Below are 117204 nucleotides of genomic sequence, written 5' to 3' on the forward strand. Positions count from 1 at the left end.
CACGAAAAGAGGATTATCAAGTAGCTTACAGTTTTATCAACCTAATGACTTCTGTTAAACGTGAGGATAATTCTAGGCCAGGGGAGCTGCAAGGGACCAGGAATTAGTTGTTGAGAGCATATAGAACTAATACAAGATTATTCAAAGGTGTGTTGGTACAAGTGACTGGTTTTATATATGTTACTCTTATGATTGCGTTTCCAAAGTGGGATGTGTCGTCATGCAAGAGAAAGGGCATCCAGCCTCATGATGTTATTTAATAGCATCATTTCAGGGTGTCGGCACGTTTAGATACCTTTTTTATTTATTTATGGGAAGACTGCATAAATTAATATTGCTCTTGAAAGGTTACAGATACATCATATAGAAGAGCTTGTTCAATGAAACAAGGGTTCTCCTTTATCCAAGCAGAAAAATCAATAATGCCTAAAACATGCTTTGCCAGAAGATGGGCTGGCCTATTGCCATGCCTACGGACATGAGACAGTATGGATACTTGTTAATAGTACCCAAAATATATAACAAGGTATTCATACATTTCAGGGTTCAATTCTTTTCAGTTTTCAACACTATCTTTGAACTTCCAAGGCATATTTGATATTACATTTGCATCAGCATAAACAAGATATATTCTTCTTTTTATTTGGGTGACTCTCAATGTATTGGGGGTGGGGGCGCTTTGCTTCTGGAGAGAACTTGGCAGCCCCACGGGCCACGTCGTACTCTAGGTAGGCCTAGTCATTTGGGCTGTTAGGACTAAAGGCAGTTTTTTGGCTAAATATTGCTAAAAATGAAGTTTATTTGTGATATGGACACTGTTGAAATTTATTTGAAAAAATGAGGAGATAATCAAATTTCAATAATACTATTGCCGAAATTCTAAGAAAAAGTAGGAGAGAAGAGAAAGAAATGATGCGATGGGAGAGAGAGAGAAAAAGTAATTTCGGTATTAATGTTGCCAAAATACCAAAAAAAAAAAAAAACTAACAAGTATTTCGGTAATTGTATTACCGAAAGACTTTCCTCATGGCCCTATCTGCCCGTTAGTTTCATTTTCTAACTGTAAGTTTCTTTTTGAAAAAAAGAGTGTTAGTTTCAATTTCTAACTGTTAGTTTCTTTTTGAGAAAAGGGTAAAAATTAAAAAATCGGTAGTACCATAATAACATTAGGAAACTAAATATATTTATTCTAAAACTAGTAGATATTTTAAGTTTAAAAAAAAAGCACACATTTTTTTTTATTCTATACTTTCTAAAAATTAATTGTGGGGGGTCTGAGGACCGAGGAGGATCGAACCAAGGAATAATTTGCTTAGTCCAAACCCGAAGAGATAAATGTGCTTCGAGAATTTCACCCACCCGAGGATGGAAACAAAATCAAGGCAATTGGTGTCTTATGGTGTTCCAGGGTATGGAAAAGGGGTGGCGATGGAGGCAAGGAAGTTTTCTGGAAGGAATACTTCCCTCCTCTGCATTGAATGCCCTGCACTAATCTTATCAGCTGCATTAATGAGGAAATGATCCTTAAACAGTAATTTCACAGCTAGCATCCCCTTCCACCACCTTTAGCAGAGTTTTGATGGAATAAGTATCCTTAGAAATGCCTGGAGGCATACAGGTGGAGGGCTAGAATGTAAGGAAGGGAGATATAAAAGGAAGGGAATCTCCCAAAAATAGAGGATGGGCATTTTCTCTAAGAAATAGAAAAACAAGAACGATAGGAGGAAGTTTTCTGGAAGGAACACTTCTCTCCCCGCATTGAATTCCCTGCACTAACCTTATCAGCTACATTAATGAGGAAATGACCCCTAAACAGTAACTTCATAGCTAACAGCCCCTTCCACCACCTTCAGCAGAGTTTTGATAGGACAAATATCCTTAGGAATGCCTAGAGGCATATAGGTGGAGGGTTAGAATTCAAGAAAGGGGGATATAAAAGAAAGGGAATCTCCCAAAAATAGAGGATGGACATTTTCTCTAAGAAATAGAAAAACAAGAAAGTGAACAACGCATTATCTATTGTAGAACTTGAGCAAAATATATATAAGAAACTGATCCTCGAACCTACCCGAGGAAAGCATTTTTTCTCATTCACTACTTGTGTTACACCTTTTTGTTACTCTGGGCTCTTTGGCCTTAGACTTGAACTTAGCTTAGAATTGCAATTGAAGTATTTTCCCTCTCTAAAAAAAATTCTATTGTTTGAACTTAGTTTGAAGGACAAGGTACCACTGTTCTTAGTGGGATTGGGCCTTTACTTTCTAAGTACTTACATTAATAGTTATGACAATTAGGATGGTGGATTCAAACATTGAACATCTTCTTTAGAGATATCAAAAGTGTCAATTAACATAACTCAATAAAATTAATTATTTTTAATTTTTATTATAATTATAATTAGGGCTAATTACACTCCCTTCCCTTAAGATTTGGAGAAATGACAACTCCACCCAAAACTTAAAAGGAAAAAACACGCATCTCCCTTGAGGTTTTGAAGAAACTAACACTCCACTCTAAACTTGAAGGAAAAAACACTTCCCTTTTAACATCCCATTAACCAAACTTTGTTAAATTAATATTAAAAATGTTGTGTGCTAACTTGCCCTTTGCTTAAGGATAGGTTTTTTAAGATTATCTTATTTCATAATTAAAATTCTTTGTTTTAATATTTTAATTAAAGTGTATTTTAAAATATTAAGTATGAATTTTGCTTATTATTTCTTTTTTCTTTTTTTTTTCAACGAGTTACGAAGAGATTTTCCATTGCAAGTGTTTTGATGCTTGATAAATTTTGCATTTTTATTCTAAATTTATTAATTTTTTTTTTTTACTAACAATGGTTAAAGTTTTGTAAATAAATTATTATAAAAATTTAGAATATTTCATTCCTAATATAAACAAAAAGGAAAGGAGTGTTAGTTTCTTCAAACCTCAAGGGAGTGGTGTGTTTTTTCCCTATAGGTTTTGGGTGGAGTGTCATTTCTCCCAATCTCAAGGGAATGGAGTGTAATTATCCCTAATTATAATTACAATAATTTTTTTTTTAATTTTATCTAGTTATGTTAATCGACACTTTTGATATCTATAAAGAAGATGTTCAATGTTCGAGTCCACCATCCTAATTGTCATCATTATTAATTTTTAGAAAGTATAGAAAAAAATTGTATACTTTCTTAAAAACTTAAAATATCTACTAATTTTAGAATAGATATATTTAGTTTCCTAATATCATTATCAAGTCATATGACAGTTTACAGGTTGGTTAACAGTAGAAAGAAATTGAAACTAACGGGCAATAGGCAAATTTAAGTGGGCCAAGGAAAGTATTTCGGTAATATACAATTACCGAAACACTTGTCAATTTTTTTTTTGGGTGGTATTTCAGCAATACCAATATTGAAATTACTTTTTCTCTCTCCCATCGCATCATTTTTCTCTCCTCTCTCTTACTTTTTCTCAGAATTTCGTATTACTGAAATTTACTTTCTCCTTATTTTTCCAAAATAAGTTTGAACAATTCTCATATCACAAATAAACTTCCTTTTATACAAATATTCAGCCAAAGAATCCACAATTCTAATATGCTTTTTTGAACTCTGTTATTACAAAGTAAATATAAGGGTCTATTAGATTTGGTATCCGATTCCAAAGCCAAAGACGACAAACAAGGTTGAAGAATATTAGCCCTTCACAGGAGGGGCTAACTAAGAGAGTATTGATTTATAAATAACTGACGTTGTCAAAATTTTCTAATGGATAATATAAAATATAATCAATACGAAGTTGTTTAGCTAAAAATATCTTAGTACCAATCTAGTAGTATTACTTTTACACTGCTCTATTCCACATAGTGAAAAACTTCATTTTGCTTTGTTATGGTTTGGCTTGAAGAGATTCCTCCTTGTGTGTATGTCGTAATCCAAAATGATATTGTGTAATTGCTATTTTTCTTTAATGAAAGTTCTTTTGATCTGATTTTCAAAAAAAGAAAAAACTACTGTAGCAGTGTACTTTTACTGTGTGGTTTCAATATGCCATGGGGAGTAATGTTTGCAATGGGCCTATGGACCCTGTAGAACGGTATGAACAAATTCTCTTATTTTGGAATTCCAACCTTAATAGAGATCTGCATAGGGATTCATTTCATAGATAATTAGAGTTTTTCACTCACCATGCAAATCCGCTAGGAAAAAAACAAACTTTGGTTTGATTTAAATTGATTACAGACAGGAAATCTAGGTAAGCTCTAGCTGGGACTTCACTGGGGCATGGTTATAAGAGGCTTCACTAGAGCCATTGGTTGTTGTGAAGTGAGTGGTTAATGCTAACTCTTTTAACAAAATATTAGTACATTTTTTCTGGGCTGATTGCAAGAAGTTGCTAAGAAAGAGTTTCCAAACGTTACTCCAACACTGGTATAGGGAAGTGAACCAATGTGATGGGACTATTTTAAAAAAATTTTGATAAATTTTTATATAAAATGTAAAAAATTATCCAAAAAAAAATCTTTTTTTTTTCTTTTCTTATAAAAGATTTTTAAAAATATTTCTTAAATCAATGAACTTAGGACATCCATTAATGTAAGGACTGAATTAGGATTGGATTTTAGCCCAATAAGCCCAAACAATGAATTTGTAAAGTGTGGGTATAAGAACTAGTTCTATTTGGTAAGAAAGACAATAACAATTGTTTATTTAAGAGAATCAACACTAATGAAATGAGAAAATTTGTCATCGACACAGTCCGAGGAGCTATATTATAATATCCAGTTGATGATCAATGTTATAAGAATTCAAAAGATTATTACAAAGATTTTTTTTTTTCTCTTTTTGCCACTTCTCCATGCTATATATTATAATTTTGGTATCATCCTACCATACACGTGTAAGTTAGTTTCTAGGAACTCCTTCTTGTCCCATCTAACACCTTCCATAACCTTCAACTAGCAGCTGTAAGGCTGCTTCACCATTGTTCAGGTATCACCTCTACATTAATGCGGTCAGAGAGTTAGTTGGGGTGCATTTAATGTGGAGGTAGCAGCTTTTGAAGATATTTGTTGCCTCCCTTCACTCATCCCTTATCCAATGTCTGAATTTTAATCGTAATACAACCTTGAAGGATGACCAGGATGATAAGACATTCTTACTAACCTCGGATCTCTGTTTCCGAGATGACTTTTCTCCTCGGACATATTTTGGACTATCATATACAATCCTTATTTCTTCTTCTTATACCATTCCCATTATAACCTTATTTGACCATCCTCGGATTGGGCCATAGGCCTAATTCGTACAGTTTTAATAGTACCTTCTAGATAACTGACCCCCACAATAGCCCCTTAAAATCTTGCTTTTCGATTCCTTGGGAGGAAAGGAGGATTTTGATATCCTCAAGGCACGCTCCTGACGCTTTAACGTCCAAAGTGTGCCATCATTAAATTTTGGCGGCACCTTTGTCCCCCACGTTCAACGGCAGGATGTAAATCCAACGGTGGAGGATTTTCCTAGGTTTACGAGCGGGAATTTTCCCGCTTGTAACTTTTGTGTCACTATAAAGAGCTTTTCAAATCAATTCTCTTTCCTACTTTCAACAATCACACAGTCCTAGAGCGCATACACTGAACCTGTCACTCTCTCTCACTTCCCTATGCGTCTACAAATACTAAAAATTTGTCCGAGGAGCTTTCTTTTCAAACCTGTAAGTTTCCTGAACCCTCTTAGTTTTCGTTTCAAACTTGTTAATTTCTCTTCAAAACTTCTTAGAAAATGGGTAAGTTCAAGCGTTTAGTTGAATCCGAAGAGGATATTAAAAGGTTTAGGGCTAAGTACAGGATCCCACCAACAGTGGGCATAAGATACACTGCCTAGGGGGAATGGGTAGATGCTAGGAAAACAGGAGAGGTGGTCATTCCAATGATCGCCTTCATAGAAGGAGGGATGACCATTCCCATAGGTAACATCACTAGGAACTATCTTAGGTTATTTAGACTATCTCCCACACAATGTGCCCCAAATATGTTTAGGGTATTAAGGAGTATAGAAGTCTTAAACAAGAGAATGAACTTGAATTTGACCCACCATGATGTGAACTGGGTATACAACTTACACCATTTGACGGGGCAAGGATATTACCTTAAGTCAAGGTATCCCGAAGTAAGGTTGATCCAATGTCTCCCTACATCAAACAAAGGGCTAAAGGAGGATTTTTTAATCTTTTCTGGGGAAAGGCATGATGACCTACCCTGTCCGACTGAGGAGGGAGCACCAAGTGGGGGTATAGTTATAAATTTATGCACACTAGCTTATATTTCCCCTTTGTTTTACATTATCTCTGCTTCTAACAAAATTTCCTTTCACTTTAATGATTTTGCAGACAGACGTTCTACCAAACCTCGGCTCAGCTTAGTCAATAAAGAGAGCCCAGATAGAATTTTACGGTCCGAGGTGTTCGTAAACAAAGCCGACGGTCAATTACAAGCAGCACACATAATCCTTGGGTACACGCCCATTTCTCTTGCATTTCAAGCCCCCAAGTGTGTGATAAAAGCCAACAATTCTTGGCTTCACCGCATTAGTGTAGCCTACGAGGGATTTGTCGTTCCTGAGGGTATTCTAATTCCTGAAGGTACACCCCTTACTCAACCCTTCTTTGTGGGAATCCCTTCAGTATGAGCATTATCGTCCCAACCCGTTCCTAAGGAAGAGGAGGAAGAAAGAGAGAAAGAAGAAAAAAAAAATCCAGAGGGGATTGTAACTTTGTTAGACTCGGACAAATTTGAAGTATTCAATCAACCTCCATCTCCCAAGAATACATCGGCTGACCTTGACTTCCAGCAACAAACAGACGTCATTACTTCGGACGAAATGGGTATCCAAAGGAAATCCCAAAGAAGTTTGATGGAATTAATAGAATCTCAACCCGAAAAAGGTGCACCGGAGAAATCTACACAGCCCAAACTTCCTCCTCTTACTCCCAAATCTCCTCTTCCTCCTCCTCAGCCATCTCTGCCATCCAAACCTGAACCTACTGATCCGAAAAGGGAGAGAGAGTAGAAGGGCAAAGATGTAGTGGAGGCCGGGAGGTCTCGTCCTGCTCATGAAGACGAGACCTAAAGAGCTGCAAAGCAGCAAAAGACTGGCCAAACATGGTAGAGAGCCTCGGAGAAAGGGGATCCTCAGCCACCTGATCCTCAGGCTTGGGTCCCTACTCCAATCATAAATGGCGAACCCCTAAGGGATGATGCATCCATCAGGAATTTCAATGGAGGTGCTGGGTTCCATGTGGCCTCGGCTTTGGAGGAGGCTTTATTACTCCCCACTGATATGGCCGAACTGCGGTTTATCAGGAAGAATGAGGTTTTCCTTAACCTTAAAAAGTATCTAGGCATGGTATGATGCTATCCCCCTTCTTCCTCTTCTTCTTTTTTTTTTTTATTTTTTTTTATTTTTTATTTTTTACTTTATTGTTATTTGTTAGGTTACTAATCCTTTCCTTTTAGGTTGTCCAAGCCACTTTCAGGGTTGAGGAGATAATCAACTCTTGTTATCGGAAGTTGGACGACGAGAGGAATAGGCGCATAGCAGATGTGCAGTCGTTCAACGTTGCCGATCAATCCAACAAAAAATCTAAGGAATAAGCTGATTGTGGAGGAGAGAGCCAAGAAGAGTGCTGAATAGGCCCTGGAAAGCACTCAAAGGCAGGCCGAGGATCAGAGGTAGCTCCTGCGTGATGCCAATGATCAGCTGGCTTCTTCCAAAGAGCAAATAGTCGCCCTCTGGAAGAAACTTGAAGAAGCCTAGAAGCTTAAAGATCAAGCCGAGAGGTTGAAAGCTGAGGCCGAGAAGGCTCGGGACGAAGCTGAACAGCATGGTTACGACGTCGGGGTTGTTGAGACCGAGGAAACCCTTCAGGCAGAGGTCCTTGCCGTGTGTCAAACCTACTGTGCTTAGACTTGGGAGGAAGCCCTCAACCGAGCTGGGGGTTAAGGCTTCTTCTGAGTTGAGAAGGTCAGAAAACATCTACTTCCCACCAGCCATACGAGCCTCGGATCTTCCTTCCACTCAAGGTGAAGTAACCTCTACAGTTGCTGACTCGATTGAAGAAGCACAGCCTTAGGATCCTCTTCCTCCCAGTCAGTAGAAGCAAACAAAAGAACCTGAAGTTTTCAAGGAAACATCCTCAGACAAGGCCGCAGAGGTTCCACAAGATAGGGCAGCTTCCCAAGGTTTTGAACAGGCCCTAGCTTCAGTTACCATGCCTGCCGAGGGAGCCCCCAAAGAGAAACAAAAAATGATTCCTACCGAAGCAGCTAAACCAGCTAGCAAAACTTCCAAGGACAAGCTTCAAATAAAATTGAAACAGTGAATCTTCAATTTTTGTAATGTAGTTACAATTTCTGTAATGAAATTTCTTTTTTCCAGGACATGTTTTAATGAAATATGCATTTTTACTTTCTCAAATTTGTATGAGTTATTTTCTTCATTTATGTAATTTTCATTTTGACTGTCCTTTGTTTGAACATTATCATATGCCATGAAAGTACAAGGTTGCTTACATAAGAGAAAAACGAAGTTTTCACATACTTTTAATTGGTAATCGAAGCGGATCAAAACTATTGAACCCGTAGTACAATTAAGACACGCTTTGAATCTATCAATTCTAACAAGTTTAACTTTTAAGAAAATGTTCTAATGTTTGACCAAATAACTGCCAAGTCTAGGGCACCCTAAAATGCTTTAAGTGATGCTCATGGGCTTATTGCGGTTTACATCTTTACTAGGTGATAACAAACCTTGTGATTCGAAAGAGAGAATCAGGAGTTTATTTCTTTTAAATGCTTGAGTTAATGTTTGACTAACACTTTAATAGGTACCATAGTGTATTAATTTCCATTAAGTCTGTGGTCCAAGGATCCTAACATGACTTAATTTCTATTTAATACTTCAACAGATGTCAAAGGGTATTAATTTCCACAAAGTCTATGGTCCGAGGAACCTGACACGACTTAATTTCTGTTTAATACTTCAATAGATGTCAAAGGGTATTAATTTCCACTAAATCTATGGTCCGAGGAACCTGACATGACTTAGTTTCTGTTTAATACTTCAATAGATGTCAAAGGGTATTAATTTCCACTAAGTATGTGGTCCGAGGAACCTGACATGATTTAGTTTCTGTTTAATATTTCAATAGATGTCAAAGGGTATTAATTTCCACTAGGTCTGTGGTCCAAGGAACCTGATATGACTTAGTTTCTATTCAATACTTCAATAGATGTCAAAGGGTATTAATTTCCACTAAGTTTGTGGTCCGAGAAATCTGGCATGACTTAGTTTCTGTTTAATACTTCAATAGATAGGGAAACACATGATACATGATTAGAATGAATTAAAGAAGAACTAAATAGGACCATTTTTATTAATAATAATACATCTTTAGATTGTTTACATTCTAAGGATGGAGTGCAGTTTTTTCATCTAGATCCTCCAAATAGTACGCACCTATTCCTGCCACCGAAGTGATGCAATACGGTCCTTCCCAATTAGGCCCTAATTTTCCCCAAGCTGGATTTCTAGTAGTACCCAAAAACTTTTCTCAATACCAAATCTCTTGGGGCTAACGGTCTTAGCTTTACATTGGTATCATAACCTTGCTTGAGTTTGTGCTGGTAGTTGGCCAGTTGGACCATTGCATTCTCTCTTCACTCTTCGATCAAATCTAGACTCCTTTCTAGCATCTCATCATTGCTGTCCGAGGTAAATGCATTTGTTCTCAGTGTTGGGAAACTAGTTTCCAGAGGAATTACAGCTTCGGCCCTATACGTCATTAAAAAGGGGGTTTCTCCTGTTGATCGACGAGGTGTTGTTTGATATGTCCAAAGGACATGTGGTAATTCCTCCACCCATCTTCCGTTTGCATCATCCAGCCTTTTTTTAAGTCCGCTCACTATAACCTTATTGACAGCTTCAGCTTGTCCATTTCCTTATGGATAGGCTGAAGTGAAATATCTATTCTTTATCCCAAGATCATAACAGTACTTCCTAAAAGCTTTGCTATCAAATTGAAGGCCATTGTCCGAGATGAGAGTATAGGGAACCCCGAATCGAGTAACGATATTCTTCCAGATAAACCTCTTGACATCCACATTTCTAATCTTAGCCAAAAGTTCAGCTTCAACCCATTTGGTGAAATAGTCTGTGCTGACCAGAAGATACTTTTTATTTCCTACTGCTTTAGGGAAAGGACCTACAATATCCAAGCTCCATTGAGCAAATGGCCAAGGGCTAGAAAGAGGATTAAGAGCTCCTCCAGGTTGATGAATGTTTTGCGCGAATCTCTAACACTGATCACATTTTTTAACATATTCTTGTGCTTCCTTTTGCATGCCCGGCCACCAATATCCTTGAGTAATGGCTCGGTGAGATAAAGATTTTCCTCCTGTGTGACTTCCACAAATTCCTTCATGTAGTTCTTCTAGGAGTAATTCCGATCTTGGGATGTACACAAAGCATATATGGTCTAGAAAAAAGAACGTTTGTACAACTTTTTGTCCTCGAACAGCCAAAACCGAGGAGCTTTCCTTCGTACTTTCTCAGCTTCTGACTTCTCCTCAGGCAATATATCATTTTCAAGGAATAGTAGTATAGGATCCATCCAACTCAGTCCTACCTTGATTTGATGGACTAGGAGCAAGTCTCTCTTTATTGGGGTAGGAGTGCATAGGTCTTCGACAAGCATTACTCTGGGTAAATCCTGTGCCGAGGAAGTGGCAAGGGTAGCCAAGGAATCTGCGTGGGTATTTCTACTTCTAGGGATATGCGATAAGTCGAAGAATTCAAATTTTGTTTGTATACTCCTAACTTGATCCAAATATTTCTGCATTCTTGCTTCCCAAGCTACCAACTCCCCTTTTACCTAGCCTACGACCAATCTTGAATCTGAGAACATTTCCACTGTCTTTCCACCCATTTTCTGGACCATTGCCATTCCCATCAACAAAGCTTCATATTCTACTTCGTTGTTTGTAGCCAAGAACCCCAACCTCAATGATTTTTCAATGGTGATCTTCTCAGGAGATACCAGAACCAGCCCCACTCTTGATCCCCGCTGGTTTGTTGCTCCATCCACATATACTTTCCAGGGTGAGGGGGATTGTGTGGAGATTAGGCTAACCGATTTTTCATCCATACCATGCTGCTTTACATCTATTTCTTCAGGAAATTCAGCAAACTCGGCTACTAGGTCTACGAGGACCTAGCCTTTTACAGAGGTATGAGGCATATACTTGATATCAAAAGTTCCTAGAATCGTGCCCCATTTGGCAGTCCTCCCTGTATAATACGCGCTCCGAAGTATTGACTTGAGTGGGAACTGAATTAGGACAACCACAGTGTGTGCCTGGAAGTAATGGGGAAGTTTTCGTGTAGCGTGCACTACCGCCAAGATGGCCTTCTCCAGTGGTAAATATGCACCTTGGCTTCATGAAGTGACTTGCTTACGTAATAGACTAGTTGTTGTATGCCACTGTCTACTCGTATCAAAACAAAACTTACTGCATGAGAGGCTACCGCCAAGTAGGCAAACAGAACCTCATCCATCTTAGGGCTGGACATGATGGCGGCCGAGAAAGGTACTCTTTAAGCCGTTGAAATGCTACAGCACACTCCTCGGTCCATTCAAATCCCCTCCATTTATGCAGCAAAAGGGAAAAGGGTCTACACCTATCTGCTGACCTGGATATAAATCGATTCAAAGCGGCAGTCATCTCGGTCAGTTTCTGGACCTCCTTGGGATTCTGAGGTGATTGCAAGCCGTTAATGGCTTTAATCTAATTTGGGTTCACCTTAATTCCTCTGTGAGTCACCATGTAACCCAAAAACTTTCCTGAACCTACACCAAACGAACATTTGGATGCATTCAGACGTAACTTATGCTTTCTTAGAATTTCAAAAATGTTTGTGAGATCTCTCACATGCTTGGACACCACCTTACTCTTTACAACCATATCATCAATATAGACTTCAATGCTCCTGCCCAACTGTGGTTCGAACATCTTAGTCATCATCCATTGATAAGTAGACCCTGCATTTTTCAAAATCAAAGGGCATCACTTTGTAGTGATAGTTTCCAATGGGAGTGACAAAAGCTATCTTTTCCTGATCGTCTAGTACTAATGGTATCTGGTGATATCCTTGAAAGGCATCCAAGAAATTCATTCAAGTATGGCCTACCGTCGCATCCATGAGCTGATCTATCCGAGGCATAGGGAAAGGATCTTTGGGACAAGCCTTATTGAGATCTGTAAAGTCCACACACACACGCCATTTCCCAGTTTTCTTTTTCACCACCATAGTATTAGTTAACCATTGAGGATAGAAAACTTCTTTGATAGCCCCTGCCTCTTTGAGTTTTGTTACCTCATTTCTGACAACCTCGGTGTGTTCTTTGGACGGACGCCGAGGTGGCTGTCTCTTCAGAGTGATGGAAGGATTAACATTCAAATGATGACAAATAAAGTTTGGATCTATACCCGGGGCTTCATACGCGCTCCAAGCGAACACATCAACGTTTTTTCTAAGAAATTCAATCAATTGCTCCCTCTCCTATTGAGGCAGTTGAGCTCCAACCTGAAAAAACTTCTCCGGATCATCGCCAAAAATTACCCTTTTTAGATCTTCACATTTCGCTTCACTAGTTGGAACATTGAAGGGCAACACCGGAGTTTTTGATTGCTATAAACCATTATCAACAGTGGCCAAGATTTCAGCCTCAGGCCGATGTTGGATGGCCACTACCAGGCATTGTCTGGCTGTAGACTGACTTTCTAATATTTCCAAAAGTTGGCCTCCAGAGGGATATTTCACCTTCTGGTGAAGAGTGGAGGAGACAGCTCCTAGGGTATGAAGCCAGGGCCTGTCCATAATGGCTGTATAAGGAGAGAAAACATCTATCACAATGAAGTCCACCTCCACCACATCCGGGCCAGTATGCACGGTTAATCTGATCTGACCTTTCGGAATGATCATTTTACCTTCAAAACTCACTAGAGGAGAACTGTAGGCTGTTAAGTTCTCGGGTTTCAAATTTAGCCCCTTATATAGGTCAGGATACATTATCTCAGCTCCGTTGCCTTGGTCAATCATCATCCTTTTTACATTGTACCCACCAATTCTAAGTGTAACACCAGTGGGATGCCCATCTTAACTCTCTTCGGCATTGAACTAGATTCCTCAACTGGGTAATGGGATACTGACATTACCCTGGAAGGACAAGATTCAGTCCTCCTTGGGGCAACAAATATGACATTTATTGTGCCAAGAGGGAGTCTTGAAGAAGCATATCTCCGAAACTCTGAACCCGTTTGGCCTCCTCGGCCACTGGAATAATGCAAGAGTTGCTTTAACTTCCCTTCCCGAACCAGTTGGTTTAGATGGTCCCACAAGTTTCTGCAATCCTCGGTAGTGTGTCTATGGTCCTGATGATATTGGCAATAAAGGTTTTGATTACGCCTCATAGGATCTCCTACCATCTTGTTCGGCCATTTAAAGAACGGTTCGTTTTTAATCTTCTCCAGAACCTGTTGCACTGGTTCTCGGAACACGACATTAACCACCTGGGTATTGGCAAATCCTGGCTGCCCAACAAAGTCTTTCCGAGGTCGGTTATTATTGTACTGGTCCAACCTGAAATCTCTTCTCTCCTGAGGGATCACCTTAGCCTTTCATTTCCCCTGCATTTAGTCTTCTTCTACCCTTTTGTACTTGTCAATCCGATCCATAAATTGACGCACACTGGCAACAGGCTTACTAGTCAGAGATTTCCTCAGGTCATGCTCGGCTAGGAGGCCAGCCTTGAAAGTATTAATGGCCACATCATCATAGTCTCCGTCTATTTCATTAAACATCTCCCAGTATCTATCTGAATAGGCCTTCAGAGTCTCCCCATCCCGCATGGAAAAAGATAATAAGGATCCCAAAAGCCGAGGAACCTTACTACAAGTGATAAAGCGAGCACCAAAGGCCCGAGTGAGCTTCTTAAAGGAGTCAATGGAATTCGCCCTTAAACCATTGAACCACCTCATCGCCACTGGGCCCAAACTAGATGGAAAAACCTTACACATCAAAGCCTCATCTTTGGAATGAACGACCATCCTTTGATTGAAATGACTGACATGTTCCACTGGATCTGTTCGACCACTATAAATGGTGAACGTGGGTTGATGGAATCGCCAAGGAAGACTTGTGCCTTCTATGTTTTATGTGAAGGGTGACTTAGAAACTTGACTTAACACCTTGTTCATGGCATCGTTCCCTAGGCTTTTGCGAGGCGGGCTCTTGTATCTACGTCTATGGTGGTACTCCTCGTCGTAGGAGAAAGACTCGCTGGGCGGAGTTCTGGATCTTCGTTTATAACTAGCACCATCTGTCTCCTCAGATGACAGCTCGGAGTTGGACAATGAATGTCTTCGCCGTGCGTGGCACAATTCCTTCTTCAACCCATCGATTTCACATTGCATGTTTCTATTGTTCTTCGCATGGGAAACACGGCTCTTCCCTCGAGACTAGCTTTTACTAGTATGAGCTATGTGCACACTTCCCTCACGATCTCCTCTCCATTCAAAGCTCCTACGCGGATTGCTATTTTGAGACCCCCTTGATTCTGCTTGGTGTAGATTCACATCCACCTGGTGTGGATCTGTCGCTGCCTGATTTGGACCTGCTTCTTCCATCGTAAACATTGCACCCGAAATACTCTCAGAATAGACCAAGTTCTCCCCACAGACGGCGCCAATTGTAAGGACTGAATTAGGATTGGATTTTATCCCAATAAGCCCAAACAATGAATTTATAAAGCGTGGGTATAAAAACTAGTTCTATTTGGTAAGAAAGACAATAACAGTTGTTTATTTAAGAGAATCAACACTAATGAAATGAGAAAATTTGTCCTCGACACAGTCCGAGGAGCTATATTATAATATCCAGTTGATGATCAATGTTACAAGAATTCAAAGGATTATTACAAAGATTTCCTTTTTTTTTTTTTTTTCTCTTTTTGCTACTTCTCCATGCTATATACTATAATTTTGGTATCATCCTACCATACATGTGTAGGTTAGTTTCTAGGAACTCTTTCTTGTCTCATCCAACACCTCCCAGAACTTTCAACTAACAGCTGTAAAGCTGTTTCACCACTCTTCAGGTATCACCTCCACATTAATGCGGCCAGATAGTTAGCTAGGGTGTATTTAATGTGGAGGTAGCAGCTTTTGAAGATATTTGTTGCCTCCCTTCACTCATCCCTTATCCAATGTCTGACTTTTAATCGTGATGCAACCTTGAAGGATGACCAGGATGATAAGACATTCTTACTGACCTTGGATCTCTGTTTCCGAGATGACTTTTTTCCTCGGACATATTTTGGACTATCATATACAATCCTTATTTCTTCTTCTTATACCATTCTCATTATAACCTTATTTGACCATCCTCTGATTAGTTTATATCCTCAGATTGGGTCATAGGCCCAATTTGTACAGTTTTAATAGTACCTTCTAGAAAACTGGCTCCCACAATTAATTTTACCCAATTTTAAATAGGAAATACAAAGTACTAGGACAGACTTACCAAATCTTCTATAACTATCTTTTAGTTCTAACTAACTTGTAACCCCATATATATGCATGGATACACTTAAAGATATATAATAAGATACATAATATAAATTATATATATATATAATTTAAATATTATTGATAATCATTTTTATATTTTGTTAACTCTTTAAAAATTTTTGTAAAGATATTATTAAGTATAAAATGTAAATTGTCCATTTTTTTTTAAATTATTGTGAAGCACTTTTTTTTTTTCTTACGATTTATTTATTCTAAACTCTTTGGTTTTTGTACTTAATAACTTACTTGGATTAATATTTATAATATAGTCCCACATTTTATTTTAAAATTAATAAATAAAACTCTTTAAGAATAAATAATTTATGACACATGACGCAAAATTGGAACTCTAATTTGGAATTTTAATTTGAGTTTCTCTTAGTTTCACCTATTTTATATATATATATATATATATATATATATATATATAGATTAATCTTAGACTTAGCATTGGCACCACTAACCTTACTCTAATTAGAGAATGGAGATTCAAACTAAAGTACTCTCCCCTCTCACATGAATTATGGATCTCACCATAAATTTAATTAGTGAGACTCACAGTTATGTGAGAATGATAAATACACAATTATAATACTCCGTGAGTAGTCAATAATTACTCATATACCACTTAACTAAACTGCTTTTAATGGCAACACCTACTGTCCTCCTTCATAAAAGACCTGGACAATAATACCACTTAACTAAACGACTTTTGATACGTCCGAAGGTTGATTGACACATTATGTATGGTGGTCAGTAGTAGTATTAATATTGAGAGAATTCCCTGAATAATAAACATGTAGAAATCTGAATCAGACAATCCACGTACAAGTCATATGCAACAACAACAAAAAAAAAAAAAAAAAAAATGAAAGCAACTTAAACAATGCTTTAGATTAGATTTGGTTCATCTATGGGAGATTTCACTTCATTTCAATGTGATTGGTTAAATGGTACTTGTACGGCACCAAGATCTCAGGCCCATACAGGCCCCGGGCCCAGTCCCAATCGTACAGCGCGAGGATCCCAGGCCCATACAGGCCCTAGGCCTAGTCCCATACCGGCTTTGGGCGCAGGCCCAGTAGAAAGGTCCAGTCATCCTGCGCCCTCCCTGGTGCTTCCATAAATACACAGACAAGTGTTGGGCATTAAGTTCCAAGAGGTGATCGGTCAAACGTTCCCGGACAAGTATATGAATCTTTCCCGGGAAAACGTGGTATGCACGGGAAACTGAGTTGCCGAGCATAATCGATCCAGCTGAAATCAAGTTCCAAGATCATAAATGCAGCACCGCCCTCTCACCTAAACATCCACTTAAATCAAATAATATTGGACCTTCAAAAGCACAAACGGTGGCTGTAATCATAATCTTCCCACTAACCTTGGCTATAAATAGAAGAAAGTTGGGAGAAGAAAGGGTTCAGAAAATTTGAGGGAAAAGAGTGAAGGAGTGAACATCAATTGGGCGTTGTTTTGAGTCTCTCTGCCGAGAACGACCCATAGTAGGAAATCTTCAAACCCACTACAAATAGATTGTGAGCCCAAAGTAATCCAAGGCCCTTAGGTCTTATACTTGGTTCTTACAGTACTAAATGCATGAATTAGAATAAAAAATGTGAATACTTTTTTTTCGTCAGCTTCCTGGTAACTAAATATTTTGTTCAGTCTTTACACATCATATCACTTGCCATTTTCTTCTTCGATGAAACTAAACGTCGATTTTTTTTTTTTCTCTCTTAATAAATGTGTGTAATTCAGATTCTTTGTACCAGCCACCAGGGAAATCTTTCCTAAGGTTAAACGTTTTATTTTAATGAATGTCCCTAGAGGGAAATCTTTCCAGCCTAGGTATTATGTCATCTGTGAAAAAAGAAAAGAAAAAGAAGGGGATTAATAATCAAAGCTGCACAGCAAATTTCATTACTTTTAATGAGGTCAAACTGATCATTGATTAGCATAATAGTATCACTTTACATGGGATGTGATTACCACTAACATAATTTTTAGGGTTAATTACTATTTTGGTCTTATTATTTGTCCTTTGTATTAAAATGGTTCATAACATTTTAAATATGTCAGCATAGTCTCTAATCTTTTTAGGGACTAAAATTTGGTTATTATACATCAATCACAATAGCCAATAGGTCACTTTATACATTGTAAAATTTGATAGGGTCAAATGTTGTTATGTTGGCAAATTCGAACTAAAACGCATTTTTTGATATTTTAGTATTGAAGATCAATGTTGAAGATACAAGAAAACAACTCAAAAAATTTCTCAAAACAATGAAGAATTGATGCCTTGACTCTAATCTTGATTCTACTCGTCTTATCAAGGTTTAATGAAACCTTAACTCCTATCGAGCTATGAGATTCTGAATTGAAAATTTCAATTTCCACCCATGATGGCCTAGCCCACTTGGGATTTGTGCACTAGGGTTTCCAAAGGAATAAACAAATACTAGTGGAGCCTGCCCTTCACCATAGAGAGAACACATGCATATTGTGAGAAGTTATTGCAACATTGTACTACTTTGGCTTCTTGTACCGAGTTACTTCTGGTTCACTATTTGAAGCATGTTTTCTTGCAAAGATCTATGCACCAAAACTACTGCAATAAAGTTGTTGTTTTGGTGAAGTTAGTCACAGATTGGAGATTCATGCATATTGAATAAGGTCAAAAAAGAGTAGTTCAATTGGGTTGGAACGGTGTTTAGATAGTCCACTAAGTTCTTTTGTAGGTAGGTATTTTGAGATCAATTATAATCCTTGTATTTGTAACATCAATCTTTGTTAGAAGATTCTTCAATGAGTTGTAACCTATATATAACTTTCTAAGATTTTCCTTATTGTGACTAATGCCAAATTTATTTTTCACTGCATTAAACTCTGGATTGGTGATGTAGTTATACTTTAAATTGAATCTTGCATAATTTGAATTAATTAGTCAACTTGAGTACTTGGTTTAATTCAACTGTAATCAATTTATCACCCAACAAAATTTATAATGAAATTTGTTGTGGTTATTATTATAAACAAGTAAACAACAAGAAACAAAAAAAAAAAAACAAACAAAAGGACAATGTTGTATAGTGCCTGTTTGTTTCAGCTTTTCTAAGTCAAAAAACACTTTTTGAAACTATAAATGTAATACATATGTTTGGTGGAAGCTAAAAAGCAATTTTTCAGAAAAAGTTGCATTTAGCTCATGTGAAGAGAATGTGCATTCTCTTAATGGAGCTGTGAGGAGCATTTTTCAAAATCCCGTGCGCGTTGATAAATCCTACCTTTAGGTTATTGGTTCAGTTACCAAATTGCCCTTCACTTTTACTTAAAACTCTATTTTTACCCTTTGATAAATCAAAAGATAACACGCACGCCAATCTCCCGCATCTCTTTGCTCTGCCCTCTGCCCTCTCTAAAGCTCACTCACTTTACCCATGGTTTTGGTTTGGTTGGCAAAATAATTGAAGGAATTCAACTCATTATATGGTGTATTTGTGGTAAAGGCTTGCAAAGACACCTTACAAGTCGCAAACAAACAGTCAGTCAGACCTCGTTATTCTTATTCAAAGCCCAGAAGCCAAGTCAAACCACTTCTCACTTATGGAAGGAATAAAAAATGTCTTCGAAATGTGGGTTACACGTTTGAGCTAGGCATTTCATCGAACAGTTCCTTTGCGTTATCGAAGCTACAGGTAACACAGACCATTTGGATGACGGCGTTGTAGGCTGGGTTGGAAGTGGGAAGTTGAGAGTGGGTGATATTACAGGTAACACAGTTCTTTTCTCCCTATTCTCTTGCAGACGAAGTGGCAAGAGAAAAGGGAGAAAGGAAGAAAGAAAATAAAATAAGAGGAAGAAAGAGAGCTCTGTGAAGTGTGGAATGTTTTGGAGTGTGGACGAAGTGGTATGGAAAAAAAAGGGGAAAGAAGGAAAAAAAGAAAAGAAAAAAGAAAAGAGAAGGGTAAGTGTGTGGAGGAGAAAGAAAGAGAGAAAAAAGAAAAGAAAAGAAAAGAAGGAAATATGGATGAAAAAAAAAGTAAATAAATAAGGGAAAATAAAATAAAGAATGAGAAATTAAAATTGAAAAATGCTATCACAATATTTTCACAATAAAATCTTAAGTGGTATGTTATTATTAGTTAATATTGGTGAGAAAAAAATAATTTTTTTTAGAAATTTTGAAAGTTCTTTTTAGAAAGTATTTTCACAATACTTTCACAATGTTTTATATATACATTGTCCTTTTTGATAATTTACTACTCAATCTACCAATTTTATAAGTGCTAGCCAAACACTCAGTTTTTTCAAAAATAACTTTTTAACAGCTTTTACCATACACTCATTTTTTTTAAAAACACTTTTTTATATTGCACTTTTTAAAAACTAAACTTTTTTAAAAAGTTAAATTTTAAAAAACTGAACTAAACTCACCATTAAATACAGATTTTGTAGTTGTTGAGTTAACCAAATAATACTAACTTTCCACCTAGACAATTGTGAATTTTGTGTACCTCTAGTCTAATTCATAAAAAAGGGAGTGAAGTAGCAAACTTTTCTTTAACTTCTTTATTGTCGGGGTAATATTGGAATTCAATGAAACGTGTAGAAACTAGAAAGTAGAAGTTGGTGGAAACTAGAAAGAGAGTCACTGATGTGTCTGCGATTGGATTGGTTGGTGCAGAGGGCGCTCCCTAATTTCCTGGAAATTAAAAAAGTGTAGCCGACACGTGAAATAAGTGAATACTGTATAATAATAGCTTTTTATTTTTATTTTTTATGACTAATCCCTTCACTCTTGCTTATTCTTATTTGTTGCCAACCCCTTTCATTTTGTAATTTGTATGCGTTTGAATACTGTATAACATTTTAGAAAGTTTGTAATTTTTTTTTATATGAAAATAAGATCATCTAAACTCTTGAAAATTGAGTAGATACTATTGTTGATTTGAAAATTTTAGAAGAGGAAATTGATAGTTGGAGACTATTATCCTCAGCGGCAGAATCATAATTTTAGTTAAGGGGGGCCAAAATTAAAGGACATGATTGGGAGAAAAATTAATCCTAACAACATTAATCCATATTAATAAAAAATTCATACAAAATAAAATATAAATGTAAATGTAAATTGTAATTTATTTTTTATGTCTAGTTTAATTTACTTAGTTGCTTTCAATGATTTTTCATATTTTTGAAATTGCTTCATGATTATCTTTTTTCACAATAATTTGATTACTAAAAGGAAATTGATAAAATAAGCCAATATAAAATTGTTAAGAGTATAATAATATGTCTAAGAAGTTGTATACTTAGTGTCTTGATAGCTTCAAAAAATTTATGTAGAATTCAATCTTTCTTTCTCTATTTATTTTTTAATTATTAAAATTTGGTTCATAGCAAAAACTAACAATTTGAAATGATAATGGAGTCATGAAATTAATTGAAAAGAGTTAAGCGAAGGGCGGGAGGCATTAAGGATTTAGTGCCGTAAGAAAATAAGATAGAATAGTGATTTAAAAAGAAAATATTTTGGGTTAAAATAAAGGACTTCTTATTTTGAGTTTCAAGTGTCGTGATAAAATTGGTTTGCTTTGAAATGAAAGAGTGTCATGAATGGAATATAGAAGGTTCAATTTCAATTGTAAATTTGTAATAACCCCAATGGGTTGGCTAAGTGGTTCTTAAGCCCGCATGATATTCTTGAGATCCTAAGTTTGAAACCTCTTATAAGCATCTTGAAACCACCCTATGAGATTTCTCTCTATAATAACTTGATGTGTGCGAGGCAAAGAGACCGCATACACTTGAGGAAATAATCAGATACTCGAAAAAGTCTGAATACTCTTGTTTGTTAAAAAAAAAAAATGACTATTATTTCTTTTGGCAAAAATTTTTATTTGCCAAGACGGCAAAATAACATAATAATTATATATTATAGTATATAGGTTGCCCCTTGGGCCTTGGCTCCGCCACCCAGTCATCAATTTTTGCTTTTCTACATTGCAATGCTAAAGATAAAAAAATTGACAATGATTCCTTGGATTTTTGCTAAAGCTACAAAAATTGACAATTATTATTTTATATTTTATTATCTCTCTCCACAAAGTCTCACCTAACAACAACATTGTTATTCAGCAAAAAAAAAAAAACAACAACAACATTGTCAATGATTCCTTGGATTTTGCTAGATTCACACTGTAGGCGGCAAATTCGCTGGATTCGAGTCGATTGTGGTCAATTGACTCAGCCAGTGGCTGTTTGTAGCAACATTTGACATCGAACCTATTGGATTTGTGCATATTGTGGCAATGAAGGCTGTTGGGTTTAAGGATTTGTGTTGATTTGCTTTGGGTTTGGATGATTTGGTAGGTTTGATAAAATATATATATATATAGAAAGAGTAAATAAATAATATTTTAATAACAGAGTAGAGAAAAAAAAAAAAAAATTAGAGAGTTAGTTGGTGTATTTATTAAAAAAGTAGTTAGTTAATGGAAAATGTTTAACTATAAAATTGGTTGTAATTTAAGTCTAAGGTTACAACTTTACTCAATAAAATAAATATTATTATATATTTTGAAAATCTAACCGTTGTATTGCATGTTATTTGCGCTCTTAATACATATGTCAAATTTTGTGTCGATCAAATATTATTTATTATATGATCTATGACCTTATATTTTATACATAATTTTAAACTACAAAAACTTTCAATTTAAACAATTTATTGATGACATAACTATTGATTTTTAATTTTTTAGAAATTTTTTAAGAATGGAGAATATAAGAAGAATATGTAATTCAATGGTAAATTTGTCAAAATTCATGTTCAATAAAAAGTTATTGAATAGGCTACATTTAATTTTGTAACTAAATTTTGTTCTTAGTTCAAATAGAAAATGAGATTTCAAGCAAAAATTTTGCTTGCACTATGTAAAGAGATCATTCAATGCGTACAGGAAAAAAGTTCTCAAGTTGCGTTTTCCTACACTTTAATCAAGGTTAGTGTAAATTAACCTTTTTTTTCTTAATAAACATTAGAAATCTCCCATTTTTTTTCTTTAGAAACAATAAAGATTAGAAATCAGTTTTCCTTATTTATGCTCTAGAGGGAAAAACAGAAATCTAAGAGTATATAAAATGCCACAACTGTCCATGTGACAGACTGTGAGTAGTAGAAAAAAAAGTGATAAATCTATGTGAAAATAACAAATAACCAACCACAATTTGACACATAGAATAGTTATAGTAAAAATTATCGAATTTTATGTCAATATGTGTTACCAGAACTACTGAGGAGAAAAAAACATTACCTCTTAAAATGGTGTGAAATTGGAAACCTTAGTGGAGTCCCATAATATTGTCAAACGTTTTGGGCAGATATTTCAAATTCGGGTAATATACTTATTACCAAAAAAACGAATATACTTTCTAAAAAGAAAAAAAAAAAAAAAAACGAATATAGAAAGAGAATACGAAAGCCACTCGCATTTTGATTCTGTGGTAGATGCTCTGCACTTATTCCTCTTCATATACATTTCTTTTTTTCTTTTTCTTTTTTTTCCTGATAAATATTACTTACTTATTATTCCATGTTTCTAAAAAAAAAATTCCTCTTCCATAATAGTATTCCAGTATTTCTTTCACCCTCTCCTTCTCTTCGATTCGATCTGCACCCAACCCAGCAAGTACCCATTTCTCAAAAACAAATTTTGGCAAAGAAAAAACCTTCTATATCATCCACCTCAACCCATCAAGCAATGGCAGCCTCAGTTGGTGAAAATTCTGTAGAGAGGTAAACTTTCTATCTCTTTTTTTGTGCTTTGATGTGATCTGGGTTCTTCATAATTCTTCGATTTTTGTATGTACACACCCCCATTCATGGACTACTTTTAGAGTTTTTTTTTTTTGGTTGCAATGCACTGTCGATTTATATTACGTCCCATATATTTGGTAGATGTTGTGTTTTTGTGTCCTGTTACATATGTTATGGCACTGTTATGTGCGATATGATTATTGTCGTACTTATAATGGAACATTCTGGTTTTTATGCATTCTAATGTGCTTTTCATGATTGCGCTAATGCTTAACTTTTTAGAAATTCCCATTAGTTTGGATATTCAAAATCGAAAATTTCCTCATACCTGTTCATTGTTCATCATTATTTTCTAGCTAGATTTGGAATTGAATGAGACTCCATGTTTTCGTCCTTGTTTTTTTTTTCTCTTATATACTTATGTGCTAGTGTTGTTAACTCTGCCTGTGAATGGATATACTTTCTCTTCATGCGGTTTGATTGCAAATCAGATGCTGTTCCTTATTCTTCCTCCTGTGGTTTGTTTATATATTTTGCCTCTGATGATCAATTATCAAACATTATGGTTAATACTGAATCGATGCTAAAGCATAGCAAGTTTTCGTTGTTGCAAAAATGTCGATTTTTCTTTTTGATCAACCAAACTTTGTTTATTTATTATTTTGAAAGTTCAAAAGCTCTATAGTTTGTATTTCATGGGGAGAGCTTTTTCAAAGTTCATGCTTCCTTTTTGTCTGAAAATATATGGTGTGTCCTATTGGAAGGTAAGTGGAAGGTAACACCAGAATTCACTTCATGAAAAACAAGTACTAACTTTTATCTTTACCAAAATATCTATGATGTAGGTACCATAGACTGATAGAATGCTAGAATCCATTGTCATAGCAGTTGATCCATCATGCACATAACACAATTGTCAATTTCTGTTTGTTTTCGCATGTGATTTGGGGGTATGTACTTTGTTGATGGAAATGAATCAATTTCAGTAGCATTTATTTTTTGATTGTACCAATTCATGTCCTGGCTTCTATAACAACCATTAGATATGAAACTTTACAGGTTTCATAGGTTGTGCCATTTAGAATGATGCCTTGACTAAGATCTCCACGTGTTGCCATTGAAGATACATTTTAGGTGTTACTAGATTCTGTGTACTGTGTCAAGATGGAGTTGCCTACCATGTTAGCTTTGAATTTTGATTCGGAACCACCATCTAATGGTTCCCCTTTAATCTTGATAGGCTGCTCTTTCAAATATTTTAACACACTTTAATTGCAATGTTTTCCTTCTTTTCTTATAAAGTTATGTCATTTGGTTTTGGTTTTGCTTTAATGTTTTCATTTTTTGGAACCAGCAAAACTACTCTCGCTGAACTTGCTCCGCTTCAAGCAGTGCTATTTGACATAGATGGAACTATATGTGATTCTGATCCACTCCACCACTATGCCTTCCGTGAAATGCTTCAAGAGGTACAATTTCTCTCTCTACCTTATTAAGAGAGAGAGAGAGAGAGAGAGAGAGAGAGTGTGTCTCAAAAAGGTTTCTTTTAAGTTCTCCAAATAAAATCCTTGAGGAAAAAATTTCACATTCATTGTCTGTTTGGGATCCGCTTATTTTGCTGAAACTGAAAATTTTTTGTTGAAAGTACTGTAAATAAAGATAAAAGTTAGCTGAAATAAAGATAAAAGTTAGCTGAAATAGTACAGTGAAACCCATGAATAGTACTAAAAAGTGTAGTGGAGCCTATGAATAGCAGCAAAAACAAGCTGAATAGTAAAATAAGTTAACAAAAATAAGTGTTGCCAAACGCACACTCACCATGACAAAAGGATGTTGACATAGTTTTTTTTTTTTTTTGGTAAACTGATGTTGACATAGTTGCGTAGCCAAAAAATGCTCAAAACTTTATTTGAACAGTAGTAGCGGAGGATTAACAGAAATTGAATTGGTTCACAGATTGGTTTCAATGGAGGGGTGCCAATTACTGAGGAATTCTTTGTCGATCATATTGCCGGCAAGCATAATGATGATATTGCTAAGTCTCTCTTCCCTGATGATATTCAACGGGGCTTGAAGTTTGTAGATGATAAGGAAGCCATGTTTCGGAGGTACATTTTACTTCTCTAGTAATTTGAATTTCTTCAAGTTCCAATGATTTAATTTCTTGATTAATTGACACAGATTGGCCTCAGAACAGTTGAAGCCTGTGAATGGCCTATATAAAGTGAAAAAATGGATTGAAGACCGTGGAATTAAACGGGCTGCAGTTACCAATGCTCCAAAAGCAAATGCTGAACTCATGATCTCAAGCCTCGGCCTGTCAGACTTTTTTGAAGCTCTTATTGTCGGAAGTGAATGTGAACATGCCAAGCCACACCCAGATCCCTACTTGAAGGCGCTTGAAATAATCAACGTATCAAAGGATCACACTTTTGTATTTGAGGTCTGCTTTCTTCTCAGGTTATGTACTTTTTAGAAGTTAGTGTACTGAGCACTCCCTGAAATTGGTATTTGTTCTTTCTTTGCTCCACTAGGATTCTGTTTCAGGAATAAAAGCTGGAGTGGCCGCTGGGATGCCAGTTGTTGGTATAGCTACCAGAAATCCAGAACACTTACTGATGGAAGCAAAGCCAGTCTTCCTTATAAAGGATTATGAGGATCCAAAATTGTGGGCAGCCTTAGAAGAGCTTGATAAGAAATGAGGTATTTCTACAGTAGCAGGTTGAAACATTTGCAGTAGTGGGTTGAAATATTTATAGAAACTTCATTGGTAAACTCAAAACTGTTAAATAATTCTTTTGTAGAGGAGCCTTTTGGTCCTTCACTTGTAGCTGCTTGACCTGCGATTGATATATTATTACTCAAGTCAATGATTAGTTATGAGATTTATGTCATATCTTATCTATAAAAAATATTAGATTTATGCAATGGTTATATATAGTTATGTTTGGAGATATAAAATGTAGTTGTTGTGTTGAAAAGAAAGGAAAGAAGATGCTTGAGGGGGGGGGGGGGGGATTTTTCCAGCAAAAACGGTGATCAAGCAAATTCAATTTATTATGAACTGATATCTTCATCACTAATGATAATGATTGCATATTCAACAATCTCTTCCAATTTGAATTTGATATTTGTGGCTGAATCTCTTTTTTAAGTTTTGGTTATATTCATTTTTGTTTCGAAAAGAACTAGTCCTGAGCACACGGCCAACATTTGAACTCTGAAGTAGTTCTCAATTAGTATTAATAGAGGGAAAAGTTTACCGATGTCCTAAGACATTGGTTTAAAAACTTTTTATGGAAAAAGAAAAAAACTGTTTTTTATATTTTCCTTAAAAGTGGTATAAAAACTTTTCTAAAATAATTCATTAAAAAATCTCCTAAGGACATCCATTAACAGGACATTTAAATAGATTAAAGGTAATAATGTACTAATTGAAATGAGACCCGTTCACTTTATCGCACATTAATCATTATAACCTCTAAGTACACATGTAAGTGTAACATTTGAACTACACCGGTTCCTTTGGTTAGAGTGTGTTGTTTATTTCAAAGAAACTAGATTTTTCTAAAAATTCACAACAAATTCACAACTTTCTAAATTAGTATACCAAAAAAATATTAAATTAGAAATTGTGGTGGCCCATGAGTGAGTTGGCATACTTTGTGAAATTGTTATGTCCCTAACACTACTCTTAGATTTTTTCTTTTTTTCAGCAGTCTCACATCAAAAATATTCTAGTCTCCCCTAATTTTTCACAATAATATTAGCAAATAATCATCCAAAAATATTAGTCCTGTCTAAACATCCCTTTTGTTGTTCATCGAAAGCTTTTCCTTGGTGTAGAGGAAAATCCTGGGCTTCAAGGTCAACAAGGGTGGCTCAACCACTAGGCCATTTAGGCAATGACTTAAGTCTCCCAAATGGAAGAAATCCCCCTAAAATAGAATATATTATACTTATTTTTCTTATAATATTGAAAAAAAAATTTAGAAAATGCCACTCACCTAGGGGAAAAAAAAAACCTTCAATTGGCTAATAGAATGCTTTGTTTGTTTGTCTTATAATGTTCAAATTTTAATTAAGGCCCAAAGTTTTAATGAATAAAAATTATTTTTTAATTTATTATATTCTTTTTTATTATCTTCTCCAACTAATTTTTGTATTCTTTAAACCAATTAGGATTAAATCGACGCAATGTTTTACTAATTTCTTTTTTAGGGAAATCATGACCAAGAGGTTGACAAAGACTTCTTTACAAATATGCTCTTCTTATTTCATCTTGATCACTAGAATGAAAAGATAAGACATTTTCTCATAACCTAGAATTCAAAAGAAGATTATTCAAGTCAATACAAATTTACTTAGAAAATGAATCTTGCAGTACAAGTGATTTTCTTATAAAAATATTTATCCATAGTACTAGCCAAAGAATAAAGGATTAAGGATAAACTATAAATTCATTCAACAAATTCAATTTAGGCATTCAACTATTATATTAATCATGTTTAATAAAATATTCAACTTTATTTTAGTATATATGCGTATCTATAAAATGTATCACATAAATCCAACAAATTCTTGTTTGAAAAAATGTGTTTAAAAAAAATAGTGATTTTAAAATTTTCCTTTTGAAAACACAAATTTAATAAAAATGCAGTTTAACAATTGAGCTATTATCTAAAATTGATGTTTCAATCCAAATTACTAAAAAGGACTTAATGTGCTACGAAAGATTATATTGTCATTTAAAAAAAAAAATTTATTTACATCTTGTCATTTTTTTTAATTGCAAACAAATGCTTTAAATTGTATATAATATTGTCAATATATTCACTTCAAGACTCAAGCATTGATTTTTTCTATTTGTTTTTTAGGGGAGGTGAAATATAAGCATTTGTGTCCAACGTGATTTGTTTCAATTCTTTTTTCTTACTTGTTTTGGGTTATATCAAGCGTAGAAGCCTCCAGCCCAATGTGCCAAACGACCACCAATTTTTTTTTTTTTTTTCTTTACATCGACGTTCACCACCAAATGTTTGAGGGTATTTTAGGAATTGAAACCTAAATCACGAGCGTGAAGAAAATGAGATCTTAAATTCAAGAATGGTTGATTTGTATTATCGTTTGGACTGATGAAATTTGTATTTGTTTGAGTTGAGCAATTCAACCTTCAACGAACCAAAATTTTATAGAGCAATTTTTATTTTTAATGGCTCAAAATTTTATTTAGGGTGGTCAATTTATTTTTTTCCCTAGAGTGGTTAACAACCTATATATTAATTTAAAATCAATATTTTTAAGGTATATAATTTTTTTTTTTTCAGGTCGGGTGGTCACCACCTGATTAACACATAGCGCCGCCCCTGAGACCACTAGATCTTGGAATCAGACTATCAAATATCAGTCCACCACGTATCACTAGAAATTGCCATCTGATCCAATGAACTTGAAATTTGACATTCATTTTTCCATCGTGTATGGTTACCAGAATCAAATCAGCAATGCAAAGGATGATGGAATATATATGCAATCTTCTAGAAACCTATACAAATCAATGTTACAGCTAGCAAACTTGAAGATGATCAAATTTAAGAGAATCACGATCAACTAAAAACCCAGCATTTCAATACAGATATATCACATCTACATTTGTGAAAAAAAAAAAACAACAAAAAAAATGACAGCAGAGAAAACCATAGCCTATTCATTCCTAGCATGTCCCTCAGTGCTATTACAGATTTTATACAAAATTTTTCTTAACACGCATTCACAATTCACCTCATCTGGACCACGAGACGGAATCAATCTCATCCCTTGCAGACTTGTATAACTCAAGCCGCTTTGCACATTGCTGCCTCCTATTCATCAATGCAGGGTCTTCATCCAACAATTCTGCAAGTTGCTTGGCCTACAGAATAAACAACAAACTCAGTAAAATGCTATCTGTACTCCTTTTACAATTCCCTCGCAATTTAGTAATAGTACTAAGATTAGCATGATCTAGATGCCGTCCATGCACAATCTCATCAATTCATTTTTTTCAGTGACAAACAGAAGGATGAATAATGGGCATAAATTCAGATCTGAACTGTATTGTATTTGTCTGAGTTTGATCAAAGATGAAAATTTTACATTAAGCAACTCTGGATTAGTTATATGATCATATCATATCAGGCACATCTATACGTGATTCTGGATTTGACTAGGAGCAAAACTAGGGAAACTGTAATCTGTTCAAATGCCTCATTATAAATTTGCAATATTCTGGCTTCATATAGGATTGAAATCAAATCTAACAAGAGGGGGGTGGGGGGAGTTGTTTGGTACCTCTTTTTTGCCCACTTGTATATAAAAATGATCGAGTAAAGACCGCTTGGCCTCCCTCACTTGACAATGAGCCACAGCCTTTGGTATGGAATTCTTCAGTGTCTCTGATACCATCCCAATATAAGAGAAAATATTTGATCCTATCCGGCGGAAGTGCCCTTCTGTATATCGGTCTGCAGAGGAAGCAACTGGATTTCCTCCCTTCTCCGCTTCCTGAGGAAGTCTCCTGAAGAAATCCACAGTCAGGTATGAAGATTCCATTTCCACCAATCGTATAGTAGTCTTCTTACTGTCTTCCCTGAATCTCTCCAATGCTTCACTTGCAGCTGCAGCTATTTCAGCTTGAAGGGTTGGAAAACGCTTCAACTCCTGTTCCATTCCAAAACATCAACTTAGATCTTGCATTTGCAGTAAATTGTTGTTATTTTGGAACTAGTAAACTCTGATTTCAAACCTGAGTTTCTGCAATTGACCTTCTAACAAGTTCCTTCAATATGAAGTGAACCTGCAATACCATATTCCCACAAAGAAAAAACAAATTACAGGTGTGATTTGTTAGAAGTATGAAATAGCATGCAATAAAACATTCAGTTTTGTTTTTCATAGCACTAGAAACAAGAAGATACACTTTCAGCGGCATGTAAGAAAACATTTGTTAACACGTTAGTTAAATATAAATTGCTTCAGAGTGCATTAGTAGGGTGGAAAAGTGAGGAGATACAATGGAAGATGGATTGATATTTTCTCTTCTTTGGTTGAGTAGAAAAGTGGAAGGGAAAAAAGAAGAGATGATTATTTTCTATCTGGACCCACCATTTTTAATCTTCCAAAAATGGGAGGAAAATAGCAGAGAAGATGTCTTACATAGGTGATTTGAGATTTCTATGACTTCCCCCAATACCACCCCACCCCACCCCTCAAAAAAATAAAAAGGAACTCCGTACTTCATGAATAGAAAAAGAGCACTTACAGCATCTACAGAAGCATCTGCTGGTCCTCTGAAGTAATTAAGTGCACCATCAATGAGGCGTCGATAGCCTTGCTCAGGTGCAATTAGATGAGGTTGGTACCCATCTGCCTCTGAAATCACTTTTCTTATATTCTGCAGAGAAAGATAACGATCTAATGGAAGCTTTTTCAAAGCAGCAGGCAGCTGATAGTCAAAAACTCCATATATACGATCACCACCAGGTCGCCTGAGATTTTAGCAAAGTAATGTAAGCAGGAATAAATATATGATTTACAAATACTTGATTTATTATATGCACTTGCCATACTTAGATAATGATAGCAGGCATATAGGGCCTACTAGAAAAAGAATCACAATTAATGATTAGAGGCCAACTTTATCTAATCATATACATAATAAAGCAAACAAGCCATTTTTATACAAGAATTGAATTGCTTATCCTTGTGAGGAAAACGGTTTTTCAAAGTATAATCTATTCAAAAAATTTGTTAGTTTAAAGGAAACATTTATAAAATTTATGAAGCGTGAAGTAAAAGATAATATAAAACATAAACTGCACAAGAATACTTTGACCAAAACCCTTTAATAACATCTGCATGCTTTCAGTCACAAATGAACACGGACATCTAAATTAATCACTTAATCTATTTCTTGCTGATAGAATCATGAAATGCATCATAGTTTGGCTCTGACCTAGCAGGTCAGATGGGATTTAAAATAAATGGAAGAGAGAGTAAACAGAGAATAATACATTACCCTCCATCTAAATGCTCCTTGAATATTTGGTCAAACGCACGACATAACTCTAGGATAGTATACAACTGGGCCTGATATACATTATCAAAATAATTGCAGTCAAAATCCTAACCTGGTTCTTATTCAATGCCAAAAGGTTAATTATAAATAAAAAGAATAAATAACATAAATGTAAATTCCTCACCCCAGCATCAATAGCAACAGGCCTACCAAGATGGTCTAACTCTGCTTCAAGTTCATCAATGCTTCTGTTAATCAATGATGCAATGCCTGGTATGCGAGCTTTAATTACTGATTCTAAATGCTGAAACAAAGACAATTTCAAAATGTATGCAGCCTTCCGATATAGAGTAAAATGAAAATAAAAGTACAAAAAGAGTCATCACATTATAAATGAAAAATAAGTACAATAAATAAAACCTTTGAAAGAAGTTTTGCAAGATATTCAGAACCCATTTTGCTGGATAAGTGTCCATAATCAGGACTTGTGGCAAAGAACTCGCGCTCCCTCTGCCTAGCAGCAATCATGTCAACATTTTTATTTATATCAGCTTGTGAACGGTTTACAATTCCAACCCAAGGGTGTTGAAGCCGATAAGATCTTCCTTCAAGAACCTTGAAAATAAAACAGGAAAAAAATGATATCAAGAGGAATAGAGGATATAACTTTTCTGCATCGGTGGAAAACTAGTGTAATTTTCAAAATGCAGAAGGAACAGAAGTTTGCAATTACCAAAGCAAAGAACAAAAATGAGTGGTGTGCAAAAGTACTAGGGAAACAATCAACAAGCAATTTTCTACTAATACCAAAAACAAAAATCTCCTAAGAACACAATAAAGTAGCTCTAAATGGTTGGAAATCCTTTGTTTTCATTTCTTTTTTAATGTTACTACATGATCATGCAAGGAACTACTATAAATGAATGGACAAAACTTAGGTACAGTACCTTAAATGTTGTTCCTTATGTTCCCTCTTAAGATTCAACCATGTAACTACTTACCTAAAAAATACACCTCCATCTCATGAGAAAAAATCCACATGGCAGAATCTTAAGAGAGGAACCTAAAGAACAGCACCTAAATACTTTACCTAAGTCTTACCCAAATGAATGACCATTTAGACAATCAGCTTTACTTAGGGCACTGCCAGATACAAATAAATTTAACAAATGCACTTATTTTATGTTGCATCAGAAAGAATCCATCTGAAATTGAGTTGTTCTTATGACCATGTTATCCTTGAAAAGAAGAGGTATGGAGGAAGGAATAACTTCTTTATTGTTTGCACTAATGCTTTCTAAATGGGCAACATTCAAGGGCAGATTTGCACTGCCAAATACTGTACAACAAATGAATGTTAACGATATGTTCATGGGTGCCCAAACACAATCGTAGTGATGTCAGAAGTTCACATTGAACAGTGAGTACTCTGCCTTCCTGACAACACAAGCACTTTTTTCATGAATATTGTTTGTTTAAAAGCTAGTAAATATAAGACCATATTTTGTCATTTGCTGGTCAATCAAATATTTTCTTTTAATGTATACAAAATATAATCAAAGAATTGCCTGATGGTTATTCTACATCAACTTTTTCAAAGAGGGTTTGTCGGGTTGTACATAATGCAAATTGAGCATAGAATATCTTCAAAATAAAATGATTTGATAGGTGAGATGTAATTATAAGCATCATATAGCCTCCAACTGAAATTTTAAGTTGTCAAGAATTTAGTGCTGAACATATCAGAAGCGAAAAGACAAAATACTTACTTCCAATGCATTTGTTCCTTTATCCATCAAATCAAGCTTCGTCAAAACACCAAATGTTCTTTCACCTAAAAATAAAACACATAATCTCTGTATTAAGGAAAATTCCTAAACTTATATTTATGAGAAATCATGAAAGAATATTAACAAAAATACAGACATGTGTGCCTGTAGAATTGAGATGAAAGAGTAGAAACAATGTACAAAAAGTATACCTGTTGGATCAACTTCTCTAGCAATCTTGATAGCATCAGATGTTGCAATATCTTGATTTGCTGGAGTTATGGCCAAAATGATGCAATTTGGCTGTAATCCAAAAAAACATAAATGTTGAAAAAGCTTGTAAAGAACCAATAACTACAACAGATTGCAGATATAACCAATGAATATAAATGCATAAGCTTGAACCAAAACAAAGCCAAGATATGGAACAAAATATTAGATAGTGAAACAAAAGTTTTTGTTTTAATATATAAGAAAAGATCATGGTGCAAAATTCAACAAAAAATCTGAAAAAGTGGAACTACCAAATCTAATCAAATTTTGGGAGATTGTCTACATGGTACATGACTTAACTTCAATGGAAGTTCTCTGCCAAATCCAAAAACAGTTGCAATTGGAAGGATTATCAAAATTAAGTGAGAGATGAATCAGTACTGCACATACAAACCTTATATAATATAAGAGACTGGTAAAGAAAAACTCTTCACCATCTATCTTTCATTGATGAGACCATTTGATTACAGTCCTCCCAAAAAACATTAACAAATTAATAAGATTTCTTCAGTTCCTTGGGTATAAGGTGTTCAAGGGCAACATAACTAGTTATCAAGTTGGTACTTGACAAACAGAAGATAAAGGAGTGGGTTCTTCGACCAAATAAGCATTAGCATACCAATACTCCTCAATAAATGTCTGTCCTTCATGATAGCTTCTTCCCTGACTTCTTGATATGTATCTCAATGATCTGAGGTTGCCCATTATGTAATTGACACATAAGAGTATAATAGACTAAAGAACAATCTACCAGAATTCAATAGAGATTAAAGAACAGTGCCACAGATTGTATTCTTCTAACTTGATGACTTCTATTTGAAAATTATATGCAATACATTCATAAATTAATTAGTTATGACATCATTAATAAGAATGTTGCCAATTAGATCATAACCTTTATATAAAATGAAAAAATAAAAAGGGAAAAAGAAATCCTTTCTTTTACCTTCTCAACATATGAACGAACCATGTTTTCAATGTCTTGAACAATACTCTCTGGCTGTCCCTCTGGAAATAACAAAACATCTCTAGTTTATAAAATTAATAAATAAAAATAAAACATTTAATGTGGATAAATCTAACTTAACAGGAGACAAAGGGGGACTTAAAGAAGTATACCTATGGCAACCTTTGTCAAACCAGGCAAATCTATCAGTGTTAAGTTGACAACTGCCAAAACATAAACCATAATTTATCAGATAACGTAAAGGACTGCAAAAAATGCTCTACAAAATGTGTGCAAAAAATGAGCAAGAACCAAGCAGAAGTAGAAGAATTATTACTTTTTTCTGATAGGTAAAAAGACTAATGCATCTGAACAGGGATTGAACTAGTGGCCTCACTCTCCACCCACAGGGGGAGAAGATGAATTGATTCAAATTTCAAAGACCACTAGAAAAACAGATATCATAAGAAAAACCTATGTATGAAGCAAATAAAAAATAGATACTTAATGCACTGCAATCAACAAGACAAGACTACTGATAATGCACCAGCCACCAGCCAATATAGAAACACTCCCATGCTGCTTGGTACACATAAAAGACTGGAAGAAGTTTGGAGAGCCACCAAAGAAAATATGATTTATTATTGACAGGAGGCACGTCAGGGCCCTCCAGATGCCATCTGACACAAAGGTCATTGCTATTGTTCTACTTTAGCAAAATACATACTGTAAAACAGCAATGCATTTGATAAACTCCAGAAAATCAACAGTAATAATATAATACCAAAGCTAGGATCCTCATCTCTGATGCGTACTTGTCAATTAGAACAAAACAACAAATCATTAAAAAATTTGAAATGATCTACAATTTCATTAATAATTCAGCCAAAAAAAAACTTATCAAAATAACGCAGCTTAAAAATACAGTGCATGAAAGAACACAAGGAAAATCTTATTATCTTGAGTCCTAACTCACAGTCTAGATTCCATTACCATTTGGGGAGAAGATACTGAGATGAATAGGAACAGGAGAAATCTGTTTTGACTTCCCAGTCACTCTATCAGTTTCATCTTGAATTTCCTTCCGAACCATAGCTGTGTAAGAAAATAAGATAATCAGTTAACCTAGGTTTCCATTTCAAAATGTAAAAAAAGGACAAGTTAAAACAGCTTACAGTATTTATTGCTATAACAAGCTCTGATCATACATATCATACATTTGCAAGCAAGGTTTGGGCATAGTGCATAAAAATAATAATAAAAAGAAGAGAAATTTCAATTTGCTTGTAGTTGTGGCTACTACAGTAACAAGTTATACTTTGACATACAAAGTAAAGTAAGTGTTTAAGAATTATAGCATGTACCCAAATTCTTGTGATAACAAGAGAACCCACACACGAAGCGTGTTTCAAAAGTTAATCAAACAAGGAATTACAGAGTACATATGTAACTGTAGCAACGTATTAAGCTTGAGCATATGTTTTCAAGCAAGGTTTGAGCCTAATGTATAAAAAACTAGAGAGATTTCCAACTAGCTATTACATTAATAGGTTAGATTGCCAAAAGATTATGACTATACTCTGTAATTATTGCATGAAAATGTTTATGTAACCATTACAAAAAGAGGATTTTCAATACCGATGAGAATATGTGTTTTTTTTGGGTGAGTTAAAACTTAAAAGTTATAATGAAAGCAATTATGACTTAGAGGTTGCCAATTGGCTAAATAAGACAAGTTTCTATTCTCTTATTTTTATTTTAAATTATTCACACACCCGAAGGTTTTTTAAGATTACATGATTAAAAAATTTTGATTCCTTAAAATCATATGCTTTGAAACTCCCGAAATCTCAAATTCAGTATTACAAAATAGAAATATATTGGTTGTGCTTTCAATACTAACAACCATAGTGCTTGACTGCTTGTGAATTGTGATGATTCATATTGATCACTGAAGTAGAAAAGCAACAGAAAAAGTCTTCATTTTGAAAAATATAAAAAAACCAACTCAGACATTGCATCCTCTACAGAAATTTCAAACATTGCAAAATTCTTGTAGATTTCAAAAATTTCCGATGATAAAATGTCGTCTTTCATGAAATTAAATAGACATAAACGATCAAGAATCACCAGGATAAACAAGATCACAAATATGAGGCAAAACACAACCAAGAAAGAGAATTATGATTTCTCCATCCATTAAATGGTGCTATCATTTTGATCAAAAGAAATCGCAGCTCCATCTAAAAACATCAAACAGTGTAACCAAAACTCATCATCTGCAAAACAAATGACATACAGAAATCGGTAACTCTTTTCTTCGGCATGTGAAGGAACTCTGCATACTCTTGTAGCCCCTGTTCTGTCTTCTGCAGCTGCAACACTAAAGGCCTCCTTGTAACAATCCCTGAAATTCCCACCAAAATGAATGATATCAAATAACACAAAACTTTCTTCCTTTACTTACAAAAGAAGAACAAAATTAACAGAAAATTTTTTTCATTTTTTTTTCTTTAGTGGAACTAAAAATTAGATTAATCAAATTAAATCTGTTTAGTTGCTGAGAATTTCAAGGGAAAAGTGATGTAGTAATTGGACAATCAAGGTTTAAAAAGAACGAATAAATTTTGAAATAAAATAAAAAGACAAATAAATTAGTTTGACTTAGTCAGTTGACTTAAACAGCCCCTAAGTCTTCTTTTTCGTTTCCTCCAAATTCACATAAACCAAACAGACTGTTACAAAAATTCAAAAAAACAATACAAAAGGGTAAAGAATTACACAAAACCCTAACCTGATCCTCTGGGAAGAAAATCACGGCCAACAATGCTCTCCAACACCGACGACTTTCCCGAACTCTACACTCACACAGCCAAATATATTTCAAAATTAGCCATCACAAACACTCACACACACCGCGCTGAAACACACATGCAATATCATACACATGCATATCTATATATATACCTGGCCACCGACGACGACGACAGAAGGAAGAGCCTCCCAGAGAGTAGGCAAAGCAGAGTCACCGCCGTAATCGCCGAGGACTGTACAAGCTCTCTGAATTCGATTGACTAGACCGATCAAACTCTCCATAGTAGCCATTACGCAAACCCTAGAAGAAGAAGAAGAAGAAGAAGAAGAAGCGGTTGAAGAACGAGTGAGAGAGACGAGAGTGAAGAGAGTGGTGAGAGAAATGGAAAAGAAGTAGAGAAGAAAAATAAGGAAAGCTATTTTGCTTTTTTTGTTTGTTTTTCGGTTATAGTAACTGATTAATGGCAGTTATATATTTGTAAATTTGAATTTGAGAGTGGTGGAGCTTTTTAAGGGAATGGTGGTGGTGGTGGAGATTGTGGCGGAGGAGGAAATGTTGGTCATTGAGAAGGGATAGTGTGAGTGTGTGATTTTGATGGGAGCGTGTGACACGTGCAGGTCCCTTTTCAATTTTTATATTCGGGTCTATCTTGGTTTGACTCTTTTTAAATTCTCTAGTCAATTTCAATGTCTTTTTCTATACACTAATTATTCATGCAATTTCCCACACACCACACAATTTCTTTTTTGAATTGAAATCATGATTCTTTTTGGGGGGTAAATAAACGACTTTCAAAAAAACTGAATTGTGCATGTGACAGAAAGTGTACAATAGATGCTACGCCTCTTGAAAATACAATTAACACAGTAATTACTTATTATTGGTTTTAAAAATTTTTTTGAAGACATTATTGGTTCTAATTTGAACATATCATTAAAATTATTTTTTTACTTACTAATAACATCCAATGATAACTTATCACTTATAATTTGTTATAAAAAATATTATAGATATAACACTTTTTAGGGCCTGTTTGACAAAGCTATTTAAATATATTTTTTTGTTTTGCAATCCATAAAATAGTGGGCTCTGCACTTGAATTTATTGTTTGGTTGATGCTTTCTAAATACAGTGTTCAAAAAACCGTATCCTATATATATATATATATATATATTTTTTTTTTATGAGAACAATATCCTATTTTCCTTGTTTAAAACAAGATTTTGAAAACGGTTAAGAGATGTTTTCAAGATACAGAAAATATTTTTAATGGCATAGTTGTAAATAAATTGAAAAAACTCAAAGTAATGGACCTCACATATTTGTCCAAAGTCTTTTCACACTTCAAATTTGAAACTTATCATTGTAATAATAATTTTGTACATGAGCTTTATTTCTTTATCATTATCCAAAGAAAAATGTAATTTACAAATTCTACATGTTACTTTTTTTTTAAAGTTTTTAAAGAAATCTCAAAAATATAAATGGTCTCCCAAACATTTTTTATTTTTATTTTCAGTATTTTGAAAATTGTTCTTAAAAAATAGAGCCAAACACATATAATGTAAAAATTATTATCTAAAAACTAGTTTCAATTTGAATTTTTTGAAAAAAAAAAAATAGCGTACTGTTTTGAAAACAAAAACAAAAATCCTCTTATCAAACAGACCCTAAAGTGTAATAAAAATGTTGTGGACATAATTATTATTGTGACACAATTTTTGAAATTTGACTTTGAAAATATGAATTTAGTTATGTGTTCCATACATACAACATATATATATATATATATATATATAAAATAATTTTTAGAAACTTGAAAATAGGAAAAATCATTATAAAAATTAAAAAACACTCAGAATGCTGAATTGATCGCTAAAAACTCTCTCTAAAATCTTAGAATGAATTTGGGAACAAAATTTGGCAAAAAGGCACCAGCCAATTTGGCCAAAGTGTGGGGTGAGGCGATTCAGTGAGCATGTCGGCATGCCCATAACAGCCTTGTGTGCACATTGCCAAGGTCATTGACAGCCCATTGTACACATGGGCAAAGCCATGGACACTGGCATGTACAAATAACCTTCTTTGGGCATGATGCATGCATAGGCCCGCATGCACGTGGCCAAGGTCATGGCAACCAGTGGGTATCACCCCTTTTATATATATATATATATATATATATATATTTAAACTTTTCAATTAATTGAAACTATGTTTGACATTGGCTTAAAAAGTCGATTTTTTTTTTATTATTTAGCTTATTCTTTCTATTATTTATGAGTTTTATTGTATTTTTTAGTATTATTCTTAAGTCTCATTATACTATTTCAACTACTTTTTAACTTTATTTATAGTACTTTCAATTTTATCTTTTAGCTTTACCCTTTATCTTTATGTTTGTTTTTATTTTTTATTATCCATTGGGGTTTGAAATTGAAAGAATTTGAATATGGTTTTTGGCGGAAGCCCGGAACTCTCTTTACTCTTTAGCGGCCTGGATGCAACTTTTTTTATGTACATCTTTTTTTCTTTTTTCTTTTTTTTTTCGTCATGAGATTTTTTATGTACATCTCATAACCCAAAGAAAAAGAGAAAAGACAGACAGTAGGCCAATCCCAAATGATAAAATAAAGTAAAATCATAATAAAGGCAAAAAATAAAAAGACCCCAAAAGGCAAAAGGTTTTTAACTATAAAGTTTGAACTATTAATTAATGACTTCATTATTAACCTTTCTGGCCGTTGTCATATTTCCAATAACGTATGGTGGGTGGGGTCGATAGATAATGCTTTGAAAATGATGGAAATTTAAGCCTTTTATAGAAGGAGAAAATGTCATTAGACATTTGATCATTGACAAAAGATGAAAGAAATCTTCATACGTGAATTTGTATTAAATGATTCTCAAAAAAAAAGAAAAAAAAAATTGTATTAAATAGATTAACAGAAGTAGAACACTACACAAATCCATGTATAGCATCAGCATGCTTGGTTTATATACAATGTTTTTAAAATTTAGGCTTCTTCTTTCTCTCTCACGTTGAACTTAGTTTCTCAAAAAAAAGAAAAAGAAGAAGAAGTAATTACTCCAAACATATATATATATATATATATATGGGCAAAACTTAGATACAGTACCGTAGGTACAGTTTATTAGGTTCCTTACTTAAAATTTTGACATCTGTCCAATTTAACAGACTAGGCAAACGGCGTTAAAATTAAATTTTTTTTTTTTTTTCCTGTACCCACAACTTAAAATCTCCAGTTTTCTCTGTAACCAAACAGAAAAGTTCAAAAAATAAAAGCAGATCTACTGGGTTTCAAACCAAAAAACACACATAGGAGAGAAAGAGATCTGAAAGCGGGGAAAGGGGGTGAGGCTCAGATTGGGGCGGAGGCGGAGGATGAAGGGACAGTGAGCGGTGGAGGAGGATGAGTAGGAGAAGCAGCAGACAAAGAAGGGAGATGCAGGGCCAAGTGCGAGTGGTGGTGGTGGTGAGAAACCTCGCCGTGAGCATAGTCACTAAGGGCGGCGTCGGTGTTCTTGAGATACGTGGCGTAAGAAGAGTGCGCGGCGGCGAAGGCGTTGCGCACAGAAACTGCCTCTTTCATGTAGAGCTTTCGATCTTTGCATCAAGACACAACTTCTTCATTCTTGATCTTGGACTGACTACCTTCTGGTTTTTTTTTTCTCTCTTTCTTCTCTGAATTTCAGACACGCAGAGAGCAAAGAGAGAGCAAAAACCCAAATTCGATTGGGTTTAGAAATGGGGATTGGGATGAAAACTTGGAAGAATCAAAGACGTAAAAGACAGATTAGTAGAAGTAAACACATATACACACACCGAGAGAGAGAGAAAGAATCATAGATCAGAAAAGAAAGAAAGAAAGGAAACAGGTGCACGCATACACAGTGCACACACCGAGAGAGAGATATGAGATATTCTTTCTTTCTTTCTTTTCTTTTTTTAACGCCGTTTGTCTGGTCTATTAAATTTGACAGATGTCAAAAATTTAAGTGGGGAACCTAAGGTACTGTACATAAGGTACTGTACCTAAGTTTTGCCCTATATATATCTCCGTTACATTTTGTTTCTTTCAAGAAAAGGAAAAAAAGAAAACTACAGTATTTCCTAAAATTTAGCCATTTTTTTTCTTTATCATGAGAATAAATCACTTCTAGTGAAAAACAAAAAACAAACCTTTTTTTCCTTAACGTTGATTTTATTTTTCTCTAAAATTTAGCCTTTTTTTTTTTAATTTTGTCTTTTTCATCTGAATAAAACACCTTCAGTTAAAAAAAAATTCAAATCCTTTCAAATATTAAAAAAATAATTTTTTTTCCTATTTTGAATTCAAATACTATCAATTACTCCAAACACACACACACACACACACACACACATATATATATATATATATATATATCTCAATTACATTCGTTTCTTTAGAGAAAAAAAGGAAAAAAGTGGAAAAAAAAATACTCTATCAAAATTAAGCACGTTTTTCTTTTATTTATTGTATAAGCTCAAACAAATGGATAAACTTCAAAATTTTTGGTTATACATTTTTAAATTTAAAACAAATTGACAAAAGAGTCCATATGAATACATCAGGTTGTTACCTGTCAACATTAGGCCAAAAGCAAAGTAGAGAAAGGCAAGGGTGGAGAGAGGTGGCAATTTTGTAGAGGAAGTGTTTAAGGTGGTGATTGCAGAGGATCTTAACGATGGCGAGAAGAAGAATAGGAGAGGAAGTAATATTGGGAAGCCAGCTGATTGAACAAATGTTGCCATCCATTTGCTATTCCCACCTTGATCAAAGTATAATCTTCCCAAGAGAGTTGCTACAGTCTGGCCGGCAATAAGAAAGAAGGAGTAAGAGGCAATACGAAGCCACCACTTGTAATGTTTGAGTCTAGGAAGTTTCATTAGGTTGGTAACAAAAGTGCCTTTATTTGAGTTTTGCTCTCTGTCATCGGCTGATTATGCACACAAACATTGAAAGAAAGTAAATGTAAGTATTAGCCATATCATCATAAACCAGTCCAGAAAAAACAATTAATTAAGATTGGTTTCAATCATGTTGGAGTAGTGACTGCATTAGTTGACCCGTTTACTACTTATAATCCTGGAGTGGATAATAGGAGTACATGATTATGACTTTGGATTGCTCCCTAAAAGCTTAAGAGATACAAAAACAGCATAACAAAAACTGTATAGGGAATGTCATTCACAGTTGCAGAGGTTCCCCTTCCACAAATGGCTGCTGAAGTCGAGGCTCTTGCTTGGCATAGAGCAGTTCAATTTGCAACAGAGATTGGTTTACAGGAGGCCATTTTCGAAGGTGATGCTGAAGTGTTAATCAAGATGCTGCAGCAAAAGGAATTCGAGTTTGTTCCCTATGGCCAAATCATTGAAGACATTAATTTTTGCTTCTCAGTTAAGTTTTCATTCCTTTTCTCATGTAAAACGTAGTGGGAATTTCGTTGCCCATGCTCTAGCTAGAAGGGCAAAAGGACTTGCTGATATGCAGGTCTGGATTGAAGAAGTACCAGAGGACTTAAATCCTATCGTTTTGTATGACGTTCAATAAGAACTAAAGTAGTCATTCTGACTGGTTTTCATTAAAAAAAATGGATCACTTTTGAAGAATTAAAATTGATAAAGCTTCAAATATTAACTGATTGAATGAATTTTATTTTTCAAATCAAAAAATATGAAGATGTAAAAAGAGAAAAAAAAAATATTCCATTAATTTAACAATTAATCAGCGAGTTTGGTGACTAACCTTGAGTATCTTGTTGCAGCTCTTGAGCAGGCTCCATGAAGATCCAGAGGATGGTAAACAAAATGGCTTATATGTTCATCCTTCTTTATGTTTACCTATTACACAGCTGATAAATTTGGATTAGGAGACAGAAAGTCAAGACATCAATTAGTTACTATTTGATATAGATTGGATTCGATTTTAAGTCCACTACCTGACAACAATAAACATTATTAATTGAATTGATTGAACCCCCCACGTTGTTAAATTTAATTTACATATAGTTTAGTACAACACTCTCAACAATGATGAAGAACTATAAACAAATTAGCTGCTGTAAAGTACACTCGCTGCACTCATCGGATACACTTCTTTTTAAACACAACAAGCTAAAGCTAAAACTAGAGGCCAGCAAACTTGACTTGGCTAGGCTTAATATTTGGGTTGTTTGAAAACCATTCATATCCATAGACACTAGTTAAGAACATTAAATTCAGGAGGAATCTCACGCAAGTGGACTTGTTAAACAACAGAGCCTGATTTATCTGTTAACTTCTCTGCTGGAGGAGTCTCACGCATGTGGACACGTTAAACAACAGAGCCTGATTTATCTGTTAACTTCTCTGCTGGAGGAGTCTCACGCATGTGGCAACAGAGCCTGATTTATCTGTCAACTTCTCTGCTTACATTGCAAAATTGACTAGCAATTTAGCTTTTTAGGCCGGGCAAAATTGGCTAGCTACGAATTTTCACAGTGGGACCAGGAGTACATATTTTTTTTAAAATGAGGCTTCACAATTTGCATTTTTTACCATGAGCTTTTGGTGGTATTTTGTATCACAGGAATATACACCTCACTCACATTGGTGCAGACCCCACAAGTATATCCATGGGGTGCAAAATAAAAATTCTCTTTGAATTGGATTTGTTTGTTTGTAATCAAGATGGTTAAGTAAGAAGCCAACAAATTGAGCAACTTCTTACGCAAATGGGCTAATTCAAATGTCATAGAGCCTAGGCAAATTACAAGGACCAAATTGTTTTTACTAATATAGCATTTTAGAGAGTTTCAACCTATAGCATCCGCTCATGATGATAGCTATTTATTATCAGACCAAGACATCAATCGGTTTTTGGTGTAGCTAGGAGATTGAACCCCAGATCTTTTATTCAACTGATGTTGCTGAAGTCTAAAGAAAGCACACACGATGCTCTCTTGATAGAACAGAAACTAAACTATTAGTTTCTGGTAGTAAATCTCGAATCCACGAGGGATTTTCCTGAATCTACAAAAAGAAAAAAAAACTGGAATCCACCAGAAGAAAGAATTTGACAAAGGTCTATGTTTATTGGTAATTTTCTGAAAATTGAATTGCCTTTGGAGGCTACAATGCTTTTAAATAGTAAAAACAAAACCTAGGGCAACCAGAAACTCTAAGGTAGCTACAAAAGCATATAAAACCCTAATTTGACTAAACAATATTAAAACACCTAAAAAGAAGGAAATAAATAACCTAAACCTAAAATAACAAAAATTACATAAAAAATACTAAAAATAAATATTTACAAAAATTAGAGAAATCGTGTCCTACATCAGACCCTCCACTTGAAACAAACTCGTTCTCGAGTTCATCTTTGAAATCTGAAATTTTCTGCTCCAAATAAACAAATACTTCGAATGCTTTAATAACTTGATCCGGTTTTGAAAATTGAATCCTTCATAAAGTGTAGCATACAATTTCTTCTCATCTACCTTCAATTTATTTGCAACGTCAATCAACAAAGGGTTGATAATAAAATTAAAATTTTCTACTCCAAGAAAATCAACATATTGTGTAGTCATCTTCAACAAATCAACTGATACCTAAGGATTGTGAGTTGTGGACTCATCCTTATATTTGACCACAATTGAATCTTCCACAATGTTCTCAATAATTACCATCTCTTCATTCATGTTATTGTCCACAATCAACTCAGCCTTTGTTTCTTTGACCTCTTCATCAAAATTTTGACAAGTGCAATCTTCAATTTTCAATTCAATAACTTGTTGCAAGTCTTGATCTTTTTTAACCACTTCAAATTTTTCTTTAGTAATAGGCTGCTTCTTCTCACCCTCAAACCCTTTACTTTATTTGACACATGGACTTGGTTGTGATAATTTTGGTTTTGACCTTTCATGCTTTGAACATATTGCTTTTCATATGAATTTACAGATTTATAATCAACACTTGTGTAATCTAGTATATCATAATAGTCATTAGGAAACCATAAATCAATTAATACTTTTTTCATTCTTTGCCAAAAGCAAATTGGATGCTTACCTTGCCGCTTTCTGTCAATTTGAATCTCCTCCCACCATTCCTCTGCTTCATTGTCCAATTTATTAGATGCAAGCCGCACTTTTTCTTCATCACAAATCTTCCAAATCAAGAAGCCAGTCGATAAAATCCAACTTACACATATCTCCATCAAAGAATGGAATTTTCTTGTGGTTAGGAGTGCGTCTTTGAATATATTGGTCATTGTCATTGTGAGATGATTTCCTAGCAAGAAGAGTAGCAATCTTTTGCTTAATTTAACCTACAATTTGCTAACTCTTTTCACAAAATTGGTGATTCTCATCACAAAAATTAAGGAACTTAGCCCTAGTGAGGACTGTGTTGTCAACGTCGTTGCTGCCGCCGTCGTTGTGGTGGTCACGATCTCATTGGTTAACCATCAGACCAGGGTAAGTCAAGGCTCTAATACCAATTGATATCGCGGAAGCCTAAAGAAAGCACACATGATGCTCTTTTGATGGAATAGAAATTAAACTATTAGCTTCTAGTAGTAAACCTCGAATCCAAGGGGGGTTTCCCTAAATCCACAAGGAGAAAAAAAATTGGTATCTACCAAAAGAAAGAATTTGACAAAATGTCTATGTTTATTGATAATCGTCTAAAAACTGAATTGTTTTTGGAGGCTATAATGTGTTTTAATAGTAAAAACAAAACCTAAGGCAACTAGAAACCCTAAGGCGGCTACGAAAGCATATAAAACCCTAATTTGACTAAACAATATTAAAAGCACATAAAAAGAATGAAATAAATAACCTAAACCTAAAATAACAAAAATTACATAAAAATACTAAAATTAAATATTTACAAAAATTAGAAAAATTGTGTCCTACATCATCAACCATTAGAGACTTTATTAGTAATATGGTAGTGGAAGTTGCCACTAGATGGAGATTATTTTTGTACATTTGAGATAAAGAAATGAAAGCATCAAATATATCAAGCAACATTTTGACTGGAATAATCCCTAGAAATAAATAAAAATAATAATAAATACTCCCGATTTTTGGGTCATAATCAAATTGATTGATCTTTTAATTTGAAATTATAAACTCTTAAATTTGGAGAAATTTCCAAATTCATCCTTGATTGGACAGAAAGTATTATCGCATACATGCATTTTAATATAAAAAAAAAAATATATATATATATATTTTAAATTAAAAGTCAATAAAAAATCTTTTTTTTCCTTCTTTAATTTCTCTCTTATGATTTTCAAACTACTCAATCTACAATGTAGTTGAGCCTTCACAAATGATAACATTCATAATTTTCTAACCTCTTTAATTTTTAGATGTGTGTATGTCAAATTTCTATGCAAGTTTAGGCTATTCATGAACTTGTACGAGGCTATTCTGTAGCACGCAAGAAGCAAACAAGTCTAAATGGAAACTAACTAGACATTAGATCTAAGAAGCTTCTTCAGCAAGACTGTTGTCTCACACTAGTGCCGCAAGTATAGCAAGAGGCAGTAAGTGTGTCTTTGGGAAAAATTAAAAAGTCAACTTATTTTATTATTCAACTTATTTTTGTTACTATTCATGGGCTTCACTGCACTTTTTGGTACTATTCATAGGTCTCAATATACTATTTCAGCTAATTTTTACCTTTATCTACAATACTTTTAGCAAAAAGTTTTCAATTTCAGCAAAATAAACGGATCCCAAACAGATCCTAAGATTGGTGTTCAGTTTTCCCCCACAAACACAGAAAAAAAAATTTCTCCTCCATGCCAAACTTTTAGAGAAAGCTGTATTACCATGTAGCTTATGGAACCTAAACAAATTATTTTAACACGAACATTTGCATGAAAAATAAGACTTTTTTTTTTTTTTTTTTAAATAAAACATGGAAGCCCTTTAAGCTAGAACCCCCCAAATGAGAAAGAATCATAGCATATCAACAAAGACCCTTTAAACATGCTTTCTCCACATTGCATGTAAATCACCCCAATTGCAATGCCACACACTTTGTTACTCAGTTGCTCTCAATTGTTACCCATTATCTGGTGCAAAAATCAATGTGTGAGAATTGAGGGTGATTTTGTGCGTGCAAGCAAGAGTTTGTCTGTGTGTGTGTGTGTGTGTGTTTAAGAGAGAGAGAGAGAGACCTGAGAGGAACGAGGAGCAGCAAAACTTACCTTCATCAATGTGCTTCACATCAAGCCCAATAAACCATGATCCAGTACTAACATCATCGTGAGCATATGCGCGAAGAATATATTGAAGAAGTACCAGTCAAGTTTGGTGCAAGCCGCAAGTCGTTTAAATGTCACTGTTGTGCTACATGTAGTTTAATGCTTACTGTTATTGTTGTTTAAGTCATCATGTGCTGATCATGTGATATTTGAGTTAGTTATTAGTAGACTAGTTTGTTAAGTTTGTTACTGTGTAAGTGACTCAATGTATATAAGCTAATCAGGTTTTCAATAATAATCAAGCAGAGCATTTCATTCATTCTGTTTTCTCTCTTCTAAAATTCAATAGAATAGATCTCGAGAACCAAAGAAAGAGTTTTTTTTTTTTTTTTTTTTTTGCATTTAGCATTATTTTTAAAATATTTTAGCTAGTTGTCATGTTTGCAAAACTATGTAGCAAACTAGCATCTCGAGACTCTAAAACTCGAGTTTAAAGGTGGAACTCGAGTTTCTAAGACTCGAATTGTATGTGATGGCAAAAATCCATGTGGAAATCGAGTATTTAAAACTCAATTTCTTGTGTTCACCTGTTCTTCTTCTTCCTCCATGAGTTCCTTTGTTCTTTCTATTCTCGTGGATTCCTCTGTGAGTTCTTCTTCCTCTGTGGGTTCCTCTATTCTTTCTATTCCTGTGGGTTCCTCTGTTCTTCTTTTTCCTCTCCTCCGTGGTTTCTTTTCTTCATCTTATTTCCTTCTTCAATTTCTTCAAATCTTCTTCTTCTTCTTTCTTCTTCAGATTCTTGTTCTTCTTCTATGGAACTCGAGTACCACATGGCAAAAAAATCTCCATGCCATTAATTAGAACTCAACGCTTTGAGGCTCGATTTCTTCACTTAACTCGAGCCTCAAAGGCTTGAGATGTTAACTCTCCTCAATTCTTTCTAACGTGTGCTAACTAACGACATAGTATGGCAAACTCATGCTACTCTGCAAATTACCCCCAAAGAAAGATGTACAACTCAATCCTATCAAATGTGTCTATATACTAATTAATAATGTCTTATATATGTTTATTGATGTTGATCATTAGCGTTGGATTTACTTTCTATGCCTTTTGGATTGCATTCATGTCTAATGTGTTTATTGATGTTGATCATTAGTGTTGGATTTACTTTCTATGCCTTTGGATTGCATTCCCTTGCTCAATGTTGATGACTAGGTGGTTGGTTTTGCCCATGCCTTAGTTCACCTTCTAAAAATATATCTTACAGATTTATTGTATTTAGCTTTCTTTTTTTTTGTTTTTCTTTTTCTTCCTAGTACAACTTTTTCAAATTGATATAAATTTAAAATATATATTCTCAAACTCTACCTTAAAAAATACAGCTTTTTAAACCTTTACTATTTTTATTTTCTTTTCAAAAAGCTGAAACAAGCATTAACTTATGGTAGATGTGATGGATAAACCATATACTTGGATCTTTATCATCTTCACCACAAGGATAATGTCATTCTTTTCTATTTTGGTTTCATTTTTTTAGAGTATAAGAAATAAAGTCAAAACAGTGAAAACAAAAAACAAAAATAAATAAATAAATGGAGAAAGTTTCCAAATTGAATTGGAACCCACATAGCTTCAAATCCTGGGTTTTCAGTGGAAATTTCTTTACTCTTCTCTCTCTCTCTCTCTCTATATATATATATATAATAAAATAAAATGAAAATAAGAACGCCATGTCATCAGCAAACCTCCATTACAGCCCCTGCCCCAGAAGCTTCATTATTACTGGTTTTGTTAACCTTGGATTTAGAATCATCAAGATAATGCCAATAGTCATAGATGTATGAAAGAAAACCCCAGACTGCTAACACCAAAGCCGTCACCTTCACCCCATCCATCTTGTCACGAAAAAACATTACCGCAAGAATGGGAACAACGGGTAAAGCCAATGTGCTAATGACATTGCAGAAGAGTGAAGATACCTCAAAAATCAACCCCAACATAGCTATTGAAGAAATTTGCCACGTCACAGCCGTCCAAATCAAAGTCATCATATAGGATACCCTTACTTTTCCATAATTCTCCATCTCATTCCGCAAAATCTTCTATTCTCCACTTGCAAAAAGTCCTACCACACAGCTGCAAGTTGCGACAAATGATGGGTATAATTGCATATCCAGTACAGCAGAGAAAGTCTCTCTTTATATAACTTTTTGGAAAGAAATTTGTACTAAGGAAAGGTATAATGAGTATGTTGCAGATGCACCAAGCGTGCAAAGGAATCCAATTACATACTTTCCTTTAGGGATTCCGGTCATGTTTTCAGAGTTGGTATTGACTGCAAGAAGGGTTGCTGATATGGTAAGAAGAACAAGAGAGTTGAGTATAAAGGGAGTGAATTTTTGTGAATTGAAGAAAAATGAGAAGAGGGCATTAAAGGCCAATTGGGTTGCACATAGTAGAGAATAAGTAGAGACAGGGAGGTATAAGAGTCCATATGAATACATCAGGTTGTCACCTGTCAACATTAGGCCAAAAGCAAAGTAGAGAAAGGCAAGGGTGGGGAGAGGTGGCAATTTTGTAGTGGAAGTGTTTAAGGGGGTGCTTGTAGTGGATCTTGACTATGGTGAGAAGAAGAATAGGAGAGGAAGTAAAATTGGGAAGCCAGCTGATTGAACCAATGTTGCCATCCATTTGCTATTCCCACCTTGATCATAGTGTAATCTTCCCAAGAGAGTCGCTACAGTCTGGCCGGCAACAAGAAAGGAGTAAGAGGCAAAACGAAGCCTCCACTTGTAATGTTTGAGTCTAGGAAGTTTCATTAGGTTGGTAACAAAAGTGCCTTTATTGGAGTTTTGCTCTCTGTCATCGGCTAATCATGCATACAAACATTGAAAGAAAGTAAAAGCAAGTATTAGCCCATATCATCATAAACCGGTCCAAAAAAAACAACTAATTAAGATTGTTTTCAATCATGTTGGAGTAGTGACTGCCTTAGTTAACATGTTTTCTACTTATAATCCTGGAATGGATAATAGGAATACATGATTTTGACTTTTGATTGCTGCCTAAAAGCTTAAAAGAAACAAAAACTGCATAACAAAAACTGTATAGGGATTGTCATTCGCAGTTGCAGAGGTTCCCCTTCCACAAATGGCAGCTGAACTCAAGCCTCTTGCCCGTCATAGAGCAGTTCAATTTGCAACAGAGATTGGTTTACAGGAGGTCATTTTCGAAGTTGATGCTGAAGTGTTAATCAAGATGCTGCAGCAAAATTAATTCAAGTTTGTTCCCTATGGCCAAATCATTGAAGACATTAATTTTAGCTTCTCAGTTAAGTTTTCATTCCTTTTCTCATATAAAACGTAGTGGGAATTTCGTTGCCCATGCTCTTGCTAGAAGGGACTTGCTGATATGCAGGCCTGGATTGAAGAGGTACCAGAGGACTTATATCCTCTTGTTTTGTATGATGTACAATAAGAAATAAAGTAGTCATTCTGACTGGTTTCTCAAAAAAAAAAAAAAAAGGACTTCTAGTAACTGTGGAAGTTTTCTTCATGTTTATTCTCTAATTACTAACAATTTTTAAAGTCTGGTTTGAAGAATTAAAATTGATAAAGCTTCAAATATTTCCTGATTGGATGAATTCTATTTTTCAAATCAAAATCTGCAAATGTAAAAGGAGCTAGAAAAGAATAAAATATTCCAGAGGATGCTAAACAAAATGGTTTACATGTTCATCCTCTTTTTGTTTACCTGTTACACAGAAAGTTAAGACATCAATTAGTTACTATTTGATAAAGATTGGATTTGATTTTAACTTTTAAGTCCACTACACGACAATATTGAATTGACTGAATCCCCCCACGTTGTTAAATTTTATTCGCATATAGTTTGGTACAACACTTTTAACAATGATGATGAACTATAAAAACAAAGTAAAGGTCAAATTAGCTGCTGTAAAGTACACTCGCTTCACCCATTGGATACACTTCTTTTTAAACTCAACGAGCTAAAGCTAACACTAGAGGTCAGCAAACTTGACTTGGCTAGGCTTAAATATTTCGGCTGTTTGAAAACCATTCATATCCATAGACACTAGTTAAGAACTAGATGATAAAGGAGTCTCACGCAAGTGGACTTGTTAAACAACAGAGCCTGATTTATCTGTTAACTTCTCTGCTTACATTGCAAAATTGACTAGCAAGTTACTCTTTGAGGCCGGTCAAAATTGGCTAGCTACGAATTTCCACAGTGGGACCAGGATTACTTTTTTTTTTTTTTTAATAAAAAAAAAAGCTTCATAATTTGCATTTTTTAGCTTGACCTATCTTCTTCTTCTTCTTCTTTTTTTATTTTTTATTTTTTTTTATTTTTTTATTTTTAATTTAAATTAGGAACAAAGAAAGGAGGCTCACGTGTATAATTATTGCTCAACCCCCAAGGTACAATTTAAGTAAGCTCAAGGGTACCACCAACGCACAACAGAGCATATCACTATTCGCGTCCATGTTTTATACTGTCAAACCAAATGTTGAAGTAGCCCACAACACAAAGTTTCATGAGCTGGGACTCAAACCTTTGAGCAAATGGGACTTTCGGGGTTTCCTAATGTTGAGCCACACTACTTGGTGGTTTTTAGCATGACCTTAAGGTGGTATTTTGTATCACACAAATATACACCTCACTCTGTGGTGTAGACCCAACAAGTATATCCATGGTGTGCAAAATAAAAATTCTCTTTGAATTGGATTTGTTTGTTTGTAATCAAGATGGTAAGTAAGAGACCAACAAATTAAGCAACTTCTCACGCAAATGGGGTTTAATAGTTAAGCGCCGTGTGGCTAATCCAAATGTGGTAGAGCCTAGGCAAAGTACAAGGACCAAATTATTTTCAACTTTTTTCAAATGCAAAATTCTTTACTAGTAATCTAGTATAGCACACTGCAAACGAATGCAGTGAAAGTTAACCGAAATAATCCCTAGATATAAAAAAAAAATAAAAAAATTCTTCAATTTTGGGTCCAAATCAAATTGACCCTCTTGATCTTTTAAATTGAAATTATAAACTCTTAAATTTTGAGAAATGTCCAATTTTTTATTTATTTTTTTCTATAGGAAGAAATGTCCAAATTGATCCTTCCGTAATTCTGTTATCATTTCGTTGGTCCATTGGACAGAAAATAATATCACATACATGCATTTTAATTGAAAAATCGAATAAAAAATCATTTTTATTTATTTTTTCTTCTTCCTCTCTTATAATTTTAAAAGTACCCAATCTACAATGTAGTTGAGACATCCCAAATGACAACATTTATAATGATCTTAACCTCTTTAATTTTTAGATGTGTGCATGTATAATTTCTATGCATGATTAGACTATTCATGAACTTGTACGAGGCTATTCTATAACATGCAAGAAGCAAACAAGTCTAATGGAAACTATCTAGACATTAGATCTAAGAAGCTTCTTCAGTAAGACTGTTGTCTCACACCAGTGCAGCAGGTATAGCAAGAGGCAGTGAGATTGGTGTTCAGTTTTCCCCACAAACACACACAAAAAAATTTCTCCTCCATAACAAACTTTTAGAGAAAGCCGTATTGCCATGATGTAGCTGATGGAACCTAAACAAATTATTTTAACGGGAACATGTTCATGAAAAATAAGACTTTTCTTTTCTTTTTTTTCTTTTTTTATAAAACATGGAAGATGAGAAAGAATCATAGCATGTCAACAAAGACCCTTTCACCATGCTTTCTCAGCATCGCACGTAAATCACTCCAATTGCAATGCCACACACTTTGTTACTCAGTTGCTCTCAATTGTCATTCTTTTCTATTTTGTTTTCATTTTTTACTTTATAAGAAATAAAGTCAAAACAGTGAAAAAAAAAAAAAATCCAAATTGAATGGGAACCCACATAGCCGCAAATCCTGGGTTTTCAGTGGAAATTTCTTTACACTTCTCTTAAAAAAAAAAAAATGTCATCAACAAACCTCTATTACAGCCCCTGCCCCAGAAGCCTCATTATTACTGGTTTTGTTAACCTTGGATTGAGAATCATCAACATAATGTTGATAGATGTATGAAAGAAAACCCCAGACTGCTAACAACAAAGCCGTCACCTTCACCCCATCCATCTTGTCATGAAAAAACACTACCGCAAGAATGGGAACAACAGGCAAAGCCAATGTGCTGATGACATTACAGAAGAGTGAAGATACCTCAAAAATCAACCCCATCATACCTATTGAAGAAATTTGCCATGTCACAGCCGTCCAAATCAAAGTCATCATATAGGATACCCTTCCTTTTCCATAATTCTCCATCTCATTCCGCAAAATTTTCCATTCTCCACTTGCAAAAAGTCCTACCACACAGCCACAAGTTGCAACAAATGACGGGTATATTTGCATATCCAATACAGCAGAGAAAGTCTCTGTTTTTATAACTTTTTGGAAAGACAGTTGTATTAAGGATAGCATTAATGAGTATGTTGCAGATGCACCAAGCGTGCAAAGGAATCCAATTACATACTTTCCTTTGGGGATTCCGGTCATGTTTTCAGAGTCGGTATTGACTGCAAGAAGGGATGCTGAAATGGTAAGAAGGACAAGAGAGTTGAGTATAAGGGGAGTGAATTTTTGTGAATTGAAGAAAAATGAGAAGAGGGCATTAAAGGCCAATTGAGTTGCACATAGTAGAGAATAAGTAGAGACAGGGAGGTATAAGAGTCCATATGAATACATCAGGTTGTCACCTGTCAACATCAGGCCAAAAGCAAAGTAGAGAAAGGTAAGGGTGGAGAGAGGTGGCAATTTTGTAGAGGAAGTGTTTAAGGGGGTGCTTGCAGTGGATCTTAACGATGGTGAGAAGAAGAATAGGAGAGGAAGTAAAATTGGGAAGCCAGCTGATTGAACCAATGTTGCCATCCATTTGCTATTCCCACCTTGATCATAGTATAATCTTCCCAAGAGAGTCGCTACAGTCTGGCCGGCAACAACAAAGGAAGTGTAAGAGGCAATACGAAGCCACCACTTGTAATGTTTGAGTCTAGGAAGTTTCATTAGGTTGGTAACAAAAGTGCCTTTATTTGAGTTTTGCTCTCTGTCATCGGCTAATCATGCACACAAACATTGAAAGGAAAGTAAAAGCAAGTATTAGACATATCATCATAAACCAGTCCAGAAAAAACAATTAATTAAGATTGGTTTCAATCATGTTGGAGTAGTGACTGCCTTAGTTGACATGCTTGCTACTTATAATCCTGGAATGGATAATAGGAATACATGATTTTGACTTTTGATTGGTGCCTAAAAGCTTAAGAGATACAAAAACTGCATAACAAAAACCGTATAGGGATTGTCGTTCGCAGTTGCAGAGGTTTCCCTTCCACAAATGGCAGCTGAACTCAAGCCTCTTGCTTGTCATAGAGCGGTTCAATTTGCGACAGAGATTGTTTTACAGGAGGTCATTTTCAAAGGTGATGCTGAAGTGTTAATCAAGATGCTGCAGCAAAATTAATTCAAGTTTGTTCCCTATGGCCAAATCATTGAAGACATTAATTTTAGCTTCTCAGTTAGGTTTTCATTCCTTTTCTCATGTAAAACGTAGTGGGAATTTCATTGCCCATGCTCTAGCTAGAAGGGCAAAAGGACTAGTTGATATGCGGGTCTGGATTGAAGTAGTACCAGAGGACTTAAATCCTATTGCTCTGTATGATGTTCAATATGAAATAAAGTAGTCATTCTGACTGGTTTCTATAAATTTTTTTTAAAAAATTGGATTACTTGTAACTGTGGAAGTTTTCTTTTATGTTCACTCATAAATCACTAACAATTTAAAGTCTGATTTGAAGAATTAAAATTGAAAGCTTCAAATATTTCCTGATTGAATGAATTTTATTTTCAAATCAAAATATAAAGACGTAAAACGAAAAAATAAATAAATATTCCTTTAATTTAACAATTAATCAGCTAGTTTGGTAAGTGACTAACCTTGAGTATCTTGTTGCAGCTCTTGAGCAGGCTCCATGAAGATCCAGAGGATGGTAAACAAAAAGGCTTATATGTTCATCCTTCTTTATGTTTACCTACTACACAGCTGTCAAGACAACAATTATCTACGATTTGATATAGATTGGATTTGATTCTAAGTCACACAAACCCATGACGTTGTTAAATTCAATTCACACATGATAGTTTGGTCCACCACTTTTGACAATGATGATGATGATGAAGCACTATAAACAAACTAAAGGTCAAATTAGCTGCTGTGAAGTACACTCGTAAACTCAACGAGCTAAAACTAAAGGTCAGCACACTTGACTTGGCTAGGCTTATTTTCTGCTATTTAGTCTTTTGAAAACCATTCATATTCAGACCCCAGTTTAGAACTCGATTATCAGGAGGAGTCTCACGCAACTGGACTTGTTAAACCACAGAGCCTGATTTTATCTGTTAACTTTGCTTACATTGCAAAGTTGATCAGCAAGTTAGTTTTTTAGGCCGGTCAAAATTGGCTAGCTACGAATTTCCGCAGTAGGACCATTTAATAAGGCTTCACGATTTGCAAGTGTACAAAATAAAAATTCTCTCTTTGAATTGGATTTGTTTGTTTGTAATCAAGATGGTTAAGTAAGAGACCAACAAATTGAGCAACTTCTTACGCAAATGGAGAGTTTAATAGTTACGCAGCGTGGGGCTAATTCAAATGTCGTAGAGCCTAGGCAAATTACAAAGACCAAATTGTTTAAATAATATTGCACACTGGACACAGAATGCATTTAAAGTTACCCGAAATAAACCTCATAAGAGAGGCCTAAAAAAATATGATATGATTAGCACTAATTCACCGTGATATGATAGTGGAAGTTGCCACCAGGTGGACAATATTTTAGTACATTTGAGATAAAGAAATGAAAGCATCGAATATATCAAGCAACATTTTGACTGGAATAATCAATAATAATAATAATAAATAAATAAATAAATACTCCTGATTTTTGGGTCATAATCAAATTGACCCCTTGATCTTAAATTATAAACTCTTAAATTTTGAGAAATGTCCAAATTGATCCTTCTCCTTCTGTAAGTTCTGATATCATTTTGTTGGTGCACTGGACAGAAAGTTTTTTTTGGTTAAAAGACAGAAAGTATTATAATCACATACATGCATTTTAATAAAATAAATTTAAAATTTCTTTTTTTAAATTATATCCAATAAAAAATCATTTTTATTTTATTTTCCTTCTTTCTCTCTTATGATTTTAAAACTACCCAATCTACATAGTAGTTTGAGCTTTCCAGGAATGGAGCTAGGAATTTTGGTTTGAAGGAGCCGAGTTACATATTCATAAATACATACATTTATACAACTACATATGTTGATACATACATACATTTTATATAAACTTTAATGCATATACACAAATTGTCTACTTTGCTACCAATATGTACAATACGTTTTACCATTATTTAATTATAATTTTTTAAGTCTTTTATTTTTGGATTGTTATCAAACCCTAACATTAAATATCCTCTATTTTTTTTTTAATTCAACATTTTTAGTCTAAATCAAGCATTGACAAACAATTGGAAACTTGGTCTCAAATTGAAAAGGAAATAAAAATTATATATTTATGTCCAAAAGAAATTTTCTTTTTAAGTATGGCCACTTATATATCCTCAACGTATTTTTTTTTTTCATTTAACATTTTGTGACTAAATCAAGTATTGACAAACAATTCGAAAATTAACACAACAAAAGACTTTGTCCCAAATAAAATAAAATAAAATAACTCTACAAGAAAATTTATTTTATTAAAAACTTACTATTTGAACTCAACAAGGCTGATAGTTTGTTGTTCTTAACAATTATTTTTTAGAACCCAACGTTTAATTAGTTGTTCGATACTTTTTTGCAAGAGCCATCTCTTATTTTTTGGAGGGGCCAACTATTAATTTTAAGGTCTAGAATCTAAAAAAGCTGCAAAATATATATACACTAGCCGCGAACCCGCGCGTTGCACGTGATAATTATTTTTATGATGGTTTTATTAATTTTTTTTTTTTACAATTTAAACTAATCTAATATTGAGTAATGTATTTCGTAATTATATTTTTATTTATTATAGGAACAATCCAAAACACCAAAAAAAAAACGTAAACTAAAAAAAATTAATACAACTTAACAATGATTAATTGAACCAATATTATGATAAAATTTTGTTTTTGATAATCTATTAAGGTTATTTTCTTTGTAGAAATTATAATTTCAGCCGCCCAAAACATATTATCAAATAAACAATTATTAGCAAAATCTAAGAATTAAATTTCTATACATGCATTGTTATAAAATAATAATAATAAAAATAAAATTGCAAAAGTTAAAATTTGTCACCTATCCAATTATTTTCATTTGGCTAACCTTTGCTTTTCTTTAAATAAATGGTATTATAGAGTACTTCTAATACATCTATTAAGAGTACTTTATCCACCACAAAGGATTAGAAAATAAACAAAAATTAGTAAAGTCTTATAATTTAACATCTAAATTGAGCACTATAAAAAACCATGCTATGTAATAGCATATTATTATTTTTTTATATGCTATATTTAATTCTTTAGAATGCAATAGGATAAAATTTAACAATCAAAGAGAATAAAAAAAAATAAAAAAAAACAACAACAACAATAGCAATTTAAAAAACAAAACAAAATCATATTAACCCAAAATAGAGTTTTAAAGAATATAAAAAATTATCAACCTAAGGTAGAGATGCAAGAAAAATAAAAAAAATCCACCAAAATATTTGGAGAGAGAGAGAGAGAGGGAGAGAGAGGGAACCTTTTTTTTTGTGCGGGGGAAAACTATACATAGAATAGAAGAGATAGTGACAAATTTATAGTAAGAAGGTGTGAATAAGAAGAGACAAAAATAAAGTAAGATGAAGGGAAAAAGGAAGAATGATATTAATGTAGAAGGTAGTGGGAAGATGAAAAGGTAAGGGTGGGAGAAAGATTGAAGAAATAGTGAGAAGATGAAATGGTAAGAGAGAGAAAAAGGTTGAAGAAGTGTAAATATTAAAAAAAATAAATGTTAAAAACAATTATAAGAAAATTGGGAAAAAAAAAAAAAAAAAAAACCCAAAAGCTTGAAAGGCTTCAACATTTTGTTTTGTTTGTTGGTTTGTTTTGTTTTTTTTTTTTTTTTCCTTTAAGCTGAAAAGGCTCACACAAAACCCTAAAGCTGAATTGAAAAGGTTTTGGGTTGGGCTTGATAGTGGAACTAAATAAATAAAAAGTGGGTTGGATTAATTATACAGATTTATTATAAGGTGATAGTGGAAGTAAATAAATAAGTAGTGGGCTGGATTTATTATAGGGTGATAGTAGAAGTAAATAAATAAATAGTGGGCTGCATTTATAAGGCTAAAAATTGTAAAAATCATTTTAAAATTGTAAGACAAATTATATTTTAAAAAAGAAAGGAAAAAAAAGAATGACATAGCAGCTGATGTGGCGCAACGTGAGAGCAGCATCATTAAATGTTACGCTTCAGCTTTTAGTAATATATAGATTATAAATTTTTTTAAAAATTTTGGGGGGTCATGATCCCCCCATAGCTAAGTGTAGCTTCGCCCCTGGAGCCTTCACAAATGACAACATTTATAATTTTCTAACCTCTTTAAATTTTAGATGTGCGTATGTCTAATTTCTATGCATGTTTAGACTATTCATGAACTTGTACGAGGCTGTTCTATAACATGAAAGAAGCAAACAAGTCTAAATGGAAACTAAGACATTAGATCTAAGAAGCTTCTTCAGCAAGATTGTTGTCTCACGCCAGTGCAGCAGGTATAGCAAGAGGCAATAAGATTGGTGTTTAGTTTTCCCCACTAGAATAGAAAGAATCATAGCATATCAACAAAGACCCTTTCACCATGCTTTCTCAACATCGCATGTAAATCACCCCAATTGCAATGCCACACACTTTGTTACTCAGTTGCTCTCAATTGTTACCCATTATCTGGTGCAAAAATCATTGTGTGAGAATTGAGGGTGATTTTGTGCATGCAAGCAAGATTTGTCTGTGTGTGTGTGTTTGAGAGAGAGAGAGAGAGAGACATAAGGGCAAGGAGGAGCAGCAAAACTTACCTTCATCAATGTGCTTCACATCGAGCCCAATAAACCATGATCCACTGCTAACATCATCACTAGCATATGCGCGAAGAATAGATCTGGAGAACCAAAGAAGGATGTCCAACTCAATCCTGCCGGGTGTGTCTATAAAAGAGGGAGAAAATATTTTTTTATCAATATGAACTGAGCAAGTATTCTGGACATGACATACATCTCCCCTGAAGCATGTCAAAAGAATCTGTGACGTACAAGAGACATATTTTGGGTTAACTGAAAAGGCAGGTACAAAAAATGGGATATTAAGAACAGGGAGCTGCACAGCCTACATGAATGCCAAAATCCTAGATTCATGTGCATTAATTAGTTGTCTAAAACCAAGCATTCAGCTCCAAAACATTTCCTCCCAAAACAATACAGATTACCAATACTGGCTGTTGAAACAGGAGTTTGGATGTCACACTATACTACATTGGAGCAAAATGCTACAATTAGGGCAGTACTTTCATAAGCACATTATTTTCAAGGAAAAAACTAAATATTTTGTTCTACACATATGCACCTCACAAAACAGAATGAATACTTTAAGACACCAACCCTTGCCCATCTCACTCTATTCAACTCGAAGTTTGAGAGGAAATTGCAGTAAGTAGATATTTTCGCATAAAGAAGAAACGTATTTTGAACATGCAGCGCGAACAGACATTGTAAAACACATTTAATAATATCGTATTCTGAGATTGGCAAGAACATACAAAATTGAGCTAGTCACCTTTTGGGGAAAAGCATCCTAACACCATACTTTTTAGGCTATAGCAAAAAACCAAAGGATGCAATAATTGTGATTTTTACCCCCAAATTTCCACCATTCTAGTTCATACCATTTGTGGGAACTACATAATTCAGACAGGATGGGGGAAAAAATATAAACGTATACTCCAATATTAAACATTTCCTATCATCAACTAAAAATTGTTATTAAACTCATAATTCTGAAAAAACTTTGCCTAATTTCATTCACCCAAAATAAACATGAGGCTTATCCAAATGAGTAGTTAGCATTGTTCCCAGGGCATCTGTATAAGGAAGGATAAACCAAAACAATCAGCACAATAATCTGTTTAGGCTTATAGGGTTCAATTTCTCTCAAATGACAAAGGCAGCTAATAGTTGCTTTTTTCTTATTTTTTATAACTTTTTTTTTTTAATATTTATGTTAAATTTGAGATCTAAAAAGCGTTCAAAACAATAGCTGGTATGCGAAATAATTAAAATAAGATTTACATATCTTTGTGGCAAATATTAAAGAGGTATACAGGGGAAAATGCCAAGGCAAGAGAAAGAAGAACTCGGTTCCCTGTAATTTTTCATGTTATCATGTGTTCTTGCATAGCCTAAAAGATTCTCTCTCTTGCAAACTAGAAAAATTGAAGGTTACAGGGACATGCTATATTTTCAATTCCCGGAAAGAGTAAGGACATACCAATGTTAACATGGACATCATCATTGACCTTAGAATAAAAATCAGCATCCCAATTCTCTACTTCATAAATAAAAAACAATTTCATCTTTTTTTGACACTCCTCAGGTGCTTCCAATTGACCATCCTGTAGGGGAGGAGAACAAGTTTGGAATACTAATAACTACTCCTAGTTTGTATTCCTATTTCCAACAAACAAATCTGCCAATTGCCAAGAGCCAACTTCAGCTATTAACAAGTGATATGAACTAAGCACATAGCATGTATTTAATTTTCTATCCAGGGTCCTGATTGAACAAATAAGAAATGCATCAAAATGCAAAACTTAAAATTTACTTTTCCTCAAATACCAATTAGATGGCATGAGCTATGATGTTGACCTTGCAGTCTTTAAGGGCATTGTCATTTTAAATCAAGAGGGTTCTGAATAAAGTGTGTATAGAATGAAATCATTCACGATTCGAAAAGTTTAAGTTCTAAGCAATGACTATCAATAAAAGCAAAGCCACTAGTAACCATGGTCCTTTTGAAGGCTGGGCTACAGGTGATTCTTTTAAAACATAGTCCCAACTTAAATAATAACAGAAAAAATAACTGATCTTAACAGCATCACAAACCATAGGAATGAGTATTCAGAGTTAACATTAACAGGAAATTATAGGAATCTATCAGTTGAGAAGAAAATAAAATAATAGAAACCTATCGGTTGAGATGAAAATATAATGAAATAAAGAGAAAGGAGGAAGAACAAAAGAACGGGAAAATTAAAATGAAAAATTATATAGTAAATCAGTATGTAAATACAAATTTATCAGAGATCTACAAAAAAGTCATCTATAGAAAAATCCAGCAAGTACTGCTGTCCACTATCCACACCAGTAGGCTCATTAGTTTCTGTCTCCGCTAAATTACTTGTACTTGGCACAGCAGCTTCGGTGACAGGGAGTCCGGGTTGATCACCATTATAGCCAAAACACAGTTCTGAATCCATGAAGCCAAGAGGATCATTGTCTAACAGAGCCATAAGTTCTTGCACATCAAAATGTTCATTTTCAGAATAGCTTGTTGACTCATCCTCTACCAAACAACTTGTAGTTGGCATGGCAGTAGACTCACTTGTACTAGGCATGGCAGTGCACTCGATTGTACTAGGCGTGGCAGTAGACTCATCAGCCGAAACCTCAGATTCCACAGGAGTAGGGCCAGCTATTGTAGACACAGACTCTGGAAAATTGAGGCGTGCATAGGCACCATACATCACCCTAGCAGCTTCATCGTAGGCAGTGGCGGCATCAACAGCATTCTCAAATGTGCCAAGCCAAAGCCTCTTTCCTCTGTTAGGCTCACGTATCTCCGCAACCCACTTACCCCAAGTCCTTTGCCTAACCCCTCTATAATTGCAGTGTGGATTCTCAGGCCCGCCTTTCCCTTTCATACATCCCTTCCTCGACCCCATAGCCGGAAGCTTACGTGCACGTTTGGCCGAAGTCTCAACCTGAGCATTGTAGTCCCTCCACTTGGCCAATGTTTCGGCCACAGACACTCCATCACCTCTACTCTTCTTCCTCTTCTTTGAAGACTCCATGGCCACACCTTGATCACTATAAACCCTTAAAACCCCAATGATGCCCTGTTCTGTTCAATGGAAACCCAGACTCAGATAACAATATTGAATATTCCCAATTGAATAATAGCAAACCCTTTTGCAAAAAAACCCCAGAAAATCCAAACAGTTTTCAAAATTTGAAAATATAAACGAATTAACAAGAAGAAAACTCCAATAATACCCACATTTAACAAAAACAAAAAAAAAAAAAAAAAAAAAAAAAAAAAAAACCCAGAAACCCTAAAGACTCAAGCAATATTTGAATTCCCTAAACCGAACAAATCACAAAGCTTTATACAACAAAACCCCAGAAAAAAAATTAAAATAAAAAAACTCCAAAACCGAAACGGAAAAGGAGAAATATAGAACAAAGAACAAAAAAAATAGAAACAGTGTAAAGAAAAAAGAAAAAAGAAAAAAAAACGAACCTCAGCGAGAGTGAATTGAAGAAGAAAGCAAGCCCTTTGTGAAATCGGATTAATGGGGTTGATTGATTTTTGAGAGAGTGAGAGTGCTCTGTCTCTGTTTTCAGTGTTGTTTAGAGAGTGTGTGTGCGTGCAAGCAAAGACAAAGCCGCCTATTTATAGCCTTCTGTCTGTGTTTGTGTTGGACCGTTGGTGACTTGTGTGGGGTTTACTACAGGGAAATTTTTTTTTTTTTTTTGAGAAACTATTTACTACAGGGAAATTAGTTTGTCATCTGACGTGGCGATTTTCTATTCGTTTTTTCCGAGATTCTGACCGCCACTTTTCGCCACGTGTCACTATTTTTTACATCCTAATAAATAGGCTAAATTAATACAGTATATAATGTGGACTTAATTATATCCACAAAAAAAAAATTATTCGCATTATTATAGATGTCAAAATAATTAATTTTTTTTCAAAAAAATTTATTTTGAAATTGTTGACACTTTTTAAAATGGGATTTTTGTTGAAGTAATATTTTAAATTTCTAAGCCACCTGAAAATTTAATAAACTGTTTTTTATTTTGGTAATACGTTTAGTTGGGTGGCTTGGGCCATGTTTCCTGGCGAATGTAAGAATAACTACCTAACTACTTTCCATAAAAATAACTAAATAAATAAAAACTACTTAACTACTTAGTTTTTCTTTTTTAAGTAAATGGTTTATATTCAATCTATATATATAATAATAGGTAAAGTTGAGAAAAAATCCAATTAGATTTCAAATTGGAATTCAATTAAAGTTTAATTTTGCGCCACGTGTCCCATCTAATCTAAATTTTTAAATTTTTGTGAAAAATGAGTTAATTTAGTGTTAAAAAAATGAAGAGTCCAATATAAGTAAACTATAAAAATAAAAATAAAAATAAAAATAAAAATTGAATGATTTTATATCTATAAGTTTTGTTTTTTTTTTTTTTTTTTTTTTTTTTTTTTTTTTAACTAAAAACAATTCAAGTTTATAAGTCATCTATATATATATATATATATATTAATAGTTAAAACCAAGAGAAAATTCAATTATATTTCAAATTGAATTTTAATTAAAGTCTGATTTTGCGCTACATGTCCCATCTAATCAAAATTTTAAAATCTTTGTGCCAAGTTAGTTAATTCAGTGTAAAATTTGGATTTCAATTAGTGTTTGATTTTACAACACGTGACCCATCTAATCGAATTTTTTTTTTTTAATTTTTGTATCAAATAAACTAATTTAGCATCGAAAATTAGGAGCCTAATATAAATAAATCATAAAAAACATAATCATGTATCTAACACTATATATAAAACTAGTTTGTAACCACATGGATACGCTTAAAGATATATAATAAGATGCATAATATAATTCCTACATATATAATTTAAATACTATTGATAGTCATTTTTTTTTTTTTGTTAACTCTTTAAAAAAAATTGTAAGGATATTATTAGGTATAAAATGTAAATTGTCCATGTTATTTATTTATTTATTATTGTGAAGCACTTTTTTTTATTTTTTTATTTTTACGATTCATTTACTTTAAACTCTTTGATTTTTGTACTTAATAACTCACTTAGATAAATAATTATGATGTAGTCCTACATTTGATTCTAAAATTAAGAAATAAAATTTTTTAAGAATAAATAATTTAAGACACATAACGCAAAATTGGAACACTAATTTGGAATTCTAATTTGAGTTTATCTCAGTTTCACCTATAAAGAATTTTAACTGTGAGATTGACTTTTTCTATTCAAGTGAAATGGAGAGGGACTTATTTAATGTATTTTTAGTTCCCAAATTATTTTAAATAGAGAATCTTGATTGTGAGATTGACTCTTTCTATTCAAGTGAAATGGAGAGAGACTTATTCAGTGTAGAATCATAATCCAAATTATTATAAATTTGAATTTATTTATGATACATTAATATCTTTGGATGAAAGAAAAATTATATTTTCTTACTTAAAAAAAAAAAGTAAGAATAAATTTGAATTTATTTAATAATACTCTTGTGAATTTTAAGTAAGCATTGTAGTATTAATGTATTATATGTATCTGGGACTGGGACTGGGACTGGGAGCAAGAATTAATCCCATAAGTTTATTTTTTAAAGCACTCATTTAATGACAGTTACAATGATCACAGTTTTCCAAATTAGAGTGCAAGATAAAAATAAAAAATAAAAAATATAGTACAAGATAAATTCCAATTAGTCTTCGTCCAGTATTACCATGTTTGACTCCCCTCAATCATAGTCTATAAGTGAACAGTAATTAATAGTGATTTGTGTGTTCTTTTCTGAAGCTATAAACTATTTTCTGATCAAAATATGAAGCAACATGCTTGTGGCTTAGGCAGTAACATCAGATTTTGATAACTATAATGACCAGCTGATTGACGCGTTCGTTGCAATTGATGAAGACAAAAAGAAGGATGTGAAATTCTACCTGATTCTCTCCCGTCCCTCTCAATAAGTTGTTTAAGTCAACAAAAGTTTTTTTGTTTGTTCTTTTTTTCCCCTGAGGGCAAGTGGAGTATTTGATTCTCGGATCATAATCTCACAGAAGAGGGCAAAAATACCAACTGGTCATATGACCATTACAAATCAACACGGTTAACATATAAGACAATAGTGATTTTACATTTTTTTTTTAATCTTCTTTTGTAGTTTTGTGTCACTACACATAGAACAATTTTTATTATAGACAGTTATTTACTTGGTTCAGCAGTTCAGCCCACTACCAAGAAAATTTTCAGAACAATCGGAGGAGAATCAGGTACAATCAAATGATTTTGGATTTCAATAATTCTATGAACTCTTTGGAATTATTACTAAATAAGAAATAGCTTATTTTATTTTTATTGATTGGGACTTGAGAGAACCGTGTTACCATACTTAAATGAGATTAAGGTTACGTTCATCATTTTGCAAAAGGATCAATCAATCTTCTTTTTTGGTCTGCTGTTCTTGTCATCTTGTTAGATGGGTTGTTTAATTCACACAGCGTAAACCACAAAATAAAGTATTTTTTTTCCCTCTCCCAGTTTTTTATTTAGAAGATCCTTTCCCCAGTTAAGCCTTCTTGTTTTTTTTTTGGTTATAAAGTTAAGCCTTGTTGAGAGGGACGGGAGTGAATCAGGTAGAATTTCACATCCTTCTTTTGTCTTCATCAATTGCGAACTGCGTCATTATAGTTATCAAAATATGATGTTACTGCCTAAGCCACAAGCATGTAGCTTCATATTTTGATCAAAAAGTAGTTTATAGCTTCAGAAAAGAACACACAAATCACTATTTAAGGATACATCTAGATTTTGTAGTGGGTGCCATCACATTGCTTGTAAAATGTGAAGTCTTTGAGAGATTCCCTATGATTTGTACAGGGTGCATGTATGCATTATTAATTTTTTCATTTTTTTTTTGGGTGTGAAAGTATATCCATTATTATGCTGCCGGAAAGAGACTAACTAGGCAATTCGCAAGGATATGAATCTTCTGAGGACCAAGTTCTCTTTGATTCCACATGCGTCACGAATGCGCCACTCGATTGGCCAATGCCACGGGTGACCTACCGACATGGATCATTTGATCCCATAGCTCGTTCAACATCGACCTTTAGGTTGACCACAATTTCAATGAAAACACACCCATAGAAACTTCGAGGCTTCAGGTGCGAGATATCCGCCCACCATACCACACTCCCAAATCTTGGGTGTTGATTACCATACCACACTCCCAAATCTTGGGTGTAGACCTCGAGAATCTTGCTACCACTAACTCCATGCCTTCCATCACACTCCTATTAAGGAAAGAAGTAAAGATCATGTTAGATATACATGCATGAGTGAAGTTTCACATTAAATATGAATGATAAAAGGGAGTAGTTAATATATTATAGTTGAACCAAACTTATAAGCTTAAACCTTTTCGGTCATATTATGTCCCTCTATGTTATATTAAATTACTCAATTAAGGTCTCCCCAATGTGTTCTCTCCCTAACAAATGTTACAAGAGCTTATGGTGGTTTGTGGCAAAGTACAGGAGTGGAGACATGGTGCATGTACTTGGAGCCCTCACAATTATAGTTCGCATAAGGTAAGCTCATAAATCCCACACAGATAGTCCTGAAAAACAAAAATCCCAACAAATGAATATTGCCAATAGTGCTAGATTACAATGTGGTGCTAGATTCCCATGGACATGAAAGCTTGGTCTGAGTTCCATGGATGAGCGTGCGAGATTGATACCTAGTTCCCATGAATAGTGTACAAGGGTTCCATTGATGACACATTAGTGAAAAAAAAAAAAAAACTCATAGGCAAGGGGGAACTAATAGGACTTTGTCAAATTCCACAAAAAGGTAGAAATTCACACGTGAGGGGGAGATTATTCGGTATATACATGCAAGTGAAATCCCACATTGGATAAGAATGACAAGAGTGAGTGGTTAAGTTGGGTTTATTGGTGATGGGTACAACCATATCACAAAAATATAGTGCAATGGAAAATAAATGTGACACAACGATATGATTAGGATGGGGAAAACCTTGACATAAAAAACTCCATTGAGTGATATATAGGTCACCACTCTTTGAAGAATCCACTAACAAAGATTGATGTTACAAATTACAAGTACAAAGGATATACCCAATCTTGAAGTACCTACTTACGGTAGAACCTATGATCTACTTGAACTCAGCTCCAAATTAGTTGGACAACTACTCTTTTTAGAGACCTCCTTCAATGTCCATGGATCTCCAATCTACGCGACTTCACCACTGTAACAACTAATTGCAGTACGTTAACTTTGTAGTAGCTTCACTTGAAACACCTCGATGATCTTCAATATGGCGCCAGAGACGATGCTTGGTATAGAACCCTTGGTGCACAAAATTTCTAGCAAAATTTCTAGCAAAATCTCCACCTTCTCTTTTTAAAAGATCATTTCTGTAATAATTGTAATGAAGTCCCTCAAGATACTCTTCATGTATAATGGCATTGTCCACATTCAAAGGGGGTTTCGTCCATTCCATATATGTCCTGAACTACTCCGACTTTCATATATGATGAAAATTTATATTGGTCATATTTTAGTAATTTTATACGATGCCAGACTTTACACCAAGAATTTTGATGGGTGTAGACGTTTAGTTTTGCATTTGTCCCATGTAAGTCCATGGCTCACTTACTAGCTCAATTAATATGCTCGCCATGTGGACTCTTTTCAGGTGTGGATGGAATAGCTTCAACCATACTGCTTGATTAAGCTTCAACCATATTCCTATGTAATGAAAGTTATTGCTATTTTCACTCCAAAGAAAAAGACCAAAAGAGAGAGAGAGAGATTTGATGGTTACCACTTATCACCCTTTCGCCTCTGTCAAGTTGCTGAAAAAGTTTTTGGTAAATTTTTAATTTTACTTTTTAAATTTGGGCATTATATATGATTTTTTGTTTGAGTAATTGGTAGAAGATATTGTTTCTTTTTTTGGGGCTAATTTTGTAAGACCTATTACTTTTAATGTGTCTAAATTTCTTTTTATTTTCTACTTTTACAACAACAAGTTTTAGTTTGCAATTGTTATGGTTTATGATAGTTGAGTACTCCTACGAACAATGCACTAAATTCTATGATAAATGAATCATTTGGATTTATCATTTTCTACTCCCATGTGTTGATAATATATATTTAATGTATTGCTACAGTATTTTCCAAGTAGTTTCCATACTTATTAAGGAGTTGTAACGTGGGAGATTTCAAGAAATGTAATGAAGCATCTAATTCAATACATCTACGATCAATTATTCAAATAATCAAGCTGTTTTTATTGCTATTGGATGCAATTTGCAATATCGCATCTATGATTCTTATTGGGTACTCATCTATTAGATTCAAATAAACGTAACTTTAAATTTTAGTTTTTGCTTTTGTTTGTATTTAGTTATTTTTGTTTATAATTGTGTATCATCCGTTTTAGTGAAGTAGGTTGTAAAAAAGATATTTGTGATCCTTAGTTGATTTAAGGGTTAAGTCCGAATTCAGTAAGGATGGGATGTAAAACCCATGTTTTATACCATCCAAGAAGAAATTGCCACATCGGTTTTTTATTTAAAATTCAATAGATCCTACCACATATAATAACATCTCATTAAATTCACAATTAAGTTGGATTTTCAAATAGGTATTAGAAGTGATTTAGTGTAGTTGTGTCTATTCTTTAATACATGTAATATGATGAAGTGCCATGTTGGGATTAGAGGGGTAAAACTTCGTTTTTACACCATATTCTTATAAAATTTAATCTCTTAAAGCTTCAACCCTAATGCTATTTTGACTTATCGAGGCCCCTTGGCAATTGGGAAAAATGAGATTTTTTTTTTTTTTTTTAGGAGCAACCTTAAATATATATATATATATATATATATTTGTTTTTATTGCATATTTCTTTTATAGTTTTAACAATATGGCTTTAAATATCATTAATGAGACATTGCCATTAAGGGATTCCTCTTAGAGATTAGCATCAGGTATTGTAAAAATATTTCATTTTAACACATCAAAAACCCTACTTTTATCTTTTTATGTATTATCAAAAACAAAAAGGCACATAATTTGGCTATTTTTTATGATAGTTAGAGTTTATTCTCTAATGAAAATTTGAAATTAATGAGTATATTAGATCAAACTTTTAAATATTTAATTGTGATTATTCATAAATGTACCTATGCAGTGTAGTAAGAAACTTAACGTAACCAATATTATAAAAATTGTAAAAAAAAATCATTTTAGTACCTTCAAATGTCCTGGTCGAACTAATGTTCTATATGTTTAATAACCCAAACTAACATCAATAATATCATTACAATTGACGCACAGGTTACGCATGGGGTTACATACTAATATATTATAATTCATATATACAACATTATGGACATAAAATCACAATCTAAGCTCGGTAAAACGAGGATCATAAAAATCCCTGGATGACACTCACTTGGCAACATAGTACATACAATTAGAAGACTTGGACATACTATTCCCTTTTCTTTTTCTTCTTTTTATTTTATTTATTTTTATTTATAATGGACATAATTAATTAGCTTGGCTAAACATGCTAAAACAGTGGATATTGATCATTCAATAACGCTAATGTATTGGCATGGATAGCATGAGTTCTAGACTATGAACAACAGTTAAAAATCTTGACATTCCATGATTTTGATTCAACAAAATCATATTTCTCTCCCGATTTATTAAAAAAAAAGGGGTTTAAATCACGTGTCCTTGTTAGTGCTCCTAGAGTCCTAGTTCTTGAATGTTCAATACGAATTTGCCCAAAATGAAAAAATAAAAAATAAAAAAAAGGGCAAGAGAAATCTCCTTAATAAGGTAGGAAAGGCACTTACAAAATGTTGTTGGTCATGAGGTTGAAATATTCATCCCAATTTAAAATACCGTAAGAGTAGTGATACAGATACTACAAGTTTTATTGTATTGAATTTATAAACTTATGTATCACTAATCATAAAGAGATAATTTAAATATTCAGTTATGAGGTAGTTAAAATTTATCAATTACATTAATTGTCACACCATTTTATAAGATTTATATTGTAAAATTTGTAAAGTCTAGTTAACGAGTACCCTTAGATCATTTATTAATAGATTATTTTAGAAAAGTTTTAATACCACTTTTATAGAAAATATAAAAAAATTGTAAAAATATTCAATTACTATTTTTTTTTTTTCTATTCTCTTAAAGAAATTATAAAGAATAGAAATAGTTCATAAATCAATGTCATCCTTTAACTTTTCCCAAACTCGCATTTTCCTTATCATAACCTGGTTTGGTTTAGCAAGTGACTGGGATAAAATTTTCCCTCGAACTTGGAAACTTAATTGGAAAATTAGAAGTTATGGAAAATTGATTGGAATACTGAAAAATCCATAAATATTCCAAGAATTATTTACTAAAGACTTCAATATTTAGTAATTATATACCTTGTGTGTATATATATATATATATATATTTATATATATCCTCTAGAGCTCTAGTTGTTTGTGTTTTGTTAGTAGAGATGCGATTCTATGGAATTAGACAACCTGGGTTAAATGGTCTTAGATTTTGGGCATGTTTTGTTTTACTCTCAGATTATAAGCGGTTTTACGTTTCTTACTTCCACATTACCAGTAGAATTTAATAAACTCATACTACATAATTTTAGATTTTAAGAACTACAATTAAATAAATTTGCAAGATATTTGTTTGCTTTTATTTTCATTTTTTTCTTTTCTTTTTTGGGTGACCCATAAGGATAGAACTTAGAAGTAACATATCCCAATTTCTTTTAAATAAACCTAGTGACAAAAAGATCTATATTTAAAAAAATATATATAATAATTATTGAGGTAGCATGTTGTGTGATTAGTAGACAATAAAAATGGTATTAGTAGATAATGGTTGAGCCATAAAAATGAAAGGAAAAAAAAAAAAAAAAAAAAGGTTAAAATGGAAGCCATTGAAGAATGGATCCACAAATACTTGGCCTACTTTATTAGTTGCACGTTTAAATTGGTGTTCTTTTTGGAAAATGGTAATTTTTTTAAGATCGGGATAAGCTTTTTAATCTTAATTTTTATTTTTATATTAATGAAAACAATAAAGATTAAAAAACTTACATAGTTATAATCATAAAAAATATCATACCTTCAAAAATACAATGGTACCTCATAACTTTCTGTAGTTGGAGACCTCAACACTTTTAAAAAAAAAATTTAAAAAGAAAAAATTGGCATTCACTGATTCACAACATTGTTTTCCTTTATAGATGAATGCCGATTTTTTTAATTGGATTTTTACAAATTTCACAAATAAATTTTCATATTCGTCAATTTAGTAACTTTAGTCTCTTAAATTATAATTTGAATAATTAACCTTTAGGCATTATGTAACGTAATTTATGTTTGTATGTCAATTAAAGTCTTGTATCTTACCGCAGGCATGGACTTTGTAGGTTATGATCTTGTATTTTTTTTTTTCCTTATATTTTTTTCAACTAAAATGGATTTGATAAATCTCTGTATCATGTAACAAATCATGGATTTTGTAGGTTTTTTTTTTTTTTTTTTTTTTGGAATAGTTTTTAACTACACAAATTGGTGTGTCCCTTTCTCTTTAAACTCATCATTCCTTATTTCCATTATTTCTTAGAGTTAATGGTTTGTTGAGATTGAGCCAAGTGAGGGACCCTACATACGTCACAATTCATATGATCTTTCACATGGATTTTAAATATTATTACATGATTCATTAAATCATTTACATAAGTCTAATGGCTATTAAATAAGTTGTTACGATAAGAAAGGAAAAATATATGAGCATTTCCATAGAGGAGACCAAATGATACTATTGAATTACTAAACTCTTTACACTATGTCATATAAATAAAATACACCTAAACCATTAGTTGAATTGTCAATTTGTTTAAACAAGTTTTCTCTATTATCATACTATTGATGAATTTGAATTATGTCCCCTTCCCACCCCCATACTCCTTCCCCTTTTGTTTTTTGAAGCCAAATAATCGAATAAAGTGAGTATAGAATGAAATCATTCATGATTCGATAAGTTAAGTTCTAACCTCCAGATACATGGTCCATTGTCATGTAAAAGAAATTTAGAGACAGGTAATGTGGCTGGAGCAATGACGAACAAAATGGGCTTCTGCCCTTTTTGGGCAAATTAATTAGCCTTTTGCCCTTCTTCCCAAACTAAATAGGGAAATGCCCATCTTTTGAAAATCGAGTTTCTCAAAATCGAGTTTAAAAAAAAAAAAAAATTATGGAGCCCTATAGTGATGTTTTTAAGGACCTATAGTGACATTTTAAGAACTTATAGTGACGTTTTATAACTTGATATCCATGAAATCGAGTTATAGGCAATATAGGTCTTTATAAACGTCACTATAGGTCCTTGAAAACTTCACTATAGGGCTTAAATCGATTTTGAAAAACTCGATTTTTAAAAGAGGGGTATTTCTCTATTTAGTTTGGGAAGAATGGCAAAAGGCTAATTAATTTTTCCAAAAAGGGCAGAAGCCCATTTTGTCCGAGCAATGACTATATATCAATAAAAGCAAAGCCAATAGTAAACATGGTCCTATTGAACTACTTGAAGGCTGGGCTTAAGGTTATTTTAAAAAATAATCCCAACTTAATAATAAAAGAAAAAATAACTGGTCTTTGCCGCATCACCAACCATGGGAATGAGTATTCAGAGTTAAACACAAACTCCCCCATATATATAGCAATTACAGAAACGCAGTAACAGCAACAGGCAATTATAGAAAAATATAGAAACCTATCAGCTAAGAAGAAAAAAAATATCTGGCACAATTTACATCCTATAAAAGGGAAAACAAAAATCTCCTGATTTCTTTTTTGTTTTTAATTAAACATATCTGGCACAACTTGATATAATCATAGCCTCATAGGCATAATTGCTTCTTGCAATATATAATATGGACATAAATAATTATACGCATAATTATAGATGATCAAAATAATTAAATTGTTAAAACAACTTTATTTTGAAGTTCTTGACACTCTTTAAAATAGGATTTTTGTTGATTTAATATTTTAAATTTCCTAACTTTAAATTAAATAAAACCACCTGAAAATTTAATAAACTGTTTTTTAATTTTGGTAATAAGTTTAGTTGGGTGGCTTGGGCCACATTGCCTGGCGAATGTAAGAATAACTACTTATATATTGCAAGAAGTACTTAACTACTTGGATTTTTTTTTTTTTTTTAAGTAAATGGTTTATGTCCAATTAATATATTATAATCATGTAATACAAAAATTTATGTCTATTTTACATACTCACTTTACAAAACACTTTATATCAAATTATCTATTTTACACTATGTTTCATTAAAATATCAATATTTCTTGATTTTTTTTTTTTTTTATTGTTTCTCTTTATTTACACACAACAACCATCATTCGTTCTCTTCATTTATCTTCAAGATATGTAAACAATAATAATAATAATAAGTACAAAATGAATAATATCAATGTAAATTTACACAGTTAATATAGAAACTTGTAAATTTACATAATTATACATTAATGAATGTGGGTTATATATATATATATATATATATTTATATTTATATTTATATAATGGGCAGAATTAATTAATTAGCTTGGCTAAACATGCTAAAACAGTGGATAATGATTCAATAATGCTAATGTGTTGGCTTGGATAGCATGAGTTCTTGAATGTTCAATACGAATTTGCCCAAATTGAAATAAATGGTAAAAAAATGGGCAAGAGAAATCTCCCAAATAAGGAAAGACACTTACAAAATGTTGTTGGTCATGACATTGAAATATTTATCCCAATTTAAAATATTAACCATCATTATCATAAGAGTAGTGTTGCAGGTACTCCAACCAGTTTTATTATATGAAACTTACAAACGTATGTGTCACTAATCATAAAGAGACTATTCAATTATGAGGTAGTTAAAGTTCATTAATTATAATTGTCACATTAGTTTGTAAGCTTTAGATAGTAAAACTTGTAAAGTCCGGTTAACAAGTGCCCTTAGGGCATTTATTAATAGATCATTTTAAAAAAGTTTTAATACCACTTTTATAGAAATATAAAAAAATGTTAAAAAATTCAATTACTTTTTTTTTATTCCCATAAAAAGTTTATAAAAATAGTTCCTAAACCAATACTTTAAGGCTTCTATTAACTTTTCCCAAACTTATAATACCTTTAGCATTTTCCTTATCATAAGCCAATTTGGTTTAGCAATAGTGACTGGGGTAAATCTCCCTCAAACTTGGAAGTTATGGAAAATTGATTGGAATACTGAAAATCCCATATATGTTCCATAAATTATTTACTAAGAAGTTTCTTCAATATTTAGTAATTATATACTTGTACATTAAAAAAAAGTGTGTGTATATATATATATAGGGTTAGGTTCAAGTTACACCTGGTATTACTCTAAGTAATGTTACACCGCCCAATAACTTGTTATAGAATTCATATTTTGAAATCCCACTGTTGAATTACATGTTTTATATACTATTTGATCCATAAACACATATTTTATGCATTATTTTAAACTACAAAAATTTGAATTTGAACAATTAATTGATGACATGACCATTAATCTTTGATCACCATGAAAATTTGCAAGCATGGAGAATATACGAAGATAGTGTAATCTAATGGTGGATTTATCAAAATTCTCATCCAATTAAAAAATATTGAGTGGTATAACATTGCTTAGAGTGGCAGGAAGTGTAACTTAAACTCAACCCATATATATATAAATATATATATACATTTTCTAAACCATTGAATTTAAGTAAATCCAACAGTAAAAAAACACTCATTAATGCTAATATTTTGATTAAAAATTCATTTATTATCCCTTATTTATGACATTCCATACCTATTTCTATACCCAAAAAAAGTCTATCTCTCTTTCTCCTTCACCTTTCTCCTCCACCGCATGATATATAGAAGAGCACTAAATTGATGGATACCAAAAAAAGCACTCAAGTAATATAAATATCCTTTAATTGTTTGTGTTTTGTTAGTAGAGACGATCACCATCATAATCAAAACTCAGTTTTGAATCTGTGAAGCCAAGAGGATCATTGTCTAACAGTGCCATAAGTTCTTGCACATCAAGAAACTCATTTTCAGAACAACCTAGAAAGTGGTCCAGTCTACTATTCTCAGAATAGCTTGTTACACCAGACTCATCCTCTACCAAACTAGGTATGGCAGTAGACTCACTTGTACTGGGCATGGTAGTAGAGTCATCAACAGAACTTCAAATTCCACAAGAGTAGGGCCAGATATAGTAGAAACAGACTTCGGAAAGTTGAGTCGTGCATAGGCACCATACATTACCCTAGCAGCTTCATTGTAAGCAAAGGTAGCATCAACTGCATTATCAAAAGTCCCAAGCCAAAGTCTCTTTCCTCTGTTAGGCTCACAAATCTTTGCAACTCATTTACCCCAAGTCCTTTGCCTAACCCCTTTGTAATTGCAGAGTGGATTCTCAGGCCCTCCTTTTCCTTTCATACACCCCTTCTTCGATCCCATAGCCGGGAGTTTACATGCACATTTGGCCTCAACATCAAAAGACTCAAGTTGAGCATTATAGTCTCTCCACTTGGCCAATGTTTCAGCCACATACACAAACATTCCATCACCTCTACTCTTCCTCTTCTTTGAAGATTCCATGGCCACACCTTGATCACACTATAGGAAATTGGTTCTATTGCAACGGCCACAAAACGCTGCAAAACTCCTTAAAAAAAAAAGCTGCAATAGTTTTGCAACATTTTCTTGCAACACTTTTCTGACCGCTGCAACAGAACAGCAACAATATCCCTATTGCAATGTTTAATAGAAACACCACAATACATTTTTACCTTTGCAACATTTTCATTACAACGGTAAATAAAAACACTTCAATAAACCCTAAATTCATTTATTCAAAATGCAATGTAACGGTTCTAAAAAAAGTTGCAATAAATAATCTATTGCAATGTTTTTAAAAAACGCTATTACATAGACATATACATATACATACATACATACATACATACATATATATATATATATAAATATATGTTGCAGTATTTTTAAAACTACTATAATAGATATATATTGTAGCATTTTGTTAAATGTTGCTATACACAAAAATTTTCAAATTGTAATTATAAAAACAATACTCCTGTATAAACCAATATTCATCCATAATCAAATAATTAAATTTTAAGCACAGTACTCCAAATATTAAATTGAAATAAATGTTCACATTTGTTTTGTTTTGGGTTTTCAGAGCATTGTTGAGAGTGTGTGCAAGTGCAAGCAAAGCCATGTACTTATAGACTTCTCTTTTTTTGGTAAACAGGGAATTTCATTCAACTAAAAAGAACTTGAAACAATAGAAAGAGGGTAGAGCCTCATCTGAGACAGCCTATACAAATCCGAAAGAAAAGCATTCAAAATACAAGGGGGAGGGGAATTAAGGTACATAAAATCAGGGACTTGGAAGCAACCTAGTCTAGCTAGAGCATCGGCGCACCGGTTAGCTTTGCGATAGCAGTGGGACACTTTGACTTGAGGAAATTGGGAGAGGAGAAGCCTGCAGTCAGCCACAATAGCAGCATTATCATTCTTCAAGGTTTCAGCATTACACATTGTTGAGGGCCATTTGTGAGAGCCCAGGCAGAAAGAAAGAAATCCCAATAATAAGGGCAACAAGGAATTGACAAAATAGATAGCAAAAAACCATTAGGCCCAAGCGGCAGGAATGATGGATCACAGGCCCAAGAAATAAACAAATGGGTCTTGAAGAGGCAAGTAGGCTCAAAGAAGCTCGTAAAGAAAGAAATACCATCCCATAGGCAGTGTATGAGGTAGAAAAGCGAGAAAGGGCTGCCGCAGGTCCAGTGTAATGTAAACTAAGAAAGTAAGGGGTTTATAGCAGGCCCATAAACCCCCAAGGATAAGAATAAGGTTATTGGGTCAGGGAAGCCCAATGAAATTAGTAAAAGGCCCATGGGAGTGTGAAATTAGTAAATGGGCCGAGGAAACCCAAAGAAAGCAAACGGGTCATGGATGCCCAAAGGAAAGCCCAAAGGGACATAAGAGCCCATAAGTAAAAGCAAAACAGTGGCCATGTCAAGCCACTGAGAGAAGGAATAAATGGCTGGCCCAAAAGAGGCCCAGCAGGATTAAGTTATTACGGCAGGAATAACAGTACAACATTGAAGAAATAAAGAAAACCAAGAGTGGGCCAAAGAAATGTAAGGCCTATCATCAGACAAAGTCCAGCTCTTAAATGGAGTGGGAAAACAAAGAAAAGCCCACATAAGAGGTCAAAAAACATGGATGGCGAGCCTCCAGATCACGGCAAACGCATGAGCAACAGGCAGATTTTTGGATATATCTGAAAGGAAAGCACGCGTAAGGCTCAGGCACCACCAGCCTGTACCCAACCAATATGGGACGTGGTGGGGTCATGGGCCAGAGGTAAGAGGTAAAGGGGGTATGGTTTAGTGGTGGGGAGAGGGGAAAAAACCTATTTTGCGGCTCATGCCCAAGCCCTTTTGGGAGGTATGTCCTGCTGGGATGACAGTCCACCCAAAAGAGGCAAGGTTGAAGGGGGAACCGTTAGGTGCATGCCGTGGCAAGTAAGAGTGCTACGGTAGACTGACGAATGAAACAAACTTACCTTTGTCTAGCAAGGGTGAGTGGCACACAAATAAACCCTTTGGTGGTCGGCAAGTACGCCCAGACCAGACAAATGCTGTTAAGGGGCAAAGTGGTAAAAAACTGGTCACGGCAGGCACTATAAAAGAACCCTTGCCGTGCCCTGAAAAGAAGATTGAAAAACAGAGGGTATTCACGAAGTAAAAAGAAAGCAGAGTAAAAGAAAACAAGAGAAAGAAAAGAAAAAGATAAGAGAGAAAACAGAGGAAAGAGGAGAGGAAATTGAGGAAAAAAGAGAGAGTACAATGGGCATGCACCAGTAGGTCAATTTCCCTCTCTCCCCCTTCAAATCCTGCTCTCTTCCAAAAACATAACAAGGACTCCTTTTGGGCATTAACCATTCAGGTCTGACTCCCTCAAAGTCATTAATCCCCACAGCAGGATCTTTTCCTAGGAGATTATTTGTATTGAGAGGAGGCGTTCTCCCCTCTTTGGTTTTACTTCTGCGGACCAAACTTAAAACTTGACTTTATGCCCATTTCTTGATTAGTTCATATTACTTTCTTTCTCCTTTACTTTTCTTTGTAAATGACATTATCACGACTGTAATTATGTTTTATAAGTAGGGATTACTTGGCCATTTTTTTATTTAATAGTCAGAGTACTCTGTTTTGTTATTATTGTTATATCTGTCTGCCTTAAATCATCTGAAACAATTCTGCTTACCGTAAGCCTACTCCTGGCAGACGAGGCATAGTTTGTGCACAAACCGGCCCAAGTTAAGTTACAGTTGGACCGGTCTCAACTCCCTTACTCAAAAACATTCGGGCCCATTACCGCAGGAGGCAGCCCAGCCCAACGCACAATACGCAAAAAAGGCCCCTACACATATCAAATCAGCAACTACTTTTGCATCCAAATTAATTTCAAGAGCACTAACCTGCATATTCAGACACATTTTAAGTCCATCTCTAAGAGCCCAAAGCTCCGTAACAAAGCTTGTGGCTATCCCAATCTTCCTAGTAAAGGCTTTAATCCAAGTACCTGACTCACTGCGAAGAATGCCGCCTCCACTAGCCATACCAGGGCTACCTAATGAAGAGCCATCTGTGTTTAGTTTATGCCAACCCATATTTGGCCTCTCCCATCGAATATTCCTTTCAATCTATGGCTGTCTAGTTATGGTATTCTAAGCAACAAGGGCATACTCCACTACCCTATGAATTACATCTTTGTGTATGGCTCGACTAGCAAGCATATACTTAAAAACCACCCTGTTACAATGGTTCCAAAGAGTCCATATTCCAACGGCAAAAATGACACTCCAAGGGATCTGGAGTTGGTTTAAGGCTATAGTCGTTTTATAGTTGTTTTCCAGCCAACTATGAAGGTCCAAAGAGTAAAAATCAGTACTTAGGCCCCCCATTCCGAGGCTTTGCCAACAATTTGCAGCTACATGGCAGTCCCTCAGCAAGTGGAGAATAGTCTCTGGATGGAGGTTGCATATCGGGCAGACTGTGTCCATTTGCAGTCCACGTCATTCAATTTATCATATGACGTTGTGTTTTTTAGTTGTTTTGTCGTGATTCTGACCTCGACTTTTTCGCCACATTTCATTTCTTCAGTTGATCCGAAATCTTGACTATACCAAAGTGTCTCTTTATTTCTTCCCACTCTGTTTGTTTCCTACTTCTCCCGAGATTTTTTACATCTTAAAGGGAAAACAAAAATCTCCTGATTTTTTTACTTCTTGCTATAATCATAGGCATAATTAGTTGCTTCTTGCAATATATAATAAGGACATAATTATATCAAAATATATATATATATATATATATATATATATATATATATTCACATAATTATAGGTGATCAAAATAATTAAATTAAAACAATTTTTTTTTTTTGGGTGAAATTCATGACACTCTTTAAAATAAAATTTTTGTTGAAGTAACATTTTAAATTTCCTAACCTAATTAATTGCTATTTGTTTTGGTAATACAATTTCGTATTAAAAGCAAACTATTTTTGTAATGAATTTTAGTTAAATTAAAAAATTCCACAATACAACATAATGTAGCACATTTATTTATTTATTTATTTGAGAAACATGTAGCACATTTATTGATACAATATGATGTACAATATATATATATATATATATATTGGATAAAATGATGTACAATAATTTGGTAATACATTTAGTTGGGTGGCTTGGCTGCTTGGGCCACATTGCCTAGTGAATGAATTTAGGAGTAACCACTTAACAACTTAGTTTTTTGTAATTCCTTTTCCTTGTGTGTGTGTTTATTTCTACCAAAAAAAAAAAAAAAAAAACTAAAACTAAAACTAAAGGTGAAACAAGCTCTTGAGCACTTTTATCAGGTCTCTCAAATGTGCCAAATGCCAAATATTTTGCACATTTGACACACCAAACACAAAAACAGACCCTCATCAGGTATGCTAAATGTGCTAAAATTATAGAACATGCTACAGTACGCTCTCATTTTTTAGAGCATACGGATGAAAATGCTATTTCCGTTTATTGTTTTTTTATTCATCTTTCTCTCTCCTCTCTCATCACTTTGCATTTTTCTCTTCTCTCTCTGTCACTCTCTATCTCTTCCCTCTCAGTCCTCCCTGCTCAAGATCTCTCTCATCTTTGCTCAAGATCTCTCGCCACCTCACCTCGCCGTCAACCTCCACAGCCCTCACCGCCGACCTCTACAGCCCTTGCCGCCGACCTTTAGATCTCTTAATTGGGTCGTGGGTGTGATATTTGGGATGGGTTTCGATGTGTGGGTTTTGGGTCATTGATTGATCGATTGGGTTGGGATTTTGGGCCGGTGGTGGTGTCGTGGTTGTGGCGGTTGTTGGTTGAGTTTTGGGCCGGCGATGTTTGTGGCTGTAGTGGGTGGTTGTGTTTTGTGGCTATAGTGGGTTTCGATATGTGGGTTTTGGGTCATTGATTGATCGGTTGGGTTGGGATTTTGGGCCAGTGGTTGTGGCGATGGTTGGTTGAGTTTTGGGCCGGCTATGTTTGTGGCTGTAGTGGGTGGCGGTGTTTGTGGCTGTAGTGGTCCGGCAGTGTTTGTTGAAGATTTTGAGTTTCTTTTTCTTTTTCTTTTCTTTTTTGTTGAGGTTTTTTGATTTGGAATTTGTTGGAGATCCAGTGATTGTGATTTGGGCCGGAATTTGTTGTAGTTTGTGGAGGTTGATTTGCCATTGGTGGTGATTTGCCGTTGCCGTTGGTGGTTTGTGGAGGTTGATTGTGATTGTAGTTTAATGTGTTGTAGTTTGTGGCTGTAGTGGCAGGAACGGATTTTGTAGTTCATGATCTTGTTTTTTTTCCTCATATTTTTTCAACTTCGATGGATTTGATAAATGGCTGTATTCATTTAACAAAGCATGGATTTTGTAGGTCATGTTTACAAAGCATTTTTTTTTAATGGAATACAAAGCATGTATGACTTCTTAACTACACAAATAGGAGTGTCACTTTTCTCCTTAAACTCATCACTCTTTATCATCATTAGTTCTTAACTACACAAATATGGGAGCTGTTTTGACAATCTATTAATTATAGTTTTTGTGATTTCACATTTGCTAGCATGAATTCTTGGGCTTGACATATCACATGTACCTCATGACTTTTTTTTGGCTAAGAGTGAAATATGAGTTGTTGCTTGCAACTAAGATATGTTTTTAATAGGGAGTTCAAATTAACTCAACTAATAAAATCTCTAATGGTTGAATAAAATATTTGGGGTTCAATCTCCGCCTATACAAAAAACCGATTAATGTCTTGACCTAATGATGAAGAGCTATCATCAAAAGCAGACTCCATAAGTTAAAACAATCTCTCAAAAAAAAGGTTTTTAATAGCTTATTCTTTTTATATATTGCTACACATCTTCATGCGGTGTTACTTAATACATTTATTGGCATGAGTTTAATGCCATATATATTAACTTGAGCATAGATGAATATATTCATTTAATATCGCCAAATATACTTGTTTGGACTTGCTTAGTACTCTTAACATATTTCTCCAAATTTACATTTACTTGTATATCCCTCCTGGTTCAAATTACGTATGCACGGGAATACTCTCTCATTAACTTGTATTGCTACACATCTTCTTATGATATTGCTTGCCGCACCTATTGGCATAAATTAATGCCAAAAATATTAACTTGGACATTGACAAATTTATATTCATTTAATCTTGATAAATATGTTTGTTTAATCTACTAAATCTAGTTCCTTTATTTCATACTGCCTCATAGCCTAACATATCCCCTCTCATATACTTCAAAATTTAAAATTATTTACACGCAAAATTATTATTTTCATTAATTCATTATTTTTATCACTCGTTATATATATATATATTTTTTTTTACTAGTAGAAAAAGCAACTATAGCAGCCACTGGGTTGTACCATTGGAGTGAATGTTGAACTTGACTATCCAAAAAGAACCTGAGTCTAGCCATTGGCTTATGAAAACACGACACATGTCATGGCCACAAACATCAAGAAAACTTGAATTACTTCAAAATTTGCTTGAAGAAGAAATGGCTAAGTAGTTTTAAATTGGATCGACATTTAGAACAAAATTAGAGTATGTAAAATTTAATTGAAACAACACTTGACATAAAATTAGAACACAATCAAAATCTAATTTGAATTGTTTATGTACGGTCCATGAATCAAAGCCTGGCCCAAGATCATGGCCCATTTAAGTCAGACCCACTCGAGTTGTACTGAACTCTGCTGAAAAGCATGAACCAACCGTTAGCTATACTGAACAACAATGAAAGGCCCAAACAGAGCTTGGTCCAAATTGATCACCACAAGATATTGTCGAAGGCATGATATAATGCCTTGGGAAAATCTGCCTGCCGAACACGAATTTGAAGGTTGGCGCAAGTTCCAACGATGTCATTTCAAGAATATTGAGTGGGCCCCACTTGTCCAAGTATATGCGGCAAATAGGGGCCCACTTGCCTGGGGCAAGGGACCCCTCATGATGGCTAACCCACCCAAGGCTGGGTATAAAAAGGGAAAGAAACTGAGGAGGAAAGGGTTAGAAAATTTTAGGGGAGAGAGATATGAGCATGGTGAGGAAAAAGCCTTCTCGAGAAGAAAGAGATCCAGCTTAGATTTTCTTGGGAAAGAGGAGATCATACACAAAGCGAGGATAAAAGAGAGTAACTTTAATCTATTCATCCCAACGGTAGCATTGCCAACTCTTGGGCCTCCCATTGTTGGATATTCTTGATCCACGGTACAAATAAATTGGAGAATAAAGCCTAAAAGCCTCCACCTCTTGGGCTGAAGCACCACAATTTATTACAGTTCTACTTTAATATATTGTATAAATTAATTGTATGGTAAAATCATGTACATATAATTTGACTAATTTCATTAGAATTTATTGGGAAAATTTTAGCACAAATATTTTGTATGTCATAAACATAATATTCTAAGGATTGATAGTTCAAATTTGAAAATCAAGACTACATGTGCAATTGCATAAAAATCCAAGGGTGAGATTTGTAATAACCTTGTATGTATTTAGTATGAATCACAAAATGGTTTGTTGAGATTAAGCCTAGTGAGGGACTCTACATACTTCACAATTCAAATGATCATCCACATATATTTTAATTATAATTACATGATTCATTAAATCATTTAAATAAGTCTAAAGACTATATTTAGTTGTTATAATAAGCAAGGAGAAATACTTGAACATTCTCATACAGGAAACCAAATAATACTATTAAATTACTAAAAACAATTACTAAACCCTTGACAATATGTCATATAATTAAAATACACCTATATCATTAGGAATTATCAATTTGTTGAAATAAATTCTCTATCATCATACTTGATGAATTTGAATTAGGAAAAGGTTTTGCTCCAAATATGTTTGGAGTTTTGGGCTCTAACTGTGGTGGCTCTAGAAATTTTTCTTAGGGTGTTCCTTAAGAAGCATAAATTATACAATCTAATAAAAAGAGAAATTCATATATTGACAACAAAAAAAAAAAAAAAACATACAAATACATAAAGTTTACAATTGCATTTTACAAGTTTTTATATTTTGAAATCAGTGTATGATAGTCTCATTATCAATGCTACAAACTACATCTCTTTCAATGTACACAATCAAGTAATCATTCATTCACGGAACGTAGAACAAATTATGGAGCAAAATTTAATTTTATTGATATAAAAAAAACTAAGGATGTTTCCAAATTTTTGTTGAAGGGTAGACAAAAATATTTTTTTTCAAATTATTATATAAAAAATATATATATATATTTAGGTCAAGGTGGTCCTGGGACCACCCTAGCCTTAAGGTGGCGCGGCCCTTGGGCTCTAATCACTAATGAAAAGATGTTATGTGTCTTTTCATAAGCATTGCATATAACTCACTTAATTGGTTGGGTTAAATAAGTCATGTGCATTACGAATGACAAAAATTAAAACCATCTTCCTATTAACGGTTAGAACCCAATGCTTCAAACATAATTGGAGCCAAATTTGTCCTTTAAATTAAAATTACGTTCCCTTCAAACCCCCATACTCCCTCCTTTTTTTTTTTAATTGAAGTCAAGTAATCAGTGGAAGAAGAGTATGAGATTTATTAACTATAAGCCAAAAACCCTCTCATTTACTCTTCTTCCACCGATTACTTGACTTAAATAGAGTAAAATCCCAAGAGAGTTAAATTATTTAACTTAAAGTTGAGAGAGAGCTAAATTATTTAACTTAAATAGAGGGAGAGCTATACCAACTCAAAAGTCTCTTCTATCAAAACATAAGAACATTAGAACTTATTCATCATCTTGGTAATGCTAAAAGTGAATTTATTCAAATCTAAAAATCTTACTGCACATCTTGCTGGTAAAGAAAATTCTATCCAACTCAAAACAGAATGTTAGATGCTTTGAGGACTCAGAACGGTCGATCCTTGATATAAAGTCCTTTTTCTTCCATACTCTCCTTGAATGGAGCTCGGTTTTACCTTCATTTTATCTTCATGCACTTCTTTTTCCGTCCATGTTCTTCTTAATCATTGTAATTTGGGTTACTAATTTCTGCCAATGTAGTACATTTCCACTGTACTTGGGTTGACTATTCTTTAATAAAAAGTTATTACGTTATTAATAAAATAAAATAAAAATCTAACCAACTCAAAATCTCTAATACAAAAAGGCAAGAAGAGTGCAGAATGTACCCAATATTCATTTTACAAATGCTTAATACCAAAATCTATTCAAGTCAGTAAATCTTACTAAATATCTCAGAGGTTATGACCGTCTAACCAACACAACAAATTCCCCAATGCTAGTTCTACACCTAGCTCTTCAGACCCATGTGTTCCCTAAGAGAATCTCCCAAGCAATGCAGTAAAAGATTATAACCAACAACAAGTATTTTGAAGGAAAAAAGAATCTAAATGAAACCTTTACAGATCTGGGGCGAAGATGGCTGAAAACCCAAACAGCAAGAAATAGAGCATAGTTGCTCGAAATTTTAAAACAATGCCGCACTCAACAAGAGCATCCACCTGACTGGGGCTGGGATTGTGTTGCACCACCACTAGTAGACTTCAAGTTCACATCAACCATGTCTTCTTGTTTTGTTGAAGAGAGTGTTTCCATTCCTGGTAAAGCAGCAGCAATTTTCCGAAACAGTGCCTGGACAAAGGTTCATTAACAAACTGAATATTAAAAGAAAAGGCAAACCAAGTTAATAATTTAAGACATTTGCATCAGAATGAAGGAACCACATCCATGAAGTCTGCCTACTTTATCTTTTTGATAAACCCCAAAACAGCAGCGAGTAAAACACCAAATTTAAAGAAAATTATGGACCATTTGCTATATCTTATCCAAAATGGTGTAACATATAAATAATAAACAACATTAAATTCTACTTATGTTTATCCCAATGTAAACTATAAACACAAAGGTTGATCTAGGGCCCTCATAAGCGTACCAAACCTTTAAGACTATAGAGGCTTATCATAATCATGAGGTAGATGATAAGTTGTGAAGTAGATGATAAGTTGAATAAATATCAAATGGTCAAATTAACCCTCGACACAAGACATTCCTTGTCAAATAATTAACCAACTAGATGGTCAAAAGCATCTAATTCCTGAGATGCTCTAATGGACTATTGGCAGCATCTCATTTGATGATAATACAGCGGATAAATGGCAAAGAATGTTCATTCCATATATGTTTTATCAATGATAGACAGACAAAGGTTGACCTGAGAGCCCTCATGAAAATATCAAACCTTATTTTGCGAAGTTTCGACTTGGAAGGAAACTAAGAATTGACTACAATGATGTATGAAAAAAGGATTTCAAGCAGGGAGTATACCTTTATATTAAAGCCAGCTTTTGCACTGGTTTCAATAAACATTACATTAAGCTCACGAGCTTTGGCTTCTCCTTCCTCTATGGAGACTTGCCTGTGGAATTCCAAATTTGTACATGAGAATATTGTTGATAAAACATAGGGAAATACATATTTTATATTGAACACCAACTTGACCAGCTTACAGAAAAAGAAAGCATTTAGTACCTCAAGCTGGAGTATTTAATGGTAAGTAAATTATAAAAGACACATATTGATGCATTTGAAATCTGTTTATGCGTACGAAAGTCTCACCCAAGTGATGTCCTAATGCCCTAGGTCGTTGGTATTCCCAGGCAGTTGCCTAGGTCACGACAGAAAACAATAATTAAGAATTTACAAGGTCTAGCAAGGCTCATGGTTTTGATTTCCTCCTCAAAATGAATAAATCCATAAATCTTAAACGGAGGTAACTGAAGCTTCATTAATAATCAACATCAACAAATACATACAGTCCAAGCATTACACAGGATAGCCTAGAGTCCTTTTACTGAAGTGGATATACACAAGATTGCCTAAATAATTCCATTCAAAGCATTGCAAGCAAATGAAAGAGATTCTGTGAACTTTAGATGGAACCACTATCACTGAGACAGATATGATAAACAGATAAGTGTTTGATGTATGGCCTTTAAGAAGGCAAACCAGCAAAGATAGATACATGTAACTGATCTCAATTAGTTTAAAGGGATTCATAGAAGCAACTCCAATAGAAAGTAAATAAAACTCTTTCTCTCTCTCTCTCTCTCTCTATATATATATATATTTGGGGAGACAACACCTTGGGGAGATTTCAATTGAATAGTTAATATAACATATAGGGACACTGCTTAACCCAAAAGCTTAAGTTTACAAGTTTGAACCCAATTATGTCATATTGAGTACTCAATCTTATCATTATTATTCAATGTGAAACTCCACTCACATTGAATAATAATGATAAGAGCAAGTAGTTAATATGATTGGTAAGTTATACATGCACTCAGTGGGTTTTGAACCCACAACCTCACACCCTCTAACTAGAGCTCATTGGCACAAACAAAGCCTTATGACCATGTAGGTTATACTCTTCAGTAAATCTACTCCATCTACAGTCCTTCCCTTAGGATATGCCTTGTTTCCTTTTCCCTGTGCTTCATTACAGTTTACTTCAACCTAGAAATTCTGATTTCTAAATTTGTATATTCACAAAATAAAACTCCAATGGTGTCTTTACATATCCCATGCAGATGCATCATCCAATTGTACTTTACACGGCATTCTTTAGGAGTCCATTAACTTCTCACAAAACTCATACTAAATCAGTCAGCAGCATGACACATACAAAAAGAATCCCTGAGTCTAGTTCTTCCCAACTCTTCCCAGAAAAGTAACAATGCAAGAGTGTCTAAGTCTAGTCACTCAACTATTTTACTTTCAGAGTTCTACTGGAAGAATAACTCTGAGTAATTGTAGCTCTGCCTCTTCTTCAGCAAAAACAAGACAAACAAAATAGTATGAAAGGGATCTTTAAAGGTAGCCAATTTTCACTTGACTTGTCTGCAGCCCTACTTAGAATAAGCACTGCTCTGAGACTCCTATATCTTTATTGACAAGCCTACCACAACCAGCAATTTTCAAAAAGTCTTTCTAAACTTGGAATGATTTGCAAACTTTTTTAATATCAAGAAAGTGACCAAGAATCACTTTTTCTGAATTGTTGTTTTATACTGGATCCATTTGTGTCTTTAAATGCCGTAGGAAACAAAATGCAGGGATCCCATTAAGGAATAGGTGCACTACACATCATTATGCTTAGCCTTTGGCTTTGTTTTATTACTCTGAGTTTCTAAATTAATAGTCTCAAATTTACAAGTCCTACTCACAGCAGTAGCTGGAGCACTAATCAGCTCAAAGAATCTATTTCAATTCAAAAGAGATCTCATAGAAACAGCTACATGAAGCTCTTGAGAGAATAAGTTATTCAACCACAACCCTTTTCTTTCTTTCTAAAAGTGTTACTTATAAAAAGAGGAAAAATAGAATAAAACCTTACTATTTTGAACCAATGACTCTACTTTTCATAACTCCAAGCCCGACCATCCTAAGGCTTTGTTCTATTGACCAAAATTTGAAAAGCAAACAGTGTTCAAAAAAATGTAAGCAAAATTTTTCTCAACTTCCAGCAAAGTGCCATTGAAACTTGGTATCATTAAAACTCACCTCGCCTACATTAATCCTTCCCAATCTATTGAATCCCTAAAATTACAAGACACTCAACCTTTTTTTAGAGCTATCTGGGATTATTCCTTTCTCTGTCTATAATATAAGAAAAATTGTAGATAGCATTATTCAATTGCTCAATGTTGTCCTACATCATTGAAGTGAGTGTAGCAGAGAAAAAAAATTAAATTAACAATCTAATAGAAAATTTGTAATGACAACACTGTTAGCAATAAGCCTGTTTCTGTGCACTTAGTTCATTAATTAAGCTACATACTATAACAGGTACAGTGAAACTAAAAAAAAGTCCACTGTGAACCAAGTCAATCAAATATAATCCATCCACCACTTCATATTCTCTAACCTTTTTTCCACAAGGTCAGTTTTGTTCCCAACAAGGACAATGATGACATCACTGCCCCTCTCAGTGCGCACCTCTTCAATCCACTTTGAAGTGTTTAGAAATGTTTGCCGACCTAAATCATAGAGCACCAGGATAGTCAGTATGCATCAAGCATGTGGCAACAAGCCCCAACAATTATGCAAAAACATGATTCACATCAAGAGAGATTAAGTGGGAGGCCTGGATGTTGATGGGTCTAAAATCACAAAAGAGCACAATGACACAAGTTTATTACTTCTTAAGAAATGATCATGCAAATAGGCAATAAGCAACTACATATGGGACTTAATCATTCTTGGAATGCAATTTATAAAGATATATATTCCCACAAACATGTGCACATGAACCTGGGTGGGGGGGAGGGGGGGATAAATAATTTGGTGACAAGTAAATAATCAACTGGAGGACAAAATCCAAACTACATACTTGCAACATCATACACGATGACAGCAACAGATGAATCTCTAATGTAGCTCGGAATGAGACTTCTAAATCTTTCCTGTCCAGCTGTATCCCTGTCATCATATTACATAATAAAACCTTTCAAAAAATTTATTAAAAAATACACACACAAACATTATCCTATACTAGAAAAATCTTATAAACAACTGTATTTGCCAATATTACAAAAGCAAATTATGTCTTTGATCATATGATAATGGTCATCAACTCCCAAGGAACTGAAATAAAGAGGAATGCAGAATAATACGAGTCCATTCAGCATAACGTACTGGACATATATACAATTCAAGCAGGCAGTGGGTATAATTTCCAAGATAGATGGCTATTCTTTTATGGGTCTGTTTGGTTAGGGGTTTTGGAAGATTAAAAGAGTGTTTTAAGAACCCAAAACTCTGTTTTGCAACCACAACTTCTCATAACTTTTTAACAAATGCTCATTTTATACTCAAAACCCAGTTTTTCAACAGCTTACACAAATGCACCATATATTTGACATAGATCTCATTGCACTATATGATGCCATGGTCATTTTTCACTCCTAGAGACCATGCCAGGAAGGTCCACTGAAAAAGAAGTTGCAAAATCAAGTGAGGATCTTTTTACCCCCTTTATTTTCTCAGTGTACATGAGTGGTAGTAGGTGGAGACCCAATGATCAGATAATTTCACTTACACCAGTTTCCTTGCTACTAAGTAACAGCTTAGACCTCAATAACAGATTCAATTTTTGAGAAGAAGATCGAAAGTTCAATTTTAACAAAATAGAAACTAAACATTCAAATTATGAGATTAAAATCAAAGGCTCATTTTTCATGAGAGAAAAATTAATAATTATGACATGAGAGCCAGAAAAGTACTTGATCAGGCATAAATTATTTGGGAATGTAGTTTTAAATCTCTCTAGCAACACACAGAAAAAGAAAAAAAATAAAAAAAGAAATAAGTTTGTTATTTGATACTGGTGAAGAATGTTGATAAAACAAGAAAGATAGCACAATTACAAAGTTCTCTAAGCTATTTCAGTCAACAACATAAATTCAACGCATTAATCCTAGAATAAAAGATCATAAAAATGAAGCTCAGACACATTCTGCATGCATCTGTTAATCATGCTTTAATTCATATGTTAAAAGTAAAGAAGCAAGCTCCAAGCATTTAAAGTGAGATCTCTACAGATTAAATATTGACGTTCAGTTTCATAACAAAAGGAATTTAGCAATTAACATGCTGTATTATAACCATATCCACCAAATGTAGTACAATCTTTTTTTATAAGTAGATAGTTGGGGAGGTGGCAAATGTAGTACAATCCTTTTAACCTTCTCTTGCTCAAGATGAAAGAAATCAAGTTAAAAGCAGTTTGGAACAAACATCCACTTTGCAACATAAGATGCTTAAAATTTGAATGAAGGCATTTCCATTTAGATTTAGCATAACTTCCAAATGGTATGCATAAACATTTTGACCTTAGTAATCACCCATCTGTCATCATACCTTTATGCAGTGATTTCAGCACATAAAACTTGTTTGCCCCAATTTTAAATAAACATTTTGCTAATTTCATGTACATAAGTAAGGAATGAAGTCCAGGGAAAATAAGAAAACATATAAAGGTGTCACTCATGAGTAAGTGTAATATATATAGAGGTGCCAAATTTTACCACAACTGCAACCGAACTGTTCGATCTTCAAGATACATAGTTTTTGATAGAAAATCAATACCGATTGTAGCCTGATTATCACCACCAAAAAAAAAAGGTTATAGAAAAATTAAACATCTGCTAGTTCAAGATAAAAAATGCCGGCATGCTCAAAAAGGATAAACAGCCAGCTCATTACTAAATTTAAAATAAAAAAAACAATTAATAAAACAAAGAAAAGAAGGAACAGCTATGACAAAAGAGATATTTTTCTACGAGAGACACAGCTTCTTCTTCAATAACCTTGTAGAGAAATACAACAAATGCAGCATACAATCCCACCCCCCTCCCCCTCTTTTTAGGGTTGGAAGGGGTACTCAGAATTTATCAAGAACCATGACCCATTATTTCTTGATAATCATACCCTTTATCAAGAAATTAAAGGCTCAAAATGAACATTTCTAATAAGATTAACTGTCTGCCATGAAATAAACACCTCGGAAATTATAAAATAACCCTAATCAAGATATGATCACAAAGTTATTTAAAAACTTACGCTCCTGGACAAGAAAGCAAGTTTAGCAATAGCATAGAAGGTAGTACACAATATTACATATAGAAATCTTGTGGGTATGCCATAGATCTGACTCAAAGAAATGAATCGATAACGATTACAATAGATCTCTCAGAACATTACATGTAAACTCTCATTCATCTAAGTCTAAGCTTTCAAGATTTCATTCACTTGTCATCTAGAATGTTCCCTCTGGACACTCATCTATTCAAACATCAAACATTCAGAAACTATTTATTTTTGATAATTCAATTGTTATAACAAGTGGGTCTCATTGTAAACGAGACCAGGCAATGCCAAAAATTTTATCTAAACCACAGCTTGATCAATTACTATAGAAGCTAAGATGGGTGTTACAAATTCTCATTACCCAAAAACAATAGTATATCCACATATATATGTATGCATAAAATTCAATCCAAACACAAAGAAATAACAAATAACAAAGCAAACAGAGGCAGACCCAGAAACGAAAAATTGAATTCAAAGCTAAAAAAACAAGCAGATCAGAGAATCAGTGAAACAGAGAGAGAGAGATAGCAAAAGTATGTGATCTGATTAATTTCAAAGAAGTGGGATTGTGGATCCGATTGTGAAGAAGAACCTGATAGGTGTTGTCGAATTTGTCATACATGAAGCGGGTGATGATGCTGGTCTTGCCAACTGACTGGTCCCCCAAGAACACCAGCTTGTACTTTGCCAGGGCTGACACTGGTGCCATTTTTTTGGTTTCTTAGAGAGAAGAAAGGTTGAGTAAGGTGTTAGAGACAATTTGATTGGGTTTTGGTTTTGGTTTTGATTCGATCTGAGAGATGAAATGAGAGAGAGAGAGAGGTATGGCTTTGGCCAATGTAATGAACTGAATTTTGTCCGAGTTGTTGTTATATATGGAGAGTCTTTTGCGTGTTTAAACAAAGTCAGGTTCAAGCAAAGCGGACTGGGGGGTAGCTATGGGTCGGGTTGGATTGGAATTGGTTCGGCTCACGTCACATGATGGTGCTGTGATTGCTGTCCATTTTTTATTGCAAAATGTGAAAAAGAATTAGTATTTGCCAACTGCTTCAATCAACATCACAGAATGTTGATTTATGTGAGTCTTGATTCAGTTTTTTTTTTCTTCTTTTTTTTTTTTAAGGTATATAAGGATACATGTTAAATTTGTAATCAACCAGCCGCTTGAGCAAACTTTAATCAGATTGAGAAGCTTCATACTTACAGCCAATCTATTAGTAAATTGAAGTTTAGTGTACACCATTTTTGTGTGGGTAATCTGATTTCAATCGACAATGAATTAGATAGTCACAACATATCAGATAGAGAAAATGGTTAGATAGATAAAGATTTAGGCAGTTTTGACAATATGATAGATGATTTTAGTGACTTTTAACAAAAATGAGATGGATTGTTTCAAATAATGAGTATGATTGGCACAAATAGATGAGCCATATCAATGAGAATAAAAAAAAATTGGGACACATCTATAGATGTATAATCCTATTGCTTAATGAAATTACGGAGCAATACTAACATTATTTTTGGTCAAGTCAAGTTGCATGGGTTGGAGTTCCTTGCAACCAACATCCGACCCACCACCCATATTTTTAAAGCTATAAACCTGCCACTTGATCGATCCACCTGTTGAATCTGCCTGTGACCGTTTGGATTAGACCAGTAAGTCACGTTTGTCATGTCCCTAATCAGCCCTAAGTAACAATTGTACTTTTATCTTATAAGAAACTTCTAGCAAACAAGTTTTCCCACAAATGAGCAAAAAGCAAAAGCAAATGCACCTTTAAATGAAGTGACAAGTGAAATCTATGCATTGCTTGTTCCTTCCAACTAAAGGAAAAGCAAAAAACCACACGAGCCCAACACATTTCAATCTTGGTGAAAATTTTAAATCATATGAAGATATGAGAGTAGACCTCCATGAATTACAAAAAGCAACCCGGACTTCTAAGTTATGGGCCAAGAAATTGGACTCTCTCACTCTGGGAACAAATTTGTAGCCCACAAAAAAACCGAAGAAACCAAAAGAGATCTAGTGGCAAAGAGGCTTGCTTCATAGGCGATGCCACAATTTTGCAATCTCCTACATCAATAGTAGTCCAAGCCTAACAAATAGCAGCATAGGCATCATTGCAGGTCGAAGCTAGGAAGACACCATTTATCTTGAATTGCTACATCAAAATTCAATTTCATCCAACCCATTAGAGGTTGTTCCTGTATTGCAAGTTGTTAAGGAGCTAAACTGCTGAAGCCTTCCATGCATGAGAATGGGACTTGCAAGCATTATTGATTTTCCTTGCTAATGCTTGATGATAAGTTTTTGTTTTGCTTTGTTTTTTTGTTTTCACTGTCTTATCACCTTTTTACCCTCCCACAGTAGCTGGTTGCATAACATAGCCAGCAAAAAAAGTGGGGAAGTTCCTATTTTCTATACACCCTATATGAGCAACTCACCGCTTTTTATTTAATGGACATTACAATTTACACATAAAACAATACCATGAAGAGGCTTAATTTAAATGTCACATTCAAGACTTTAGGGGTTCTTTCTCTTAAAAAAAAGAAAAAAAGAAAAAGAAAAAGACTTTAGGGGTTTTATATTTTGAAGACAAACCACATGGGTTTTTGTGGGCTTTTCCCCTTTTTTTAATTATCAATTTTATTGTTCGATTTCAATTCTATTATTGAAATATTTCTTTATTTTTTACACATGATTTTTTATTAATCCGGGATTGAATAGGAATAGTACTAGTATCTAATTATCTATAATCATTTGTAAAATTAAAGCATTTGACTTTTTGTTAACTTCTTCTAATGTTGTCACAAACTTCTTAAAACCCACATTTTTTCATGTTATTATTCTAACATATATATATATATATATATATATATATATGATTTAGTTTAAATTCTATAAGGATTAGTTATAAAACCTTCTATATATCTACACTACACCCACCATTAGAATATTGCCACAAATAAAATATATTTGCAAAAGAGTGAGCAAATGCAATTATTCAATCTGACTTTTGAAACGATTTTTAAGTAATTTTGAATTGTGATTTATTTCAAACTATTAATAATATCTCAAAGATCCTTGGTTGACATTTCTCAAGCGTCTTATTCGGGTCAAGGATTTAAGATTTTTATCCAATATAAAATGAAGTGTTTACTCAAAGCATGCAATCATCTATACTATTAATCTATACTACTAATTAAGGGGCAGCTTCTGTTTGAACCGGATTTTTTTTGTTCCAAAATACTCCCAACACTCCTAAGTTTAAGTAGAGACAAAACTTAAGGATAGACAAGTAAAAATACATGTCTAACTTGCACTAAAACATTGCCTATAAAATAGAAACACTCTCTGTTCAGGGTATTTAAAATACTCCAACTACCTAATCTCACGTTTTCAAAAAAAAAAAAAAAATCACTTTTTTTTTTTTTACCTTTAATAAGTCTATACTTTTTATTATAAAAAAAATAAAAAAATAAAAACTAAACTGCTCCCCTTATCTAAGTATGTAAAAAAATAATAATAATAAAAACCTTCTCCTAGTTAGAAATATAATTAATTTTTTAAAACATCAAGCAGTTTGCTTTTTTCTGCAAATGTATCATTTCATGATGGCAAAAAAGAAGGAACCCAGTTCATCACTCTCACTCTCCCTGTACGATCACTTTCTCAAAACACGAAAGTGCAAGCAATCAGTTCCTATTTAAAACAAATTAAGAATACTAGTCTCTAAGCACGCGCTCTTCTATTCTTTTGGGAAATAGTTAATAATTTCCATATATTATAAATTAGAATTACTACATTTTTTAATCACAAAAATACTTAGGGGTGTGATGAATGTTATGCGTTTGTACCAAATATTAAATTATTAACTTTTCTCTACACATAACATTCATCACACCTCTAAATATTTTTGTGATTGGAAAATGTAGTAATTCTAATTTATAATAGTGCAAATTATTAACTAGTTTTTTTTAAAGCTAGTAGTTCATAGAAGAGAAAGTAGTTTAAATGACTTATCACTCACTATCAAAATTTTCAATTACTTTTTTTTTTCAGTAGACAGTTTTAAGTCGGGTTTATAATATATTATATAACCAAAGTACAGCTATAAAGGCTACAAAATGGCCTAATTTTTGTAGTTATAAATTGAGGTTATAAATAGCGGATACTAAACACACACAATCAACATGGGATAAACAGAATAAATTTATTGATTGGTTGTAATTGTTGCCTTTGAGCTAGTCAGTTTAATTCTTGTTTACTGTTTTTCAAAAAAAAAAAGTATTACCACTTACAATTCTGTAGTAATATTATATATAACTATGAAGGCCCAAGATATAATTGAAAAAAAAAAATGGGGGGAACGAAAAACAGTATATATAAACTTTTTTTTTTTTTGGAGAAAAAACAGTATATATAAACTAGTTAAAAAAAAAAGGGAATAATAAAAAAAAAATTTACTTACCTTATTGTTAAATTAAATTATTGACTTATCAAACATTTCTTTTATTGGAACTTATCAAACTTTTACAGTAGCTGTTCATCATATTTTACAATCATTTCGTATTTACAGATTTTTAGTATAATATCACAAAATTAAATACACTTTTATTTAAATTGTCAATAATTTAACATCAAATATAAAAATAAAATAATTGATATAAATATGTGAGACACAAAAAAAAAAAAAAAAAAACAAAAACAAAACAAAACAAAACAAAAAAGGATATCGGCACCATTACACTTACAACAGTACGGTTTCCCACAAAACTTTGGAGCCAGGGTTTTAGCAAGGGGTTTGCAGAGCTCGTCTTCACCTCTATCTAGCTATCTAAGCACAGAACCCTGAAAGAAAGAAAGATCACCTAAGGTTTCGCCAGTCTCCATTAACTGTAAGCACTCAAACTCCTTGCTTTAGTCAATTTTTTTTGCTGGTAGTTGACGAAATAATCTGAGAATCAATGACATAAACCCACCTGATAAACCCTACCCCATAAACCCCAGATGCATCATCGGGGCATTTCCATATTCACCCACCGGATTCTCACAAATTACAACTCTGTCCGCACCGCCACCACCTTCTGCTACTACTCCTCTCACTCCAATCCCCTAACCCCTAAACCCAATGGGTCTCGCCTCTTTTCCTTCACTCCGCGGCACCACCACCGCGCGCCACCCGACCCCGATGACCCATCTCACCTCATGAAGGAAGATGGTGTCTCTGTTTGTTCCCAAATGTGGATTGAGAATTTCCGTGAACCTGATAAGGTAGTCACTAATTTATCTTCCTATTTACGCCGTTTTGAATTGTGGGTTTTAGCTTACCAAAAGGTTTGTGCTGATGAGATGGGTGCTTATATGCCCCGGAGCTCAATCCAAAGGTCGGCTCTTGAGGACCTTTTGGCATTGAGAAATGCTGTTCTTGATAGTAGGTTTAAGTGGGGAGCTAGGTTGGATTTTTTTATAAAATCTCCTAAGGATAAGACTGATTATGGGTCGTTGTCGAAGAGGAAGATTAGGGGGATTTTAACGACCACCCAACCGCCTGCGTTTCAAGATAGGATAGTTCAGGAGGTGTTGCTTATGGTTTTGGAGCCGGTGTATGAGGCTCGGTTCTCACAGAAGTCGTTTGCATTTAGGCCGGGGAGGAATGCTCACACAGTGTTGAGGGTGGTAAGGAGGAGTTTTGCAGGGTATTTGTGGTATATAAAGGGTGATTTGAGCACAATTTTGGATGGGATGAAAGTGGGGATGGTGATAAATGCTTTGATGAGGGATGTGAGGGATAAGAAAGTGATTGATTTGGTGAAGTCAGCATTGGTTACTCCAGTGATTACTAGCAAGGTTGACGATGGGGAGAAGAAGAAAAGGGTAAAGCGGAAGCATCAGAAGAAGAGGGTGTTGGCGGAGGACGAGCCAAAACCTGACCCGTATTGGTTGGAGACATTTTTTGGGTTTGCCCCAGAGGAGGCAGAGAAGCATCCTTCATGGGGGCATTGTGGGATTCTAAGTCCACTATTGGCTAACGTTTGTCTGGATGAATTGGACCGCTGGATGGAGGGGAAGATTAAGGAATTTTTTTTTCCTTCAAAGAGTGATGTCATATGGAATAGTCCGGAGGGGGAATCTGAACGAGGGAATACGTCTTGGCCGGAATTTGTGCCAACCAGTGGGCCGGATAAGACCCGGAAGATGGATTATGTTCGGTATGGGGGTCACATTCTAATTGGAGTTCGGGGACCTAGAGCAGATGCAGCAACATTAAGAAAGCAGTTAATTGAGTTTTGTGATCAGAAGTATATGCTTAAGCTTGACAACGAGAGCCTTCCTATTGAACACATAACAAAGGGCATAATGTTCCTTGACCATGTCTTGTGTCGGAGAGTGGTGTACCCTACTCTACGTTACACTGCTACTGGTGGGAAGATCATCAGTGAGAAGGGTGTGGGAACCCTTTTGTCAGTTACTGCAAGCTTGAAACAATGCATCAAACAATTTAGGAAGTTAAACTTTCTCAAGGGGGATAGGGACCCAGACCCACAGCCTTGTTTTAGAATGTTCCATGCCACCCAAGCTCACAGCAATGCACAAATGAACAAGTTCTTGTCAACAATGGTTGAGTGGTATAGGTATGCAGACAACCGAAAGAAGATAGTGAACTTCTGCTCTTACATTATAAGGGGTTCACTTGCAAAGCTATATGCTGCAAAATACAAGCTCCGCTCACGAGCAAAAGTGTACAAGATTGGTTCTCGGAATCTGAGCCGACCTTTGAAGGAGAAGAAAGGGCAGTCACCTGAGTACCATAATTTGCTGAGGATGGGTCTTGTTGAGTCAATTGATGGGCTTCATTTTACCAGGATGTCTCTTGTACCTGAGACTGATTACTCCCCTTTCCCAAATAATTGGAGACCTGATCATGAGAAGGCATTGCTTGAGTATATAAGGCTTGAGGATCCAAAAAGTTTGGAGGAGCAACGAAGTTGCATTAGGGAGCAAGGTCTTGTTTCGCCTCAGGATTACATTTCAATGCTTGTTTGGAACTACAAAAGGAATGCTATCATGTTAGACCAGCTTTCCCTATTTAAGAGTGATGGCATAAACGCAGTAAAAGATCAACAGTTGCTTCTGGGCTCAAACCAGGAAGTCCATGATAACGAAACCAAAGAAATGGAAGGAAATGAAGGGATCCATGTGGCACAAATGTAAAGCTACTGTTATACTCTGTATTAGGAAAGTGAAACCCATCAACTATTGTGCCTTGTATTGTGGGGAGAAAGCAAAACAGATGATTTCCAAAGGAAGAGAGAAAGAACTCAAATTGTAAATTTCATGTGGCAGATATGCATGTTTTATGCCCTGTGCTTGAAAGGCAGTTTTTTCGTAAGCGTGTTTTCTACTGGTTTTAGGAAGAAAGCCGTTTGCTCCTAAACAACACCAGGAACAAGGTAGTACAAACAATCTTGTATAATTTTTTAAAAAATTATTAAATTGAGAAATCAGATAATTTCTTTACCTAGGCCGCAATTTCTAATTGTTTGATAAATTCATTTACATCTCTGCTTGGGTATTTCAGTTTCATTTGATGATGATTTTTCTTTTCTTTTAGATCCTTATGGATATAGAATAAAAGACTTAGGGGCTGAGAGTATATTTTCCTTGAATTTTCATTTTAAGTTTATGCATTAGCTCCTGATTTCTTCAAAGAGAAGCTTTATGTTGCTTAAAGTCCATTAGATGTCCAACACTAGTATTCTGCATTTATTGCTGGTATCTTTTATTGTCTGCTTCAGTCAGCATGTAAGGATTCTCCAATAGTTATATGATGAGAATTATTAATTACTACCTTCTCTGTTTGTGTCCACAGACTGAAATGATATGCTCACAGTCTAATAAGATCTAATTTTTCTAAAAATTGAGATGTCAGACTTCTTGGACAAATTAGGATTCTTGTCACTGCTACCATTCTTGTCTTATTCTTAAACTGTTTCCTGTGATGGGAACATCCGATACTCGTCAGTTAAGATGGTTGCTAGTTCGGATTTTGTAGAAATTAAGGTTGCCTATGTGGATGTTAATTGTAGAGTTAGGCTACTGCAAGTATGTATTGCTTTTTTGAATTTATGGAGTGGATGGATGGGTATTGTCTGTAGAATTAAGAATTCATCTTGTAACTAGATCTTGAAGTTGCATGTATTGTATTGTTTTTATATCCTAAAATTATGTTCTCCTGTATTGCGTGTTTACTGTACTTCTGTTTCTGATATATTATAATCAATAACAAACTTCTATATAACATCATTGGTAATTGTTAAACATACTGTTGCTCCATATTTCAAATGCATCATGAGGTTCAAATGGTTGAACGTTGTCTTCTCCATAAAAATACTGGTAATCTAAGTTATTCTTTGGAGACGAGTAGTCCTTGGTTAAAATAATTTGTGTTGGGACCTATATGAAAGCTTTGATTTTTATCAACTCATGCTTCCTAAAGTTATTTCTTAAATAGTATAGATATGCTAGTCATTAGTTGGCTACAAGCAATTCATCTAAAACTCAGTTTTTTGGTTTCTCCATATTATATGAAATGACATTTTAGTTAACTTAGAAAATTGACCATTACTGCCAGAGTACCATACTACCACCATATCTACTAACTATATAAAAAGAGCGAATGGCTCTAACTAAAGTACTTTCGTTTGGTCAAGTTTTGTTTTGTTGTTGCACCAAAACTTTGGCTGAAGCGTCAAAACAAAATAAGAGAAAAATAAGGCAGGCGGAGAGAGAGAGAGAGTGCAAGAGAGTTCCAGAACTCTCTCTTTTCCTGCTGCCACCGTGAACCAGAAGAAGGTACCTCTTAAAGTTAAATCTCTCTCTTTTTTTCATTTGTTTCCTGGGTTTTCTCATCTGGCTTTTTTTTTGGATTGGTTGATTAGTTAAGATTTTCATGTGAATCTGACACTCCCATTGTAATTTGTATTCTTTTTATTAGTTGTGAATTTTTTTATATCTGGGTTTTGTTTAAATTTTTATCTTACAACAGAGAGAGAGAGTTAGGGGATTAGAAGACACACATGAAGTGAACAGGGCTGTTAGTTCTTAAAATTTTTCTTTCACTTTTCCCACCAACCAAATGGATCCTTAATGTTATTAATCAAGTGTAATTTCAATCAAGTGTAATTTCCATGAAAGTGTGATTACATACAGGTTTACCATGTTATTTTTGTGCTAATGTTAAATTTTAAAAGCAACAGGGAAATGGAATTTGAACTTGAAATTCTTTGATTTTGATTCTCTCTATAAAGAATTTTATTTCCTTGGCTATTACACATAGTTTAAGTTTTAAGGGCTTTACTTTCTCAGCATTTGACCAAAGAAAATTGTGTAGTGTGCCTCGTTCTCTGCACAAAAGTAGATTCTCTTCTCTAATTTGCTAAGAAAATGTTGGAATTGGAAAGAACAAGATTTTTTTTTGCATCTTTATAATAAAGTTGAGGTGATTTTTTGTTCCTTTGTTAATACGTTGTTTTGCTCCTGTGCGAGTCTCAAAAGGTTGAAAATAAATCCAAAAGAGTATATTTAATATAAAGTTCCTGGTGTCTTAGTATAAGCCCATTTGATCATTTGACGAAGTAAAGTTCAATATATTTAACTATGATTGGTATTTTGTTAGCTCTTAATCAATCATAGTTGAAGATTCTTGTCGAATGGATTAAGCTGATTGTTGGCTTTTCCTAATGATTCAGTGAGTTTGTTTATATTTTTCTTGTACCTAATATATCCTCTTAAGATTCAAGTGCTTGAATTTGCTGTTGGTAAAAATTTTCCTTTTTAAATTTCTTTTGGGATTATTGATCTTTATGTATCATTTTATGCTTTCATTTGAATTTTAGTTGTACTTTTGAATCTTTGGATGATTCTGATGGTGAAATGTATTGGAGTTTTGGACTGGTGAAAATTTATAACTGGTTTAAATAGAACAGCTTCTCAAAGTTGAGTTTTTATTATATTTGTTTCACCGTTTGGCTGCTGAGAAAGTGAGAGATAAAGAAGAGAAATAGACTGTTTTGTTTGTTTTTGTTTCTTTTGTTCTATTTTGAATTGAGTTCACTGTTGTTTTATATGTGATTTTGTTGGAATTGGGATTTTGAACTCAAATATGCCTTTCCCCAACTTTATATAGCAGTATTCAGAGAATACGGAACGAATTAATTAGTCTTAACTGGCAACCAAGGTCATTGCTGTGGCAGGGATCATTTGGACCATTAGGATCTGTGCCTCCTAAAAGCATGCTCAAAAAATTACCATTGCGTAGTTAGTTTGCTTTGCACTCATGGTAGTGTGCGTGTATATTGCATTTTTAGTTTCCTTTGCACTTATGGTAGTGCATATATATAAATATATATTGCACATTTTTATATGAAATTGTTGCTGCTTTGTAAATGGCTCTGATTCAAAAATTTTGTATCATTTCCTATTTTGGTGAGCCTCTATTGAGTAAATTAAGAATTTTAGGAAATGCATAAGGTACCTGTGAACGTATCATTAAGCGCTTTGACACCAATGGCGATGGAAAAATCTCATTTTGGTAGTTTGGATCCTCTCCAAGCATGTCCAGATAGAGTTATATAATCTCGTGTATCGCATGAGTTAGCGATTAGTTTATTTAAAACGCTAAGCCTCAAACATCATAATGAGTCCAAGGGTGGAACCAAGCTTGAAACGAATGGGCATACGTAGGCTTAATAGTGAACACAAACCACTCCCACTATTATGACTTGATGAATCACCGAAATGAGATGGATAATTTTTTTTTTTTCTAAATCTTGATATAAAATTTTTGAAGAATATTAATTTAATAACTTTACCTATAATAAAGAGAATATTAATTTGATAAATTGGATTTAAATAATATTTCTAAATTGACTTGATGTAAAACACCATATAGTGAGTTATGTAAAGAATAATTTTATGTAATATTTTTTATGTTATATATGATAAGATAACATATATCAAATCATATTACAAACAATATATATATATATATATATATATATATAAAAAGATGAGTTTAAGTTACACCTGGTTTAACTTCACAAAAGTTACACATTTTGTGAACTATTAATTATTATTAGATCTAAGGGTCAAAAAACACTCATAGTAGTATCATTATTACTCCCTAAAAATTAGTGATTTAGGTATTAACTCTTTTTATTAAAAAAAACCATAGCATTAATTAGAAATGCTGTGGTTTTTTTTTTTAATAAGAAGAGTTAATGCCTAAATCACTATTTTCTAGGGAGTAATAATGATACTACTATGAGTGTCTTTTGACCCTTAAACCTAATAGTAATCAATGGTTCACAAAATGTGTAACTCTTGTGAAATTACACCAGGTATATGAGTTACACCTTCAAGTTACACCTGGTGTAACTTCACAAGAGTTACACCTTTTGTGAATCATTGATTACTATTAGATCTAAGGGTCAAAAGACAATTATAATAGTATCATTATTACTCCTTAGAAATTAGTGATTTAGGCATTAACTCTTCTTATGAAAGGGAATTTTTTTTTTTTTTTTTTTGTTTGTTGTTTTGCATTATACTTTTAGGCCTCCACCATTCATAAAATTCTCATAGTTGGGTCGGAAAGCAGCCACATAGCTTCTCTTTTGTTTATTCGTCTGGTGTTACTAGGTAATTTCATAGTTGACGTTGAGGAGACCACATGTGCTCTAAAACTATTGCAGTGAAAAGATATTTCTTAAATTTGGATTTCCATTACCACCATTAATAATAGTCTTGTATCTATAAAGGAGTTTTTAAGCGGATGACACGTTTTCTGTTGAAGAAATTTCTTTGTGGAGGAACCATGAGAAGAACTTTCACATTAATTTTAAGAGAGAATCTTGACTAAAATATTTTGTTTATATATAGAGACGTTATATTCAGAATTCTTTCAACAGCGAGCCTAGCAAGAAGAAAAGGACTTTGAGAGTTATTTTCAAAATTTTTTCCAACAACGAGTCTAAGAAGAAGAAAAGACTTGAGATGTTATTTTCAGAATTATTCCAACCACCATTCATGATGAAGGCCTAAAAGTACAGTGCAAAAAGAAAGACGAGGAAGAAGATGATGATATGGACGAAAAAAGAGACAGTTAATGCTATGTTTTTTTTTTTTTCCCTTTAATAAGAAGAGTTAATTCATAAATCACTAATTTCTAGGGAGTAATAATGATACTACTATGAGTGTTTTTTGACCCTTAGATCTAATAGTAATCAATGGTTTACAAAAGGTGTAACTCTTATGAAGTTACACCAGGTATAATTTGAACCCATCTCATATATATATATATATATGATTGTTTTTTGAATTTAAAAACTTTTAATATATTTAAACTTGGTCTTGGAATTATTTTTTAGCTCCATTACATTGCTGATAAGAATTTGCATATATGGGTTCAATCATTTGGGTTTTGATTCTTATACATTTACTATTTCACTTTTTTTTTTTTTTTTTACATTTATTTTTATGTGTTAAAATATTGACATTTTTAAGATATAGGTATCTCCATATCAATTGTAAATGTGTATAAAATAATAGATATGAACTAGTGTAGCATTGTGCAAGTTTGTGCATCATATTTGTCTATAAAACTCATCTAGCGTCATTATTGCATATCAAGATTTGGGTGACAAACTGACAATATATTGATCACGTAGAGCCTCATCTATGATATTAGTTTTGCTGATGAATCTGTATATACAACACAATGATGGCTGTAAGGTCACGTTTTGCAACCCAAGCCCAAAACGTATGTGATCTTGGCCCAGTGAGCCCAGTACAATAAATTTGTAGAGAGTAGGTCAAAAAACTAGGTTCTAATGAATTAGACAACGGCTAGAATGGATTTAGAGGATAATCAAACAAAAACAAGAAGCACTCATCTGAATGAATTCACAGTCCGAGGAGGTAACTTTTTCATATAAATCAATTAAACAGAGTACAAGTACAATTTTGATTGCTACAGTATTCTTTTTCTATTTTTTCGATCCCTTTCCTCTGGGTCTCTAATCTCATTTATACTACAACTCTCCCTTCATCTTTACCCTACACGTGGATAGTTGATGGTTTATATTGATAATTGTCCCATTAGCCTCTTCCGAAAGTCCTTAGCGTGGTTGTAAGGCTGAAAAAGTACTGTTCAAAGATCACTTCCTCATTAATGCGGTCAGAGAGTTAGCTATAGGGCATTCAATGCAGTGGTAGCAGTTTTCCCTTAGATATTTTTGGATTCCCATTTTTCTTGTACGTTTATGACACACATCCTTATCACTAGAGCTTCCTGGAAGGTCACTTTGATCATTAGGATCTATATCTAATCTGTGTTTAGCTTATCTGAAGAGATATTCCTCTTCGGACCATCTTCCCATTTTTATCTTGCTCATTAAGTTCTGAGTTTGAACCATTCATTATCATTCGTTCCTCCTCGGACTACTAACGCTCTTGGCCCAAGGCCCAATATATGATTTGGGCCCTTAACTTTACAATGGCCATAGCTATTGCTTTATTTCCACTAAACATGCTTTGATATAAAGTATATATTGCTAGATATTGTCTAGATCTGAAAACATTAATTAGATGCACCCTTTTATAAAGGATTTTGCATTGTCATAAAGAGAAAAAGGTTGATTAAAGATAGATAAGATCACACTTTTTATCCATAAAGTTTGGAATATTTTTTCATTTTAGTCTCTTAAAGATTTTTTTTGACTTATTTTATCGAATTTTATTTTATTTTCAAATGGACAAAGTTTGGTTCCAAACCACCAATGGCAATAAGAAGATGACATTTGTACTCAACATGATGCACACAACCAATTTAACCAAATTAGCCAAGTGAGTCATATGTATTGTAACAGAACATGTGCCATCTTTCTATTGATGGTTAGAGCCAAACCTTTTCCTTTTCAAATGATCCTTCAATGATTCCTTCTATATTTGTGACTAATATGAGACTATTAAGAAAGAGGATAAATAACTAAATGAGATTGTTTTGTTGACACTTAATGGCTAGATCAGTCAAGGTGGAGATAGATAAAAGATCCATTTTGAAAATGGAATCAAACTTGTGGATCGAAATGAAAAATCCTAAACTTAAGAGACCAAAATATAGATTAGCCTTAAAAAAAAGGCAAAATTTGGCAACAATTCTCACTTTAAAAATTAACATGGTAATATATTTCTAATATCTAATTGTTAAATTGCATGTTCTTTATGTTCTTAACACACACGTCAAATTTCATGTCAATCAAATGTTATTTACTATTTGATCCACAAACTTATTTTTTATGCATAATTTTAGACTATAAAAACTTAAAATTAAATATTTAATTAATGACATACCTATTTATTTTTTATTTTTTAGAAATTTTGCAAGTATAGAAAATATAAGAAGAAAGTGTAATTTAAGATGAATTGTTAAAATTTACATTCAATAAAAAGATATTAAATAAAGTTGTAATTGGCCAAACTTTTTTGAGCATTTTCCTAATGGACAGAGTTTCCAGTATCTTAGCAAGATTGGACACAATGAAAATTTAGTTTATACATTTCAATAAGACGAGACAATAAATATTAATACAAAGAAGAAATTCCAACAAGTGGCTGTGTGCCATCAGTACAAAAATATGAGGATTTTTTTCTTTTCTTAAGTCACCTGAATCTAAAGTCATCTGAATCTAATCATTTGTCTTATTACATGTCTGTTAAAAGCAAGGAAGAATGCACTCAAGCTATTAACAGATACAAGACCAGAGATGGAGAACAGGGCAGAGAACAGGGCAGCACTCAAGGAACTGAAATACAAAGAGATTGGATCAGTCCAGAACTATTAGAAGTAATTGAGTCGGTCCCTTATCATGAGCACTTTATTCACATGCATGAAGGAGCCTTGCCACATGGATAGGAGGTTGACACGTGGATAGAAGGATGACACAAGCAGAAATACAGCTAGCACAAGTGGGACTGTTGTAACCATTTTTCCTCTTTTTACGGAATTAGTTACTTTCCTTTACTTCTACAGATTGTATATATAGATAGCTACAGTGTACAGATTGTATTGTATTCTCATATTCAATCAATAAAGCTCATTCATTCTATTTAGAGAGAGAGAGTTCCCAAATTCTTTACATGGTATCAGAGCTTCGGTGAAGCACAACAATGGCGTCCTCTGAATCCAATAATCCCTCTGATCCTCAACCATCACAGTCTGCCTTGAATTCCAACAATGATCCTCCTAATTCTACTCTTCCTAACCCTAATTCCATTCCTCCCAATCCCTATTTTCTTAACTCGAGTGAAAATCCAGGCAGTATCTTGGTTACGCAACCATTGCTTGGAATGAGGAATTACCAATCATGGTCAAGGGCGATGATTCTTGCTCTCACAGCCAAGAAGAAGATTGGTTTTGTCAATGGCAAGATCGTCAAACCAGATTTGGATTCACCTCTGTATGAAGATTGGGAGAGCTGCAATACTATGGTCTCATCTTGGATGATCAATTCGATGCATGTGGATGTATCAAGCAGTATTATGTACTGTGAGACTGCAAGGGAGATGTGGATTGAGTTGCAGAACCAGTTTTCACAAGGGAATGGTCCTAAAATCTACAATTTACAGAAGCAAATTTCACACCTCTGCCAAAATCAGATGTCAGTTTCTGAATATTACACTAAGTTCAAGAGACTTTGGGATCAATTGCTCAAGTTTGAGCCACTTCCACAGTGTTCGTGTGGTGCTATGAAGCTGCTAAGCACTTCACACAACAAGGCATATGTGATGAGGTTTTTAATGGGGCTTAATGAGAACTATGAGACTCTTCGTAGTCAAATTCTCACATATGATCCGTTTCCTTCAATGAACAAGGTTTACTCTTTGGTTCTACAAGAAGAATCACATAAAAATCTTGGTCATGAAGGATCAAGCTCATCACAGGGAGATGTAGTAGCAATGTATGCTAATTCAAAGAACAATTCAGGAGGTTATTCTTCTTGGAACAAAGGAAATGGGAAGAAAGAAAGGCCATTTTGCACACATTGTAACATGTCTGGGCATACTGTTGAAAAGTGTTATAAACTTCATGGCTACCCGCCAGGATACAAGCCAAAAGGGAAAAATAATGCTAGTGCAAATCAGGTCTCTTCACATTTGAGCAATGGAACTGAGAATTTCACATCAGGAAGCAATTTGTGTCCTATTTCCAAGGCACAATGTGAGCAGTTATTGGCTTTTCTCAATTCTGGTTCAGGATCTGCTTCTGGAGGTGATGGATCACACCATGTAGCTAATGTGCGAGCTTCTTCACGTATGGCTGGTGTGGAAGGACATTCTGGTGGCACTTTTGATGTGTTTTCTTCACAATCACAAGTTAATTCCTCAGCCAATCCTTGTTCTGACCTCATGTCAGGTACTTCCTCTAATTTTCTTTTTAGTCCTAATCTGTCACACTCTATATTTTCTGCTAAAAATGTCAATAGAGATGCCTTTAGGAATTCTGATTGGGTCATAGACACAGGAGCTACAGACCACATGGTTCACTCCATTACTGTTTTTACCTCTATCACTGCCACTCTAAACACATTTGTGAATCTTCCAAATGGTGAATCTGCCTTAGTGACTCACATAGGAACAGTTAAAGTCTCAGAAAATCTTGTTCTTTCTAATGTGCTTTGTGTTCCTTCCTTCAATTTTAATCTGATTTCTGTCAGTCAATTGGCAAAATCCATTCTCTGTTGTCTCATATTTTTTGGCAATCTATGCTTTATTCAGGACCTAGCTCATTGGAGCACGATTGGTCTGGGTAAGGAGATCAATGGTCTCTATTTGCTGTTAAAGGGAGAATCAGCACCAACTTCAAATTCTGTTTCTTTGTCTGTTTCTGCTAATAAGGTTCTGCCACACATATGGCATGCTAGATTAGGACACATATCAGATGCCAAATTGGCTTTATTGAATAAGAACAATGTACATTGTATCAATTCTAATGCAAATTTTCATTGTGACATTTGTCCACTTGCTAAACAGAAGAGATTACCCTTCAATATCAGTACAACTATTTCCAATGAATGTTTTGATTTACTTCATTGTGATATATGGGGACCTTTCTCTGTTCCCACCACTCATGGTTGTAGATTTTTTCTAACCATTGTAGATGATTGTTCAAGATGTACATGGGTATATCTGTTGAAGCATAAATCCCAAACTGCATCTTATTTAGACCAATTTTGTACAATGGTTGAAACACAATTTGCAAGGAAAGTGAAATGCATTAGATCCGACAATGGTACCGAGTTTTTCCTTAAAGATTTCTTTACTAAAAGAGGCATCTTACATCAATTAAGTTGTGTTGAAACTCCACAACAAAATGCTGTTGTGGAGAGAAAACATCAACACATCTTAAATGTTGCAAGAGCTCTTAAATTCCAATCCAATGTACCTTTACACCTTTGGGGTTATTGCATCTTAACTGCTGTTTACTTGATAAACAGATTCCCTTCCTCTGTTTTAAACCATAAAACTCCTTATGAAGTTTTATTTGGTCATTCCCCCACTTATTCTCATTTAAGGTCCTTTGGATGTCTTTGTTATGCTTCCACTCTCTCTCATAATAGGACCAAGTTTGATCCAAGAGCTAAAAAATGCATTTTTTTGGGCTATCCTTTTGGGGTTAAAGGCTATAGAGTTTTGGATTTGTCTACCAAAACTGTGTTTACATCTAGAGATGTTGTTTTTCATGAAAATCATTTTCCTTATGTTCAAGGCAATACTGATTTCAGTGATCCTTTTGTTACAACTGATGTTGGTTCTCATTCTCCTACATACAGCAATTTAGATTCTTTTGTCACTCCTATTAGTATTTCAGAGGTCCATATTCCATCTCATACTTCAGATGTCATTGGTCTTCCACCTTATACTTCAAATATTCCAATTACATTGTCTCCATCTGTCAATGATTCTGACAGCTCTACATCCATTCCCCATGACACTGCTTTGTCTACTTCAAATTCTTTAGAAATTACTTCTATTTCACCTACTGTTCCTATACCTGTTACTGCACTTCCACACACCAGAAAATCCACCAGGGTCCATAAAACACCTGCCTACCTGCAAGAGTATGCTTGCAATTCAGCTGCAATGGTTGCTGATCCGGGTTGCACTTCAGCTGCAAAAGTTCCTGCTTCAGGTTGCCCATATGATATGGCTGATTTTCTCAATTATTCACACATGAATCCTTCCTATCAGTCTTATCTCATGACTGTCAATGCCTGTCATCCAGAACCTGCTACTTTCCTCCAAGCAGTTCAAATTCCTGTTTGGAGAGAGGCAATGGATAAGGAAATTCAGGCTTTGGAGAAGACTGGGACTTGGATTCTTACTCCTCTACCTGCTGGAAAGACCCCCATTGGCTGTAAATGGGTGTATAGGGTGAAGTTCAACTCAGATGGTAGTGTTGAGAGATACAAGGCCAGACTTGTGGCCAAAGGTTATACCCAAAGAGAAGGTTTAGATTTTCTGGAAACTTTTTCTCCAGTTGCAAAAACTGTATCTGTCAGAGTTCTTCTTGCACTTGCTTCAGCCAAAGGTTGGCCTCTTCATCAACTAGACATTAATAATGCCTTTTTGCATGGAGACTTAGATGAAGAAGTATATATGAGTTTGCCCCCTGGTTTTCACAGTAAGGGGGAGTGTTCTTCACCACATTCTTCTGCCCCTTTGGTTTGTAAACTTGTGAAATCTCTTTATGGATTGAAGCAAGCATCAAGGCAATGGAATGCAAAGTTGTCTACCACCATCCTACAGCTTGGTTTCATTCAATCCGAGGCAGATCATTCTTTGTTTATTCATTCCAATGGTGATTTGTTCACTGCATTATTGGTATATGTGGATGATATGGTTCTAACAGGTAATGATCCAAGTTGTATTGCCTCAGTTAAAGCTGTCCTAGACCAGAAGTTTGGAATTAAGGACCTAGGTTCTCTCAAATACTTCTTGGGCTTAGAAATTGCAAGGAGTGATAAGGGTATTAGCCTAAATCAGAGAAAATATGTTCTTGAAGTACTTAAAGAGGCTGGCATGGTTGGTTGTAAACCTGCCAAAACACCTATGGAACAACAGTTAAAATTGTCCAAGGGTGATAGTGAGTTACTTAAGGAGCCAGGTCAGTTCAAAAGGCTAATAGGGAAGCTAATGTATCTTACACTTAGTAGGCCTGATATTACCTACTCTGTTCACAGACTTAGTCAGTTTTTATCACAGCCTAGAGTCCCTCACATGAAGGCAGCAACAAGAATATTGCAATACATTAAAGGCACACCAGGGCAAGGGGTTTTCTTTCCTGTGGAGTCAGATTTGCAGCTTAAAACTTACTGTGATGCTGACTGGGCAGGCTGCCCTGATACCAGAAAGTCATTAACTGGATATTGTGTGTTTCTTGGCAATGCATTGATCTCTTGGAAGTCAAAAAAACAGGCTGTGGTGTCAAGGTCTTCAGCAGAGGCAGAGTATAGGTCAATGGCTTCAACTACATGTGAAATTCTTTGGCTGATGTACCTATTGAAGGACCTTCATGTCACACATAACAAACCTGCCTTGATGTACTGTGACAACCAGGCTGCGTTACATATTGCAGCAAACCCAGTCTTCCACGAAAGGTCCAAGCACATAGAAGCAGACTGTCACATTGTGAGGAATAGGGTTTTAGATGGTACAATTAAGACCTTCCATGTTAATTCAAGGAATCAATTGGCAGATATCTTTACTAAAGCTCTAGGTGTGGATAATTTTCTAAGGTTGCAAAAAAGGTTGGGAGTTATCAATATTTTTGCACAAACCATTCAATATCCTGAGTATCCATCCTTGAATCAAGAAGCAAGAGCTTTGCTCTTGAGGGGGAGTGTTAAAAGCAAGGAAGAATGCACTCAAGCTATTAACAGATACAAGACCAGAGATGGAGAACAGGGCAGAGAACAGGGCAGCACTCAAGGAACTGAAATACAAAGAGATTGGATCAGTCCAGAACTATTAGAAGTAATTGAGTCGGTCCCTTATCATGAGCACTTTATTCACATGCATGAAGGAGCCTTGCCACGTGGATAGGAGGTTGACACGTGGATAGAAGGATGACACAAGCAGAAATACAGCTAGCACAAGTGGGACTGTTGTAACCATTTTTCCTCTTTTTACGGAATTAGTTACTTTCCTTTACTTCTACAGATTGTATATATAGATAGCTACAGTGTACAGATTGTATTGTATTCTCATATTCAATCAATAAAGCTCATTCATTCTATTTAGAGAGAGAGAGTTCCCAAATTCTTTACAATGTCCTAGCTTTTGAGAAAGAAATTAAATCCTAAAGATTTTTTTATTACTCCTATATCTTTTAGAGAGACGTATGTGCCTATAACCCCAATCGAAACGGCGTTAATCATGATTACCACAATAATCAAAACTTCAAAACCCCACTTTTGATAACCTCTAGAAATCTTCAAGTAACATAAGCATGGAAGAATAATGGAAACGATGATGTTAAGAATTGCCCCAACAAGTGCCATTAGTATCCCAAAAAATGGAAAAACTAGAGCAACAATGACTGTGCTAACCAGTAACAGTGTTCTTAAGAAGATGCAAATGAGCTTGATATTGTAGTATCGAGGTAAGCGACTTTCAATAGCATTTGCAATAGGCATAACTAGTAGAGCATACTTGGCAATTGGACCAACTAAAGTCGTGTATATTGCTATCTTTGAACTCACTTGGCTTGTGGGTAGGTTTAGTGTCACTTGAGGCTGTACATCCTGGCCAAACATTAATGGCCTGTTTGGTTAGTTAGTTCTAACCACAATTTTCACATTTTAAACAACTTTTCACACATTTCAACACACTTTTTTGAATGGTGCAAGTTCTACTTGCTCTGCTAGGTGGCTCTTTTACGCTTTGCAATTTAGTAAGAGTCTTATGAAAAAGTGTATTGAAAAAACTAAGGTTATCAGAAAGCTTTAGCTTTGTTGGCTATACATCTGCCTCCGATCCACACTTTTATAGAATATGTAAGTGAGGCCTATTTGGTTAGTTAGTTTGAGTAATGTTGTTTGAGTGTTTTTGATATATGTACGTGTGGGAAAAAAAGTGTGTTGAAATGTGTGAAAAGTTGTTTGAAATGTGAAAATTGTGGTTAGAACTAACTAACAAACAGGCCATTGAAAAATGTTTCCAAGCCTTACCTTACACGGTTTAGGCATTTTCATATATATATGAGAGTTTGTTACAAATTCAAATTGTAAATACAGTTCAGATATACAGATCCGGATATACCTCTAGCTCATCACTTAGATACAAATTCAAATATGATTCTATCTTATCCTAATCCTATCTCATCACAAGCCTAAACCTATCTGATCATATCTTATTCAAATATGATTCAAATATACAAAATCAAATACGGATCAGCTGCTATCCTCAGCAACTGCAGCTGTATCCTTAACAGTAAGGATTAAATTGTGACAACCCATTGTGTACTAGGGGATATTCATAATATACACACAGTACTAAACCTGATTTTACAGCATATAGTCATAATTAAATCAAAATATAAATCCTGCCTAAAGTTGACCCATTATTAATCACTGAAAACAAAGAAAATGGTGTTTTAGAGTAAAGCATAAAAGTCAATATAGTAATAAGCACTACTAACGTTTATTTTAACACAATGCAATATTTCGGAAGACCTAAACAGCTAGACTTAACGAAGCCGCCAATGACTTGGGGTCAATGGTGCATTCCCTGCACCTTATATTGTGCTTTCTTGGATTATACTTGCATTATTGGAGAAGACCTAGCTAGACTACTATAGTATCAAAGACTTCGTGTCATTCCAGTTTCTACCAACCACCATGACTATTATCAACTCTGTTTTTTTGACAAATTAACCTATATGCCGAAATGTGCTCCCAGCTAAAAATTTCCTTAGATTGTTGACAGCTATGGATTGCCTTTTCGCTTAGCTGAGCTTTTGTTTACTCCTATTTGTAGGGAATGTAGAATCATGTTTTGGGTTGGGCGAAGCCCTTTTTTTTTTGAAGCCAAGACCAATTAAATTCCAAGCCTGATTCATGTTTGGATTGTTTTTTTTCTAAGGTTCTGTGTTCACGAGTTTTTTATTTTTTATTTATTTGTCTTACTATTTTAGTTTAAATTTATTACGGTTCTAGTTTCACAACTTTTTATCACAACTTTGATATGACAGATTGTAACCGGTTGTGTATCCTTTACACATGGACTAATAAATTTTTTTTTCACCACTCACACACTACTATATTACTATATTACAGTAGTGGAAAAAAAGTTGTGTAATATTTACTTTTTCCTAATTTATTAGCTTGAAGTCTACTTTTTCTTTGTTTGTTTGTGATTTGGGTCTGCATTGAGCACTACGATACTATTTAATATCTTGTTTAGCTTTGTGAGTTTGTGTTGATTTTTTTTATTATCCTATTTTTTCGTATTTAGCAAATATAATTAGTTTTTGTAGTTTAAAATAGGATTTATAATAAAATTGAAGATGATTTTTAGACAAATTGCTATAACATTTTGTAATGGTTTTTGACATTTAAAAGAATGTTGGGTTCTCTTTTAATAAATAATTATATTGCAATGTATTTAAAAATAGTTATTGTGTCTTTTTTGTTGTTGGCATTTTGTTAGAATTAAATGAATGTTAATTTAGATTTTTATGAGAAAAAAAAATCTTTTTTACTTCACCCCCTCAATTGAACTTTTGGCTGTCCTTGCAAATCAGTTGTGGCAAAGACACTCGTTGATAATCCTAATACTAAAGATAATTCATGAGCCAGAGGGGGCTAGAGCCCCCCTTGGTCAATACATAACTCCGTCCGTGCATATAGTTATAATTAAATCAAAATATAAATATTCAAATCCGATTGGCAACTCAATTTTTTTTATATACAAAATAGAAATTTTACTTTAACCTAATATGTGTGAAACTCCCTCCTAAAGACTTGAACCCTGACCCTTATCCTCTGCACCCTACAAACACTTATATTTATAGAGTGATTATTGTATCAAATGTGTGTGGTGGTGGATTGGCAACCCAATTAATCCTGCCTAAATGTGACCCATTATTAATCATTGAAAACAAAGAAAAGGGTGTTTTAGAGTAAAGCATAAAAGCCAATATAGCACTACTAAACTTTATTTTAACACAATGCATGAAATGGTCGTAGTCCACCTCTTTTTCCACCAAAGAACAAAGAAACTTTTCTAGATATCGTCTGACAATTTTGAGGAATCAAAATTACAGTGGGATTTCCGAAAAACTAGGCTTCATTTTTCAAGCTTTCTTTACGTGTAAAGGAGTCCTCCACCTTTGTTTTTATCGGTCTTTTAAGCGCTTAGAAAAGAAGAAAGAAAGTTGTCAATTATTTAGGTCAATCATGCACGAAGAAGCTTTTTGAATGGGAGTGCAGGGAAAGACCACACCTAAACAAGTGAAGTGATATATAAATAGATTAGACAATGAATGAATTGCTCCAAGATGACAATTTGACCATTATGGTACACAATCATAAATCATGAATTAATGTCTTCTATAATAACATTGCAGCCTCAATTTGTACGTAGGAAAATGTGAAATGTACAAAGATTTCTACAAAAACTAATTACCGACGTATCAGGTATAATCCCATGTCACATGTAACATATATGATCCCACCCACCCACAATTGGCAAGTAAAAAGCCATTAGCGACGTATCAGGTATAACAATTTGTTAAAGAATGATAGATGTAATTCACAAAAAAAGAAGAGGAAAAAAAAAAGAAAAAGAAAAAGAAAAAGATTGATGTGAAATTATCAGGTGGGCTATGAGATTATCACGTAGGCTAGGAGATTTGAAACTTTGTCATTTCTTTTGAAAGCACTAAAAAATGTCATTTAAGGTACAAGATTATTGACACTACTAATCAATAACCCCTATTAATCAATTTGATTTAATCAAGAAAATGAAATATTTTGAAAGTGATTTGCCGAAACACTCTTGTATCTAAATTAGTACTCCCTCTGTCTCAATTTGTTTATCCTGTTTGAAAAATCAAACTTTTTAAGGGAACATCATTTATTGTTTTGTTTACCTTATAAAAATGTATAAACTTACAAAACTACCCTTAAATAATATTATCAGCTTTTAAAAAAAAAAAAGGTTTTTCTTAATGAGACAACTAAAAAGGTTCCTCAATTAGATTGATTTTTTAAATATTTGTTAGTTTTCTTTTCAAATAGTTTTGAAAATAAAGTATGGGTATAAATATAATAGGAACATTAGTAAATTAATGATTTTTATTTTTAGAAACACGACAATATTTTGGGACATCCCAAAATGAAATAAATGACAAACAAACTGGGACGAGGGAGTACATTTTAATAGGGATGAATACACCGCTTTGGGTGACAAGTGTGATATTTCTCAATTGTAAACAAAATTCATAACTTTGAAATTATGTATATATGTGCGATGCATATGGTTTAATAAAAATAAATGTAAAGTTTTTTTGATAAGTAAAAGCAGTATATCATACATTGAAAAATAAATGAAATTGAAATATAAAATAAATAGTAATAATAAAAGATTAAAAGTGAATTTGACTTATGTGTCAAAGCATACGGTGTAAAGTAGAGTTTTCATAGACAAAATTCAAATTAAATATTAAAATAATTTAAAATAAATAATGAAACTTATTTTAACTTTAGCATAATTTAAAATAAATTTATAGAATTTTGAAGTTTTATTTTAAACTTCCTTAAAACTTGGTACGTTATAGACGGTAAATTATGTTAATGC

The 117204-nt window shown here is 34.0% G+C and overlaps 9 protein-coding genes and 1 pseudogene across 11 annotated transcripts; 3 read left to right on the forward strand and 7 right to left on the reverse strand.

Annotated features, from left to right (window-relative positions):
• The first annotated feature begins 23186 nt into the window (after positions 1 to 23186).
• Positions 23187 to 26383, forward strand: LOC115969918 (haloacid dehalogenase-like hydrolase domain-containing protein Sgpp). Its single transcript, XM_031089556.1, has 5 exons — positions 23187 to 23468; positions 24844 to 24958; positions 25446 to 25597; positions 25671 to 25932; positions 26024 to 26383. Exons 1-5 carry the CDS (start codon positions 23266 to 23268, stop codon positions 26189 to 26191), a joined length of 900 nt encoding a protein of 299 aa, XP_030945416.1. The 5' UTR covers positions 23187 to 23265; the 3' UTR covers positions 26192 to 26383.
• A 2873-nt stretch (positions 26384 to 29256) lies between these two features.
• On the reverse strand, positions 29257 to 37998 carry LOC115971574 (dynamin-related protein 1E-like). The gene is made up of 15 exons (XM_031091573.1): positions 37501 to 37998; positions 37328 to 37391; positions 36833 to 36940; positions 35527 to 35628; positions 34707 to 34757; positions 34534 to 34595; positions 33527 to 33617; positions 33315 to 33379; positions 31966 to 32160; positions 31730 to 31849; positions 31546 to 31616; positions 30790 to 31015; positions 30274 to 30324; positions 29820 to 30188; positions 29257 to 29400 (listed from the first exon to the last, which is right to left on the reverse strand). The coding sequence occupies exons 1-15, from the start codon at positions 37636 to 37638 to the stop codon at positions 29272 to 29274; spliced, it is 1842 nt and encodes a 613-aa protein (XP_030947433.1). The 5' UTR covers positions 37639 to 37998; the 3' UTR covers positions 29257 to 29271.
• A 2730-nt stretch (positions 37999 to 40728) lies between these two features.
• LOC115970162 (purine permease 21-like) lies at positions 40729 to 43621 on the reverse strand. Its single transcript, XM_031089825.1, has 3 exons — positions 43138 to 43621; positions 41939 to 42328; positions 40729 to 40973 (listed from the first exon to the last, which is right to left on the reverse strand). The coding sequence occupies exons 1-3, from the start codon at positions 43172 to 43174 to the stop codon at positions 40729 to 40731; spliced, it is 672 nt and encodes a 223-aa protein (XP_030945685.1). The 5' UTR covers positions 43175 to 43621.
• A 5707-nt stretch (positions 43622 to 49328) lies between these two features.
• LOC115970163 lies at positions 49329 to 50819 on the reverse strand (annotated as a pseudogene).
• A 2522-nt stretch (positions 50820 to 53341) lies between these two features.
• On the reverse strand, positions 53342 to 55735 carry LOC115969824 (probable purine permease 11). 2 transcript variants are annotated; one of them, XM_031089439.1, is made up of 2 exons: positions 55591 to 55735; positions 53342 to 54710 (listed from the first exon to the last, which is right to left on the reverse strand). In XM_031089439.1, exons 1-2 carry the CDS (start codon positions 55625 to 55627, stop codon positions 53581 to 53583), a joined length of 1167 nt encoding a protein of 388 aa, XP_030945299.1. In that variant the 5' UTR covers positions 55628 to 55735; the 3' UTR covers positions 53342 to 53580. The 2 variants fall into 2 exon arrangements, with proteins under 2 accessions (XP_030945299.1, XP_030945300.1); XM_031089440.1 differs by having other exon boundaries at positions 53342 to 54700; positions 55591 to 55728.
• Positions 55736 to 61967: 6232 nt separating this feature from the next.
• On the reverse strand, positions 61968 to 63353 carry LOC115972539 (dehydration-responsive element-binding protein 2A-like). 2 transcript variants are annotated; one of them, XM_031092863.1, is made up of 2 exons: positions 63248 to 63353; positions 61968 to 62843 (listed from the first exon to the last, which is right to left on the reverse strand). In XM_031092863.1, the coding sequence occupies exon 2, from the start codon at positions 62796 to 62798 to the stop codon at positions 62025 to 62027; it is 774 nt and encodes a 257-aa protein (XP_030948723.1). In that variant the 5' UTR covers positions 62799 to 62843; positions 63248 to 63353; the 3' UTR covers positions 61968 to 62024. The 2 variants fall into 2 exon arrangements, with proteins under 2 accessions (XP_030948723.1, XP_030948722.1); XM_031092862.1 differs by having other exon boundaries at positions 61968 to 62848.
• Positions 63354 to 75892: 12539 nt separating this feature from the next.
• Positions 75893 to 76551, reverse strand: LOC115970164 (dehydration-responsive element-binding protein 2A-like). Its single transcript, XM_031089827.1, has 3 exons — positions 76323 to 76551; positions 76178 to 76250; positions 75893 to 76133 (listed from the first exon to the last, which is right to left on the reverse strand). The coding sequence occupies exons 1-3, from the start codon at positions 76549 to 76551 to the stop codon at positions 75893 to 75895; spliced, it is 543 nt and encodes a 180-aa protein (XP_030945687.1).
• A 9183-nt stretch (positions 76552 to 85734) lies between these two features.
• LOC115970965 (ras-related protein RABH1b) lies at positions 85735 to 93147 on the reverse strand. The gene is made up of 6 exons (XM_031090608.1): positions 92863 to 93147; positions 91706 to 91776; positions 90010 to 90098; positions 89545 to 89656; positions 86943 to 87033; positions 85735 to 86249 (listed from the first exon to the last, which is right to left on the reverse strand). Exons 1-6 carry the CDS (start codon positions 92977 to 92979, stop codon positions 86103 to 86105), a joined length of 627 nt encoding a protein of 208 aa, XP_030946468.1. The 5' UTR covers positions 92980 to 93147; the 3' UTR covers positions 85735 to 86102.
• A 3868-nt stretch (positions 93148 to 97015) lies between these two features.
• On the forward strand, positions 97016 to 99801 carry LOC115970963 (nuclear intron maturase 2, mitochondrial). The gene has a single exon (XM_031090607.1). It carries the CDS (start codon positions 97291 to 97293, stop codon positions 99493 to 99495), a length of 2205 nt encoding a protein of 734 aa, XP_030946467.1. The 5' UTR covers positions 97016 to 97290; the 3' UTR covers positions 99496 to 99801.
• An 8310-nt stretch (positions 99802 to 108111) lies between these two features.
• Positions 108112 to 109514, forward strand: LOC115970989. Its single transcript, XM_031090645.1, has 2 exons — positions 108112 to 108757; positions 109120 to 109514. Exons 1-2 carry the CDS (start codon positions 108130 to 108132, stop codon positions 109152 to 109154), a joined length of 663 nt encoding a protein of 220 aa, XP_030946505.1. The 5' UTR covers positions 108112 to 108129; the 3' UTR covers positions 109155 to 109514.
• The last annotated feature ends 7690 nt before the right edge of the window (positions 109515 to 117204 follow it).

This window comes from Quercus lobata, chromosome 12 (genome assembly GCF_001633185.2).
Source record: "Quercus lobata isolate SW786 chromosome 12, ValleyOak3.0 Primary Assembly, whole genome shotgun sequence".
In the NCBI taxonomy this organism is placed as follows: domain Eukaryota; kingdom Viridiplantae; phylum Streptophyta; class Magnoliopsida; order Fagales; family Fagaceae; genus Quercus; species Quercus lobata.

Bases quoted from the DNA above. Each gene is read 5' to 3' on its own strand.
- LOC115969918 (XM_031089556.1), top strand. From the start codon at position 23,266: ATGTTTCTAAAAAAAAAATTCCTCTTCCATAATAGTATTCCAGTATTT. The intron at 24,959-25,445 runs GTACAATTTCTC...ATTGGTTCACAG, and splicing joins TCCGTGAAATGCTTCAAGAG to ATTGGTTTCAATGGAGGGGT. The intron at 25,598-25,670 runs GTACATTTTACT...TAATTGACACAG, and splicing joins AAGGAAGCCATGTTTCGGAG to ATTGGCCTCAGAACAGTTGA.
- LOC115970989 (XM_031090645.1), top strand. From the start codon at position 108,130: ATGAGGTTTTTAATGGGGCTTAATGAGAACTATGAGACTCTTCGTAGT. The intron at 108,758-109,119 runs GTACTTCCTCTA...TGCTTTATTCAG, and splicing joins TTGTTCTGACCTCATGTCAG to GACCTAGCTCATTGGAGCAC.
- LOC115970965 (XM_031090608.1), bottom strand. From the start codon at position 92,979: ATGGCACCAGTGTCAGCCCTGGCAAAGTACAAGCTGGTGTTCTTGGGG. The intron at 87,034-89,544 runs GTTAGAGAATAT...GGAATTCCACAG, and splicing joins ACTGACCTTGTGGAAAAAAG to GCAAGTCTCCATAGAGGAAG. The intron at 86,250-86,942 runs GTATACTCCCTG...ACCTTTGTCCAG, and splicing joins AAGCTGGCTTTAATATAAAG to GCACTGTTTCGGAAAATTGC.
- LOC115971574 (XM_031091573.1), bottom strand. From the start codon at position 37,638: ATGGCTACTATGGAGAGTTTGATCGGTCTAGTCAATCGAATTCAGAGA. The intron at 30,189-30,273 runs GTTTGAAATCAG...GGAATGGAACAG, and splicing joins GGTCAATTGCAGAAACTCAG to GAGTTGAAGCGTTTTCCAAC. The intron at 29,401-29,819 runs GTACCAAACAAC...TTTATTCTGTAG, and splicing joins TACAAGTGGGCAAAAAAGAG to GCCAAGCAACTTGCAGAATT.
- LOC115970164 (XM_031089827.1), bottom strand. From the start codon at position 76,551: ATGGAATCTTCAAAGAAGAGGAAGAGTAGAGGTGATGGAATGTTTGTG. The intron at 76,251-76,322 runs GTAAATGAGTTG...TTGATAATGCAG, and splicing joins GGTTAGGCAAAGGACTTGGG to TTGATGCTACCTTTGCTTAC. The intron at 76,134-76,177 runs GTCTGTTTCTAC...TGGAATTTGAAG, and splicing joins GCACGACTCAACTTTCCGAA to TTCTGTTGATGACTCTACTA.
- LOC115970162 (XM_031089825.1), bottom strand. From the start codon at position 43,174: ATGGAGCCTGCTCAAGAGCTGCAACAAGATACTCAAG. The intron at 42,329-43,137 runs GTTAGTCACCAA...GTGCATAATCAG, and splicing joins GCTGCAACAAGATACTCAAG to CCGATGACAGAGAGCAAAAC. The intron at 40,974-41,938 runs GTCAATTTGTTT...CTTGATGCAAAG, and splicing joins GTATTCATATGGACTCTTTT to ATCGAAAGCTCTACATGAAA.
- LOC115972539 (XM_031092863.1), bottom strand. From the start codon at position 62,798: ATGGAGTCTTCAAAGAAGAGGAAGAAGAGTAGAGGTGATGGAGTGTCT.
- LOC115970963 (XM_031090607.1), top strand. From the start codon at position 97,291: ATGCATCATCGGGGCATTTCCATATTCACCCACCGGATTCTCACAAAT.
- LOC115969824 (XM_031089439.1), bottom strand. From the start codon at position 55,627: ATGGAGCCTGCTCAAGAGCTGCAACAAGATACTCAAG. The intron at 54,711-55,590 runs GTTAGTCACTTA...GTGCATGATTAG, and splicing joins GCTGCAACAAGATACTCAAG to CCGATGACAGAGAGCAAAAC.